General features: G+C 45.5%; 1 protein-coding gene across 2 annotated transcripts; it reads right to left on the bottom strand.

Moving 5' to 3' along the window:
- Positions 1 to 3640: 3640 nt before the first annotated feature.
- LOC149361906 (uncharacterized) lies at positions 3641 to 59734 on the bottom strand. Of its 2 annotated transcripts, none has more exons than XM_089572872.1 (5): positions 59620 to 59734; positions 18630 to 18787; positions 11939 to 12012; positions 11478 to 11561; positions 3641 to 3786 (listed from the first exon to the last, which is right to left on the bottom strand). In XM_089572872.1, exons 1-5 carry the CDS (start codon positions 59620 to 59622, stop codon positions 3659 to 3661), a joined length of 447 nt encoding a protein of 148 aa, XP_089428998.1. In that variant the 5' UTR covers positions 59623 to 59734; the 3' UTR covers positions 3641 to 3658. The 2 variants fall into 2 exon arrangements, with proteins under 2 accessions (XP_089428998.1, XP_089428997.1); XM_089572871.1 differs by lacking the exon at positions 59620 to 59734 and adding an exon at positions 22590 to 22708.
- Between the last annotated feature and the right edge of the window lie 70116 nt (positions 59735 to 129850).

Below are 129850 nucleotides of genomic sequence, written 5' to 3' on the forward strand. Positions count from 1 at the left end.
CGCTCTGGGTACTGGCAGGTGCCGATGGCCGAAGTCGATCGCCCGAAAACAGCTTTCATCACACCTGATGGGCTGTATGAATTTAATGTGATGCCCTTCGGTCTCTGCAACGCGCCTGCCACATTTGAGCGTATGATGGACAACATCCTCCGTGGGCTTAAATGGCAGACCTGCCTCTGCTACTTGGACGATGTTGTCATCTTCTCCCAGAATTTTCCTTCCCATCTTCTTCGCCTCGAGAGTGTTCTTCGCTGCCTCAGTGACGCTGGACTGCAGCTAAACTTGAAAAAGTGTCGCTTCGGCGCCCGACAGCTGACTATCCTAGGACACGTCGTGTCCAAGGATGGTGTACTCCCGGACCCTGCCAAGCTCCGCGCAGTTGCTGGTTTCCCGAAGCCCACATCCCTGAAAGAACTCAGAAGCTTTCTTGGCCTTTGCTCCTACTTTCGCCGGTTCATCAAGAATTTTGCTGTCGTTATCGCCCCGCTGACGCAACTTCTCGCTGGTAGCAACGACTTGTCGGCTTGGTCCCCTGCATGCGACGAAGCTTTTGCAACGCTGCGCCAGCTCCTCACCTCTCCTCCGATCTTGCGCCATTTCGACCCTTCCGCGCCTACAGAACTGCACACAGACGCCAGCGGCATTGGTCTCGGTGCCGTTCTAGCTCAGCGGAAACCCTGTTTCAATGAGTACGTTGTTGCTTACGCCAGCCGTGCGCTCACAAAAGCGGAGACTAATTATTCCGTCACAAAAGAGAATGTTTGGCGATTATTTGGGCGATCACAAAATTTCGTCCTTACTTATATGGGCGCCCGTTCGATGTCATTACCGATCACCATGCCCTTTGTTGGCTGTCGTCACTCAAAGATCCATCTGGCCGCCTCGCTCGTTGGGCTCTGCGTTTACAAGATTACGACATTCGGGTCATTTATCGTTCCGGCCGTAAACACTCCGACGCCGACGCTCTCTCGCGCTCCCCTGTGACCTCTGAGCCTGACCTACCATCTATTTCCGGCCTCACACCTTCTCTTGACTCTATTGATATGGCTTCTGAGCAGCGCAAGGATTCTTGGATTACTTCTCTTCTGGATTTCCTAGCCAACCACTCAGCGCACCTCCCTTCTCGAGCGCTCCGTCGTCAAGCCCATCACTTTGTCGTGCGTGACCAGCTGCTGTACCGTCGGAACTACCTCCCCGATGGTCGCAAATGGCTGCTCGTGATTCCTAGGCATCTCCGCTCCGCCATTTGTGCCAGTTATCATGATGACCCGCAATGCGGTCATGCCGGTCTGCTAAAAACTTTTACCCGCCTACGCCTTCGGTATTATTGGCGGGGCATGTACCGTTTTGTCCGACAATACATACGCTCTTGCCTGGAATGTCAGCGTCGCAAGAACCCACCACCGCACTCACCTGCTCCTCTGCAACCTTTACTGTGTCCCGTCCGGCCATTTGACCGTGTTGGAATTGACTTTTATGGCCCTCTTCCCTTCACTGCCGCCGGCCACCGCTGGATCATCGTCGCCATTGACCATCTCACGCGCTATGCGGAAACTGCACCGTTACCAGCTGCGACCGCCTCTGAGGTAGCCGGTTTCATACTTCAGAACATCATTCTTCGTCACGGTGCGCCTAAGGAATTGCTCAGCGATAGGGGTCGCGTCTTCTTGTCCGGCGTCGTGGAAGCCCTTCTTCGGGAATGTCTTATCGTTCACCGCACGACGTCTTCGTACCATCCGCAGACCAACGGCATGACCGAGCGCTTTAACCGGGCCCTCGGCGATATGATGGCCAAGTACATTTCTGCCGATCACTCAGACTGGGACCGAGTTCTCCCTTTCGTTACCTACGCTTACAATTCTGCAACGCAAGCCACTACTGGTTTTTCCCCGTATTTTCTTCTCTATGGTCGCGAGCCTTCCTCCATCATGGACACCATACTCCCTTACTGCCCCGATTCGTCCGAATTGACCACCGTCTCTCAAGCCGCTGCGTACGCCGAAGAATGCCGTCAACTCGCCCGTTCCTTTACTTCTCACGACCAGCACCGTCAGAAAAGCGCCCGCGCCGCTTCCCCCGGTCTGCCGCCGTCTTATGCTCCTCAATCCTTGGTTTGGCTTTGGGTGCCCTCCTCCAGCTCGGGGCAGTCTACAAAACTGCTGAGCAAATACCAAGGCCCCTATCGCGTTGTTCAGCAGACATCCCCAGTTAACTACCTGATCGAGCCCCTCACGCCTTCGTCTGACAATCGCCGCCGCGGCCGTGAAATTGTGCACCAAGACCGCCTGAAGCCCTACTACGACCCAGCCATCGTCTCGAGCCCTTAGGCAGCCAGGATGGCGCCTTTTCACCCCGGGGGTATTGTAATAAAGAGAGTTGGGGTTTGCTGCCCCAGCGGCTATAGCGCCGACGAAGAAGACGAAGAAGATAGAAGACGAAGCTGACGAAGCTCGGGAGCGCGCTTGCGAACGCTGGCCTGCTGAACAGCACCGCTTGAACAAAGACCGGCCGTTCACACTAATTGTGCGAGTCGTCTCATTACAATTTATTTATTTTTATTTATTTATACATGCTGCAGCGCAATTTGTATGCGCTATGGCAGGAGTGGGAAAAACACAAAATGCAAGGAAACAAAATGCAGCAAAATGTACAAAGTGAGAAATACAAAAAGTTAAAATCACAAATGAAATATCAAACAAGAAAGGAACTGTTAACAACAGGGTAAGAATACACAGCTATTATGCGTCTTCAATGGCAGTTACAAAGTTTTGAAATGGACGAGAACGAATGGACCCAGGTAAAGAATTCCAATGGTAAAGAATGGTTCGCATAGTTCATAATCTGCCTAACAAAAATAATACATGAGATGATTTTAATAGTTTTTGATGTGTATTTTTCAATTAATACTGACTTATAAGACTACAGATGGATACATATATTGAAAAAGATCTCCGTAAACGCCAGTTATATAATATGAGATGACACAATCGCTCTGGCACAGCCCAGAGTAGATGCTAAACACAGTGGGGAGAACCTGGAGCCTTCGAATGTCATTGTGGCAGCAGGAGTCTCCAAGTAATGCAGGAATATATGCAGGCTACGTAGGAAGTAAATTTTTAAATAATTTATTCCCCTGAAGTTGCAATTTTCAACGCTGCCTCTCATTGTAAGTTGTCAAAGAGGCTACTAAAGACTACATTGCTTTACCATACGGGCATTGCCACTACACTTATTCTTTACTGCCATCTAATCATTTTTTTAAATGTATGGTCTTGCTCTTCGCTTTCTTTATGGTTTTCAGTATTTGAAAAGAGGCGTGGAGGTAAGAGATGTAACTTCAAAATTTAACTCAAGCGCTATATCCAGTGCCCCTGTCTGGAATATGAGTGCAGCGGGTGGTGGTTGCGTGGTAATCGATTTTTTTGCTCCGCTATCTTATATTATGCTATGCTGATGGAGGCAAAGTATTGGTAACTGTGATATACCTATAGCCTGTGGAACCTAGAAGCGGAAATCAAAATGATGTTTCATAATTAAAATAGTGAGAAGCACTTTATTTTTCATACGTGATAAGCACTGTTTTCCTCTCGAGCTCCTTTCGTTTAGGAGCTTCATCTTACAGCATAATGCTTCAGGGCTCCCGGCATTTAATGTTGGCTTATGAGCAGCTCTTGTCGTAGATCTGATAGGTCTTCTTGAATCCGCACAGTAGTTCGAAAATATATGAGCAGCAAGGGTGCTCCTGGCCAAGTTGATCGCCTGTCACCCACAGGCTGCATCCGATCCCTGTACAATGAGAAAGTTGTAACCATGAGTACTGGAGTAAAACACAGAGGAAAGAATTTTCGCTGCCCAGTGCAAGACGTAGCTCTCGTGGCCATCGTCTTGTGTCATGATCATCGTCAGCGTGACTACGCTCAGTGCAGGGCAAAGGCGTCTCGCACATCTCTCCATTTAACCCTGTCCATGCCACCCGCGGACAACTTACTCCTGGATACTTCTAAATTTCTTCCGGCCACCCGACTTTTAGCCGCTTACTTCTACGCTTGCCTTCTCGCAATTTATTCCGTTCCCTTAAGGATCATTTGTCATCGTGCCTTCGCATTACATGGACTGCCTAAGCCTATTAATTTCACTTGATTTCGACTGTTGGGTATCATTGACCCCTGTTTGTTCCCTTACCCACTCAGCTATGTTCCTGTTTGCATTACACAACACCTATCTTTTTTTTTACCCATCTCACTGTGTCATGCTCAATTTAACACAAATTTAGAGTGCCACCTATGGTGTAAGGTATTCGGTAATCTGTAGACTCTGCATAAAATTAGGAAACAAAAAATGTAAGGAAAATCTGCGCCCTGCTGCTGGCAACTAAAAATATTCCTTATGTGGGCTAAAGACCGCATTTGGCGGATTCCATAGCGGACCGTTCCTTTGCAAATGTTGACCGTGAGAAGTGAATGCATGATAGAAGTATAAAAAACGGGAAAGTGCGTCATGAGCAACCTCAGCGCTACCTCCCCCGCAATAAGGCTGCCATACATTTTGGCGTTGGCACATTGTTGGAGATGATAATAATAATAATAATAATAGTTAATTTTTCCTCTTTTACAAGGAAGATGTTAGATTGAACTGCTTCGCAGCTGATGGCTCACGCAAACGTGCTCTTCAAGCGCGACAACAAGTGCAGCGTCCATGGCGCCTTGCTACTCAGATTGCACGGAGGGCTAGTATACACTGGATTGTCGCGGCAGCGAAACGAAACTGCTGCAGGGGGAGAGAGGGCGGTGCTGATGCGTAACCTGAAAGCAGAAATGAGCGCCGCATCATGGTCCACCGCACGCGTTCTGTTTGGGAGTTGGGGGGGGGGGGGGGGGGGCAGGAATGTCGTTCGCATTATACATGTGGCATGTGCCTTTTACAGTACACTGTGCAGCTTCTTGTTCAAGATTGACTTAAAGAGCGCGTTCTTCATAAGCGATAGATGCGTGGAGAGGCAGGCACAATGTGTCGTGCTGAGCGAAAATGCGTATCTTTTTTTTCCCCATTTATTTCTGACTGCGCACTGTCTCCGTCCTCAGTTCAGAATCTCATTTTGCTCTTAAAAACTGTGAAAGGTTAATGACGGTATAACTTTGCTGGTTGTGGAAGATGGGAGCAGAAACTTGGGCGAGTTGATTAATATAAATGCTAGACAACACAGCATGAAACAAAATACAGCGAATGAAGGACAAGGATGAGTGCTAACTTGCTACATAGCTAATATTTCAAATTTGATCGACTAGGGAATATATCCTGAGATCCGCTACGTGTTGGCTGATGAATTTTCTAAAATGTTCCCCCTTACACACGGTTTCTTTGTAGCGCCGGTGGAGCTTGTGCTGACATCAATAATAATTAGGACTGTCAATAATTAGGATTGTAGACTCGTCAAGCTGCCCAAGGGCAGCTTTTTTCTACGATTCCTCCATCTGTAGTGCTAGATGGGAAATAAACTTTGATTTTATTTGATTTGATACACCAGGAGTTTCAGGGAACGTGATCCCTCATTTTTAAAAACAGGGCTTGTGAGGTAAAAATAAGTCTTTTGTGGCATAGCAGTGCCAGTGTTGGCGGACGTCAGAAACAGGCTAATCAAGTTAACTTGCAACGTGATTAACTAAATCGTACTAGTTAACTTTTCAACTATAAGCGATAGGCACCTGATTGAAATTAGAGATTTGTAGCCGGCCGTTTGTAATAGCCGTGTAAGTTTTTTGAGTTTCGAAAACGCATATAAACTCACCGCTGTGGCTGGACAAAATCTGTCTAGACCGTGGCAAAATACACGTGATTTCAGAAAGCATGCAGGCAAAACAACCCCTAGACGAAGAATAGTCCCCTTGTCGAAACTCAAGCAACCTGAGGTTTTCCCCTCCCTTGTTCATTTTGTGATCGCCAAGGACCATCTACCACACCCTCTCTCTACCAGTGTACGTAAGCAGTCGAAATAGCCCGATTTTATCGAGCCACAGAGCCTAGGTTAATCGCATTTTCGAAAATCGAAGAGCTACATGGCTATTACTAACGACTGAAAACAAATGTGTTATTGCAATCAGGTGCCTATCGGTAATAGTTTAAACTTTACTAGCATAATTTTGTTAACGACATGACTAGTTAAGATGATTCGCCTTGTTTTTCACGTCCGCCAACACTGGTATTACCATGGCAACACTGGCATTACCTCAAACACGCTATTTTGTAAAATTAGTGATCACCTTCCCTCAAACACCCGGTGCATAACAAGGCTGTTGCGGTGCTGAAGTAAAGCACAAGTAACCGTTGAGCTCGTCGTTATGGTACTGTCGTGCGCGTCTTTGGCGGAACGCCGATTTGACAACTGTGTCTCTTTCCGGGTGTCCTCCGGCAATTGAAGGCAGGAGTTGAATAACCGGAATTGTCGGAGGCAACACCACTTGCAAACCAATCGAGCTTTCTTTTGTGCAGGTCAATGTATCACTGACGTTCGCCGTAATTGCGCAGCAGCTGTGCTAGAAAGCTGTGACCTTTAAATTGCTGTTTTTTTGTGATGAAGAAATATAGAATAAGAAAACATTGATCATATAATGTTACTTCGTTCGGGCATGCTGTACTCTCTGCTGTTCCATTTTTAGTTCTAAAAATCGGTTCGCACAACTGCGGAGAGACCGCAACTACATTCAACCGGGAAACGTGTGCGGACGGTTGGATTGGAACTGTGCGACGTCTATGGAAGCCAGGTGCTAGCGCCACTTGAGCTTCAATCAATCTGTGAGCGCTTCCTTAAATAAAGGCTTTGGTATTGCTCCATGTTACTATTTAGTTAGTGTTTCTTGAGTTATCAAAATTCATTGGGAAGGGCTTGGATTAAATTTTATGTAAGAAGTCTAAAGAATATCAGGAACAATTTTTTGCACTTTCATAAGCAGTCCTGAAGAGGTTAGCAACAAACGCCGTAGTTGAACTGTCATAAGCATTTTGCGTTAAATATTTCTTGCAGGTACACAAACTCAATAAATAACTTGGTGTGGATAAAATTTCAAAATCGCAGTATTCGGGAAGCACCAGAGCCTTTGATGTCACATGAAATTATCGGTCACTGTACAGGTGCACCAAAAGTAAAACGCAGCACGCGAGCGGTGGCCAAACTGGGAAAAACTGCATGCCAGCGCACTCTATCAGCAGATGCGCCGCAGACAACCAAGGGGAGTCGGCGCATCCGACTGACCTATCTCGATGTTCTTATGCTCGCCTTATCGCCGGCACCAGCGAAGCCGCGCCGCTACCATCCCTGCTCGCCAGAAGCGCTGTCAGCGCTTCTTGCAAGGGCTTATTGCTTGCCCGCATCGTGCACAAACGATAGTCTTCGGCGGCGTGCTCTTTCTGCTTCGTCAGGAATGCCACCATTTTCAGTCTGCGTGACCGCTGCGGTTTGCGCTTCACTTAGCGACGAGTTTGTTCGGCGAATGCGGTCAAAATTTTGCTTGGCTCCAGGGAACGGATGAAAAAAAAGTACAGCATGCATGTATTGGCTGCGTTGTCTTTGTGATATAAATAGATGATCAAAATATAACCGATCGAGGACGCCTCAAGCAGAGACAACCTTCTTTTCGATGAAAATTTTCGATGAGTGAAATAAAGCCAATTTGTGCTGAAGCAACCCTTACAAAAATGGACATGGAATCTCTGTTGAGTTCTGATGGGGTTTTTATGGACTCGCCAGGATGTCGACAGAAACTTCGATTTTGTAGAGAGGCCTTTATATAAACCACACGAAACGTTTGATGCGGTTTTACATCAAAAATTTAGTCTATACGAACTCGTCAAAGATATTGATGTATTTTCACCACAGAAACTCATCCAATATATATTCCTCAGATACTTTTGATGTGATTTCACTATAGGAATTCAGTCTACACGAACACATCAAAGTTCTTGGTGTACTTTCACTCCAGAAATTCATTCAATATGAATTGCTAATATATGCATGTTATTAGTTTTTTCATGCGTTCCATTTAGGTATGCAAGTAAAATTTTGATCGCACTTGGGAAACCGATACAGAAGCGTTTATGATCCATAGCGCAGCAAACTTACCGCCAGGTGAAGCGCGAACACGACGGTCACGCTGGTTGAAATTGGGGCCATTCCTAACGAAGCACTGAAAGCGCTTCTGGCGAGCAGTGATGGTAGCGGCGTTGTGTCGCTCCACCTGACGACAAGGCGAGCGTCAGATCATTGAGATGGGTCTGCCGGATGTGCTGAAACACCCTCGTTCTCAGCTGCGCATCTGCTAATAGAGCCGCTGGCATGCAGTTTTGGCCAGTCTGGCCACCGCTCGCGTGCTGCGTTTTACTTTTGGTGCACCTGTACGGACGTGAGCTCAGCGCATTGGTGTCAATTGAATTTTTGTGCGTGCCTTCGTTTAGAGCCGGTCCTAGCCCTGTCTGCATTTGTGGCCGCTTTCTTCATGGGAGCACTTCGGCAGCCTTGTGCGCCGCCTTTCCGAAATGTCCTGACAGCTTGAGCCGCCATGGCTTTATATTACACTAGGTGAGAGCTCTGTTGGAACAGCCCTGCTTGAGATTTGTCACCTTGGGCATAACCAACTGCTATCATGAGCACCATAGCGATGACAGCTCACCCCCCCCCCCCCTCCCCCCGCTTTAGCCCTTCTTTTTTTCGTTTGTTTTTTTCAAGCAGATTTTGACACCGTATATTTGCGGAATTCGGTGGGTAGAGCGCAAGTTTAAATAAGTGGACGGTGCAGATATAGTCTAGTACAGACACATTACTAACCCAGAGCAGCGTGGCTCTACCGGAAGATTGTGCCTCCACAAGCTTCATTATTTTTAATTAAGTTGTTAATAACTAGATGACATTTTAAGAGACAATAAGAAAGCCTGATTGTTCGCACATTGGTGCTTCAGGATAAGTACTGTGGACAATTAGCTGCAGTAACTTTTCTGAAAAAAAAAACCGAACTAAGAACCAATTTCACCCCACCTGTGCGCTGGCCAACATTATAATTTCGCACTGTTCACGTTCCTCTGGAAAATACCAGTCATGGTAATTATAAACGCATCTGTTAGCTCTCGTTTGGGCCTCAAGCTGCCGGCGTTCAAATGACAGAGGACATGAAAATGTGCAGGTGGAGGCTTGTCCGTACCCACCTACAGGCTTCTCTGCTGGTGTGAAGGTGTATTTAAGACGCGTTTCGAAGTAAAGACGATGCCGGCTATACTGTGGAGCAAGGACCGTGTGCGGTGTGCTGCTCAATTTTCCGTGTTGTGGAATGCATTCCTTAGTGAAGTGAATTTGGCGCAAAAAACGTGACAAATGAAGGAACAGCAGACAATACAAGCGCTGTTCGTTCTTGTGCCCCGTTTTTGCTCGAAGTTCCCTTCAGTGGAAAACCAACAAGCCGAACTTCATGCGCTTACGTTCCTTAATGTACCGCCGTACGCCTACTGGTGGAGAAACTCTATATTAATGGTTATTGGGGTACGGCGGGACATTAAGGAACGTAAACTCTCGGTGGTATGAAGTAAAAACGAAGACCTGGCGCCATAAGAAATGGTAAATTGTAACGCGGGGCCGGCCCTCGTCTTTTCCGGGCTGCGCGCTGCTGAAACTGCTGTTTGAAAGAACACTACGCTCGTTTTTCTTCGCTGCTTAGCGCATCCGCTCGCTTCCCATAGCAAAAAACGATAATCACCTGATGTCATTAAGGGGCTTGCTCACGGCCGATAACTTAATTTAACGGCGGTAGTTATCTTCGCACACTAATGAGTTTCGCACTGACAGCTCTTTGTGTCCTTTCCTCCCTTTACGATTATCTTAAAGTCTGAAAACCATGGAACGGCCGCGTAAGCGCACAATCGTGCTTAGAAACTGCAAAAATGCGTTGAAACAAAATAATCTCTGTGGGGTAAATATTTACGATGAGCAATAGAGCTAGTTGTCTTTCGATGCCAGCTTGGTCACAGTCTCTAATATACTCTAATAACCTTGGAAAAAAGTCATTGCACCAGGGTTCGAACCGAACCGCGGCGGCCGCGTTTCGATGGAGGTGAAACGCAAGAGGCGCCCGTGTGCTGTGCGATGTCAGAGCACGTTAAAAACACCCAGGTGGTCGAAATCGTTCCGAAGACCTCCACTATGGCACCTGTTTCTCTCTTTCTTCTTTCACTTCCATCTTCCTGCCTTCCCTTACGGCGCGGTCCAGGTGTCCGCCGAGATATATGCGAGACAGATACTGCGCCATTTCCTCCCCTCAAAAACCATTTACCTCGATGCGTTTCGAAGTAAACACGATGCGGGCGAAACTGTGGAGCGATGACAGTGTTTCCTCTAGTGCTCAATTTTCCGTGTTATGGAACGCACTGCCCTGATTGAAGTGATTTTAACGCATAAACGGGACAAATGAAGGAACAGCAAGCAACACAAGCGCTGTTTCTTCCTGTGTCCCGTTTCTGCACTAAATTCACTTCAATGGAATACCAACTAGCCCAACCTCATGTGTTTTCGTTTCTTAATACTAGTCTACGTGTTATGCCTACTCCAGGAGAGTCTCTCGGTGGTAAGGAGGGGAAAAAGAAATCCTGGCGCCATACAAAATCTTAACTTTAATCCCGGGCTCGCCCCCGTCTTTGCCGTGCTGCACGCTGCGGAAACCGGTGTTTGAAAGAACACTACGCTCGTGTTCCTTCGCTGCTTAGCGCATCCGCTAGGACGCACAGGACGGTAACTTATCGCAAAGCACGGTAACCGCCAGGTCTCATTAAATGGCTTGCTCACGCCAATAACTTAATTCAACTGCAGTACTTATCTTCACGCACTAAAGAGTTTACACAGCTACTTTTTTTGTGAACTATAAGAGGTCGGAGAAACACACACACACACGGATTTTCAAAATTTTCTTGATGGCAGCGCATAATGCGCGTATAAAATGGTTTTAGGAGACGCTCACACTGCGATCCCCGTATCACTGATGCCTTCGAGCCACGCCTGTGCGATATTCACTTCTGTCAGCGGCTGAAAGACGGATTCGTTTCTCTAAAACATACGATGCCAACCCTGTTTTCATCGGGGAATTATCCTTATAGAGTTGTTGCTGCAACAACCCTTTTTTTTTAAAATGCTAAAGTGAGTCTTTCAACTGCAACGATTAAGTGAAACAAACTGTTTAGGGCGGATGAGGAAAGGTCTTTAGCATGCAAGCTATGTGGTGAAACAGTACCGCTTCCGCTCAAAAAGTTGTGTTCAGTTGGGCATCAAAAGAGAAGTTCAGAGATGAAACACTCCAGTGCCCAAGTTAGACCATGCGGTTTTTAACTAGTGAACGAGGAACATATATCTACGTATTGTGGAACCTAGGACACTCCGATGAAATTCGGAAAAGCTGGTGACACAAACGTAGTTCGTGCAAAAAACGCCCGAGAAGAAGAAGCCCACTCACCATTTTCAATATAGCTGTGACGAAGCACTTTGCAGGAATGGCAGTCCCGGTAAGATATCGTGAGATTTATGGAAACGCCTGGCTCTGGAAAGCAGTGAGAAGCAATAACCTTCAGATCTGTGTCTGATCTCACAAATCTACAAATCGCGGCATGCTCTGCTGCTAGAGTCATACAAAGCGGACGATAACGTGTAGCTGCAGAGATAAATAGCTTTTCTGATTACAAGTTTGTTTAGCAGGTATGCATAGGAGCGCTCTGAAGTTTTACTGTCCATCACTCTCTTCTCAGACTCGTAGCACTGTACCGGTTGAAATAGCAGATGTCTGAAAGATGTAAATGCAAATGCGCGTCATTCTTTTTTTGTTGCAAACATTTTGATGGCTTAAGTTATGATGATATTTTTGGTAGTTTCTTGAATCCTTATCGTATAATTAGTGCAAGATTAAGAACCACTGCTCACTATCCATGGGCTGCACGTTGAGAACATTCTTCGCCGTATATCCAGGCGATGACATCAACTTGAACGTGGTGTTCCTGAAAAAAATAAATTGAACAACCAAAGCGGAATTAACATTGTGAACGGGCTTCCCAGAGAGTTGATTTACAAACCAATGCAGAATAAGGGAAAAAGGGTAAGAGCTAAGTACGTGGTAGCAGCTTGATAAAACCGTCGAGATGCACCAGAAATTAAGGAGTCTTCTGCGAAGGACATCACAGAGAGAAATAAAGTATTTACTAATGTCTTCTAGAGTACTTAAATTATCAAAGACTTTAAAACGAATGCTTGGTCGAGTTTGCATGACATTTTCTTGAAGAACCGCGCGAACTCGGACGAGGACTGCAGGAAGACAGCGCCCGTATATGTGTATTCCTTCAGCCTCCATCTAAGTTCGCGCTTTTCTTCAGGGAAATTTTAAACATTAGCCTGTGTTCCCTGTATTATATTTTTGTGTTTCCTTCGCAGTTGCCTTTGTTATTGTATGTTTATAATAATAAAAATTGGCACACTTTTATACGAGTTGCACTATATAAACAAGAAAACAGCTGCAGCAGCGCCAAAGTTCTTTCTGAATTATTTCCTTGGTAAACGCTGATTACAAGGTGATCTATTTTTTTAGAAAAAAAAAGAAGGGTCAGGAAAGACAGAATCGTGAAAATTTCGGTAAGAGTGCCAAAGTCGCGGAAAACAATTTCAAAGCGCGGGCATGATCTTGTAATGAACAGAGATATCGAGGTGCGCGGTGGAGAAAAAAACTGATTGAAATGATCTAGATCGACGACAGGATTACGGCGAAGACAACAACAGAAATTGCTCTTTTGTACTTACCCCGCCGGCAGTTTATGAACGACGATGTTTTGAAGAACTTTTATCCCGTGCGTTTCAGATAAGAGTTTTTGCAATTTTTAACTACAGCCTTTTCGAATTAAAAGAGCGCTCTTTCGGCATAGCAATGTCAGTGGTGTAGGGCACCATAAATACATCTAGGACGTGCTAACTAGTAGGATGGTTAGCTAAAAATAAATTGCTAACTTTTTAATGGGAAAGCACTACATGACTCCTCGGCACCGATACCTGACTTTGGCATTGATCACCATCACAGGTCCAAAAAATCCCGGATGGCGTGACTATGACATCAGAGAAAACGATAAATTCTTCGGAAGGTGCTTGGAATTATACCCAGGACTTCCGCGACAAAATAGAGTCTACGTACCGCCAAAATACAGGCGTTTGTGAAAAGTTTCCAGACTAAGCAACTCCTCCAGAGCATGTAACTCGTCGAGAGAGACGAATTTGTTGGGCCAGAGCACCAACTGTAACTGCATTTTCGAATTTTGAAAATTTTTTGTGGGTACTACCATGGGATGTGTGCCCTTAAATAAATAATGAGACTAGCAGTAAAAGCTAGAAGGTTAACTCTTCAATAATAGTTAATCAGTCTACTTGTTAGAACGTCTTAGCTGTGTTCTGATGCGCTACATCACTTATAATGATGTGCCGAATAAGGCCTCTCCTTAATAAAAAGCCTATTTTCAAAATGTTGATGATGATGAATTTTTATAGCACAAGGGCATCTGTGGCGAAATAGCGCCATGGCACAAGGCGCATTTCCCAAACATTTCACCTAAAGAAACCGGGAAAGCTTGTACCCGCTGTATCACCGGTCGGTAGAAGGCGGCACTGGGGATCGAACGCCGCACCTCCCGCTTGCGAGGCGGATGCTCAGACAACTAGGCCACTGCTGCGGTCTATTTTTATGTATTGTAAAAATGTTGAGGTATACCTCCCGATATGATTCAATACACATGTTAAAAAAGGATTCCCGTTGAGCAACAAGATATGATGCCGCTTTGACCCACTCTCATAAATAGTGAAATTGAACTAGGCGCAGTCGAGGCCTCCTGTGAGGCCATGGCGCATCACGGTTCGCCGCTTGTCCTGAACGTTGTGCTCCTGGTTGGCACCAGAAGTTCAATGGAGAATGACAAGCCTGAGTAGGGCGTTGGCGCTGAATGCCTCGAGGACGTGATGAAAGAAACTCGCGCGATGGGAGAAGGATAGGCCGAAGTATCATAAGGTAAGAAAATGTTCGGAACACTGGCCGCGGAGTCAATGAAAATCCTGCATTCTGCCTGTTTGAATACAGATTACAGCTGCAGCTTCATGCGTATGCTAACTGAGCGAAACGGATAACACCCCTTCTATGATTTCTCGACTGTGTATTTTACGTCAGAGCCTAACTTGCTCGAGTGAGACTAGCTGTGGCCAGCGCCGCAAAGTTTACGTAGTAGCCCATGATCTTGTTGTGTTGCATCTTTGAGAAAGCTTTTAGTTCCTTTTTTTTTAATATTTTTGAAGCACTGACACTGATATGACGGAGTCTTCAGCCTCACAAATGTGCTGAAATTCAACAGAATATAACACGCGAAGCTCCAAAAGAGCGTTTAAGAACGCTGATTGCAGAATAAATCGGTATTTAGGCCAGCAAGTTTGGGTTCTTTCGTGTGCCATGGCGTCGAAGTTAGCCGCCGTTGCTCGCTGCTCTGGTGAAGAGAAGCATTTCAAATATGAACTGGTAACAAGCAGCAGCGATGGTGGCCGTAAAATAACCGTTGTTTCATTGTTTAGAAACATGAAACATGTTCTGTAGTTTCACTGGCACATTACTTTCTCTTTGCCTCAATTCGGAATCTAAGAAAAGTTAAAGCTCCCTTTGGTAGTGTATTGAGCGTGAGTATTTTATCAGAAAAATAACCGCTAACTATTTGGTTAAAAAAAGCAAAGAAAACGAATTATTCGCAACTCTGCAAATTCGCCAGCTTCTGTCTGTCGTGTCCTTTCTTTGCTTTTTCTTTCGCCCGCTTGCGTTGTTATTTTACGCTCTGTCGAAATAACATTGAACAACGAGGGGCATCTGCCTGCCGCTCTACAGGTAGACGTCGCAGATTTCGTTATCAGAATACTGCGCTTTTATGTCCGAGTTAGACTGGTGATGGCTATTCTTAAATGGCGTCATTTTTTGCTATTAATGTTAGTATATGCGATATTCTAAACACGCAATAAATAAATAAAAATGCCTATTTACTTCAGCTCCGCAGGCCCCGCGAGCGAGCAAGTAGTGAAACGTTGCTTAGTATCTCGCGCGTCCGCAATATATGCCAACGAATCTTGTCTTGAAGAAACACGCTATAACGACGATGCTTCATCAGATCTTTAGATTATGCAGGTTACCCCATGGAATATTTAGTTCAACTGAAAACAAATATGTTCTTAGCCGCCACCAATACAAACTTCACATTATGCTAATTAATGCGAATCCAGGACAGTTAATCTAAGCGTCAGCGTATTTAATCCAGACTCCAAACTCATTAATGCGAGTGCGAACAAATTTAATCCGAGGGCCAAGTATTTAATTTCACGTGCGGAAAATCACCATTGTCTGATGACATCAAAGCACAGAGAACAAATAAGAGGAATAAAGCGAATTTGAGATTATTTTAAGGTTCATACGCCGTCTAAGCGGCACGACGGTATGCAATATTTTGCTTCGCTTTTTCGTTAGCTCTTTCTTGTCGCAATTAATAATCGCTGGAAAATATGCGAAACCGGACTGTTTGAGAACTTTCCAGGCATGCATCATGGGCACCATCATCAGCCTGACTATTTCCTCTGCAGGAGAAAGACCTTTTCAATATTTCTATAATTAACGCTGGCCACTTCTTTCAGGTTCGATGCAAATACAGCAAATAAATATGACTGTCGTGTCGGAATTACCTAGTTAGGCGGTGCTGGTGCTGAGTCGTTGCATTCATTGAATTTTCATGCCGATGCGATGTACGGTCCTTGATTAACCGCCGGTTGTCTTATTGAAGTTTGTAAGCGGTAAAAATGCATTCTTGTAGATGGGATCATGCCTAGATACCAATAGTAGGATCGAGACGAAGTGTGTAGTGTGATGCGAAGTTAAACAATGCGACAAGACTTAGAGAACCACAGAAGTTTTTCTTCGTTTTACCGCTTTATCACTCTACACACAGCACACTGATCCATTGGTTTCCCTCTGTCCACTGCTTTTTAGGAATGCGTGCGCATCTGTGTGCCCTTCTTCGTTCTCCCGGTAAAAATTCTCACCAGTAAACCACAGTACGAAGATTCTGTGATGCTTTGCAATTCAGAAATTTTGCCTCTTAGAAAGGCTGAAACTTGTCGAGACACATGAGTTCAATGCGATGAAACTGAAACATTGCATGCAGTCTTTTTCCTTAGGTGGCGTATGGTCCCAAAATAATGCGACTACCCGTCATATCTATTATTCGTCCTCTTTGCTTAGAAGTCGACCGCTTTGCTCATTTCGCGCAGTTTGAATAAAATGGTTGTTTCCCGGATTAAAACCACATTGCACTGACATTCGGGTTAAATTGGTCGGCGCTGGTGTTAAGTAAGTTGCCGATAACATTATAACAGTGGCCGTTAGCTAGGTGTTTTGCACTCGGATTCAATTCCGTTATATGCAGATTATGTTCCTTGCCGCTCGGATTATTTTTGCTGGCACTTGGATTAAAGGGAATAGGAAAAAGTTGCAAACGGGTTAGCACTTCCAACCACGAAATATTGTGCAAAATCAGGTCTTTAGAGGTGGTCACCAAATGCCACGTACCTAAAAGCGCGATTGAAAGCGCGTTCCGTTTCATTTTGTGATTTGCGCACAGATGGAAGCTGATGAGGACGATGACGTGCAATGCTTAGCGCCAGTGTGTGCTGCAGTTTAACACGAGGCGTGATTGGCTGCGGCGTTACCATAGCGCTGTCGTGCAGTGGCCAGCGAAGATGATCAGTTCGCACCGCCGGGGCTTCGAAACCCTGTCGCGGCAATATTAAGGTGAAAGCCTTTAATGCCTCATACTGTCGTGACCAAGACGTGTTAGCAAATGTGTCCGCGTTTCGGATTTTGTCAGTCAATAGCCAATCGATACTTAATCGGGTGCAGTCGAGACATCGGAACACGATATAAAGGGATTTCATGTTTATATCACTGTACTTAACGACTAAATGAGTAAATGGCAATTAGTAGTAAAGAAGTGGCATTCGGGACTGTGCACATCGCCTGTAATTTAACTAACACTAATTAATCAGTGTACTAGTTAAGGTGACGTTAACTGTCATTAACCATACATTTACTAGTATCACGAGATGTGCATGTCATGTTTAACTATCATTAATAGTTAGACGTTTCTAGACGTTTCACAGACACTGTGTCGAACATTCTTGACAGTTCCGTCACTTGACAGATGAGTGACAGGACATGATAGATTGCATTAGAACAATAGAAAAGACCAATTAGCCTAATTAATCTTTATAGTAAGACCACATAAATAACTAAAACCGAGTAGGAAATTGGTAGAGTAGGGGAATCGAACCAGGGTCTCCGGAATGCGAGACGAGCACGCTAACCACTCCGGCATGCCAGATGGTTGGTTTTGAATGAACAAAGGTGCGTCTAGCTAATACGGCGTCTTCGTTCACTCCCGTCTTCCTCTCTTCTCGTTACGGCGAGGTTCAGGTGTCCACGGAGATATGCGAGAGAGATACATTTCCTTTCCTCAAAAACCAATTTACCGCCGAGCAAGGCGTAGAGCCGAATGGGCGATGGCGTTCTGTGGATTCCCTGGCAGCGTTGCAAGACGCTGTCGCATTCCACTCAGAGGCGAAGCTTAACATCTTAACCACACATTAGTTACACATGCAGCAACACCGCGGAAAAGGCCTTCGCCTCACCGCAGTTTAGGTCAACAAAGTGCTCCCCTGAATTTGTTTATTTTGTTTCTCTAGGTTCGCCAAGGTCACCCTCATTCAAAGTCTTTAATTCCTGCCATTTCACGCATCATGTAATTGACTGGAGAGGCTCCGCCACACACCGGTATTTACGACGTTGCGAGGCCAGTAGTGCTTTCGCTCTGAAATCTTGTCTGCAGCCCTGCCGTTCCGCGTACCTGTCTAGCGACCACTGCGCAAGTCGCATATACAGCGGGCGCTTCAAGATTCGGTTTTTGTAGCAGCATCAATAATGGGAAGCGCACCCCTCTAAAATGTTGTTCATATGACGTTCCCAAGAATCTCTGCAACAATGTGAAAACTCTGCGTGCGGCAAGTTGCAAACAAGCTAAGTCAAGGCTAATGTACAGTCTTTGTCAAAAGTTTAGAGCCCAGGGGGTTTGCTTCTAAGCCTCGCAGTGGGACTCCTGTAACATTCGTGGTAGCCCTACCCATTGGAGGAGGCAGGACCAGAAATCTTCTTACCTTCAGCAAATGTGGAGCGCTGGAGATGCATTACGAACCAAACAGTGTGCTTCAGAAGTAAACCCCCTGGACTCCAAACTTTTGACAAAGGCTGTACTAGAGCGTAGAAAGGCTTCGAGGCCTTTTTGGTAATTTCGTGCTCCTTTAGTATCCATGGAACTCTGCTCAGCAGGGCTTGGTTCTAGATGGGGTGCACTGACATATAGTGGATTTAGTATTATACCTTGTAGAATCGGTAATCAACGCTACTCATAATCTCCCGAAGCCTGATTACTGAATTATATTTCGCCCCTGTTTATGGCAGTTAAGGATGTTAGTGGTCGAGATTTGCTCATAAGATAGAAGGTGAACTTACAGGATCCCGTCAGGTGGATACTCAAATACGACAACGGCTGAGTCACCGACATAGTCACCAGTCTCAGTTGCTTTCACGCACTGTGCATTTCCGCCCAAATAAGGGTCATTTTCGAAGTCCCGGTATATCAAGTGCCATGTCTGCTCCAGAGGAAAGCACTGTAAAAAAAAGATCAAGTTCTAGATCGCATACCGTTTTGAAATACGAAATGACATGGATTATATTACGATTACTTTCAAGAGGGAATTTCTCGGTGTGAGAACGAGAAAACGTTTTTGTGGAAATTTTTATCTCGTGCTGACCCATTTTGTTTTCCATTACATGCCTTGTTTTGTACGAAGTGCGAGTAACGTGTTAAAGTGAGTTCGTTGACTACAGTCTCTCAATTTTAACTCTGCAGCTACGCTGGTTTTACTCGAAAGCCCCTAAAGGAACTACAAAGTAACGCCAAGAGTGCAACAATGATGGTCACCTCCTTCCGTGCGCATTCCATTGACGTTCGACGCTCCCGTTACCAGAATATGGCCTTATGTTTTTACTCTTTCTTCTTGTATCCTTTATTACTACCTTCTCCTCCGCGGTGCCAAAGCACGGGTGTTGTGAATGCAAGCACCGCGGCGATACGTACCACGATCGCAACAGAGAGTGTCTTCTAGTTCAGCACTGAGTAAGGCGAGCCATAGCCGAAAGCGGAGAGCGTGAGCTGCGGCTCAGGAGTAGGAGAGAGTAGATGGCCCTACTTTGGCATTATTCTGGGGTTTTAAAGGAAATGCGTGCGAGGGGGCAGCTAAGTGACAGATCCTCTAATATTCGGATAGGTAGTCCTTTCGGGAAGTATCGCCTAGAGCACTGCACGGGCCACAATCTGAGGCCCAAGCCCGGCCCGGGCCCGAGACCTGAAGCCCGAGCCCGGCCCAGGCCCGCGGCTTCAAGCCCGGGCCCGGCCTAGGCCCGCTAAATCATCGCTCTATCGAGCCCGGCCCGTGAATCCCGGAGTGAGGCCCAGCCCGGGCCCGGCCCGGCCCGTATCACAGTAACGCTTGAGGTATACTGCTCACTCTGGGCAAGCACACTGCGACTAGACCGATAAGGAACTCGCCGACAAAGGTTCTGAAACCACAGTTTGGCTTGAAGAAAGTTGGTCCTTTTTAACCCAGAAGGAAGTGATTAAGAGTAGCGTTTACCAGGCCCGTCTTTTGGACAGTGATCTCGTGTATGTGCGCAAAGATAAACTCCGAAGTTCCGAGAGACAAATAAAAAGGGCTGCATACGAGCGTAATAGACTACTTTTCATTCCACCATGATTTTAATCAGTTATACTTTGCCGCCCGCGAAGTATAAACATTAACGCTGCCTAGCAAGCAGTGGAATGACATTTTTTTAGGGAAGGCGATCTCTCAGGTTGAACTCATAGCCGAACTAGTTGCCTTTCAGCAGAAACGAAAAGCTAAAAGGCTTGAGTATTTCGTGGTGTGCATCTGAAGGTTATAAGCGTCCTAAACTTATATGTTCTTCCCGAATGCATTTCTAATAGTGTATGGATATGTTTTGGGATGACGAACGATCAATGGTCAATTAAGGCAGGTTGAATTTTACTCTTACTGGTGGAGCAGAAGATAACGCGGGAACCACGTGATAACTTATAGGGCAGAACACTTGTCATGACAACCAGACTGAAGAAGCGAGGAGGGATAGATGTGGTTATGAGATGAGATTTACAAACTCTCGCGAGCTTTTGTGGCTACTTAATTTACGAGATGTTCCGGTCAGCTGATCAAAGAGAAAACCAAACGAGCTTTAGTTTGTGAATTTTCTCACATGAGAAAAATATAGCTATAAAATAAAAGCTACGTTTTTGGGGCTGTGAGAGACACCGAAGCAAAGGGGTCCGGATCATTTCTACCTCCTGGGTTTCTTCGACGAGCAATGATACTACAAAGTGCATGGCTGTCATGCTTGCCGCCTAAATAGAAATGCGGCCGCCGAGGCTAGGAGCAAACCCTGGTTCACCGGCTCAGTAGTCAAGAAACTTGACCGCTAAGCCACCGCGGCGCGGAAATAGGGAAATAAATAAGTCAATGAATAAAGCTTAGTTTTTTCTCAGCGCGTACTATAACCCATAGCTCATCCGTGTCGCTGCTCCAATGCCGCAGTTGTGTACTTCACTCTGCAATAGTGAATGAATAGTCTGACACCAGCTGTTTCTGTGCAGACCAAAGCCCGGCGCGGGCCCGCAGCTCTAAGCCCGAGCCCTGCCCGGGCCCGCAACTTCAAGCCCGGGCCCGGCCCAGGCCCGGCAAAACAAATCATGTCCCGGTCCGGCCCGGCCCGCGAGCCGGGCCGGGCCGGTGTTTCGGGCCGGCCCGAGCCCGTGCAGTGCACTAGTATCGCGTACGCCGCGCTGTTGGGTAGCAATAGTTGAACATATATATCGGGTTACGGCGGGTTTTTGTCCCAGCGCGTCATTACATCCCTGTGGAGTCGTCTAGCGTCTTCACTGTTTCGAAGCGTACAACTATTGGTCTTTGGCAAGTGCACAGGAACGTATATTATGCGCGTTACGACCGAATACGAAGCCTGCGCCTGCGCCGCAGCTACAGTGAGAGTTCGTCACAGAGTAACACCATGATTACTCGCCATCGTCCGTCATAGTCGCGAGAAAGGATAAGGAGAAAGCAGAATTTCCCCCTTGAGACACCGGCCACCTACAATCCCAAAGCGTAAAGACCGCCTGCGTTGATTCGGAAAATATTAGTGCAAGCACTCAGTTGTACTGTGCCAGTAAATTAAGTATAAGGAATGCTCATTTTCATATGGCGTTAAGTATCTGTGCGTGATTTATAGGTCTATTTTATGGATACGTTTGAGGACGCTTCAGAAGAATGCAGCAGCCTTAGAATTCAAAAAGGCATGCTCTACACGATCTAGTTTTCAAAATAAGAACCAATTTCTCCGCCTTAGCAAAACACGACACAATTCCGGACGATGCTTTCAATGCTGGTAAACGTCGGCTTCCTGGAGAAAAATAAATCGTCTGTGGGTCTCCATACCGCTTGTCCTACTGTGCAAAGTCAGTATTCAGGAAATAATTTGCAAGCAATAAATGCGTCATGTAAAGCAATAGCCTCCTTTGCTTTGTTTGCAGTGCACGCTAAAAATGGGCTGTAGTATACTATTATCTAGAAGATTGTATTGAAGCAAAATGTATTGAATGAAATGTATTGAATGAAAGAATTTTGTTAGAGCGGCTTGAATTTTTTCTTCAGTGGCTCTTAGAACTGTTGCCCTGTGCTTTCATGTCCAAGTTTATTCGTTTTAGTGGGAAATCACTACCTCAATGAGTCAGACGCAACCAAGAATCACAAGGCGTCCTTGACTTCGAGGGTGCAGCAATGAAATAAATATTGCTGCGACAGGGTTTCGAACCCCCGGCGGTGCGAACAGATCAACTTCGATGGAGAGCGCACGGTAGCACTAGGCTATGGCCGCAGCCGATCTCGCCTTATGCTAAACAGCAACACACACTCTCGCGCAGTGCATTGTGCACCGTTGCCTTAATCAACTTCTGTCTGCGGCGCGAACTGACCAGAACGGCTTAAGGTCGATCAGGGCTTAACCTGTGCCCAGTATCGCCGCCAGACGCACCGACCACCAAACAAAGCAAAACCCTGAGCTCAAGAGGCTAAACACATGCTTTCGCAGGTCTACTCGGCTTAAGTACGCTAAAATCTTACCAGTTTTTCTCGTGTAATCGCAAAGCCGCTCGTGCTTGCACCAAGCTGTAGTGCACAGCGAACAGGATTAAAAAAATAAAATAAATTTTTTCCCGGTTCTAAAGTCATTCGTCGTACTAATGTCAAATTGATCCACAGGCGAATTTTTCATTCTCTAGGAGGCATTAGAGCACCGTTACTTAAATTACACGCCCGATATAGTTTTGAATGAGAAAGACAGCTTTACCTCGGAGTCGTCCTGGAAAGGGCCAAGGTCGGGATTTAGGTCGAACAGATGCTGGCCAGCTACAAAGGGCCACACGACGACCAGGAAAGCAAGCGGAGTTGGGAGGACAAGCATGGCTGGGCTAGGAGTTTTCCGACGGTGATCGGCGAATACTTGCGTTGCCGTTCTCGACTCTAGTGCTACGAGGCGTGTAGTATATATACGCAACTCGGGGTGGGCTTACACTTGGTTACATTATTTAGAGTTGTCAGAATAGGCTCTGTCGGGCTCCCCTCACGCTGACAGCTCAAGCGCAGCGACGCTCGAGAAACGAAAAAGAAACATCCTGCATGGTGCACTGCAGAGAAAGTACAAGTTAATTCGCCAGGTCCTTGTACCTCGCGCGTCTCTCGGGGAGACAGATCTCATTAGCAATCAATTCCGCAGGAAACGAACATGAGACATTTTGAAAAGCCACAGCATGTCAAGCTGTCTACCAAGGGCGATAGGGTACTAAATTTATTTTGAAGTACGCATTACGAACAAAGCAAAGACTATTTTTCGCGAGACGAGGACCTGTCATGTGAAAAACCGAGAATCCAAAGGCGACAGAATAATTAATTTATTTTGAAGTACGCAAGACCAACAAAGCACACTGTATTTTTTTCCAGACGAGGTCGCGTGATGCCAAAAACCCCAAGCCTAAATTCCTGCTGGGAACGATCAGATTGCTTAGTTAATAGAGGCATTCGTGCTGTTGTTTCGCGCCATACCGATCAGGCAGTCTTTGATAGAAAAATGGCAAGAACCAGGCAAAAGAATGCTTGCGGAGTCCACAAAAGTTGCAAGTCCACAAAAGTTTAAATTACAAGCCGGGAAACTAGAAATGTGAAAAGTGTCATGTGAGATTGCAGGTACTGCTGGAGGAGTTTCAGCAGTCTTTCCGAAAACCGTCATGTGACGCGATTGCGGCCTCCTGACTGATCGGAGCCCGGCAACACTTGTTGCAGCGCCGGTGCACTGCGCTCAACACTTTGTTGGTAGGCACTAGGAAAACTGATGCATCAGAACACGGCTTCAAATTAAACAAGCTTGCGTTACTGCGACACTGTTGATGTCGCAGCTTTGAAATAAACGATTGTAAGCACCAGTATAAGCACTTTTTTTGCAGCTCAGCTGGCACTCCACCGAGAAAGGCATTCCAGTCATGACAAGCTATTCTAAGAGCAGCTGCAGCCCTTTTGCTTCATGGAATAATCTGTTTGTTTGTTTGTTTATTGCGCTTAAGACAGTACAGAAGTAGTGCCAAGGGGCAGAGGCAAAAGGCGATAGCAATGAACGCCTGACTGGGCCAATGTCCCCACAAAACTTGCAGCACAAAACAGCACACACATAGGAATGATGCAAATAAAGCGAACTTGCACATGAAGAGACGGAATCTGTCGATTACAGAGGAAATTAAAAAGAGCAAGATTGAAGCAAGCACTAAGTAGTCAAATTATACAATTGTGTAAACTAAGCACAAAATAAGTTGACAGAATAAGTTGAATAATAAAATACAGAATCAATCAGTGGGCATTAACTCATGCAGTAGAAAATAATCACAGGACAACATTGCATTATGATATGCTATTCGCAAGCAGCAATATCTAGATATGCTTACAACTTATCCAGAAGAGAGATCATGTTTCTTCGGCTACGAAGCACGCAGCGCAGCTGAACGCAGGTTTCCTTGAAACACAGAACGAGTGGAGCGCGCGGTTTTGAGTGCCCCTCAAAATGGTGGTGAAATAAGAAACAAATCCTGTACTTGATGTGAGGGAGGTTGGGGAGAGGTTGCATTGGTTTCTAGGTGTGTACACATTTTCTCACAACGGGAGCCCATCGGCACAAAGCTGATGCTTAGTTTTACTTAGTTTAGTTTTACTTATTGCATCGAGGGCATGCAACAAGGTAGGCAAAGGTGTTCGTTTAGCGACAATGTTGACGAAGAGAGGAAAGAGTATCCTTTTTGATAAAAAAAATTCTCGTGGTATCTCTCTTGAGCTAAATAAACTGGTGACTCGCTTCCAGTACATAATATTAGGAACGGTGGTAACGCACACGAGACTGGAAATTATGACAGCAAGAATGAGAAAGATGTTTCCTCTAAAGATAAGTGGAACTCCGTGGTTACCATTAAAAATACGGTTCACCGAAGGTACTGCCTCAACCAGCCATTCTGGCAGTTCTAGGGTTCTCGGTAAGCAGGAAACAAGAGCTACAATTTAAGGAATTGTCATCATTAGCCTGACTACGCCCACTGCAGGGCAAAGGCCTATCCCATGTCTCTCCATTAACCCCGTCCTTTGCCAGGTGCGGCCACCGTACCCACCCAAACATCGTAATCTCATTCGCCCATGTAACTTTCTGCCGCTCCCTGCTACGGTTGCCTTATCTTGGAATCCACTCCGTTACACTTAAGTACCAGCGCTTACCTTCCCTTCGCATTACATGCTCTGCTCAAGCACTTTTATTCTTCTTGATTTTGACTAGGATGTCTTTAACCTGCGTTTGTTCCCTCACCCACTCCACCCGCTTCTTATCCATTAAAGTTACACCTATCATTTTTCTTTCCATAGCACGCTGCGTTGTCCTTTGCTTAAGCTGAACCGTCTTCGATAGCCTCTTCATTTGCGCCGTATAGGTGAATACCAGTAAGATACACCTGTTGTATACTTTTCTATTGAATGATGATGGTAAACTGCATTTATGATCTGAGAGAACCTGTGATATGCGCTCCACCTCATTTTTATTCTTCTAGTTATTTTCCTTTCATGATAGAGATCAGCGGTCACAAGCTGCCCTAAGTAAACATATTCCCTTACTACTTCCAGGCGCTCGCTACCAATTGCGAACTGCTGTTGCCTTCCGAGACTGTTGAACATGACTTTGGTTTTCTGTATTTTAATTTTTAGACCCACTGTTCTGCTCTGCCTGTATAACTCACTGATCATGCTTTGCCGTTCATTTCCTGAGTGGCCTTGCGAGCAATGTCATCAGCGAATCAGAGGTCAGTTAGGTGATCTCTAACTCTTATCCCCAACTGTTCCCAATTCAGGCTCCGGAATACCTCCGGTAAACTGGCTCTGAATAGCATTGGCGAGATCGTGTCTCCGTGCCTGACAATATGGAGGACTATGGTAGTTGTGCAGGCGACATAGATATAGATATATTCTATTATTTGGTGATAACACTTTCTTTTCTACACCCTAATTCCGCAATGCCTGAATGACAGCCGAGATTTCCACTGAGTGAAATGCTATCTCGTAATCAATGAAAGCGATATAAAAAGGTCCGTTATATTCTGCGCGTGCATTTCTCTATCACCTGACTGATAGAGTGAATATGGTCTATTTTCGAGCGCCCTTTACGAAAGCCTACCTGATCATTTGGCTAATTGAAGGCTAAGGTTGTCCTGATTCTATTTCCGATTACCTTAAAGAATAAATTTTAGGCAACAGACAGTAGTTGATCGGTCTGCAATTTTTCAAGTATTTGGCGTCTGCTTTCGTATAAATTAAGATAATATTATCGTACTTCCAAGCTTGTGGTACGCTCGAGGTCACAACGCATTGCGCATACTGGGTTGTTACTTTTTCTAACACGATGTCCCCTCCGTCCTTCAATAAATTTGCTTTTATCTGATCCTCACCAGCTATTTTACCTCTTTTCATTGCTCCTAAGACTTTTTTACTCCCTCTTTCGTTGCTGGTAGGATGTCCCATTGCTGTGCGCTACTGTCTCTCTCATTAACGTGCTTATTGCATTGGCTACTGAACTTCGGCTATTTGAACTAACTTATCAATATTGCTAGTGACATTACTTGCCTCTTAACGCACACATCTGGTTTTTAGCCATGACCAGCTTCCTCTGCACCGTTTTTAGGCTACCTTCGTTGTTTGGAGCATGCTCGATTCTCCTCATATTAAACTTCGTTGTGATGGGCTACCTTGCGCTTATTTATTTATTTATTTATTTATTTATTTATTTATTTATTTATTTATTTATTTATTTATTTATTTATTTATTTATTTATTTATTTATTTATTTATTTCGGATACTTTCCAGGCCCGAAGGCATTACAGAAAGGAGTGGTAAGGTACATAAAATGAACAGTGCATGTTACACAATATTATTTACAAAACGGCAGACAATACAGTTGTCTTGAAATTGCTGATGTCAGAAATGGCAGCGATGGAGGGAGGAAGGTCGTTCCAGTCTGCGCTCGTTTTGGCAATGAATGAATTATGACACATTTTTGCTCTGGAAAATGAAACAGCAGCGTTACACATGTGGTCAGAACGGAACGATATGTATGATGGGTGAGCAAAAAGATGATCCTTTAATACAGGGTTGTGATGACACATTCTATGGAAAAGACAGAGTCAAAAACATTTACGGCGTGAGGAAAGGTCTGGCAGGGTAAGGGTGCTTTTCATGGAAGTAATGCTCGCGTGACGGGAATAGTTAGATAAGATGAAACGTGCTGCGCGATTTTGAATGGATTCAAGTGTGTTGATTAATGTGATTTGACTGGGATCCCATACTGCGCAAGCCTATTCTAGCTTCGGACGCACTAATGTTTTGTAAAATGTTAGTTTTATTGATAGAAGCGCAGCAGAGAAATTTCGACGTAAAAATCCAAGAACCCGGTTAGCGTTATTAGTGACATGCTCAACGTGCATATGCCATGATAGATTACATGAAATATGAACACCTAGGTATCTGTATGACTTGACGGATTCAAGGGAAGTGCCGCGAAGAAAGTAAGTGCGCGTGTTGGCAGTGATTTTAGTGCGACGCGATACATGCATTGTTTTACATTTATTAACCTAGATAGCTCTGCTAATTCTCCTCTGTCTGTAGAGTTAGACGCCATCGTGCTTTGGCATTTCTGAATTAGATCTTTCGTCTCCGGAGATAGCTTGCCGGTATCCTGTCGAACCATCCTACCGCTTCTTCCACGGCGCAATCCGTAATGATAGCTGCGTATTTTTCGGTCACTTTTCAATGTTGCGGTCATCTTCCTCAGTTAAAGCGGAATATCTGTTCTACAAAGAAGACCTGAATTCTTCTACTTTACTTCTTATAGCTAACTCTTTAATGGGCTTCTGCTTCAGTACCTTCCTTCGTTCACGCTTCAAATCTAATACCAGGCCTTCCCATTCTGTGGTCGGTACAACGGACCTTTCCGAGGACCTGCACATCCCCTACGTTGCAATCATGAGCGCACAGTTTGAAGTCTACTTCAATTTCAGTCCCATCATTGGGGCTCTTCCACGTCTACTTCTTGTTTGCTCGTTTGCGAAACAAGGCAATCATGTTTCGTAAATTGTTTCTGTCTGCGAACTATGTTAATAACTCTCCCCTGATATTCCTACAACCTAAGCCATAGTCACCTACCGCCTGGACTCCAGCGTGCTTGTTGCCTGCCTTCGCACTGAAGTCGCCGGTCACTGCAGTGTTCTGTGATTTTACTTTTTTCATTGCGGATTCAGTGTCTTCGTAGAAGCTTCCAATAATCTGGTCATCATGGTTTGATGCAGGCGCGTAGACCCGCAACACCTTCGGCTTGTACCTTTTATTAAACCTAAATACGATATAAGCCACCCTCTCGTTAATACTACAAAACTTTCCTACGTTGCCAGCTATGTCCTGATTGAGGAGGAATCCCACGCCTAGTTCTCTTCGGTCCGCCAATCCACGCTAGCACAGTACATGTCCGCCCTTTAGTACTGTATACGCCTCATGTTTCCTCCTAACCACAATAAGCCCTATGACATCCCACTTGACACCCGCTAATTCCTTGAACAGCACTGCTAGACTAGCCTCACTGGATAAAGTTCTAAGTTAAATGGTGCGAGATTCAGTTTCCAATGGCGGCTTATTCGGAATTGTAGGTGTGCTGAAGTAAAGCGATTGTAAAATGTTCTCTGAGACAATAAGAACAAATACTCGTTTTTCAGTGAGATACTCTTAACTATGAATTATGACTCAAAATTACTGTTGTGATTACTGGGGACTCATCCGTCGCTTAGTTTTAAACAAAAAAAAGGCAGGGGATGGGGAGGTTGCGGACAAAAGGAGCAATTCAAGAACATTTCAAAATATAGTACACTGCGTGTTGACTGCAGATGAACACAATGGAATCATGCAAATTATTAGCAGGAGTACCTTCGGATCGTCTGTGCTGTGTGAGCAACGGTCAGTGATTTCATAACGGTCGTGGTAAATTCAACGGCTTACTAGTCCTCTCGCACACATTGATGCCTTGAGAATAAGCAAGCGATATTATCCTGTAGTTCGGGTCCAACAAAGCGCTGGTTTCGAGGAAAGCAACTGCGAAGAGAACAAATTAACACAAGGTAGCCTAATTAGCAAAGCTTTAAGCATACCTCAATATTGTTAAGAATCTTGAGCGCGACCACCAACCAGGGATGCTTTCGCGCATGATCATCTCAGTAATAACAACCTTCATCGCGACGTTCTCTTGGTCATACTGTTAGTTTTATTGAACTTTAAATCGGCTTACGTCAAACCCTCACGGACTGTGAAGCTTTCATTTAGTTTTTGTTTCATTTAATAATAACAGCGGAATGAATTAGAAGAAAAATTTCTGTGACGAGTGTTGAGAGTTGTAGTCCATCAGCGCCGAGGGATAGTGTAAACATGAAATGCATTTCTGAGTGAGCACAGCGCATTATAGAAGACATCACTCGTGGTTGCAGCCATGCAACGATATCAACCATGTTTAGTTGCTACTGAACACGCACCTGTCTTCGACCGTGTCTGGTCTTCGAGCTATCTGGCGCGAATAATCTCTCTGGCTGCTTTAGCGCATTGAGGCACCTTCTCTTTTTTTATCATGACAGCGCACCTGCCTTCCGTCGCCGCTTTTGGCGCTTTACATGCTGCGCCGTTCAGCCGCTTCAGTTTTTCGCTCTCGGCAGGGGGTTCTACTTCCTTGTCATATTTCGCTCTTTGAAGCTTTATGACGCGGGCTCATTCTTCATCGTCCCGAGCAATGCCTTTGGCCGCCTTTTCACTGTTGCCGATAACTGCATATAGCCAGCGCTGACGACATTGGCGACGCTTTCTGTCTCTTGACTGAAATGGTAGAACTGAATGGCCAGTGTGGAAGCTTGCGGACGAGCATTTGTAACTTCAGATCGAAGGCAAGGTGCATCACGGAGTCAACAATTTACGGCGTGTAACTTGAGAGGTCCCGTTAGAAGAAGGAGAGCGAGAGAGAATAGCGGTGGCCGAATATTTTTTTCAAATTCGAAGCAGTTCGTTTACGAGTGATAACGTGGCTCAGAAAGAAAAGAGATATTTTAGATGCGATGTTTACTGGGATGCACTCCAACGAACACTGAAAAAAAAAGCGTCTATATACAGTGCGACGAAATCAGCATTTCTAGCGGAGCCGGATGGTATTTCACAAGAGAAAATAATATTGGTTGGCGTTCTTTGTATTTGGCGCAGACGAGTGGTACCACGTTATTGGAATACGGACGCACGTTTGCATGTAATTACCTCGAAGAAATGGTTTACATGTGTCACGATGCGTTGAAGAAGCACGATGTCCATAAAAATATATCAGAGTACCTTACTGTAATGGCAGTTTTTTAGACAAAGTATCAGACTAAAGAATATTGAATATTTTCATCATGTAAGTGGATCCGAGCACTTTGGCCTCCCTGCGCTACACTTTCCTAATATTATTTTACTTTTGCTTTTCCCAAACGCATAACATACGTTCATACCGTTGATCATTGACAGGAAGGCTGGAGAGGGGAAGCTAGTAAGTGAGTACCCTCTCTATTAACGCGAGAGCGTTAAGAGTGCGTGCCCGTCTTTGCGCGCCATTCGACAGAAACACCTACTCAGGTGCGAATCGCAGCCAGGCCGTCCACAGGATGTAGAAGACTGGATTTTTGGTCCGCGTCACCGGACGTTACTGGACTTACTTCGAGAGATAATACTTTATGCCAGCAGGCACACTCTCGCAATAAAAAAAAAAGAGCATCGGTCAGCTGTGAACTTGGCTTCGTCGTCGTCATGATTGCCTGCGTGAGCAAAAAATCCCCAGTGAAGCTGGCTGCCCACCTGCCACTGACTAGGTCCCGTGACCAAGCGATCTTATTATAACCTGCCCAACAGATTGTAAGTAAACACCCCACCGTGGCAGATGACAGTTAATTATTGGTCGCGATAGGTTGGCTAGAAAGCACACCTTGCACCTCGCAAGCCCAGTTGGTGGGTTTATTTGAAGCAGACACCTGTCAGGGCTTCGGTGCTTCGCTTAACCGCTACACAACTGTGCAACTGTGCCATGAGTAGTATTCCTCTTTCATAGCGCCCTCAAACCAGTCCTGTCACGGAGTTCAGTAAATATCGTAATGCCGTATTGATTGAAAATAAATCTAATGGCTTTCTTTTGCACCTTTTCATTTTACTGATATTAAGGGGAAAGCCTTTAATGCCTGATCGTTGTCAACAGAAGGTTGGCAGCAGAAGGTTGTCAGAAGAGGCGTCACACTTTTGCTAGTCAGACCAGAAAAATATCTCTGTGCACGATGGGATTCGAACCACCATCCTTCCCTTCCGCAGCCGAGCGTGCTAATGGCTACGCTTCTTCCTTCCAACACATATGTAGTTCTTGTCTAGGACGCTATAAAGTGTTTGAAGAAAGGCGTCGAATAAGACGGATGCCTTCCAAAACCTCTCCGGTGTGTCCAGCATTTAAGATTCACAAACAATTGTGTACTCGATTAACATCTCAACCACAGATCAGTCACACAAGCAGCAACACCGCGCTAAAGGCTTTCGCCTCACCGCACTTTAGGTCAACAGGGTTCCCCCCTGAAATTTTTTTAACAGAAGTAAATGGATCGCATATTATACTGCCGTATCCAAGAAGAGGTAAAAGGAGAGTTATAAGTAAGAAGCTTAACATCCTTTGCTGAGCTACGAAGGCATCGCTTCAAATAGTACAATTTGATCATGGCGTTATTTGCTATGTGGGTAATTGTGGATCGCAACGCAGGTCATGAGATATGTGAAAACTTAGGTACTTGTACTCTGAAACGCGGAGAAGTGGGTCACAATCAGCTGAATCATCGAAAATGAATGGGCGCTTCTTATTTGTAATGGCTAGAACAACACTTTTAGCCTAATTCACACACATCTGTCATGTATTAGACCACTTTATCAGCCTATCAAGATAAGCGTTATGCTTAACCTGATCATCACACTAATTCATAAGAGTAGAGGACACAGTCGTCGGCATACAACAGGTGTTATTTTGTTGCAACCATCCACAATGTGACAGGTATGCTTGAAGCCAGTTCATCTAAAAATGACCCACAAAAAAAAACACAGTGAGCTTTGCTGTTCGTATTTTTGTGTGCCGTTTTTAGATGAATCGTTACACACTAGCCCAACTTTCTACTTTATTGAAGCCAGTTACAAAGCAGAATATTTTCTAGCATGCTACTAAGCCTAATTACCAGTTTGGAGTTGGAAATCTCGTCGAATGCTTTTGCTAAATACAAGAACAGTGAGCCTATTCGACTTCGGTAATGTATAGCTAAAGCAAAATCGTGCATTGTTTCAGCAAGCTGAGTGAAGGTTGAAAATTCCTTCTGAAGCCATGCTGAGTTGATGAAAAAATAGCACGAGTATCAAGAAATACGGTAATGCTTTTTAGGTTGTCTAAGCGCGAGACATACGAGGACAAGAGAGGGACGCAAGATCATCCGTAAGGACGATCGGACACAGGCGCTGAGCCAACCTGCTCTTTCTTGCCGTCAAGGACGTTCAGAAGAAGGTCGTGGTCGCTTAGTACTATACGAGCCATTTTACTATCCGAGTTTACATTGTGAATCGAATGATTACGGCCTGGATATCGCTCTACGTCGCCGCACTGAAAAAAAATTCGCTGTGGCTTAGCTTGGTTAAGCCCGGTAATTGCGAAAGCAATATCCGTACCTACGCCATGGTTCAGCTGGTAGTGTAGCTGGTGGTGGTGCTTGTGGTTAGACTTGTGACGGTGCATCGGTTATCCAATCCAATCCAATCCAATCCAATCTAATCTAATCTAATCTAATCTAATCTAATCTGACCTAATATAATGTAATCTAATCCAATCCAATGCAATCTAATCCAATTTAATCCAATATAATGTAGTCTAATCTAATGCAATGTAATCTAATCTAATCCAATCTAATCCAATCTAATCCAATCTAATCTAAGACCGCCGGTGGTGGCACCTCCACTACTCGCAGACGGTGGGAGATGGTCGCCCAGCTCTTCGGCGTGACGTCACACAGAGGTCATGCGAAAGGTCAATGGTGGCACCACCGCGTCACGGCAAAGGCTTGAAAGTAGGTCGTCCAAAACGAATACATAGCTAAAAAAATACTATTCAACCTGTTTGAGCAGGACAGTAGCACAAGACCAACGCCATTATTTCGATAACATTTTGCATTGGTGAAAAAACTAACCTACACGAGAAGAAAAATGTGCCTGTTAAGCATGGTTGCAGGCCTGCTGCCGTCTTGCCCGCTGAAAGGCCAGTCCGTCATCGGTGGGTATAAGTAGACCGGGCAGTGGGACATCACATGGACGGTGGCGTGGCATTAGTTGATGATAGCATGCGCCTTGTCTGGAGATGAGTGCCATAGCAGGTGTCTAGAATTTCGGAGCCGGCATCGAGTGGATCCGCATACAGTGAACGTGTACGATGGAAAGGGCGTTGAAAAACTTCACAAGAAGAAACAGGTGCCCGTTAAGCATGGGTGCAGGCCTGCTGCTGGCTTGTTCACTGCGACCGAGGAGAAAAGAGTGGCCTTCTAAAGGCAAGGCATCACAGAAGAAAGCTTCGCTGGATTAGTCTCAAACCGACAAAAGACCGTTGCCGAGATCACAGCCGAAGTGCCTACGATCTAGAAGTGCCTCCGCATCTGTGCTCGGCAGTACGACCGACCGCCAACAGCCTGCTCCATGAGCCATGCAGGCAACTGAACGACCGCCAATGACAGCCTACAGGACATCATCCGTGAGATTGTTCGCGAAGAACCACGACGACTGGTTTCACCCAGTACACAGCGCAAGCAGCGACTCTGATGAGTGTGGTACAGGAAGAAGTGCAACAGGCACTTGGCACCCCGAGTCCGGTGACCACCGAGCCCCATACCATAACATGTGCCGCCACACTACGCAGTCCTGCGCGCCGAGGAGAACCTCCAAGCCCTCTTCGGTGGGACCAGCTCTAAAAGAACGACGCCATCTAGCTCCCACGCGTGCACCTTACGAAAGACGCAACGGCTGTAAGAAACGCGTAGAGTGGAGGACTCCCGAAAATCGCCCGCTGTGCTTCCAATGTGGCTTTGCTGGCCAAATATTTCGTCACTGCACGTACAGACGCACCGGACTGTGCGGTTTTTCCATCGACGCCCCAAGGCTGATCCCTGGCCTCCGACCACGGGAAAGCGACCACTATCTGCGCAGAGGGGGGAGTAGGTGTCGTCAAGCCGTCTCTCCTGCTCCCCGTCGCTTTCCACCATACGTTTTCCGTCGCCGCGCCGCACCTACGCCGAGCTGTTTGCAGAAGGCCCCCAGTCCCCGCAGAAGAAACTAAAGAAAGCAACCTTTCGAGGTGAGGTTGCTCACGAGCGAAACACCGATGATCCTCCAACGACCACGCCGCATGAAGACGCTGGCCCCAAAAAGAAGACGCCGCATAGAATGACAAACGTGACCACGATGCGAACCGCCTCTAACACGACGCCGCCGCCCAGAAAAACTTCCACGACACACCCCATCCACGATTCGTATATCCGACGAAGCCGCGACCTGACGCCGAAGATGACGCGCAACGCAAGAGCCTGGACATCTGACTTAGAAGTGGTTATCGACGGCCGCAAGGTTACCGCTCTAGTCTACAGAGGAGCCGATTATTCGGTGGCGAATGAAACAATAGCGGAGCAGATGAGGAAAGTCACGACCGCTTGGGACGGCCCACAAATTCGCACCGCAGAGGCCCATCCCATTACGCCATCAGGACAAAGCACATCGCGAGTGCCTGCTAAGGGACATACGTATCCCACGAACTTCGTAGTGGTACGGAACTTCGTAGTACCACAGTAATGCTAACACGAAGTGATCCTGGGCATGGATTTCGTTTATGAGGATGGCGATCATCGACGTGCGATAAAAACTTATTACACTTTTGAAGGACGAGATCACCGCTTCGATAAGAACCCTACAACATCACGTTGCCCTGAGTGTTATGGAAGAACAAATGGGTGATCCATCCCGCTCAAGCTTCATCTTCTTCGTATGGGCCACGAAAGCTAAAAACAATGAAGCCATCATCGAGGGGAACATGCATTTGCTTCTAGGCCGAGGAATCGGCATTGCAATAGGCACTGCACATTTCCGCAGTGGCCATGCAGAAGTACTGCCCAAGACCTTCAGCGAAGAATACCGTCGCGTTAGCAAAGGAATACCGATTGCGTTCTTCGACGAACTATCGCACGTTCGAGAAGTCTTTGCCCACTCCTATTCAGCCCCAGAAGCTCAGCAAATGAAGATCATAAATAAAAATTCATTTGATAATCATCTCCCGTGTCGCGTCCTCTCGCTCACTTTGTCCTGTTTATTCTCTGAGCGTAAATATGAAGATTACAAGCACGTTTCCGACATAAACCCATCCCTGTCATGAAAAAAAAAAACAAGACAAGATCCGCAATCTTCTTCAAAGCTGCAGAGAGTGCTTCTCGTAATATCCGAAGGCCCGACAAACACCGATTTCCAAGCATCGCATGGCAACCGACCAGCACACCCGACCTCTCCACCAAAGCTCCCACCGCGCGTCGCCACAAGAACGGCAAGCTATCCGCGACCAACGGAAGAAATGCTTCGCGACGACATCATCCAGCCATAGAAGTGCCCCTGGGTGGCACCGGTTGTCCTAGTCAGAAAGAAGGACGATCCTCTTCGATTCTGCGTCGGTTACCGCCGCTTAGGCAACATAAGGAAGAAGCAACGTAACTAACATACCCCCTCCCACGCATCAAGGACACACTGGACTGGCTCTGCAACGCCAAGTATTTTTCATCGATGTACCTCAAGGGGTGCTACAGGAAATTGACGTCGATGAAAGAGATTGCGAGAAGACCGCATTCATCACACTGGGTGGCCTCTCAGAGTTCAAGGGGACGCCATTTGGTCTCTGTTCCGCACCAGCGACGTTTCAGCTCGTAATGGATAAAAAGCTGGCAGGCCTGAAGTCGCAATATTGTCTAGTATATTTAGGTGACATTCTTGTCTTTGTCTCGTACTTTGAAGAACACCTAAAAAGGCTTCGAACAGTTCTAGAGGCAACCAAGTATGGCCTATCCTTGAAGGCAGAGAAGTGCCTTTTTGCGTATCCAGAGCTGCTGTTTCTAGGCCAAACCGTTAGCAAGGAGGAAGCGCACTCAGACTCGTAGGAAACAGCTGCTTTCTCCCTGTTTCCACAGCCGTCCGCTAATCTGTTAGCAGCTTCCTCGGACTATTCGTGTATTACCGATGATTTGCCAAAAACCTTTTGAGCATCGCTGAACTTCTGACTGAACTGACGAAGGCAGACGTGCTGTATTAAGAAATAAATACGCGCAAAATGAAGCGCCGCATGTGGAAGCCTTCGAGGAACATAGGGGAGTTTATAGCCCCCGCCGATCCTAGCGCACTTTGATGGGAACACCGAGACTCACGTTCGTACCGACGCAAGCATCGTGGGCCTATGCACCGCCCTCGTGCGCAAAACCGACAGAGGGGAGAAAGTAATCGCGTAAGGTAACCATTCCCTGGTCAAGGCCGAGGCTAACTATTCGACAACTGAGAAGCAGTGCCTTGCTATCGTATGGGCTACGCCGAAATTTTGCCTTACCTATAGTTGAGGATTTCTTGCTGAAAACGCCAGCGCATCGATATCGCATCTGGAAATGTCATTCAGCAAGCAGGGCAGCCGGTCACATAACATTTGCTGACCATAATTGGCACGTAGGTGAGGAGCTCACCAAGTCTCGGGGGTTTGAGTTACGTAAGGGGCTGTGTGTTTTGTGAAATAAGCAAGAGAGCTGAGAACGCGAATACTTTTTACACCTCTTGTGTAAGTTGTCGTGAAGTGGTTGTTTTATTAAGCCAGACTATTTTAGGGTTGTGAGCGTATTGAAAAGAGGAACGGAACAAAAGCAGCGGGTGTTATTGCATATGACAGAAAAAACGTTCGTTCCCCATACGAGACAACAGTAATAAAGGTGGCTGAAAAACGCAGAGAATGAAGTTCATACCGATGCAAGCACCGTGGGGATAGGCACCTTCCTCGTTCAGATTACCGACAGACTGTAGAAAGCAATTGCATACACTAGCCGTTCCCTGTCCAAGCCAGAGGCTAACTATTCGACAACTGAGGAGTGCCTTGCCATCGTCTGGGCTACTTTGAAATCCCGCCCCTACATGTACAGACGACAGTGCAAGGTGGTCAGCGATCACGACGCGCTGCCAGTTGCCAGTTTCATGAAACCCGCCAGCCGCCTCGATGGAAGGAGCCTGCGCCTCCAGGAGTTTTACGACACCATAGTTTAGAAGTTCGAACGCAAGCACTGTGATGCCGACTGCTTGTCACGAGCCCGTGTCGATGCATCGCCGCCGGACGACCATGAGGGCGCCTTCGTTGGGCCAATGTGCTCAAGCTATTTTTCACAGCACCAACGCTCGGACGACGAGCTAAAACGCCTCATGGAGTATTTGAATGGCAAGGTTTCTTGTCCCCCCCTCCTCATTCAAGCAAGGATTGTGTCCATTCTGTTTAAAGTCTGATGTCCTCATGGAGACCTTTGCAGCGAGCAAGACAGCCTATCTCCCTTATGTATCAGAAAGTCTCCGCTAAAAAGTTGTACAGCCTTCACACGACGAGCCGACAGCTGGACGTCACTGGATTTCTCGCACCCTCCAACGCATTGAAGGTAGGTATTACTCTCCCCGACTGTCTGCTGTTTTCTCACTTCATTTGAAAACCAGCCGAGATTGTCAGTGACACAAAACCCCTGCCACCCGACTAGCACGATTTCTGAACCCAACTTGAACCCTCCTCGAGGCCCTTTTGTGGCCCTACTTAGGCCCCTACAAGGTTCTTCATCGGCCGAGTTAACAGGACTATGAAGGCGTTCCTGAGGAAATGACTACATCTCAGCGACGCCTCGTACGACCAGAAGTTGTCCATGTCGTCCGTATAGAGGCCTATTATGCGCGCTAAAGGTGTTTTCACTCTCGGTGCTCATCATACAGAGTCCGTTTTATTTCTAGACACAACATTTGTTTTAAAGAATAGCGGCGATGCTTCTCTGAGAAGGGACTAATGTCGTGAATCTCTGTTCTGTTTGTCGGTTCTTTCTTCAAAGCAGCCAGCACGCGGGTTTCTCGCTTTGCGATGCAAGACGCTAACAGATTTACCGCGATTGATCGCTCCCAAGCGGAGCTGATTCTAGGTTGTTCTAGACTGTTGTAGTAACATTCCACAGCGTATCTCGAAAGTTCACTATCAGCTTTAAATTGAGCAGGGCTGAGAGCGCCGGGCACTCTGTTCGACGACCACGGAGCACGCTTGTTGTTCTCGCAACCGCTGCGTCATTCTGTCCACGGTAGGGTCAGGTCAGCCCCGTAAATAGTTTTCTTTTAGAAAAACACTTCGCTCTCTTCCTTACTGCCTAGAATCCCGTCCCCACAAGTGACAATATTGAATCTATTCCTCAGATTACCTGTACAGCTTTTTGAACTGATGAATTCCAGCCCGACGTCGTTTTAACAAACTCAATTCCCGAAACCGTTATCCTCTTGCAGATACTTTGTGCAAACTGCAAAAAGTTGTACCCTTTAAACATTTGCTTCATAATTATGGCCTCCTTTCTCTCTTCCTTTGCTTTTATATTTCTAACGTATTTGTGCACCCGCACCTTGCCTTCGTTAATATTGTCACGTTGTAGTGACGGCAGTCCAGCGGTCACGGTCAGGAAGACACAAACCAGTCTTGGAAACGAAGCTCTTTATTTGGGCTGACTTGCACCCGTAAAAGAACTGAATCACTCGGCGGCGGCGTAAGCAACAAACGTGCTCGTCGGTCGTCGAACTACGAAAGCCCGCCGCTCACGGCATCGCTCAATTTAAGCCTGCAAGGAAACTTCGAGATCACAGGTGACGATCTTCTACAGTAATATGGCAACACGTAGATGCAGCTATTCATGGCTGTGATCATTCGAGATTAGTCCGGTCGCTTCTCGCGTCACGAACAAAAATGATAACACCCCTTTCCTGTGGCCTTGCGCGAACGAACGGACACTATAATGATACGTGGCAATATGGTCGAAAATATTTGTTCCTCAGCGGCGTACAGGCTCGTTCCTTCTTCGGGCCCATGCACGTACTGCTGTGTGTGGGGCTTGAGACATCTTTTGTGGGTGGCGTCGGCTTCACTAGCGACATATACCGAAGAAACCTAGCGATATGGGCTATCGATGAATTAGTGTTTTTTTATCTTAAGTTTGCATCTCCTCGTTATCTCGCTCTTGTGGGGTGACGTGCACTGTCAATGCATCTACTCATTTCTCGCCCTTAAAAGTGTTTAAAAATTAAGTGGTTTCCGCGGTGTAAAATTGTAAAAAGGGTTCTATGTGGTAGCGAGGTGTCAGGCATACTCTGCGATGCGTAAACTGGACTGTACTGTTCCAATTAACGCGAAATACTCTTGGTACGATCCGCTGCGCATTGAACGAAACAATCCTAATTGCGCTGTCCAGTGTTTGAATAGCAGCATCGAAAAAATTGTCCGAGGAATTACGCTGCTCGGTAACTAGAGTTTTGAGCGCAGCTGCGGCGGTACTCGAACCGTAGGCGGCTGTTTACGGAACACGCAGTGCCGAATGGAAGCGGCTCTCGGTTTCGACTCGGACAGCGCGTTCATCATTACGCCTCGGGTGAACGACCAGCACGCTGCTCTTCCCTTCCCAGTTGTCTCTTAGACTGCTGAGAACGCTTTTTATCCTCCACGGTTATTCACGACACAAGTAAATGAGAGCTCGGTAAGTAGACCCTGCTATTTAAAATTTCATTAACGTGTTGTGGTTTGAGCATTTTATTTTATGCACTGACTTTCCGCTTCAGCGCGTAGACACGACGGAATACGATGTAAAGGAAACACACACACAGGCGCCTGTATATGTGATCTTTGTCATTATGTCACTTCCTCTGCGCACATGTGTCACAGCAAGGATTTAGGCAGTGAAGTGTCACTTCTTCCCGGATGAATGAAGAAACCAATCATGCCTTATACCACCCGCATGGCCTGACGTGCACTGACTCGCCGTCGTAGAACTTAGTAGGGTTCACCTCGAGTGAGTCCCCTCTAACACTGCTTTCGGTTTGATGGGGCAGATATTTGAACCCGGAACCAGCCAGATGGTCTAAACAAACTCGTGAGGTTGAAAAAAGTGGCAGGGCTTTAAGGTAGTTATACCAGCCAGACGTACGAAAGCATGTCTTTCCCTTGCTAACCCTTGGGTTGGCTTTCCTGGGGATATTAGAATCAGGCTACGCTCTGATTGAGGTGAAGCTGATCTCATATGCTCGCGCTGCAGGTGGAATTTCATGGAGATGGCAATGTGGAATGCACAGAGTGTGTTCCAGTTTGACACGAGGAGTGATCGGCTGCGGTAACAGCATTCTGCTCTCGTTCTGTGACCAGCGAAACTGATCTGTTAGCGTCGCCGCCAGTTTGAAACAAAGCCTCGGCAATATTTATTTTGCTTCTGCACCCTGAAGGTCAAACATATATACGCTGGATAGCATATATATACGCTGGATAGAAAGTCTTGTGCAATGAATAATTTGCAGCTTAAGTTTTAGTGGCGAGAAACAGATTGCATGCGGGGCCCTGCCACAAATCGAGAGACCATGCAGCACAAATGTCGGAGCACAGCACTGATGAGTTGGCACGCGGTCTTTCCAGTAATGTGCACTGTGTTTATTGGCACTCATAGGAACACCATGGTACTTTGGTGGCGCACGTGTCCATTGTATACCGGCATATTCGGCAGTGGTCGTTCCCTACATACCGAACCTGAGACCGCAACTCTTACAGCGATTAATTCGAGCTCCTGACACTGAACCGAAGTCTTCCGCTAAACAAATAACCTCATCGATGCTTGGCTTATCAGAGCAAAAAAACGCGAGGTCATCCGCATAATCTAATACCTCCAGTTCGTGAACCGTAATACGAAGACCATTGACACCTGCGCACTTAGCCAAAGCGGTTACAAGTATAATGCGAACAGAAGCGGGAACAGCGGGCAACGCTGTTTCACAGTGGGCTGAATTTCGACTGATTGTGAGAGACAGCCATTAACAATCAAGCGCATTGAACAGTTTTTGTAACCAAGGCGTATCCCAGTAAAAAGAACTGAACCAAGATTGAGGTGATTTAGAAGAGGAAAAAGAAATGAACAGGACACGCGATCGAACGCCTTGACAGGTATTTTTATTTTTATTTCATTTGAGGCCAACCAACGATCCAGCCGTGCCAGGTCAGTTTGCAGCAGTGCTAATTTTACATGGGCGTCACTGAAGTACTGCAACACTGTGCGCGCTATATTTAGCTTAGATTGTTTTCAGCGGCCCCGTGTTCAACTGCAACACAGTCTCGCACTGTGCACTGCCTATCGTCGTGTTCATCAAGTTCCATCTGCGACAGATCTGATCAGCTTAATATCGGTCAGAGCTAAACCTGAGTCTAATATCTTCGCCTACCACAGCAGTGACTCAGTGGTTATGGAGTTCGGCTGCTTACCAGAAAGACGCGGGTTCGATCCCGCCCGCGGTGGTCGAATTTTGATGGCGGCGAAATTGTAGAGGCCCGTGTGCTGTGCGATGTTAGGGCATGTTAAAGAACCTGAGGTGGTCGAAATCTCCGCAGCCCTTCACTGCGGTGTCCCTCGTAGCCTTAGCTGTTTGAGACATTAAACTACCATAAAGCATTAACCAATCCAGACGTGCCGATGACCCAGCAAAGCAAAGCCACGAGCCAACCAGATTAAACACGTGCTTTCGCACGTCTACTCAGTTGAAATACGTTTAAACACTGCCAATTTCTTTCCTATGTTGTTACAATGCCTAAGGTGTCGTAAACGCGCGGTAAGAATTTGTAGGTCGCGTGCGTCGCTGACTCAAGACAACATTTCTCATGTGGAAGCCATGGAAATAGCGGATGGGCGTGTGCACCTCAAGGATATTTTCCGGGACATTGACAATTCGTATGGGAGTGTATACGACATCGTTCACGCGTCCTTGGGGTAACGAAAGGGTTCATGTCGCTGTGTGCCTAAGCAGTTGGATGGCATGATGAAAAGAAACTTAATGATTGCTTCGCTGAATCATCTGCAACGGTATGCCAAGAAGGGTGAAAATATCATGGACCGCTTTGTTACTGGCGATGTATCTTCCCGTATCTGTAATGGCTAGTTCCAACTGGCTTCATAAAGCGCTTCAGTAAAGCTGAGCGCGGAGCCCAGCACATCGAAATGGTGAGTAGGCGCTAGGTAGAGTGGACCTGTCTCACTCTTGTCTTCAAATCAGGTGTTGAGAGTGGACGAGTTCATGAAAAACGGAAGGTAATCTCTAGTGTCTGCATCTTGACGAAATGCTGTGCTGTACAGGTGACAAAAAATTCCGTCTCATCCAAATCCCTATACGGTGCGGGTAGTTATTGGCCATAGAGTAAGCACAATGTTTGAGCCCACCGTATACACGTTCTAAAGGAAAAACTGCCAAATGCACTGCATTTGCACCAGAGTCGAGAGCGCGCCACATGTGCCGCACAAGCGGTGGTGTGCGAGTTGCACTCTGCACGCCACGGTTGCATGTTGCAGTTTGCTGCCGATGCTAGCAGCAGGAAAGGAGCGGCAAAAAAGGAAATAGATGGGCAAAATTCGGGGTCCATATAATATCACTGTTCCACAGATATGGTTGCGGCGTCCGCCAAGCCCCGCCTATCTCGCATTGCTCGATCCGAACATTGACCTTCCACGATAGCAAAAATTTGAATTTTCAATTCTTCAAAAAGCTATATTAAGTTGCGTCGAATTGACATGAGTAATAATAATGTCAGTAGTCCCAAAAACTGATGAGCATAGGTCGATCTATAAAAATATTAGCAGATAGTCTTCTTTCTAGAATATCTATCATCACTCAATAGCCACCTATGGCAACCGTTGAGCTCTGGTGATGTCGAAATCGCACATGCCAAAAACAGTGTGCTGGGAAACATCCTAGCATTCAATAATATTTACGACGGGGATATGGAATTGGAAAGGCGTTTTACAGAAAGGTTAAAAGTCTGAGCGGGAGAGAAAAAATGGTCAGTCAAATATTAACCTGCGAGTTTGCTATACCACAGCTTCTTAAGCCATGCGTACCGTGCTGCTGCTTGTCTTTCGTCACACAACACATAATGATGATGAAATCATGTGAATTGGAATTAAAATTGATGGTACCTATTCCTGGAGTTCATTGTGTCTTGCAGCACTGGACCTTGCAGGAATGCGCAGAGTGTGCACATTGGGTACCGTAGTTTTCTGGATGGATTGCGTGAAGTGTTTTTAGGAACGAATATGCGTTTGTTCGTGTTCTCAGAGTTATTACCTGTTTTTTGTCTAGTTAACCATTCGCTGGCGTGTGTTCCCATCTGACTAGCTTATACTGCGAGGGAAGCTCTTCTTCAGGTGGTTCGCGGGGAATGGTATCGCTCGAGGAGTGACGCACCCCAAGCACAGGCAATACCGTTTATTACGTGCTAACGGAGCAACACTAGAGTATGCGAGAAAAGAAACGATCTAACACTGCGGTCCAAGCAATGAGGAGTGCGCACACTAGCGGAGGAATACAGTAGCATCCGAGCTCCGCAGTGGAGGGACGGTTCTAACGGCTATGCTCAGATAAAACAAGACGCTCCTACAAACTGCATGGAGACAGTCCAGCCTCAAAGTTCACAAATGACACGGCCGCCGGTGTCGCAACCTATCACACCAGATATTGGTGTAACGCTGCCGGTGCCCAGCCGTGAAGGAACCGGGAAGGTCGCCGCTCTCGAAGAACGCGAACGTCTCGCCGGCGGCTGGCTCGCGCCGCCGGAACCACGAAGTCCGTGGGTAGCACTCCCGCGTTGGCCTCCCCCGTGCGCTGTTCGCTCGGCCTTTTAGAGCAAACGCGAAAGCACTCATACGATCGTTACAGCAGAAGAAAAATTTTGCTTCTCATCTTGAATGTGAATCGTGGAACTTGCTTGTGCATCGATCGCGGCCTACTGCTTTGACACCCTGTGGCCCAGTGGTTTGAGCGCCCGTCTCGGCTGCGGGAGGTGGTTGGTTCGAAACCCACCGCCGGACACCCACCGGTAAAATGGGTACAAGCGTCCCCCAGCCTGGCGCTCGGCTTTCTTTAGGAATGTATGCTTCGAAGAAGCTCCGTAAACCCCGCTGTGCCCCTTGCGGGCCAAGCCCAGTTTCCAACAACCTCGCAGCCTGCTAAAGGTGGTAGGTACCTCTCGGCCAACGCGGTTCGAACGCGAGCAAAGCGCTAACGCTGGCACTGGGCGCACGCATGCCCTAGCGCAACGGCCCTTCACTCTACGCGATGAGAAAGAAAGCTCCTCCGCCGGGAAAACTCCCTCAACGCCACGGTGTACACACACCGTCCTGCAGTTCTACCCACAGAACGCCCAACTCCCGCACTGTTCCGCTGGCTCACCGCAGCAGCATCAGCAGCAGTCAACTACTGTGACACCAAGCGGGAAGAATTTAACTCGCGCCACCCCCAAATTTGACCTTGGCCAATTTTAGGACAAAAAATTACCAGGAACTTTAGCGGCTAAAGTGGTGAAAGGCGAAAGCCTGAGTGCTGCATTCTGCTACGCGATTGCTCACTGCACATTTTGTTGGTGCATTAATTAACTGCCAATTAATGACGCTTATGCTTCGCCTTTAGGAGTGGAATGCGACAGCGTGTTGTAGCGCTGCCACGGAGTCGAAAACGCCACCACCCGTTAGGCGCGACGCGCAGCCCTTTGAATGCAACGCTTTTTAAGGAAAGCAAATGGGGCTGTAATTCTCTGTCACCTCGGTGGACACCTGAGCCCCACAGTACAGGAAGGGAGGAAGTGTGAGGGAAAGAAGAAAGAGCGGCCGTAATGAAGAAAATAAAAATTGTATTTGAGGAAAGGAAATTACGCATTAACTGTCTCACATATCTCAGTAGTCGAAAATTGTATTTGAGGAAAGGAAGTTGCGCAGTAACGGTCTCACATATTTCGGTGGACACCCGTCAAAATTCGCGCGCGGTGACGTCACGAAAATTTGGACCAATCTGAAACGCGGACAAATACGCCTTGCTCGTCGGTAAATTGGTTTTTGATGAAAGCAAATGTATCTGTCTCTCATATGTCGGTGGACACCGAAACCTCGCCGTAACGGGAAGGGAGGAAGATGGGAGTGAACGAAGACACTGTATTCACTAGACGCACCTTTGTTCATTCCAAACCATCGAGCTGGCATGGCGGAGCGACATATACAGTGGAGGCCCAAGAGTATTATGAGATCAAAAGGTGCCCCATCCTCATTATCAGTGCTTAAATAGCGAATTCCGTGCGCGTCAAGTGGTAGCTCTTTCTTTATGGTCTTTTGTAACACGTCCCAAAAATAAACCCCTTCCCAGCAATGCAAACAAACATGGTCTATTGTTTCAGGCTGTTTACAAATTAAGAAGTTCGATCCCCACGGTAAAAAGAAATCCTTTCCCTCTAGAAACTTTTTAACTGGTAACGTCCCGGTGTGTAACTTAAAAAAGAAAGTCCTTACTCCTGGTGGCACCTGCATTTTCTTCACCCTTTTTAAAACATCCCCTCCCGGGCCTCCACTGTACAAGGCCCTGTACATGGGCTCTGGGAAAACAATATCACAAAGATCATTGTACAACTTTTTCCTTTTACTTTTCCACAAATAATCGGTGGAAAAACGTCCCGAAAGAAACCGAACGCTTGCTACAATCTCTTTGTAGTAACCAAAAGTTCCACCAGAGAGCTCTTCTGTGGATACCACAAACTCCGGCAGCAATCGCCGCAGCTTCACTTGGCACACGGTGCGCAAGAACGGGTCTGTTGTGACAAAGACGCACGACCGGCCCGAATTTATTTTCGGGAAAGCATGGACTGGTTTCTTGCAATCCAAAAAGCAGCTGCGGAGCCTCCCGAGTTGCTCTCAAGACTAGAGCCGTTGTGTATGTTGCGGGAATTTTAACCTGACGAAGCCAGTGTCGTGCTGGCTGACTACAACAGTGTCGTATATATATAGCGTTATGTGTATTTTTGTTGTGCAATGTCATGAGCCAAAGCCAGGCAATAAAGAAAAAAAAAGCTGGCATGGCGGAGTGGTAGCGTGCACGACTCGCACTCCGGAGACCGGGGTTCGATTCCCAAGCTCAGCCAATTTCTTACTCGGTTTTATTTGTTTATCTGGCCTGACTAGAAAGGTTAATTAGACTAATTGGTTAAGTAAGCAATTAACTCAACTCAGTCAAACTTACTTCGAGCATCACTATACGATCCCTTTAATTGGTTGCATGGTTAGTAGCCAAAGTACAATTGGCCCCGTTTGAAATTCGCGCACTGTGACGTCACGACCGTTTCGACCAATTCAAAAGGGTGACATTTCTGTCGACAGCTCCTGCTTATAACGATGAGGCATTAAAGGCTTCCGCCTTAAAATCGGTATGAAACTGTAACTGACGGAGCCCGACACGATGGTAACCTCCGAATTTGGTACCGGCCATTTCCGAAACTTTGGCCTCGGCGACATCCGAAGTTTTATCTTGGACGATTTGGTCCAGAATCAATGAAGAATCGTTATCAAGTGTGCCCAACACGATGGCGACGTCCAAATTTGGCCCGACCGAACCCGAAAATAAGACCTTGGTCGATTTGGTCGAAAATCGGTGTCCAACCATAATTGGCCGTGCCCGACATGACGAAGACCTCCATCCAAACTTATCCTGGGACATTTCCAAAAATTTGTCCCGGACGACCCCTGAAATGTTATCTTGCGCGATTCGAACAAAAATTCATGCCCATCCATAAATCAGTGTGCGCGACCCAGTGGTGACTTCTAAATTTACCCCAGATCATTTCAAATATCTGGTCCGAGGCACCTCCGAAAAAGTTCGCAGCGCTGAGATTTGTGCCCTTTCTTCACGATGTCACTTCTGGCTTTACCGTTTGCATCACTTCGCTTTCGTACGTCACACATCGGTTTAAGCGGCGTTAAACCCTAGCTAATTTTTGTCTGGACGCTGGCGGGATTACACGCATACTCGCCTCCCTGCCGATGAGGAACTTCCCGGACATGCACGATGATGTACTCGAAAGCTCCCGTTCGCACCCGGAATGCGCCAGATAGCGTGTGATCTGGCGGCTCAGCCTGTTGTATTAATTAATAGTTCGCTTCAAATCAGTGAATGTAATCCAGCGTGAAGGGCTTGCAATGAAGTTTTTTTTTCAGCAGTTCATGGAAGGAATAAAATGGCTGAGGCTTAGCTTAAGCCTAGTCAGATGCGAAGCATATTGTCGCCGCGTTGCATATCGAGCACGCCGCTTGGCTAGACGTTCTTCACACTCTTCATCAGTATCTGTAGCACGCCGCAACTTTTGCTTCTCATTCCAACGAGCAGCCTTGTCTCCAGGAGGCATCTCTATCCCGTGTACGCCTTGATTGATTGTAAAACATTTTATTCGCCGGTAAGAGCTTGGCAAGAGGTCGCGTTAAGTGGTCGAGAGTACATAGCCCTCGACGACTTTGTCAGCCCACTCCACCGCCAAAACTTGCGTTCTGGGGTCAGAGCTAGCCAGCACGGTCTCCCACCGCTCGAGAGAAGGAGCTGTAACTAGATCACCCGGAGGTGGCTCTATTTTGCAGTCCCACAGGATGTGATCGTAGGTAGCACGTTGGCCACAGTGTTTGCAGTTTGGGTTGTAAAGATCTGGATAAATGTGCGCGAGGAGTGATGGGGTGCGTATCGATCTCGTCTGTAGACGACGCCACATAACCTCTTGTTCTTTAGTAAGTCTTTTGTCTGGAGGGGGGAAAATTCTCCTCTCTAATTTAAAATGATTGGTGAGATCATGATATGTGATCATTGAGTCCTTCGTGAAATTCAGGGAGCCAGACTCATCCACTGCCCGGTCGACGAAACCTCGGGCTTTATTGTGGGCTGCCTCGTTCCCCGGATTCCCCGAATGGGCTGGGACCCATATCAATTCGGAATAATTTGGTGAGAATTTGGTTGCGTTAAGGATTCTAAGGGAGGTGTTTGTAATTCGCCCTTTAGCGAAATTGTTGATACCCATTTTGGAATCGCTGAGGATGATGCTCCCTTGGGTATGTGCTAGGGCGAGGGCTATAGCCGCCTATTCTGCCGTTTCAGAGGATTTCGTTTTGATTGCCGCCGAGACGACGTGGTCACCATTCTCGTTCACAACCACAATTGCAAAGGCATTGGTATTTTTGTATTCTGCCGCATCTACATAAAGTGTTGCAGCGCACTGTCTGTATTTCTTATGTAAGGCTTTGGCTCGTGCTTGTCTTCTACCCTCATGGTGTAAGGGATGCATGTTTTTGGGGAGTGGTTTGATTAGTAGGGCCGTCCTATAGTCGCGGGGTAAGTCTACTTTAGCATCGTTATTCGTAGGTTGAAAGTTAATTCCGAGCCTGGTAAGAATACTCCTGCCAGTTCTGGAATTGGCTAATCGCGCTGTTTGAGCCATTAAATGGGCTTCTTTCAGTTCATTGTAGGTGTTATGTATTCCTAACCTCATAAGCCTTTCGGTTGAGGCATTTAGCGGGAGTCCTAACGCAGCCTTATTGGCCTGCCGTATCATGCTATCCAATTTGTCCTTTTCTGCTTTCGAAAATTTGAGATAAGGGGTGGCATAGAGTATCCTGCTTAGCGCAAAGGCCTGCACTAGGCGGCATAAATCTCTTTCCCTCACCCCTTGTCTGCGGTTAGCTATGCGGCGGATTAATCGCGCCGTCGCTTCTACCGTGCGTTTTAGCTTAGTGAGTGTGTCAGTATTCTTTCCATTTGTACGCTAGCAGAGGCAGGCGCACCCCCTTGAATACCGCCGCTTCAGCATCACGTGTTCACTACAGCGCACCTAGCGGCAGAAGCAGGAAACACATTGGTCGCGACGCCTCGCGCGACGGCGCGAGCTGGGGCCCCGTTTCTCCTATGTCGTTACGTCACGCATCACGTGGTCCTCCTTGGTCGCGACGCCTCGCGCGACGGCGTGAGCTGGGCCCCCGTTTCTCATCTGCTGTGACGTCCCGCACCACGTGGTCATCCTTGGTCACGACGCCTTGCGCGACGGCGCGAGTTGGGCCCCCGTTTTTCATCTGCTGTGACGTCACGCATCACGTGGTATGGCATGGAGGTCACGAAAGGTCAATGGTAACGACCCCGCCGCGCTCGAGGAGCTGGGTTGGGCTATTTTAGTATGCTTCGCATAAAAGGATTAAAAGTGTTCGAGTGGAATGAAAACTGCGTCTACTATGCGCGTATGATGTAGCGTCTCGGGCTCGTCTGGAGTGGAGATAGGCTTGCTTTTAATGTTTTATGGGGTATGCTGTCCCAAAGCAATGCAGGCCACTAGAGTCGCCGTAATGGAGGACTAGGGCACTTTCGTCCATCTGAGGCCCTTTACCATTTAATGACATAACACAGTACACGGGAATCTAGCATTTTGCTGCCACCGAAACACGTCCGCCTTGCCCCTGATCGAACCTTTGTCGTTCGAGTCAGCAGCTAAACAACATAACTACTCAGCCACCGCTGAGGACATTGGAAGGCTCATCTCCACATGAGCGTTTTGATGTGGAAAGATTTATGGACAACGTGTAGGCTGACACACCACATTAAGAGTGGAAGGTTGGATTCCTTTTGGAAAGTAATAATTCTGCCTTCTTTTAATACTGTCATAGGTTAGCCTACCAGCCTATGCTTGTGATATGCACATTTTTATTGTGTTTCTCTGCAGGGCTTCTATTTGACCGAGCTTAGCCATAAACAGGTGCCAACAGGATTGATCGCACTGTCGCAGTAAAGTAATAAATTTTTAATCAGGGAGAAGCTGTTTCGAGGCTGCTATTTAAAAATCAGCTGACTTTATGTCCTTAATTTTAAGATGCTCGCACTGGTACCCCATTGAATTAAGTGCTTCACTTATAGGCAATCTTAAAGTCGCTGGAATCGTTCGGCGCATTATTCTGAAAAACGTGTAGCCTTCTTATTATAAACAGAATATAGAAATAGAAACCGTGAGTTCTTTATGGCTCTTGTTGTTGTTGAGAGAAACACTTGCGCACCGAACAGGTTCACCAGTTTAGCTCACATTAGTTTTCCTACGTTTCAAACCTTGCGTGCAAGTATGGTCCCGCAACAGATGGCAAACGACGAAAACTTGCGGCTCTTGAAAAGCGTGTTTTTCGCATAGTTCTTGATCTGCATATTCTGAAGGCTATATAGCTTTTCTTTGCAGCCGCATGGCTCCGCTTGGGTGGATGTCAATGAGTAATTATTCCCTTAATATAATCTGCCTAACAAAAAAAATCGCATGACAGGATTTTTATCGTTTTTGATGTGTGCGTTCGTAAATTAATACTCATCTATAAGTGTAGAGAATGATACACCTATTAAAAAAAACTATGTAAACGCCAGTTATATAATATGTCATGACAAAATATCTCTAGCACAGCCAAGAGTAGATGCTAAACACAGTGGAGAGAACTTAGAGCTTCCGAATGTCATGGTAACAGCAGGAGTCACTACGTAATGCAGACATTTATATAGGCTGCGCAGGAACTCAATTGTTTAACACATTTTTCCTCCTGAAGTTGATATTTGCAATGTTGCCTTTGATTGTAAGGTGTCAAACAGGCTCGTATAGACTGCATTGCTATATCATAATAGCACTGCAGCTACACTTATAATTTTCTGCAATCTAAATTTTGTTCTCAACAAGTACGACACGTGCTCTTCGCTTCTTTACTGTAGTCGGCATTTTACTAGAAGCGTGGAGGTAAGAGATGTAACTGCAAAATTTAGCTCAAGCACTATCCAGTGCCCCTGACTGCGGAATATGGGCCGAGCGGGAGGTTGTTGCATGGTAATCAATTTTCTTGCTGGCCTATCTTATGCTATGCTATGCTGATAAAGGGATGATGGGATATTCATATAGCCTCTTGAGCCTAGCAGCGGAATTAAAAATGATGCGTCATAAATAAAATAAAAAGAAACACTTTATTTTCCATTCGTTATAAGTACAAGGTTTTTCTCTGCAGCTCCCTTTTGTTTAGGAGCTTCATCTTACAGCATAATGCTTCAGTGCTCCCGCCATTTAATGTTGGCTTAGGAGCAGCTTTTGTCGTAGATCTGATAGGTCTTCTTGAATCCGCACAGGAGTTCGAAAATATATGCGCAGCAAGGGTGCTCCTGGCCAAGTCGATCGCCTGTCACCCACAGGCTGCATCCAATCCCTGTACAAGGAGAAAGTTGTAACCATGACTACTGGAGTAAAACATAGAGGAAAGAATTTTCGCTGCCCAGTGAAAGACGTAGCTCTCGTGACCATCTTCCTGCATCATCATCATCATCAGCCTGATCGCTCTCAGCGCAGGGAAAAGGCCTCTCTCAGATCTTTCCATTTAATCTTGTCCGTGCCAGCCGTGGACAACTTACTCCTGCATGCTTCTTAATTTCTTCCACCCACCTGATTTTGAGCCACCCCCTTCTATGCCAGCCTTCTCAGAATTTACTCCGTTCTATTAAGCATAATCTATTATTTTGATTTCGCGTTACATGCCCTGCCATTTCGACTGTAGGGTATGAATGACCGGCACTTCTTCTCTGACCAACTCTGTCCGGCTCCTGTTGCTTAACACAACCCCTATCATTTTAATTTCCAGAGCTCACTGAGTCATGCTCAACTGAAGAGTAATTAATAGTACCACACATTTTGTAAGCCATTCGCCAATGAGTAAACACTGCTTAAAAATATGAAACAAAAATTGTCAAAAAAAATCTGCGCCCTCCTGCCGGCAACTCAAAATGTTCTTTATGTGGGCTGAAGACCGCCTTTGGCGGATTCCAAAGCGGACCGTTCCTTTACAAATGTTAAGTCTGAAAATTGAATGCTTAATAGAACTAGAACAAAAGGAAAAGTGCGTCAGGTACAACCTCAGCGCTATCTCTCTCGCAAAAAGGCGGCTAACCACTTTTCGTTGGCATATTGTTGGAGATGTTAGATTCAACTGCTTCGAAGCCGATAGTCCCACGCAAACCTGCTGTTCAAGCGCGAAAAGAAGTGCGGCGTCTATGGAGCCTTGCCACTCAGATTGCATGAGGGGCTTATAGACGCTTTACAGCGGCGTATCATGGGGGCTGCCATCTTTGATCACGTGATCACGCCGCCATTACTCGCCTCCTGACCGTTCGGCGCGCGCCTCGTCGCGACGGCTGCTGCGTCTGATGTTTCGGTTCCGACAGGCAGTGTTTCGGCTGATACGGTTGTAAAGGAGTGGGAAGACGGCACTGTGGTTGGTCCGAAGCTTCGAAGGACCTGTGAGAACCCTCAGTTGATCCCTTTAGGCGTGAAAAAGTGATCGGGCTTCATGTCGCGAAGAGCGGCTGAGCTCTCCTCCTGTTCGAGGCAACGGGTGGAACGCCTGAATGCCGCTGAAGGGTTTGCTTAATATTTTTTATTGTTATTATCTAAAACAGCAAGGTTTAATGACCCTGCGGCTGCGCAGGTCGTTGTGTTAATATTGTGTACATGCATGCGGAGACTGCTGTAAAACGCTCACATACTGCACATCGTACTCATTTGTTTACGACTTGTTAAAGGTTAGGAAGCCTAAAATATTTTATGTTGGTTTGCTAAATAAAGGAAGGCGACAAAAATAAATAAACAGACAAATGTTACCCAATCATGTAAGCAGTACCATGCATCAAGCAGCCTTCACAAGTTTGCATGCAATCGTTTACAAGGATTCCGCGATATAATTGTTATAACGCGCGCATGACAGAGCGTTCACTACACGAAGTTCACAATTATGTCAGCCTCACATAGTATAAAATTGTGGTACCCTCCATGCTCGATATGCGAACATGAAAATGCTCGAGGTCTTACTCGTTGTAAGTAATCAGCCGGAGTCACTTCTAGTGACTGTCTCGCATGGACCGCGAGAAAGTGACAACCGCAGTGCACAGCAGCCGTAACACAATTGCTTTATTCCCATTGTGGTCCACAAAAACCGCGATACTTGGAGCGAAGTTCAACAGTAGCACCAAGACGGTGTGTAATACACGAACTGACGGTAAGCGTTGTCCGCTCGCACGGCTATGCACTGCACAATATGCACTAGCGTATAGGAGCGTAAGTCGTTTTTTTTTTTTGTGACGTTTCGGTGGTGGGACAGCTTGTTCATGCGGCTATGTTGCGCACTTAACCTCGCAGATTTTCCAAGATCGAGACCTTTCCTTCTATATTCGCTGTCTAGCGCTGTCGAACGTGTGTGTTGCGTTCGCCCGTTTGGAAAGGGTGGATGTCCAACGGGCGCGAACAGGGGCAGTACGTCCTGTTGCATTTCGGTTCCGTGAAGCTCGCAAACGATCGCATCCCGCCCCTTTAATAGTTTGTCGCACTTCTTGTAATCCACAACAGAGCATGTATTTTCTGTTTCCACATTTCCACTGCTGCGTCGCGGCATAGACGCCGGCGACTTACGAGGCAAGTAATGACGCCGTGTTCCGAGCGCACCCGTGGCGCCATCTGGTCTCAAACGGAAGAACTGCGCGCTGTAAACGGTCTATACACTGGAGTGTCGAGGCAGCGGAAAGTAACTGCCGCGGGGGGAGAGAGGGCGATGCTAATGAGTAACCCGAAAGGAGAAATGAACGCCGCGTCGTGGTTCACCGCCCATTTCGCGATTTTTTAGGCGAAGGGGGGGGGGGGGGGGGGGGGGCAAGAATATCGTGCGCATTATACCTGTGGCACGCGTCTTCTACAGTACACCGTGTGGCATCTTGTCCGAGTTTTACTTGAAGAGCGCATTCTTCGTTGGTGATGATTGCGTGGAGAGGCACACACAATGTGTCGGCCAGAGAGCAAAATGCGTCTCTTCTTTCCCCCTTTATTTGTGACTGCGCGCTGTCTCCGCCGTCAATTCAGATTCTCATTTTACTCTTAAAAGCTGCGACAGGTTAGTGACGGTAGGAAGTTGCTGATTGTGAAAGATAGGGGCAGAAACTTCGGCCAGTTGATTAATATGCATGCTAGACTAAAAGAGCATGAAACAATTAAGTCAAGTAAGGACAGGTACGAGAGCTAATATTTCAAATTTGCTCCCCTAGTGGATATATCCTGAGATGCGCTATGAATTTTCTAAAATCTGCCCCGCTACAACGGTTGCTTTGTGGCGCTGTTCGCGCTTGTCCTAACAGACACCAGGCGTTTCAGAGAAGGCGATGACTAATTCTTGAAAACAGGGTTTTTGAGGTAAATTGAATATTTTTGTTTCATGGCAATGCCAGTGTTGGCGGCCATCGAAAAAAAAGGATAATCATGTTAACTTGTAAAGTGATTAACTAAACCCTCAAGTTAACTTTTCAACTATTACAGATAGGCACCTGAAAGCTATTAGAGATTCCGGTCGTTAGTAATAGCCGTGTACGTTTTTTGAATTTTGAAATCGCGAATACCACCGCTGCTGTGGCTGGACAAAATCTATCTACATCATGGTAAAATACATGTGCTCTCAGAAAACGTGCAGGCAAAGCAACCCCTCCAGTGCACGTAACTACTCGAATTAGCCCGATTTTAACGAGCCACAGAGCCGAGGGAAATCCGATTTTCGAAATTCTATTAACTTACATGGCTTTTGCTTACGGCCGGCTACAAATCTCTATTCCAAATCAGGTGCCTATCGGTAATAGTTGAAAAGTTAACTAGTAAAATTTAGTTTATGACTTTACTAGTTAACATGATTTGCCTGTTTTTTGACGTCCGCCAGCTCTGGTATTACTATGCCGTAAAAGGATTCCTTTTACCTAAAAAACCCTATTTTTAAAAATTAGTGATCACGTTTCCTCAAACACCTGGCACTTAACAAGGCTGTTTCGGGGCTGAACTACAGCACAAGCAACCGTTGATCTCGTCGCTATGGTACTTCATGCGCGTCGTCAGCGGAACGCCGATTTGAACAGTGTCTCTTTCCACATGTCCTCCTGCAATTGAAGGCAGGAGTTGAATAACCGGATTTGTCGGAGGCAACACCACTTGCAAACCAATCGAGATTTGTTTTGTGCAGGTCAATGCATCACTGACGCTTGCCATAATTGCGCAGCAGCTGTGTTGGAAAGCCGTGAAAATTCCTTTTTTTTTCTGTGTCGAAGAAATATACAATTCAAAAAGAATTTCCTTGCACAATGTTGCTTCTTCCGGGCATGCTATACCTCATGCTGTTCCTTTTTTAGTTCTAAAAATTGATTCACACAACTGCGGAGAAACTAAATCTACCTCCTGCCGGGCAATGTGTGCAGCCGCTGGGATTGGAACTGTGCAACTTCTATGGAAGCCAGGTGCTAGCGCCACTTGTGCTTCTTCCGTCAACCTGTGAGCGCTTCCTTGAATGCAGGCTTGGGTATTGGTCTATGTTAGGATTTAGTTGCAGCTTCTTGAGTTATCAAAAATGATTCTGGAGGGCTTGGATTAGATTTTATATAAGAAATATAAATAATGTTAGCAACAATTTTTTGCAGTCATATAAGTAGTCCCGAAGAGTTGAGCGACAAAGGCAGTAGTGTGAACTATCATATGCATTTTGCACGAAATATTGCTTGCAGGTACACAAACTGAGTAATTAATTTGGTGTGGGTAAAATTTCTTCAGAATCGCAGTATTCGGGAAATCGCAGGGCCTTTGATGTCACTAGAAATTACCGGTCACTGTGCAGATGCGAGCTCAGCGCAATGGTGTCAGTTGACTTTTTGTGGGTCATTTCGTTTAGAGCCGATCCTAGTCCTGTCTGCATTTCTTGCCGCTGTCATCATTGGAACACTTCGGCAGCCTTGGGCGCCGACTTTCCGAAATTTCCTGACTGCTTGAGCCGCCGTGGCTTTATATGGCACTAGGCAAGAGCTCTGTTCAAGCAGTCCTGCTCGAGGTTTGTCACCAACTGTTATCATGAGCACCTTAGCGGTAAAGATCCCCCACCCTCTTTTGCCCTTCTTTTTTTTTCGTCTTTTTTTCGAGCAGATTTTGACACCGTATTTTTGCACGATTCGGTTGGAAGAGCACAAGTTTATATAAGCGGACGGTGCAGATATATTTCGGTACAAATAGATTACTAACCCCGAACAGCGTGACTCTACCGGCACATTGTACCTCCACAAACTTCATAATTTTTGGTTAAGTTGTTAATGGCCAGTTGGCCTTTTAATAGAGTAAGAAAGCCTCATTTCCGGCTCATTAGTGTTTAAGGATGAATATTACGGAAAATTAACTGCAGTACTTTTTCTGAAAAACCGAACTAAGAATCAATTTCAGGACGTCTGTGCGCCGGCCAGCTTTATAATTTCTACTCTTCACGTTTCTTTGGAAAATAGCAGTCATAGTAATTGTCAGTGCATCTGTTAGCTCTCGTTTTTATTTTTTTTATTTATTTACATATACTGCAGCCCCGATGGGGCTATTGCAGGAGTGGGAGGAAGAAAAAAAAGGCAGAGAGGGACAACATATTTAAAGTGAACACCATTAAAATACAGAACAGAAATGCAACAGACTAATCACAGATTTGAAACAACATTGAAAAATAGGTTTGGTTCCAGGGAGCGTATATCACCGGGTAAAGAATTCCATCGTTCGATAACACGACGAAAAAAACTAAATTTGAACATATCAGTGCGCGCGTAAATGGGTGTTACATTCAATGGGTGGTAGCTCCTTGTAGATGAAGATGCTGAAAAATGCAAATACTCAGACAGTGAAGCAAAGCGGGATGAATGAATAATACCATGAAAATATTTTAAATACTCATTGTCGCGGCGGGTACAAAGGAGGGAAAGGCCTATGGCAGGAAGAGTGGATGAAGGTGAAAAATTTCTGTCATACCGTCGGCAAATAAACCGTACTGCTTTCCTTTGGACGGATTCCAGCTTACTGATATCGGACTGTTCATGAGGATTCCAGATTATTGACCCATACACCAAAAGTGGACGAATTAAAGCTTTGTATGTTACCAGTTTAGTTTCTTGGGGGGCAACACTAAGTGTACGTTTTAGATAACCGAGCCTCCGCATTGCATTATTGGATATTGTGTTATGCTTTGACCAGGACAAGTTAGAAGAAAAAAGAAGACCTAAATATTTGTACTCGGACACTTGATTCAGAGAGTTATCTTTGAATGAGTAGGTGTAAGAAGATGGTATTGTGCGATTACAGAATGACATGTATACAGATTTACGAAAGTTTATTTGCATTTGCCATGTTTCACACCACGAGCAGAATGACACGAATGACTGATTTAGTTGCGCGTGATCCTCGGGGGTGTTAACTGAACTGTATATCACACAATCCTCTGCATACAACCGAATTTTAGAAATAATATTTTCTGGCAAATCATTAATGTATAATAAGAACAACAGTGGCCCGAGCACGGATCCTTGTGGTACACCGGATGATACATTAACAGTTTCAGATGAACAGGAGTTGAAAGAAACATACTGTGTACGATTAGAAAGAAAGCTTGATATCCAGTCTACCAGTAACGGGTTTTTGAGTGTTGCTTTAAGTTTACAAAGAAGTTTGCTGTGGAGAACGGTGTCGAAAGCTTTAGAAAGGTCGGTAAATAAAGCGTCGATTTGTGAGCCCGTGTCGAGGGAACTAGCAATGTCGTGCGTGAATTCTACAAGTTGTGAAATGGTACTGAGCCCGCGCCGAAACCCATGCTGAAATTTTCACAAGATATTGTTAGCCAGCGGCATTGAAATGACCGGAGACATAACAATGTTCAGAAGGAGGCCTGTCGATGCCCCGCCTAGAGACTTTCCTGCCGGTGTGAATTTGTGTGTAAGATACGTTTCGAAGTAAAGTCGATGCGGGCTCAACTGTGGAGCAAGGACCGTGTTCTGTGTACTGCTGAGTTTTCCGTGTTGTGGAAAGCACTTTCTTTAGTGAAGTGAATGTTGCGCAAAAACGGGACAAATGAAGGAACAGCTGCCGATACAAGCGCTGTTTGTTCTTGTGCCCCGCTTTTGCTCGAAATTCACTTCAATGGAATACCAACTACCCCAACTTCATGCGCTTACGTTACTTAATGCCCCGCCGTATGCCTACTCGTGGAGAGACTCTCGGTGGTATGAAGTGAAAACGAAGACCTGGTGCCATAAGAAATAGTAAATTATAACCTGGGGGCCGGCCCTCGTCTTCGCCGTGCTGCGCGCTGCTGAGACCGCTGTTTGAATTAACACCACGCCCGTTTTCCTTCATTGAATAGCGCGTCCGCTCACTTCCCATGACAAAGTGCGGTAATCATCTGGTCTCGTTAAAGGCTTGCTCACGGCAGATACCTTAATTAAAATGTTCTACTTATCTTCGAACATTAAAGAGGTTCGCACAGACAGGATTTGTGACATTTTTTTTTCTTTTTCCCATTATCTTAAAGTCTGAAAACCATGGAACGGCTGCGGATGGGTACAATGATGATTAGACACATAATTGTGGGAAAACGCGTTGAAAAAAAAACCTCTGTGGGATAACAACATTATCATGGGCACTAGAACACGCCATCGTTCGATGTGAGCTTTGTCAGTCGCCAATATATTCTAGTAACTGGAACAAAGGCTTTGCATTCAATGGCTCGCCTTCGTTTCACGTCTATCCACGGGAGGGGTCATACAAGCGCTTAGTACTGTGGTTTGGGTGCCCGGTTAATAGCTGCTATCACGCTTCTTAGATATTAGAACTACTAATGCAATATTTTCAGCGTTTAGGTAGTACCGCACTTAGTTTGATGCGTTCCCATTAGTTTTCGCTGAGTTATTAACACCTTGTGTGTTGTATAGTAGTGCAATTTTTTTAAAGCAAAATGCACTAAGCTGCGAGAGCTGCAGGTGAATGCCGAAGAGTTGTAATATTAATGAGCCGGAGTCATTTGCCCTCCTGACGATGTCACTATTGATAGTGAAGTCACTGCGGGAACGTCTGCGTAATCGACTTGAAAGCAGGCATTCCTGCATCGGGGTAGCATAAGCATAGAACGGATTTAACCGCTACTTTTCTCGTATATAGGGCGTCGGAAAAAACACACACATGGATTGTGAAATTTTTCTTGAGAGCAGCGCGTAATGCACGCAGAAGACGCTCACACTGGGGTCCCCATGTAACATGGGCCTTCGAGCCGCGCCTGTGCGGTACTCACTTCTGTGAGCAGCTGAACGATGGGCTCGTTTGTGAGAACATACTATAGCAACCCTCCTTTTCTCGGCGAATTTCTATTATAAAGTTGTTACTTCAACATTATTTTCTTCAATTCAGCAGTGAGTCTTTTAACTACCGTGGTAAAGTGAAACAAAATGTTTAGGCTGGCGAGGAAAGGTTTTAGCGTGCAAGTAGGCAAGCGTTCAGTTGGGCACCACATATTACGTTCAGAGATAAACGCTGCAGTGTCGATCCACAGTTTGAGCATTCTGTTTTGAATTAGTGAGCGAAAAACATATCCCTACGTAATGGGGCACCTAGTGCACAAATCCAAGCAAGCTTGTGAGACGAATGCAGTTCGAAATAAAAAAGCCCCAAAAGAAGGTGCGTACTCACCATTTTCAATATAGCTGTGGCGGAGAACTTTACAGGAATGGCAGTCCCGGTAAGAAATCGTGAGATTTATGGAAACGCCTGGGTCTGGAAAGCGGTGAGAAGCAGTAACCTTCAGATCTACATCTGGTCTCACAGGTCTGCATATCGCCGCATGCTCCGCTGCTAGAGTCATACAAAGCGGATGATAACGTGTAGCGGCAGAGATAAATAGCTTTTCTGATAAGAGGGTTGTGAAGTTTTGTTGTCCAGCACTCTCTGCTCAGACTCGTAGCGCTGTACCGGTCGAAACAGCAGATGTTTGAGAGATGTAAACGCAAATGCGGCAGATTCTGCTTTGTTGTAAACATCTTGATGGTTTAAGTTATGTTGATATTTTTTAATGCTGCTTAAATCCTTATCATATAATAAGTGAAAGATTAAGAACCACTACTCACTATCTATGGGCTGCACGTTGAGAACATTCTTCGCCGTGTATCCAGGCGACGACATCAATTTGAACGTAGTGTTCCTGAAAAAACACATTGAACGAGCAAGGCGCAATTAACATCGTAGACGGGCTTTTAAACAGATGCTTTAGAAACCAACCAAAAATAAGAGAAAAAGGGTTAGAGTATGCACATGGTAGTACCTTGATAAAATCATCGATATGAAGCAGGAATTACAGATCTTCTTCGAAGGACATCATAGATTGAAAGAAGGTATAATGCCTACTAGAGTAATGAAATTATGAAAATTAGCCTGTGTTCCGAGTATTATATTTTTGCGTTGCATAGACAGTTGTCTTCGCTATCGTGGTATCGAAATTCACCAGAATTGGCGCTCATTTATAACAATTGCACTGTATAAAAAAGAAAACGGCTGCAACAGCGCCAAAGTTATTTCTGAATTATTTCCTTTGTGTACGCTCGTTATCGAGTGACCTATTTTTTGAAAAAAAAAAGAAGGGTCAGGAAAGACACAATCGTGATAATTTCGGTAAGAGTGTCAAAGTCGCGGAAAACATTTTGAAAGGGCGAGCATGATCTTGTAATGAAGAGACATGTCGAGGTGCGCGGGTGGAAAAACTGATAGAAACCATCTAGCTCGGCGACTGCGCTAAAGGGAGGACAACAACAGAAACTGCTCTTTTGTCCTTACTCCGGGTGCAGTTTATGGACGACCATGTTATCAAGCAGTGTTATCCTGTGTGTTTCACATCAGATGTTTTGCAATTTTAAAAACAGGCTTTTTGAGTTGGAAGAGCGCTCTTTCGGGATAGTATTGCCAATGACGTGGCGCATCGGAATGCAACTAAGACGTGCTATTTAGTAGTAGGACGGTTAGCTAATAATAATTATTTAAATTATTCTATGTGAAAGCAATATATTACTCATCAGCAACGAAACCTGGCTTCGGCGTTGGTCAGCAGCAGTGGTTACAAACATCCCGGATGACGTTGATACAGTACCAAAGCAAAGAAATATTTCTTCCAAAGGTGCTTGAAAATCAACCCAGGACTCCCGGGGCAAAATAGTCTACATAGCGGCAAAATACAGGTGTTTGTGTAAACATTCCAGGCTAAGCAACTCCTCCAGTGCACGTACCTCGTCGACACAGCTGACTTTGTTGGTCCAGAGCGCCAAGAGTAACTGCGTTTTCGAATTTTTAAAAATTCGAAAACGAATTCCATTTTTTAATGTGCCTATTAATAAATAAGGAGACTAACAGTAAAAGTCAGAAAGTTAACTCTTCGATAATAGTTCAGCAGTCTACTTGTTAGTACGTCTTAGCTGTGTTCTGATGCTCCACATCACTGCTAATTATATGCGGAAAAAGGCCTCCTCTTATTTAAAAGGCTATTTTTAAATATTGGTGATGAGGATTTTTTATGTCACAAGGGCATCTGTGGCCGAAGAGAGCCATGGCACAAAACATTTTTCTTCTTCTCAAGGGGGAGCCAGATACTAATTTCCCAAGCATTTCACCTAAACAAACCAAGCACCGGGCAGGCAGGGGAAAGCTTGTAGTACCCAATCTATTGCCGGTGGGTAGCTGGCAACATTGGGGATGGAGCGCCGCATCTCCCGAATGGGAAGCAAAAAACAAATACTCATTCCGCTAAGCAATCACTGCATGCGGACAACATTTGTTTGAAAACCAACCCGGAGGCTGTGGAAGGTAAGGTAGTGTTTGCGAATATAACTTGGCCGTTGTCTTGCTAGCGATTTTTGTTTATTATTCTTTAAAGACGCTTGACAACACGCAGTATCACCTCCACCTAAACAGTTTGCTTTGGTTTGGTTTCATGGGGTTTAACGTCCCAAAGCGACTAAGGCTATGAGAGACGCCGTAGTGGAGGGCTCCGGAAATTTCGACCACCTGGGGTTCTTTAACGTGCACTGACATCGCACAGTACACGGGCCTCTAGAATTTCTCCTCCAAAGAAATTCTAGCCGCCGCAGCCGGGATCGAACCCGCGTCTTTTGGGTCAGCAGCCGAGCACCATAACCGCTGAGCCACCGCGGCGGCCCACCTAAACAGGGGGGAGCTGAATAATTGCATTGTCAGGGCGAAAGGCTAGCTGCTGTCCTAAACCAGGCAGCATGAAATAACCTGCCGCCTGATTTAGGACAGCAGCTGGCCAGTAATAAGAGATGGTGCCGCTTTTGACCCGCTCTAATAAACAGTGAAATTAAACTAAGTGCAGTCGAGGCCTTCAGTGAGGCCACGGCGTGTCAAGGATCGCCGTTTGTCCTCCACATTGAGCTCCTGGCTGGCACCAGAAGGTCGATGGAGAATGGCAAGCCTTGGTAGGGCGTTAGCGCTGAATGCCTCGAGGATGTGACGAAAGAAACTCGCGCTACGAAAGAAGAATAGGCCGAAGTATTTTTATGGAAGGAATTGTTCGGAACACTTGCCGCTGATTCAACGAAAATTCTGCATTCTGCCTGTTCGAATATCGATTACAGCAGCTGCTTTACTCGTATTCTTTATATCTGGTCAAACGGATCAGACTGCTTCTAAGGGTTCTGCACTGTGTATTTTCCCTTAGAACTTAACTTGTTTGGGAAGATCTGAGTGATGGTAGCTGTGGCCAGCGCCACAAAGTTTATGTAGTAGTCGATGATCTTGTCGTGTTCTATCTTTGAACAAGCGTTTTGTTCTCTTTCCTGTTTTTTAAGCACTGACACTAATAAGATAGAGTCTTCAACCTCAAAATGTGCTCAAATTCAACAAAATGTAACACGCAAAGCAAACAAAGCGCGATTAAGAACGCTGATTGCATAATAACTCGGTATTTAGGCCAGCAACTTTGGGTTCTTTCGTGTGCTATAGCATTGAATTAAGCTTCCGTTACTCGCCGGTCTGGTGACGAGAAGCATTTCAAATTTGAACGGTTAAGAAACAGCAGTGATGGTTGCCGTAAAATAGCCATTATTTAATTGCTATAGACATGAAACATGCTCTCATATTACTTTCTCCTTTTCTCTATTCAGAACCTATGAAAATTTAAAGCTGTCTTTAATAGTGTGTTGAGCGCGAGTATTTTAGCAGAAAAACAACCGTTAAGTATTTGGTTAGAGGAAAAACAGAAGGAAAAGTAATTATTCCCCACCCAGCACATTTGCGTGCCAGCGCTTGTGGTGTCCGTTCTTTGCTTTGTCTTTCGTCCGTTCGCGCTGTTATTTTCCGCGATGTGAAAACCACGTTGAACAACGAGGCACATATGCCAGCCACACTACAAGTGGACATCGCAGATTTCGTTATCAGAATACTGCGCTTTTATGTCCGAGTTAGAATGATGACGGCTATGCGTAAATGGCGCATTTTTTTGCTAATATTCTTAGGATATGCAATAGTCTAAAAATCAATCAATAAATAAAAATGCTTATTTATTGCTGCTGAGAAGGCTTCGCGTGCCAGCACTTAGTAAAAAGTTGGTTAGTGTCTTTCGCGGTAGCATTACACTCGTATGCCAACAAATCTTGTCTGGAAGAAACGAGCTATAACGACGATGCTTTAGCAGATCTTTAGATAATGCAGGTATTCCCACGGAAAACTTAATACTACTTTCAAGAAATATATTCTTAGCCGCCACCGATACAAACTCCACACTATGATATTTATCACTAATCCAGGACAGCTAATCTAAGAGTCAGCGTATTTAAATCAGACGCCAAACTGAATAATTCAAGCGCAAACTAATTTAATCCGAGCACCAAGTAGTTAATATCAAGTGCGGAAAATGAGCATTGTCTGATAACTTCAAAGCACAGAGCCTAAATAAGAAGAATAAAGCGAATTTGACATTATTTTAAGTTCATACGCCGTCTAAGCGGCACAATGGCATGCATTATTTTGCTTCGTCCTTTCATTAGCTATTTCTCGTCGCAAGTAAGAGTCGCAGAAAACTGTGCAAAAGTGAAGTGTTTGAGAGAACTCTTGAGGCTAGCATCACGACCACCATCACCAGCCAGACTATTTTCCCTGCAGGGGAAAGGCCTCTTCAATATTTCTGCAATTAACGCTGTGTACTATTATTTTTTTATTTTTTTTATTTAGTACATACTGCTAGCCTCATGCCGAGGCTGTTGCAGGATTGGGGCATATTATACAAAGGGAGAAAACAACAGTAAGAAAAGTACACTTAAATTATTGTTATATAGTTCCAGTTGGCACAGTGGAACAAAGAAAAAAAAGAAAAAAACTACAGTCACAGATCATAAGTAAAAAAAAACAAAACAAATTGCAGGAGGGCAAAAGTAACGAATCGACAACATTCTGCAGTCAGGGTACAGTTGACAGCTTTGAAATAAAACTTTCCAGGGACGGGCACTTGACCACGTCATCAGGTAAGGCATTTTCATTCACGGACTGCTTGGGGGAAAAATGAGTACTTAAAAGTGTTGCTGTGTGCCCGGAATTCGATTAAATGCTTGGAGTGTTGTGTTCTAGTGCTGCGGTGAGCTGAGCGGGAGATGTAACTCTCACTGTTGATCTTAAAGGCTCCAGACAAGAGAAGATACATATATTTGATGCGTGTATGCTTGGCGCGACTACTAATAGTGCTGAGACCAGCCTGGGTGAGAAGTTCGGATGGTGACTCGTGGCGGCGATATTTGTTATAGATGAACCTAACTGCCTTGCTTTGTATGTTTTCTAATTTGGTAATTAAATTATTTGTGTGAGGGAACCAGCATATTATGCTGCATTCTAAAATTGGTCGCACGAGGGATGTATAAGCAATTTTGTGTCGGGTGAGGCGAAATTGATGGAGCGCCTTAATGAGCAAAGAGCGGAAAATGCTTGGAGGTTCGATGTAAATACAGTGAATAAATACGGCTATCATATTGGAATTGCCCAGTTAGGCGGTGCTGGTGCTGAGTAGTTGCCTTCATTGAATCTTAATGCCGATGCGATTTACGGTCCTCACATAACAGGCGGCTGTTTTAATGAAATCATCGTAAGCGGCACAAAAAGTATTCTTGGAGCAGTAATCATGCCTAGACACCACTAGTAGAATCGAGACCTGGAGTGTAGTGTGATGGCAAATTAAACCGGGAGACAAGAATTACTGAACCGCAGAAATATTCCTTCCTTTTACCGCTTTATCACCGTACACGCGGCACACTGATCCAGTGATGTCCCTGATTCCACTGATTTATAACAATGCGTGTGCATCTTTGTGGCCTTCTTCGTTCTCCTGGTATAAATGCCCACCAATGAGCCACTGTAGTGATACCTGTGCTGCTTTGCAATGAAGAAATCTTACGTCTGAAAAAGACAAACTTGTGGAGAAAGATGACTCTCATGTGACGAAACCGTATTGTCCCTTAGCCGGCTTGTGGCCCAGAATGATGCCAACAGGTCGTCGTATCTAGCATCCGCCCTCTTCGCTTTTAAGGCGACCGCCGTGTTCATTTCGCGCGGGTGGATTAAAATGGATGGCCCCCCGATTAAAACCGCATTGCACTGACATTCGGGTTAAATTGGTTCGCGCTGGTGATAAGCAAGTCGGGGATTGCATTATATGCAATGGCGCTTAGCTAAATGTTTTGCACTCGGATTAAATTTCGTGATGTGCACAATATGTTCGTTTCTGCTCAGATTATTTTTGCTGGCACTTGGATTAACGGGAATGGAAAAAGTTGCTGACGCGTTAGCATTTCCAACCATGAAGTATTGTGCGAAAGCAGGTCTGTGCAGGTGGTCCCCAAGGCCATGTACATGAGAACACGATTGAAAGCGCATTTCGTATCGTTCTGTGACTCGTGCACAGATGCAAACTGATGAAGACGATGACGTGCAATGCAGAGCGCGAGAGTGTGCTGCAGTTTAGCACGAGGGGTGATTGGCAGCCGCGATGCCGGCTCACTCTGGGAATCCAGGAAACGAGGCTGCCGATAAATTGGCCCGAGGTTTGATTTGCCGGGCTCAGGACGGCCTCGATCCAAGTTTCTCGAGAGAACGGGCGCACACCTTTGCAGAGCTCACGCAAATGCCTCGCTTGGACCGTCGGACTTACCCTCCTCCACACCCCTCCCTTACCCATTCCCAACAGATCCTCTGGAGACGTCTCCAGACCCGCTCTCTCTCATCCCCTCAGCTGCTAACCCACTACTGTGGCACCTCCCCTGCATGCACCCCGTGCGGCGACCCTCACGCCACACTCTCCCACATCCTTTTCGGCTGCCCTGCTGATCCTCCCCAGCAGGGACAGCCCGCGTTATCAAGTTGGGAGGACTGGGAGGTCGTGCTCTCGTCTCTGGACCCGCCAACGCAGCTTACTGCGGTGCTTCGGGGTGCCGACGTCATGGACAAACACCACATGAACGTTCCGACGTAGAGTGGGACCGTGCAGTGGTCCAGGGACCCAAGGGGGGTCTAAACACACTTGCTATAATAAAGTTTTTTTCTCTCTCTCTCTCTCGTGCAGTGACCAGAGAAGCTGATCAGTTCGCTTCGCTGCGGCTTGAAAACCGAGTCGAGGCAAAATTTATTTTCTTTCTCCAGTTTGGCCCAAGTCACTTTTATTCAGTCTTCTTTATTTCCCGCCATTTCACGCATCACGTGACTAACTGGAGAGGCTTCGCCACACACCGGCATTTTCGAGGCTATGAAATCAATAGAGCCTTCGCTCTAAAATGCAGTCCCTGCCGTTCGGCGTACCTGTTTAGCGACCCCTGCGCAAGTGGCATATGCATCGCACGCTTGAAGATTCGGTTTTTGTAGCAGTATGAATAATGGGAAGCGCACTCCTGTAAAATGTAGCGCTTATGGATTTCCCAAGCCCCTCTGCAAATTCTCTCTGGAAGCATGTTGAAAACGAGCTAAGTCAAGGCGAATGGACTAGTGGGTAGATGGGCTTCGAGGCCTTTTTGATAAATTGATGCTCCTTTAGGATCCTTCGAGCTATGCTTAGCTGGGCTTGGTTCTAGTTGGGGTGCACTGACCAATGATGGATATAGTAGCACACCTTGTAGAATCGGTAATAAACGCTGCTCATAAGCTGCTGAAGCCTGATTACTGAATTATATTATGCCCCGGATCATGACAGTCAAAGGCGTTAATTGCCGAAATTTGGGCATAAGGTAGAAAGAGAGACTTACAGCATCCCGTCAGGTGGATATTCAAATAAAACGACGGCCGAGTCACCGACGTAGTCACCAGTCTCAGTTCCTTTCACGCACTTTGCATTTCCGCCCAAATAGGGGTCATATTCGAAGTCCCGGTGTATCAAATGCCATGACTGCTCCAGTGGAAAGCACTGAAAGAAAAAAAAAACAAGTTGTAGATAGCATACTGTTTCGAAAAACGAAATGACATGGATTATATGACGATGACCTTCAGGAAGGCATTTGTCAGTGTACAAACGAGAAAACACTCTTGTGCGGATCCATTTTACTTTCCATTACATGCCTCGTTTTGTACGAAGTGCGTGCCGCAGCTGCAGTAAGCTTTCGTCGCAAAGTAACTTGAGGATTGCTCGCCATCATCCGTCAGAGCCGCCAGAAAGAACAAGAAAAAAACCGGAATTCCTCTCTTGACACAGCAGCCACCTACAATCCCAACGCGTAAAGACCGCCTGCGTTGATTCGGCAAATATTTGCGCCATCACTCAGTTCTACTGTGCCAGTAGTCAGAGCGAAGAAAGCCAAAGGATAGTATTGCTCCACATGACTTATTTACTGCTTGCAAATTATGTCTTGAATGCACACTTTGCACAGCAGGAGAAGCAGGTGTAGAGACCCACAGACGATTTTTTTTTCTGCACGAAGACTAAGTTTACCTGCATTGAAAACATAGTGCGGAATAGTGGTGTGTTTTTGCAAAGGCTGACAAATTGCTTTTTATGTACGAAACTATCGTGTAGAGAATCCCCTTTTTAATTCTTAGTCTGCTGTATTCTGCTGAAACGTCTTCCAACGTATCCATAAAACAAACCTCTCAATCCCGCACAGATACTTAACGCCGCATGAAAATGAGCATTCGGTATACTTAATTTTTGTCCGCTAAAAATGGGCTGTAGTATATTATTTCCTAGAAGATTCTATTCCATAAAAGTGTATTGATTGAACTGTATTGAATAAAAGCATTTTGTGGAGCGGTGTGAAAATTTTTTAGTGGCTCCTAGATTTTTTGCCATTTGCTTTGAAGTCCATGTGTATTCGTTTTCGTGCGAAAACACTAACGCAATAAGTCAAACGGAACCAAGAATCTCAAGGCATCCATGACCTTGAGGGTGTGTAGCAGTAGCAGCGGCCTCACGCGGTAGGAGCAGTACCAGCCGAGGATGAAGAGGGCGCCGAAGTTCCGCCGAATGGAGCTCGACTCTCGTGCCAGTGGCACGCGCCTCTCTTCGGCACGCCATGTTACATTCTAACACTCCGGCCAGTAAATCAATCACTTCCTTCATCGTGCCGGCCTCATACTTTTCGGTTCGCAGACATGGCTAGATGAGGCGAATCGGCGGGGTCTTCACAGGTGAGAATGGACGCAATAGGTTGTATACTGCCGAGACATTCGCCATGGCGCAAAACAGCAGGGAAGGAAAACGGGTTAGAGACCCATAGCACGGAAAGGCCAGCAGAAATAGTGAGCACAGCGTAGGGCAGCGGGAGGGACTTGCGGCGCAGCAAAGTGCCAGCCGGCGTGAAGAGAACAACGTCATCACAAACAGAGTCACAAGAGATGCTTACAAGCGCAGCGGAGCTGGGAGGAAGGTCTATGTCTTCGGTGACGACGGATTTAGCGCAGCGAACAGAAGGAGCAGCGTCTGGCGAGACATCTAGCAAAGCGGAGAACCCAACTTCTGCGCGAGCGCAGTCGATGACAGCTTCGTGACGCGACAGGAAATTCCACCCTAAAATTAAAGAATGGGAGGAAGAAGGCGGTACGACGAACTTGATGGACTATAGTGTGTCCTGGATTCGAACTCGAGCGGTGCATGCTGCTAACGACGTAATCGCCTGTGCGCTGGCCGTGCGCAGCATGAGTCCAGAAACTGGCGTCTTAACTTTCTTTGAAGAAGTACATAGCTTTGCGTCCATTACTGAAATCGCTGCACCGGTGTCTATCAGAGCCATCGCAGACACGCCCTCAACAAAAACATCAATAAGGTTCGCAGGTGATCGTTGAGGTCTTCGAAATTTCGACGGGGGCGCAGTTCTTGCCTCCGGAACTGCGGCGCCTAGTTTTCCCACTGAGGAGAATTATGGCGACGTCGCATGGCGGAGATAGAGCGGCGTCATGGCGAAGGGGATCGGCGGCTGGAGAGGGCTGAATGATCAGGGGATTAAGGACGACATGGCAGCATCTTCTCACAAAACGTTACGTCAGGCCCGGCATCAACAAGGACGTGCGTGTCTGGGCCCGTGCCTGCCAGGCTTGCCAGCAGTCTAAAACTCAGCGACACAGGACCTCTCCTTTCGGCTCGTTCCCTCCGCCGTCCGCCCGTTTCGACAACGTCCACATCGATATCTTGGGTCCCTGGCCACCTTCCGCTGGACACACATACCGTCGTTCGGTTTACTCGCTGGCCCGAAGCGTTCCCTCTCCCTGACGTCACCAGTGACACCATCGCCAGGACATTCGTCACCGGTTGGGTCTCCCGTTACGGGGTTCCCTCGACCATCACCACCGACCGTTGCGCCCAGTTTGAATCTTCCCTTTTCAATAACCTTATGAATTTACTTGGCACTCCCTGAATCACAACTACTGCTTACCATCCGTTCGCCAACGACATAATCGAACGTTTCCATCGTTCGCTAAAAACATCCACCAAAGCCCAACTCGACACTACCAACTGGACTGCATTCCTACCACTGGTTCTGCTCAGTCGCCGTGCTACACTAAAGCAAGATCTTCGTTGCACTCTGGCAGAACTTGTCTTCGGCTTGCCCCTGCGTCTTCCTGATGGATTTTTCGAATCCACCGATTCGTCCAGAAGTCCCGACCCTACTGATTACGTGACGCAGCTCCGCCGTTTTTGCCGTCATCTCCGAGCGCCACATCTCCCAGGCCAGTCTCGGCCATCTTCATACGTTCCATCCGAACTAGCGACTTGCACCCACGTCTTTGTTCGCCGAGAGTGTCCGCAAGCCTCTTCAGCGCCCCTACGACGGCCCTTTCCGTGTACTCGAAAGAACACCGAAGTTCTTCATCGTGGACCTTCATGGGGACACTGACACCATTTCCATTCGACCGCTTGAAGCCAGCCTTCACAGAAGACGCCCCGTCCACAGGGCCTCCGTGTGTGGTTTCTATGCCCCAACCGCCCACCTGCCCTCCTCCGCCATCTTTCCCTGCTACCCCTGAGCAGCGGAAGGTATCGTTCCGGCTCCCAGCTTCACCGGACTCCTTCACTAGCGAGGGAGGGGGCTACTGTAGCAGTAGCAGCGGCCTCACGCGGTAGGAGCAGTACCAGCCGCCGATGAAGATGACGCCGAAGTTCCGCCGAATGGAGCTCGATTGATTTGATTTGATTGAAAACATCTTTATTTATTCAGTATTTTCAGAACATGTGGGTGGGCCGCCTAGTCCGGTAGTCCATTGGCTGCTGCTGCTGCGGTGGCCCTCCCCACCAGCCAGTGCTGACGGTCAGGATCATCGCTGAGCAGAATAGCCTCCCACTGCTCCTCCGAGGGGTTGGGAATGGGGTCAAGTAAGGGATTAAATTGGCATGCCCACACCGTATGGTAGAGGTTAGCTACCTCTCCACAGTGTGGGCACTGCGGAGAGTATAGTGTAGGGTACCACAGGTGTAATTTAGCTGGTGTTGGGTATGTGTTGGTTTGTAGTCTCCTAAGGGTGTTCTCTTCTAACTTATTGAGGGATTTGTGTGGTGTTGAGTACTCCTTTCTGGCTGTTCTGTATGGCGCGAGACTGTCAGCATACACTGCTAAACCTATCAGGTCACGGCACCCTTCATGGTCATCAGGGGGAGACGCCCGGTATAGAAGAGCTCGGGCATGCCTGTGAGCGGCTTCGTTTCCTCCTGGTAGTTCCAGGTGACCGGGAAACCAGATGATTGAGGCTTGGTTGGGTGGATGCTTAGTCAGCAATGACAACCCTGACTTATGAATTAATCCGTAATTGAAGTTGCGACAGGCGTTCTGGGAATCAGTGAGCACAACGGCGTTGGGGTTATATGCTACAGCTAATGCAATAGCTGCCTCCTCTGCGTGAGTGGGGTTAGATGTTTTCACCGAGGCGTAGTTCACCATCGACCCTGAAGGCGTTGAGACTACAATAGTCATGAGTCCATTCTGTGGTCCTGCTGCGTCCACGTAAAGGGTGTTAGTCTGCTTGTCCCATTTCTTCTGCGGGGCTTCCCCTCTTGCCTTCCTCCTCTCGATGTTATATGCGGGATGCATATTCCGCGGAATGGGGTGCACGTTGATGCGTCTTCTCACATCGCGTGGGACCTCTTCCCTTTGGTCAATTGTATAGGGCTGATTAACATGGATCTTCTCGAGCAGTTCTCTGCCGGGTGTTGTGAGTGCGAGCCTGTTGAGTTGTGAGAGCCATTGTGCTTCCCACATCTCTTTGAGGGTATTATGTACTCCTAGAGCCATGAGCTTGGCCGTTGGCGTGGAGTTCGGTAGCCCCAGTGCCGTCTTGTAGGCTTTCCTGATGAGTGTCTCCAACTTTTCAATTTCCTACCTGGAGAGGTTAAGGAATGCCGTCCCGTACATTATCCGCGAGATCACGAAAGCTTGCACTAAGCGGATGGTGTCCCTTTCCTTCATGCCATGGTGTTCATTTCGGATACGATGTATCATCCGGAGGATTTGCTCGGTGGATGTTGTAAGCTTCTTCATTGTGGTGGTGTTCTGTCGCCCCTGCGGGATATACTGCCCTAGGATCTTGATCTCCGTGGGTTTTTGTACTGGGTGGCTCTCTATATACACCGAGATGTTCTGCGCTAGGGGTGTCCTCGGGTTCTTCAGAATTAGCAACTCGGACTTTTCCGGCGCACACTGGAGGCCTCTCTCCCTGGCGTACCGGGCCACCGTGTTCGCTGCTGCTTGAAGACGCTCCTCGATCTCGGCGTCACTCCCCGAGTTGCACCAGACAGTGATATCATCCGCACACAATGTGTGTTTGATGCCGGGAATTTCGGAAAGAAGGCCTGGTAGATTTTTCATAGCCAAGTTGAACAAGAGGGGTGACAGTACCGCCCCTTGCGGAGTTCCCCTCGGGCCTAGAGTGATGGCATCTGATTTTATTCCACCGAAGTTTATAGTGGCTTGCCTGGCTGATAAGAAGTTTTTGATATAGTTGTAGGTTCTTGCGCCACAGTTGGTATCGGCGAGGCTTTGCAGGATATTTTTATGTAGAACGTTATCGAACGCTCCTTTCAAATCTAGTGCCAGGATGGCCCTTGTCTGTGACTTGGGAGGTGTCTCAAGGAGGTCTTTGTACAAATACAATTGGGCGTCCTGTGTTGATAGGTGAGGGCGAAAGCCGAATTGAGTGTTAGGTAGGAGGTTGTTATTTTCTAAGTATCTACTCAGTCTCGTGTTGATGACCCTCTCTATGAGTTTCCCCAAACATGAGGTCAGCGATATCGGCCTTAGATTATCCAGTTTAAGGGGTTTGTTCGGCTTCGGAATGAACCGAACCTCGGCTGTCTTCCAGGATATTGGTAACGTTCCAGTAGCCCAATGCTGCTCGTTGAAGCATTCCACCAGCGAGGTGATGGTGTCATCGCTGAGGTTAAATAAGAGCTTCGCTGTTATCTGATCTGGACCTGGAGCTGCATTTTTTCTCATGGCCGCGATTTCTGCTTTGATTTCTTCTTTCGTGAGTGGGATGTCCAGCTCGGGATTCTCGTGCCAGCGGCACGCGCCTCTCTTCGGCATGCCATCTTACATTCTAACACTCCGGCCAGTAAATCAATCACTTCCTTCATCGCGCCGGCCTCATACATTTCGGGTGCAACAGGTGCAGCAATGAAATATTGCCGCGACGGGGTGTGGGCCCGTAGTGGTACGTACAGATCAACTTCGCTGGCCAATGCACGAGAGCACTATGCCATCACCGCAGAAGGTCAGGCCTCATGTTAAAAAGCAACACACTCTCGCGCTGTGCACTGCGCATCGTTGTTTTCATCAACTTCGAACTGCGGTGCGATTTGATCAAATCATCTTAACTTCGATGAGAGCTAAACCTGTGTTCAGTATCGCCGCCAGACGCGCCGACGAACCAACGAATAAAAACCCTGAGCCAATCAGGCTAAACACATGCTTTGGCACGTCTACTCGGCTTAACTACGCTAAAATCCTGTAAGTTCTCGTACAATCGCGAAGCCGCTCGTGCTTGGGCTAAGCAGTGGCGCACAGCAAGCAGGAATGAATAAATAAAATGAAGTGTTTCCTGGTTCCAAAGTCATTCTTCGCACTTGTGTTAAATTGACCCCCACAGCCGAATTTTTCATTCTCCAGGAAGCATTAGTGCACCGGTATGTAAATTTTTCTCCCGATGTTGTTTACAATGAGAAAGACAGCTTTACCTCCGAGTCGTCCTGGAAAGGTCCAAGGTCGGGATTTAGGTCGAGCCGATGCTGGCCGGCTACAAAGGGGCACACGGCGACCAGGAAAGCAAGCGGAGTTGAGAGAACAAGCATGTCTGGGCTAGGACTGTCCCGGCGACGATTGCCGAACACTTGCGTTGCCGTTCTAGAGTCTAGCGCTACGAGGCGTGTAGTATATATACGCAACGGGGGGTGGGCTCACACTTGGGTACATTTTTGAAAGTTGTCAGAATAGGCCTCTGTCGGGCTTCCCTCACGCTGATAGCTCAACCGCAGCAACGCTCGAGAAACGAAAAAGAAACATCCTGCATGATGCACTGCAAAGAAATTGCAAGTTAATTCGCCAGGTCTCGCGCGTCTTTCAGAGAGACAGATTTCATATAAGCAATCAATTCCGCAAGAAATAAACATGAGGCACTTTGAAAAGCCACACCGTGCGGAGCTGTCATCCAAGGGGGACAGGATATTTAATTTATTTTGAAGTAGGCATTACCAACAAGTCAAGTGCATTTTTCGCCAGACGAGGTCGCATCACTTCAAAGACCCCCAGCCGAAATTCCTGCTGGGAACGGACAGTGCCTGGCTAATTGAGGCATTGTGCCGTTGTTTCCCGCTACGCCAGTCAAGCAGTCTTAAAAAGAAAAACGGCAGGAACCAGGCGAAGGCAAGCTTGTGGAGTCCACAAAAGTTGCAGTGCGGTTATTTACCTCCGCAGTTGAAATTGAAAGCCAGGAAGTTGGAAATGAGTGAAGCTTGAGATGAGGTTGCAAGCCATGTTGGAGATGTTTGGGCATCCATTTCAAAAGCCGTCATGTGGCGTGATTGCGGCCGCATGACTGATCGGAGCCCGGAAACACTTATTGCAGCTCAGGTGCACTGCCCCCAACACTCTGTTGGCAGGCACTACGAAGACGGATGCACCAGAACACGGTTTCAAATTAAACAAGTTTGCGTTATTGGAACGCTACTGATGTCGCACCTTTGAAAGAAATGATTCTGAGTGCCAGTATCAGCAGCTTTTCTTACAGCTCAGCTGACACTCCACCGAGAACGGCACACTAGGCATGACAAGCTAATTTAAGAGCAGCTACAGCCCTTTTGCTCCATTGAATAGCCTGTTAGAAGAGAGATCATATTTCGTCGAATACGAAGCACGCAGTGCCGCTGAACGCAGGTTTCTTTGAAACACAGAACGAATGGAATGGAAGGGTGCTTGAATGCCACGCAAAGTGGTGGCGAAATAATAGCAAATCCTGCACTTTATATCAGAGAGGTGGGGAGAGAGGTTGTATAGCTTTCGAAGTGTATACACATTTCCTCAAAACGGGAGCCTATCGGCACAAAACTGATGCCTTGCTTTGCTTAGTGCAACGAGGGCATGCGGCATGGTAGACTAGAACGAAGTTGATCTTTCAGCACATTTGTTAGGAGTGTTCCTTCAGCAACAATGTTGACGAACAGAGGAAACAGTCTCCTTTAAAAAAAAAACAAAGTTCTCGTGGTATCTTTCTCGAGCTAAACAGACTGGTGACTCGCTTCTAGTACGTAATACTAGGAACGCTGGTAACGCACACGAGACTGGAAATTATTAGAGCAAGAATGAGAAAGATGTTTTCTCTAAAGACAAGTGAACTGCCGTGTTTTTTATTAAAAAATCGTTTGACCGGAGGTACTGCTGCAACCAGTCACTCGGGGAGTTTTAGTATACTAACTAAGCAGGAAACAAGAACTGTAGGTTACAGAATTATCATCATCAGCCTTATTATCCCGCTCACTGAAATGCCTTCTACTGCAGGGCAAACGTCTCTCCTATGTCTCTCCAATTAACCCTGTCTTTTGCCAGTTGTGACCAACGTAGCTCTTAATTTCATCCGCCAATCTAACTTTTTGCCGCCCCCTGCTACGCTTTCCTTTCTCTGAGAATCCACTCCGTTACCCTTAACGAGCAGCGATTATCTTCGCTTCGCATGACATGCCCTGCTGAAGCCCATTTTTCTTCTTGATTTCAACTAGGATATCATTAACCCAATTTTGTTCCCTCACCATCAACACACGCTTCCGACCTTTTAACGTGCAGCACGAGCAGCAGCGACGGTGGTGATCGGACGCCCCCTTATCTGCTTTGTTTTCGCCTTACAGATTTCAACGACGAACCCTGCTGCGCTCGACTCAAGACAGCACTAAGTGTGACGTCACAGACTTTTGCGCCACCGCGCTTCTACCGGCCGAGCTGTAAACGGGTCACACGAGCAGCAGCGACGGTGGTGATCGGACGCCCCCTTATCTGCTTTGTTTTCGCCTTACAGGTGGGTTACCCCTGACTGCCTGCTGCCATAGTGCGCTGCCTTGTTCTGACCTGAAGGCGGACATTCCAGTGTGCCTTCCGACGCTCAGCTTCCGTGAATTACTTACATCTGCAGATTTCAACGACGAACCCTGCTGCACTCGACTCAAGACAGCACTAAGTGTGACGTCACAGACTTTTGCGCCACCGCGCTTCTACCGGCCGAGCTGTAAACGGGTCACACGAGCAGCAGCGACGGTGGTGATCGGACGCCCCCTTATCTGCTTTGTTTTCGCCTTACAGGTTGGTAAAAAACCTACTTTTCTACTTGTCATTTTTTCTTTCACCACCGCTGCTGCTGCCGTGTTGCTCGCTGCTGCCTTGTTGCTCGTTGCTGCCTTTGTTTTCTACCGTGCTCTCAGTTGTAGTGTTAGGAGAAAGATTTTCCGAATTTAAACCTGTATGGTGCACAAGCTATACCAAGGCTAACATGCCGGGGACATGCCCTTCCTGCGAAGAATGTCTGCCAAATGACGGACTCGCCATCAAGTGCGCCGAATGTGAGTACACCTACCATCTCGGCAATTGCTCTGATGTCTCTGCGTCAACATATAAGGGAAAAGGCGAGAAAGGTCGCAAAGCGTGGCGATGTCCAGAATGTCGCAAAACAAACGCAGGAAGCTCTGACACACCCAGTACGCAACCTGACCTTGCTAGCTGTTTAGCCGGCATATGTCAAAAACTTGATGCTCTTGCTGGCCTGCCTGACCAAGTCGATGAAGTGAAGAAGTCCATTGAACTAATGTCAAAAAAATACGATGATATACTTGAACAACAGGTAAAACATGAGAAAGAGATCTGTACCTTAAAGAAACGTGTTAGTGCACTCGAGACCAGAGTCGACGCTGATGATGTTGAGTCATTGAAAATGACTGCAGTGTGAACGACCTTGAGTGGCGAAACAGAAAGCTGAACCTTGAGGTGCACGGCATACCGGTGACAAATGATGAGAATCTGATGGAAAAGGTAAATAACGTAGCAAAATCTGTGGATTTGCCAGAGCTTACATTGAATGACGTCGATGTTGTGCACAGACTTCCTTCAAAGCCAGGAAAGGTGCCCGGGATCATTGTGCGGTTTTCAAAGCTCTCAACTCGTGACATGTGGTTTCAGAAGCGTACAGCTTTAAGAGATGCTCACTCGGATGTATCAGTCAGCGAAAACATGACGCGCCAAAGCCGTGAGCTGTTGCGCCTAGCAAAGGCATGGGCAGGTGAAAATGATTACCAGTACGCTTGGCACCGGAATGGGAAAGTGTTCGTTAGAAGGAAACAACGCGATCCTGCGATTGTCATTCATTGTCCAGCAGATTTGGACCAGTTGTAAAGCCAGTAATGTGCGGCAATATGCGCCACTCTTTTTCCAATGGCTCTTTCTACTGATCTAGTTAATCTTTCTGACCTCAATAGTTTCATTAAGCCTGATAATCCTCATTGTTGCTCTTGTATTCATCTTAATCTCAGATCTGGTCGAAATAAGCAAGAAGAACTTGACTGTTTTTTCAGAGAAGTGGAAACTCGTTTCAATGTTGTTATGTTTTCTGAAACGTGGTTTACTTGTGAAGGTGACGTCTATGTGATTCCGACGTACAAATGTTTCTATATGAACCGATCCATAAGAAGGGGAGGTGGTGTTTCAATGTTAGTTTCGAATATTATGGAATCAGAAATGGTGCCTGAATTTTGTTGTATTACGCCCCATTACGAAGTCCTGGCAGTCAAGTCTGGCACAAGGATATTTTGTGTCTGCTATCGTCCACCGGGTAGCAGTTCTGCTGAGCTCTTTTTATTTCTTGATTCATTCCTAGAATTTGTTAACATGAACCAATATCAGTTAATTTTAGGTGGCGATTTTAACATTGACATGCTGGCCAACAATAACACAACAATCGAGTTCAATACTTTACTTAACGTCCACTCCTGTGAAAATGTCATCATGTCACCTACACGGATTACGACAGAATCAGAAACACTTTTAGATCTTTTCATAACAAACTCCAAAACAGAAAGCTTGAAGTCAGGCACCATTGCTTATGCTCTGAGTGATCACGTACCAATATTCATATCTGTCAATCTTGCTCCGATTTCTCAACGACAACCCGACCAAATGTCATTTTATCGAGTTATAAATCATCACACGTTATGCGAGTTCAAGGAACGCTTATCTATTGTTAACTGGGAACATGTTTTTGAGGAAAGCGACCCTGATGAAGCATACGAAAAATTTTTAGAGATTGTTACTGACATTTATAATGCTTCCTTTCCACTTAAGAAATTCTCCCAGTCAAAGAAAAGAAACCATGGGTCGACAAAGACATGTTGCAGTTGATAAGAAAACGCGATAAACTTTACAGAGTGTTTTTACAAAGTAGATGTCCTGAAGCACTGAACACATTAAAAAAATTTAGGAACTTCGTTACAAAGCAACTTCGCGTCGCTAAAAAGCAATATATTTATAACCGATTTAATTCAACTGGTAGACAATCTGAAAAAGTTTGGAAGGTTTTAAAATCTATCTTCAGTAATTCTTCCGAACTGACCACAAAAATTAATCATGAAGGCATTGAATTAAAAGGTTCTGATCTAGCAGATGCCTTTAATGACTACTTTCTTTCCTTTGCTGACACATCAAGCTGCGACGTAAATCTTTCCTATATGAGTGCCAGAAATAGTGAAACAATATTTTTAACACCGGTTACAGTAAATGAAGTAATTACAGAATTTTTAGCGCTTAATAATAGTAAAGCTACAGATGCGTCAGGTTTTCAGATACAGCCCATAAAATTTACTATCGACATTCTTGCACCTTCCCTCGCCCATATCTTCAACCTATCCTTAGTTTCCGGTGTTTTTCCGCGTCTTATGCAAAGGGCAAAAGTCACAGTAGTGTATAAAAAAGGAAACAAAAATGAAATGGGAAACTATCGCCCGATATCAATCTTACCTGTGTTTTCCAAAGGCCTCGAAAAAGTTATTCTTAAACGGCTATCCTCCTTCACTGAAAGATGTAACATTATCACTACCGCTCAATATGGGTTTCGTAAAAATAGATCGACTGAGTTAGCTCTCCTTGCTCAGAAAGAATTCATACTAAAACATTTTGAATCCAAAAACATGGTACTTGGTTTATTTTTAGATTTTTCAAAGGCGTTTGACCTTGTTAATCACTCTGTGCTGCTTAAAAAATTAGACCACTACGGTATTAGAGGCATAGCCCATATGCTGATTTCCTCATACTTGCGACATAGATCTCAGTTTGTTAGTATTGCCGGTGAATGCTCCCAGTTGAAAGCGGTAGCTTCTGGCGTTCCGCAAGGGAGCATTTTGGGTCCGTTTCTTTTTGTTCTTTATATTAATGATATTGTTCGCATCGATAGCACTGCTAAGTACATAATTTATGCAGATGACACTAGTCTGTTTTTTTCGGGTACTTCAACGGCTGATCTCGCAAATCGAGCTAATAAAACCTTAAAAGAAATAAATACTTGGACTGCTGATAATCAGTTAAGAATTAACGTTAGTAAAACTGCAGCCGTCATGTTCCACCCACGTCACAAACACTTTGAACTTCCTCTAATTGAATTAAACAATACCAGAATAGAATTTGTGCAGTCTGTGAAAACTCTGGGCGTTTACTTTGCAGCAGATATGTCGTGGAATGACCATATTAATTACGTCGTTCAGAAACTTTCCAGAACAGTTGGTATCATGCGCCGCCATTGCTTTAATTTTCCTACGTCAGTCAACATGTTACTTTATCGCTCTTTGTTCTCTTCCATAGCCAGCTACGGATGTATGGTGTGGGCAACAACAACAGCTGAAAATATTAACAAACTCACTGTCTTACAAAAACGTATTATACGCATTGCATGTAAAGTGCCGTATTTCTTCCACACTGCGAGCCTTTTCCACCGACACAACGTTATTCCAATGAAATCCATGTATAACTATAGGCTGTGCTATAAATATAAACTCGCCATAATGAAAAATGATGACTTCTTACTTACACTTGCTAGGTTAGAGCAAAGCAGAACTGTGTATGATACCCGCGCAGCAGAGCCTTGGAATGTTAAGAAATGCCGTACAAACTATGGCAAACAAATGTTGCAGCATACCTTACCGACACTTCTGAACCAGTTGTACTGCCACAAGAATCTTGATGTCTCCAATATTTCTCTGAAAGAATTGCCCCAAATATTCGTGTAGTTCTTTTTTTTCTTGCTATTACCATTTTGAGTGCACCTGTCAGTTCTGCTGTCCTTTATTTTCTCCTCCCTGTGTTTGCCTTTATGGTCTCTTTGACCTAATATAGTTCTTTTTTCTTTTACAAGCAGAATGTACTGCTTACTGAAAGTACATGTGTCATTCTATGTACAGAACATACGAGTTTTTTCTTACAATTTGTTTGATGTCCTATTCCGCCGCCGTTAATGCTGCACTGTAAGAGGCAGCCAGGACCTCTCAAGCTGTCTATACAGCTTTTTCCCTGGCTGTCCTCGCAACACCTAGTTGCGGAAATAAACCTTCAAACCTTCAAACCTTCAAACGTTACACCTATCATTTTTTTCCATAGCTCACTGTGTTGTCCTGAACTTCAGTTGAACCGTCTTTGTTAGTCTCTACGTTTCCGCCCCATAGGTGAGTACCGGTAAGATACAGCTGTTGTGTACTTTTCTCTTGAGGGCTGTTGGTAAACTGCCATTCATGATCTGAGAGAACCTGCCATATGCGCTACACCCCATACTTATCCTTCCAGTCATTTCCTTTTAATGATCCGCATCAGGGGTCACTACCTGCCCTATGCAGACATATTCCCTTACTACTTCTAGCCCGTCGCTACCAGTTGCAAACTGCTGTTCCCTTGAGAGACTGTTTAACATTAGTTTGGTTTTCTGCATATTAATTTTTAGACCCACCATACTGCTCTGCCCTGTCTAACTCATTGGTCATGCTTGGCAGTTCATGTCCTGAGTGATTTAACAAGCAATTAACGAATTGGAGAATAGTAAGGTGTTCTCCTTTTAAACTTATTCCCAACTTTCAATCGTATTCCCCATCCAGTCCCTGGAGTACCTTTTGCAAACAGGCAGTGAATTGCATTGCCGAGATCGTGTCTCCCTGTTGACACCCTTCCTTATTGGAATTTTATAGGTGACTTTATGGAACACTATCTCAGCTGTGCCGTAGTTATAGATATCTCCCAATATTTGCACATAACGCTCTTTTACTCCCTGATTCCGCAGTGCTTGCATAACAGCTGATGTTTCCACTGAGTGAAATGCTTTCTCTTAATCAATGTAGGCTGTATATAGGGGTCGGTTATATTTCACGAATTTCTCTATCACCTAATGGATAGATAGTGTGGATAAGGTTGACTGTCGGGTACCGTTTACGAAAGCCTGCCTGATCATTTGGCTGACTGAAGTCTAAGGTTGTCCGGATTCTGTTTCTAATAATCTTATTGAATAAGTTTTAGGCAGCAAAAAGTAATCTGGTTGGTCTGCAATTTTTCAAGTCGTTGAAGTCTCCTTTAATTAAGTTATTTTTAAATTAAGTTATTTTTAGCGTTCTTCCAGGCTTGTGGTGCGCTCGAGGTCACAAGACATACCACATAGAGGGTGCCTAGTTTTTCTAGCACAATCTCGCTTCCGACCTTCAGCAAATCTGCTTTACCTGATCCTCACCAGCTGCTTTCCTCCGTTCATTGCTCCTAGGGCTTTATTTACTTCCTCTTTCGTTACTGGCGGATGTTCCATTGCTCTACGCTGCGTCTCTCTCATTAACGTTTTTATTGGCTGCTGAATAGATTTGTGTACAACTCTTCGGCTCTCTGAACTACCTTGTCCATATTGCTAATGAAATTGCCGTCTTTTTCTTTTTACGCACACATCTGGTTTTTACCAATGCATAATTTACTCTTCACTGCGTTTAGGCTACCTTCGTTCTTTAGAACACGCTCGATTCTCTCCTTATTAAACTTCGTTATGACGGCTTCCTTGCGGTTATTTATCAACTTTGATAGCTCTGATAGTCTAATCTGTCTGCAGAGTTAGACGCCCTCATGGTTCGGCGTTTCTTAATAAGATCTTTCGTCTCCGGAGATAGCTTGCCGGTATCCTGTCGAGCATATTCTACCGCCTGCTCCCACAGCACACTATCTAACGATAGCTGTGAGATTATCGTACACTTTTCAACATTACCGTCGTCTTTCTCAGTTAAAGTAGAGTATCTGTTCAGCAACGAAGTCCTCAATTGCTCTACTTTCCCGCTTATCGCTAGCTCACTAATGGGTTTCCGCTTCACAAGCTTCCTGCGTTCCTTCTTCAAATCTAATCTAATACCAGACCTTACCATTCTGTGGTTGCTACAACGCACCTTCCCGAGGACTTCCACATCCTCTATGATGCCAGGGTGAGTGCACAGTATAAAGTCTATTTCATTTTTACTCTCACCATTGGGGCTCTTCCACGTCCACTTCCTGTTTGCTCGTTTGCGGAAGAAGGTATTCATAATCCGTAAATTATTTCTATCTGCGAACTCTACTAATAACTCTCCCCTACTGTTCCTAGAACCTACGCCATAGTCACCTACCGCCTTGTCTCCAGCCTGCTTTTTACCTACCTTTGCATTAATGTCGCCCATCAGTACAGTGTACTGTGATTTTACTTTGTTCATTGCCGATTCCATGTCTTTATAGGAGGTTTCAACAATCTGGTCACCATGGTTTGATGTAAGCGTGGAGGCCTGCAACACCTTCAGCTCGAACTTTTTATTAATCTGCCTTTATAGCTGCCACCCTCTCGTTAATATAATAAAACTCCTCCATGTTGTCAGCTATATCCTGATTGATGAGGAAGGCCTCACCTAGTTCTCGTCTGTCCACTAATATACGAGTACATGTCCGCCCTTTAGTACTATACACGCCTCATCTGTCCTCCTAACCTCACTAACACCTATGACATCCCACTTAACATTCGCTAATTTCTCGAATAGAAATGTTAAGCTACCTCTCTGCATGAGGTTCTAACGTGAAACGTTCCCAGATTCAGTTTTCAATGGCGACCTTTCCGGAATCGTGCGTGTGCTGAAGTAAAGCGATCGAAAAAGTTTCGCTGAGGAAATGAGAAGGAATGGTCGTCTTTCGTTCTATGAGATACGCTTAATTATTAATTATGACTCAAAATTAGTGTTGTAATTACTGGCGCACTTATCTGTGCTTGAGCTTTAAGCAAAAGAGTTGTGGTGTGTGCGGACAACAGGAGCAATTCAAGGATTTTTCGAAATAAATTGCACTGCATGTTTACTGCAAATGAATGCAGTGGAATCAAGCAAGTTAGTAACACCTGTCCCTTCGAATGGTCTGTGCTAAGTGAGCAAGAGTCAGCAATTTCAGAACAACTGTGGTCATTTCAACGGCTGACTAGCCCTATAGCACACATTAATGCCTTATGAATAAGCAAGCGCTCTCATCCTGCAGTTCGGGCTATAGAAAGAGCCAGTTACCGGGAAACGAACTGCGAAGAGAACAAATTAGCACAAGGTAGCCTAATTAGCAAAGTTTTAAGCATACCTCAATATTGTTAAGAATCTTGAGCGCGACCACCAACCAGGGATGCTTTCGCGCATGATCATCTCAGTAACAGCAACCTACGAGGTCTGTTAGAAAAGTATCCGACCTTTTTTTTTTGCGAACACCTGATGGATATGAAACAAGCGCGCTTGCACCAGCAGACCTTGAACCGTCGTGCGCATGCACGAATTTTTTCCCGCCTGCCGATAGCGTCAGTCGCTGGGAGGCAGCGTTTGAGTAAGGCTGTGCACAGTGCTCTCGCCGGTTTTTTAGTGAAAGCAAAATGGCGGTGCGACAGGAGCAGCGCTAATGCATCAAATTTTGCCGAAAACGGGGCGACGGCCAAGTGGAAACCATTCGGAATATTCAGACGGTTTTCGGTGATGGTGCTTAGAGCAGCACACAAATTAAGCAATAGTACAACTGGTTTAAAGATGGCCGCACATTGGTGGAGAGCGAGCCACGCTCCGGTCGGCCATCAACATGCCGAAATGGCCACGTCATTGCCGAAGTGAACGCTCTGGTGATACGGGACCGTCGTGTGACTATCCGAGAAATTGCGGAAGAGGTGAACATCAGTACTTTTTCGGCACATTCCATTATCGCCGAAGATTTGGCCATGAAGAGAGTTGCGGCGAAATTCGCGCCGAAGCTGCTGACGGTGGAGCAAAAGCAGCTTTGGGTTGAAGTCTCACAGGACACGCTGGATTCCACAAACAGTGACCCCGACTTCATCAACACCATAATCACTGGTGACGAGTCTTGGGTGTACGGGTACGACCCGGAAACCAAATCCCACACGTCACAGTAGAAGCATTCCACGTCCCCAAGACCAAAGAAGGCCTGCCAAATGCTCAGCAACGTCAAAGTGATGCTGACTGCTTTCTTGGACTCTCGCTGTGTGGCACACCGCGAGTACGCACGCCCCAGGGTCAAACAATGACCAAAGAGTACAACAGTACAACATCTTCGCACTCGGTCGCCTACGTGATGCTGTGCGGCGCAAGAGACCGGAATTGTGGTCAACAGGAAATAGGCGTATCCATCACGACAATGCTCCTGAACATTCTTCGCACTTGATTCGAACTTTTTTGGCTAAAAACCAGACTCCTGTAGTTCAACTGGCTCCTTACTCTCCTGATATGGCCCCTGCGACTTCTGGTTGTTTCCCAAAATCAAGAGGCCATCGAAAGGAGCGCGATTTCAGACAAGAGAGGACATTATGACAGCAACGACAGCTGAGCTAAACTCCATTCCAAAAAAGGCCTTTTTGGAATACTTCCAACAGTGGCAGCACATCTGGGAGAAATGTGTGGAGTCCCAAGGAGACTACTTTGAAGGTAATTAGGTTTCCAACGCTCCAGTTACGACATTTTTTTTTCTTCGGCCAAAGGTCGGATACTTTTCTAACAGACCTCGTACATCGCGACGTTCTCTTGATTATAGTGTCAGTTTTATTCAACTTTAACTCGACTTTCGTGAAACTCTCACGGATTGTGAAGCTTTCATTTCGTTCTTTCATTTAATAATAACAACGAAATAAAATACAAGGAAAATTTGTTACCTTTGAAGAGAGGTCATATTTGCAGTCCGTCAGCGCCAAAGGAAAGTACAGTCGCGACCAAAAAATTAGCACAGATCATTGGCGATCAAAATTCGTATATCTCACCACGCGGCGCTGCGGTACGCAGACCTGCCTAACGGGCCGTTCCCATGTTTGCAGCGTAGGGGTGGACGGCATGAAGTAAGCTTTATCAAGCGTGCGCTGCCCGAGCGTCGAAGTGGCAACCGTACGTGACTGTGTTTGCGGCATTTATTTTGGCTCAGTTATCATGAGCAAAGATGGCCTCTTTTTATTGCTATTTTTTAATGTCCGCGATGGTTTGTCAAAAGGCACTCGCGGCAACAATAGATGATAGCGCTGCTTTTAGCCAGTAATTTTGCTGTCCGCGGCAGTCCGCTGAACCCCCTTAATACTGTAGAATGGGAGCGGCCCGGCACTCTCGTTATCAGCCTCTTCGCCACCCGCAGCGCCACGCGTTGTCATTCCGGCGCTCAGGTGTTCCGTCATGTGTGCTAATCTGTTTTACCCGCGACTGTACAAACATGAAATTTATTCTTTGTAATGCGCAGCGCATAATAGAAGAACGCACTGGTGGTTATAGCCAGGCTACAATATCAACCACGTTCACTTATACTGAACGTGCACCTGTCTGCCCTTTTATGGTCTTCGAGCTGGGCAGCGCGAATAATCTCTCTGGCTGCTTTAGCGCATTGAGGCGCCTTCTATTTTCTTATCTTGATAGTGCACCTGCCTTGCGTCGCCAATTCTGGTGCTTTACATGCTGCGCTGTTCAGCCGCTTCAGTTTTTCGCTCTCCGCAGGGGGTTCTACTTCCTTGTCATATTTCGCTCTTTGAAGCTTTATGACGCGCACTCTTTGTTCATCGGCCCGAACAATGCCTTTGGTCGCCTTCTCACTGTTGCCGATAACTGCATATAGCCAGCGCTGACGACAATGGCGACACTTTCTGTCTCTTGACTAAAATGGCAGAATTGCACTGCAAGAGTGGAAGCTGCGGACGAGCATTTGTAACTGTAGAACGAACGGATGATGCATGACGGAGTCAACAATTTACGGTGTGTAACTGTAGAGATTTCCTGTCAAATGTCGCACTGATGTTTACAAAACCTCGTTCTTTCCACGGACGATCAATGAGTGGAACAGGCTACCAGCCGGCGTCACTGCGTGCTGCACGGAAGGCCAATTCCGCGCATTCTTATCTGATGTGTGACGTGGCGCGCAGTTGTCTTGCGCGTGTCTTTTTCATTTCATTAGTGTCATTTTATTTGTGGAACGTGGTTGTCTTCCTTCAGTACATGCTTTTCCTCATCTATTAGTTGTGTGATTGTAGTTCTCTTGTCATGTGTACTTTCGGCCAAATGAACAGAAGTTATTGTGTTTCCCCTCCTGCAGTAATGCCCTCGGGCGCCGCAGGTATCTGTAATAAATAAATTAATAAATTAATAAATTAATAAATTAATAAATTAAATAAATAAATAAATAAATAAATAAATAAATAAATAAATAAATAAATAAATAAATAAATAAATAAATAAATAAATGTGAGCGAGAGGGCGTGGTGGTGGTCCAAATCTTTTTCAAATTCCAAGTAGTCCGTTTACCAGTCAAAACGTGGCTCGGCAAGAAAGGGGACATTTTAGATGCCGTATTTACTGGAATGCTCTAAAAGAAACATTGAAAAAAAGAGTGTCTGTCTATAGTGCGTCGAAAATGGCCTTTCTAGTGCAAACAGATGTAATATCACAAGAGAAAATAATGTTAATGGGCCTTCATACTACTTGGCGCAGACGAATGGCTCCACGTCATTGTGATATAGACGCATGTTTGCATACAGTTACCTAGACGAAATTGTTTACATGTGTCACTATGTGCTGAAGAAGCGCAATGTCCATGAAAGTTTTTTGGAGATGCTTACTGCAATGAACTTGCTGCAAAGAAAGATTTTAGGCAATGTTATCAGTCCAAAGATTATTTACAGCCATATATTTGTACTACGCCTTGGTTATTTTGTCCACTACGCTGCCACTAAATGGAAAATAAAGGGTTGTAACTGAAAGGTTTCAAGGATCGCAAAACGGAGCTGCTGTTTTTCTTCCAGCCATGGTTAAAATCTCTATAAGGGCTGCAATCATAGTGAAATTTTTTTTTTCTGTTGCCTATCTGTGTGACACAAGAGTTCACCACGTTTCGTAGAGGTTCATTGTCAGATTCGAACAATGTTCGCCGGATTTTACCGAGAATAGGAGCTGAAAAGATTTCATGCTGCCCTGCAGTTTAATCCGTGTTGCCACTGGGATCAGGGACGCTAGCAGGCTCGTCCTAGCGTCCGTTCTGCAGGATGCCCTGGAGCTTCGGGTCTGTCATCTTGTAAGTCGAACAGAGCACTTTGGCCACCCTGCACTCCTATGTTACTACCCTGTTAGTAACTGCAGTTAGAAACGTGAAGGTTAGTAACAGTTACTAACCCATTGAGTAAGTAACGGCTGCGAACTGCAGTTAGTAACGCGAAGCTTGTAGTATCTACTAAGAATATGAATATAAACTCGTATATGTTGCTAGATTCATCGTATGGTGTGCTGACGTGGCTTGTCAAATCTGTGCCTACTCGAAAAATAAAAAAGCTAGAAAGTCAATTTGGCTAATTCCGGCATCCAGAAAGAACTATCAAAGCGTGCTGGCCGTAAATCACACACTTAGGATCAAGCTTATCGCGCATTACATGTAGAAATTATGCGAGATGATGTCATCAATAATTGTACCATGCGCACACAAAGGTTCAGAATGCACGAAAAGCACAAATCAGAAAGAGACACCCTGGCGCACTGCGCGTGCACATGTAGGAAATACTTTCTCAGTCTTATATACTCCGTAAATCAGACTCTCATTTACGCTCTAGTGGCTCTGATCGGTTGAGCATAAGCGTTAATTATGAAGTTGAGATTGTAGAAACAGCTTAGTCTACCTAACCATATGCATTTGTAGAAATGTTTAATTACAAGGAAGGGAAAACATTATTTACAGTAATGGTTCTTCTGCGGTTTGGGGGCTTCTTCAGAGACGTCTTGGTTCTACCCCCAGGAGCCTTCTCTGTCGAAGTCGTCCGCCTCTAACCAGTGGTCGGTTGCCCTCAGTCCAGGGCTCCGCTGGCCACTGCCGCCCGTTGAGCTCGCTGTACCAGACCTTGTTGGTCTTCGCAGCGGTCGCTGGACAGCAGAGTCTCCCACTGCTCCGCACTCGGGTTTTGTATTTTAATTACAAAACCAATTTATTAGCACGACAATCTCTTTCAGTTTATATTTTTTGACTTTATGTTAGGGTTAAAGGAACGCTTACTAACTAGGTAGGAGTAGCGACCATAGTTAGTAAAAAGGTAGCAAGGGCTACTTTTACTAGCTATACCTTAAAGAGGGTAGTAAATAACTGACAAAAAGTAGTAAAACGAGGTCAGAGTTTGCAACCGCTGCACTTACTACCTTTTCACTACCTTTTTTTTTAAGTGTAAACACCAATACTAATAAAAGCAAGTTTGGTGGCCAGTACCCTCTTTATTATCGCGAGAACGTTATAAGTACCTGTTTGTCTCTGCATGCCATTCGTCAGAAACACCTACGCAGGTGCGAATCGACCACAGACCGTCCACAGGATGTACAAGACTGAATTTTTGGGCTGCACTACCGGACGTTACTGGACTTCCTTTGAGAGGTAATACTTTACGCGAGCCGGTACACTCCCGCAATGAAAAAAAAAAAACACCGCTCAGCTGAAAACTCTGTATCGCCGTGTTCATCATCGCCGTTGTGAGCAAAAAATCCCCAGCGAAGCAGGTTGCCCACCTGCCACTGCATATGTCAAGTGACCAAGTGGCATTATTATAACCTACCCACCCGATTTTGAGTAAGCTGCCCACTCTGGCAGGTGGCAGTTAATTATTAGTTGCAAGAGGTTGGCCAGAAAGAGCACCCTGCATCTCGCAACCCCCCTCGGTGGTTTTGTTTGAAACAGACCCCTGTCGGGGCAGTGGCGCACCGCTTAAGCGCTGCACCTCTGTGCCAGGAGTGGTGAGAACTCCCAGTGATCTATAAATATAAAAATGGCTGATTCAGCAGCTATGTGCAGGAGGAGGAATAAGAGGTAAAACAGGGAGGTTAACTGTAAGAAAAGCTTTATCGCTTTTTCTGTGATGTAAGACGCGACCAGACAGTTGTGGTAGCTTTGCACGACGTATCTCGAAAGTTCGCTGTCAGCTTTAAATTGAACATGGCTGAAAGCGGCGGGTAGTCTCTTCGATGAGCGCCGAGCACACTTGTTGCTACGCCACCACTGCGTGATTTAGTCCACGGTGGGCGCAAGTCAGCCGAATAAAGAGTTTCGTTGGGAAACTCTTTTCGCACTCTTCCTACACGCACGGACTGCCGTTAATACCACGTGACTTCTGATGGGAGTGCTGAGTAACTGTAGATGTACCGAAAACCCCTGCAAGCCGTGACGCCAGCCCTCTGTGCTTCACACCAGAGGACGAGGCGCCAGTTTACTCTGCCAGCCGACGTCTCCAGCCGACGTCTGCAGGGACACAAGCTGAGTTCGGGACCCTGCCGGACTGCACCCGACAGCGAAAAGACGCTGCTACGAGCACCACAACCTCGCCACAAATGTGGACCCCGATCGTGCTGTAGCAGCCGCGGGTTCCGCCAACTTTCAATGGATCCGAAGGCGATCGAAGACTGCGAAGAATGGCTGGACCAATCTGAGCCCGTGGCATCATTCAACCATTGGAGTGATGCGGCGAAAATTGGGCACTTATTTTTTTCCATGGAGCTTTGCGGAACACCTAAACAGGCTTCGAACAGTTCTAGAGACATCCAAGTCGTCGGGCCTAAACTTGAAAGCAGAGGGGTGCCACTTTGTCTATGAAGAACTGCTGTTTCTAGGCCACATCGTTAGCAAGGTGAGACTGCGCCCAGACTCGCAGAAAACAGCTGATTTCGCATTGTTTCCACAGCCTACCCATAAGCTCTGCGCAGGTTTCTCGCACTGTGCGCGTATTACCGACGATTTCTCAAGAACTTTTCCAGCAGTGCCGAGCCTCTGACTGAATTGACAAAGGTGCCGTTTAAATCGAAAGCGCCGCATGCAGAAGAATTCAAGGAACTTCAGCGTAGTTTGCAGTCTCCGTCGATCCTAGCGCACTTTGATGAAAACACCGAGACTGACGTTCATACCGACGCAAGCACCTTGGGCACATGCGCCGTCCTGGTTCGGAAAACCGACAGAGTGGTGAAAGTAATCGCATACGCTAGCCATTCCCTGTCCGAGGTCGAGGCTAACTATTCGACAACTGAGAAGTTCCTTGCCATCATCTGGGCTACGTCGAAATTCTCCCCTTGCCTATACTTGCGGATTTCTTGCGGAAAAAGTGAGTACATCAATATTAGATCTGGAAATATTCAGCAAGCAGGGCGGCAGCCGGTGGCATAACATTTGCGGGTCATAATTAGTACGCAGCTGAGGAACACACCAAGACTCGTTAGGACGAGTTGTTTAAGGGACTGGGTGTTTTGTGAATTTAGCGAGAGACGTGAGAACGCGAATATTTTCTGCATCTCTTCTGTAACTTGTCGTTAAGCGGTTTTTTATTAAGGCAGACTATGTTAGGGTTCTGAGCACAATGAAAAGAAGAAAGGAATGAAAGCCGTGAGCTTATTGCATCAGGTACAAATAACGTTCTTCTGAGAAACAAACAGCCTTTGAATGTTTGTGTTCGAAGTTTTCCCCCATTCGAGGCAACAGTAATGAACGTTACTGAAAAACGCTGAGGCTGAAGTTCATACCGACGCAAGCAGCGTGGGCCTAGGCGCTGTCTATGTTCAGAAAACTGACGGACTGGAGAAAGTAATAGGACACGATAGCTGTTACCTGTTCAAAGCCGAGGCTAACTATTTGACAACTGAGAAGGAGTGCCGTGCCAGTATCTATGCTACGTCGGAATTTCGCCCCTATTTGTACGGACGACAGTAAAAGGTGACCAGCGATTACCGAGCACTGTGCTGGCTTTCCAGTTTGATGGAATACTCCGGCCGCCTCGCTCGATAGAGCCTGCGCCTCTAGGAGTTTGACGTCGCCGTCGTTTACAAGTCCAGACGCAAGTACTCTGATGATGATAGCCTGTGACGAGTCCCTGTAGATGCACCGCCGCCGGACGACGATTAGGGCTCCTTCCTGGGAGCCTTCAACTCCAGCTATTTTGCACAACAGCAACACTCGGACTTCGAGCAAAAACGCCTCGTGGAGTACTTGGAAGGTAAGGTTTCTTCTCCCCTCCCGCCTCGTTCGAGCGAGGATTGTCTTCCTTCTGTGTACAGAATGATGTCCTCATGAAGAAGAACTTCGCAGCGAACAAAATAGCCTACCTCCTTGCTGTAGCATGAAGTCTCCGTGAAGACGTTCGACAGGCTTCACACGACGAGCCGTCCGCTGGACACATTGGTTTTCTCGCACCCTCCGCCGCATTCAGGGCAAGTATTACTGTCCCCGACTGTCAGCCGATGTCGCACATTATGTGAAAACCTGCCGATATTGTCAGTAATGAAAGACCCCTGACACCCGACCAGCAGGATTTCTGAAGCCAATTGAACCTCCTCAAAGTTCTTCCAGCAGATCGGCACGGACCTGCTTTCCCTTTCCTTAAGTCAACTCATGACAATAATTTTATCATCATGGCAATCAACTACCGGAACCGCTTCGCTGACACAAATGCTCTACCGAACAGAACAGCAGCAGAAGACGCCAAATTTTTCGCGAAGTGCATTCTTCTGCGGCATCGTGGCCCCGATGTGCTCATCACTGAGAGAGGAATAGCGTTCGCCACGGAAATAACGCAATCCATGCTGCGCTGCAGACAGACAAGCCACCTGAGGATGAACTGCATACCAACTGCCGACAAACGGAGTGACGGAGCGCCTGAAAAAAACCATCGCTGACATGCTCGCCATGTATGTTGATACAGAACACAAGACTTGGGACGTTATCCTACCTTACAACGTCTTCGCCTACAACACCGTTGTGCAGGAGACCACCAAAATTACGCCTTTTAGGCTCGTTAATGGCAGAGAGGCCGTGACTACGCAAGACGCCATGCCGCCGAATGTTACTAACGGAGATAACGTCGACATCGCCGCATACCTTTGAGCGCACAGAAGAACGACGGCTTGCCCGATTACGGGTCAACGACGAGCAGCAGACCGAGGCCAGACGCTAGAACCTACGAAGAAGCAACGCGAAATACAAGCCAGGGGACTGAGCCTGGTTTGAAGGCCCATTCGCCGCCTCGTACTGAGTGAAAAACTTTTGCGCCGTTATTTAGGCCCCTACAAGGTTCTTCGTCGTCTCAGTCGACGTGACTAAGAAGTCGTGCTTCAGGAAATGACTGCATAGCTGTGACGCCGCGTACGACGAGAAGTTGTCAATGTCGTCCGTCTAAAGTCCTATTGAGCGCGTGAAAGGACGCTGTGTTTTCACTCTCGGTGTTTATCGTACAGAGTCCGTTTTATTTTCTAGACACATTATTTGTTTTAAAGCATCAGGACAATGCTTCTTTAGGAATGGACTAATGTGGCGAATCTTTGTGGTGTTTGTCTGTTCATTGTTTCAATCCGCCGGCACGCGGATTTATCCCTTTGTTTGTGATGCAAGACGCGACTAGATTTATCTCGATTGATAGGATTCAGGCGGAGCCGATTTTAGGTTGTTCCAAACTATTGTAGTAACATTGCATACCGTATCTCGAAAGTTGACTATCAGCTTTAACTTGAGCAGGGCTGAGAGCTGCGGGAATTCTGTTCGACGACCGCCCAGCACGCTTGTTTCTGTCGCCACCACTGAGTCATTTAGTCCGATGTGGGTGCAGGTCCGCCCAATAAAGTTTTCTTTCAAAAAGACGTTTCGCTGTCTTCCTGACTACCTGTACTCCGGTCACCAGTTGTGGCAATATTGAAGCTATCCCTCATATTACAAGGACAGCATATTGAACTTCTGGCATCCAGCGCGGCGTCGTTTTGACAAACTCAATTCCCGAAACCGTATCATTTTGCACATACTTCCTGTAAACTGCAACAAATGAGTCCTATAAACATTTGCTTCGTAACTGTGGCCTCCTTTATCTCCGCTTTTCTTTTATATCTTTATCGTATTTGCCGCCCGGACCTAGCCTTCGTTAAGCTATGGTTGATATTTTTTGTACTATAGCGGTGTACAGGCTCGTTCCTTCCTCGGACCCATGCACGGACTGCCTTTTTTTGAGGCTTGTGACGCCTCATCTGGGGGTGAAGTCTGTTTCACTAGCGACCTATCCTGAGGAAGCTTATCGACCTGAGCTATAGATGAAGTAGTCAGTGGTCATTTCCTCAGTTTGCATCTCCTCGTTGTCTCGCTTTGGTGGGGGTTGACGTGCCCTGTCACTGCGTCTATTAATTTCTCGCCCTCACAAGTCTTTAAAAGTTAAGTGATTTCAGCGGTTTAAGCTCGTTAAAAGGGCAGGTGTCGGGCATGCTCTGCGATTCATAAACTGACCTGTGCTATTCCAAATAACGCGAAACACGTTTGTTACGTCCGCTGCGAAATGAAGTAAAGACGCCTAATTTGGCTGTCCAGTGGTAGAAGAGCAGCAGAGCAAAAGTTAACCGACGATTACGCTTCTCGGTAACGAGATTTTTGAGCGCAGCTGCTGCGGTACTCGAACCGAAGGCGGCTGCATATGGAACACGCAGTGCCGATTGGAGGCGGCTCTGGGTTTTAACCTACACAGCGCGCTCATCGTTCCGCCTCGGGTGAACGACCAGCGCGCTGCTCTTCTTTACTCTTCACACTGCCGCCGTTCCCCTTCTTCTTCTCTTTCCTTCTCGCGCTCTGCTATCGCCGCAGTCACTGAGAGCTGGCGCATCTCCGGCGACTGATGCATACCTCATCGGTGAGGACATCGCGAGCAGAGGACGGCGCGTGGTACACTTCTGTATTCTTCACGGTGCCGGTATTAAGGCGAAAGCGCTTAATGCCTCATGCTGTCGTGACCAAAGTATGTTAGCAAGTGTGCCCGCGTTTTGGCGTCACTGCTTAAAAAGAAAATGTGTCGTGGCTGGGAACCAAACCAGAGCCTTTGGCATTTGAAGTGGAGGCGCTACCACTCCGCCACGAGGGCTCAGGGTTGGAGCATAATAAAGGCGCATCTAGTGAATGCATGGGTTTCATAAATAAAATGAAAGAAATAAAAAAATAAAAAAGAAACGAAACGCAAATAAAAAATGAACAGAAAAGAAAATAAGAAAATAAACAAAATAAAAAGATAAAAATATATGTTTGCATGGCATCTGCTTCACGCGCGGGCTGGCGCACTAAGCGAGGTGAGCGGATGTATCGCTGTCGGCCTGTTGCGCGCGGCCGCGCGCCGCGCTTAACTAGGTTTACGTGCTCCATTTCTTTGCTCTTGTGTAATGTTGAAATTTATTGCGCTGCTGGTCAACAATAGTAACCGCAGCACTGGGCCAAAGTAGGGAGAACTAAGAACATATTTTTCATGCTTTTATTGACACATACGTGTATCCTTGTCGTTCCTTCTTGTCTAAAAGAGATATCTCTCAAGATACACTATATATCTACGTTACAGAATTCCGTACAATACTGTAGAATGTGAGCCAAGAAGAAGCTATTGGTCCGGAGGTCAGTTCAGTCTCATGTAAATTTGCGTCAGTAGTAAGCCAATTGCCTACGGGTCAAAGTACAGATAATGTGTGTCGACGTACCGGAGGTGTTAATTTTATCTAAAATCGCGCAGTTGACATTTTCAGTGCACCATTTCGCGCATCACTGACACAATACATAAGATACTATTCCTGCATAATGTTCACGTAGTACTGAATGATCAGTTTGTGCACAGTGACTGTATGAAGTTATGCATGCGCGGTGTACCTTACAATCGTAGATAACTGCAAAAAAAAATTCGTATTTTTGTAAACGCGTGAAAGCAAACCAGTATCCCGCTAAGGCCATACTGATATATGGGACACAAACAAAATTCAGTTAACATGCAGTTTCAGAATCGGCTCCCACGATGAGCCAACTGTTTGCGGACCAAACCCGATGACTGCTTCGTCAGCAGCAGTGGCTAAATCGTTGTGCATGATCTCCGGTGCCGAAATGACTGGTGGCTCTAGAGAAACGAGCGCAGGTAGCGGTTTCCGCCGGATCCAAGAGGGCCTCGTTGCGCTCTTAGCAGTTTTGAATGTCACAAGCACAAAACCACACACCGCCGTAGTGGTCGCAGCCCTAACGTCACAATCAAAAGAAGAGACACGACGCCAAAGTGTCTGTGACAGACGCCGCAAAGCAGGCGACAACGCCCCAGATAACGTGATTGACGACGCGCGCGGAACATGCAAAGATTACGTGGCGGTTGCAACGGCCGCGCGGGTCAAAAATTCGAAAGGGATAGAGAGTGAAAGAGACAGCGAGAGACCTCTTACTTCTGGCATTTAGATCTCGTCCTTTACTACATACGTTAGCGCCAATTTCTCCTTCAGTTATGTTCACAACAGATGGCGTACGGAGTTACGGCTCCAGCGGAGGTTTCTCCAATTAGCCGGAACGGAAATCGCTCGCACTCTCCTCCCGCAGGCGGTGGTTTGCCCGGTTACGCCGATGCCGGCCCTAAGGCACACCGCTCAACGATGAACGGACGCTGATGAGTTGCGTTTTAAAACTGTTCTTGCAGAACTTGGAGCCCGATAACCGACCGATGGTCCAGAACTCTGAAGGCTCGCGACAAATGCACACTGCTGCATGATAGTGCATCTCGAGAGCAAATTTTTCGCTCCTCTCTGCAGGCAGCATAAAGATACACTCCCGAAAGTTTAAATGCTGTTTTGTACTTATCCTGTTGGCTTTGTCGACTGCCAGTGCAAAAATACGTTGCGTCCACGTAATCAAATTAGAATTTATGGAGCGTCCCTTGCATGCCGTGATGATGGATCTCTTCGAATTACTTCAGCTTCGTCGTCTATAATTCTAATTTTTAACATTTTCTGCAGCTAGCCTACCATCGCTTTCATTAACCGAGCTCGCCTAAGCTCGCCTATCTAAATGAAGGTGATATCTTGGCAGAATACTGCCGTGCTTTATCTTGTCGCATGCATGACCTTTTTCTGCAGGTAAGCAAGAGAGAATAAGGTTAAATCTACTCTCAAGCTCGAAGCTTATATTACACTGATTGACACCTTTTGGCGGCGCACAAACAGAAAACATAGAAGTGGCGGCAACAAAGGTCTTTAAGTTGGTTGCTTGTTAAAAATGGTGCTTTGCAGGAAAGTTTTTTTTGCCATTTTGATAAGGGCACAGCAGCGCTAGCGCAGCTGCTCCAGCTTTACACCAGTACCTAGATTCCTGATAGACAGCAGTATTCAGGTTATCCCTGCTGCTACTTATGAAGCGCTGTTTTTACCTCATCATCCAATCTCAATCTGGACTTCTCCAGCCATTGTTAAAATGGCACTTGAACACCAGCTGCATTAGAAGAGAGATATCCCCTTCCCTTAAAGTTCCTTCATTTATCTTTGAACATCAAAGGGTTATTCACCCTTTTTGCTCGAGAAGCAGCTAACCAGACACTGCTTGTTTTCTGTGGCCAATTTCAAAGAAGCGATCATCTTCCATATGCTCTGGTGACGTCATCCATCGTGTCCTCCAGGTCAAGTTAACTAACGGCAGTTGTTAATACGGTCCCCGACATTGTCGCATTGTAGCAACCTCGCTGATTGATGACTTCTGCTCGTGAGCGAAGCGCTTGCAACAGGAGAGCAGGAAGATCCCTAATGTCACTGTAAATTTAAGCCCTCATTATTATTGTTGTGAAGGCGTGCTCATTTACAATGCTGCATTGGGACGCTGTTTTAATGCCTTTCGCAATAAAAAGAAGGTGCATCTCAACAGTTTACACTTCAAATAAATGGTTGCCAAACTAGGGAAATGGTAGCCTCACAAATCAGCGCTGCGTTCGCCATTTTATCGTTTGAATAATTCGACTACATTGAGTTAGTCCAGAATTCTGGCGGTCAAACACGGCAATTTTCAGCAATGGTGGGAAATCTGGGTCATGGAACGCATTTTTTCATCACAGCATACGGTTGCGCTTCACGCGGTTCAGATGAGAGTGCTCATGCAAATAACGTTTCAGGAGGTGATCATCCTCAATCTGCAGTTATTTTCTTCAAATTGTTATACCACACGCCAGTGCATTGTTCCCTGACCGCTATAACTTCATAGTCATAGTCACCTTCATAGTTACCTATATTTATCAGCCAGACGTCAAAAACCAACTCTGCTAGACATCAGTTTTTACTGTTCTCATTTTGCCATTACCGTGAAAACCTATTTATAAACCTGACAGTTTCATGTCCCAAATTTGCGACACCTGCTTACTATGTGCTCGCTTTGAGTGACGATTAGAGGAGAAATATGGCGCCGAACGGCGACAGTCGTGCCTGATGCATACATAAAAATGCATTGACAACCACAGAGGTTCAGAACTCTGTCATGTTAGTGGATGGGGCAAGTAGCTCTTCCGGCTGTTTTTATAACAAGCGAATTATAACAGCGGCGTCGATGCCGGCACTGAAGGCAATATTTAATCCCTCAACTTTATTACCAGTGAGTTCTTTGTTGCAAGAGCAAAATTAAATTAGTTCAAGGGCATTGAACATAACATCGTCTGCTGTTGTGGAACTTGGTACTGTGCACGGTCCTTTCCCTTTTTGGAGTAGGTTGTATGTTCAAATGGGAGCTCCCGAAAAATGGCTGCTTGATTGCAAATCCCCGAAGAGCCGATTCACCCAAACCAGCTGATTGCTAGCGCGCAGTGAGTTTCCACTACGAGACCTTATGCATGGCAGCAAGTATGTACTTACCTTTAAAGCGTAACATTGGGAGTCATGTTCATGCTCCCCACCATTGTCGCGCATAGCTTTGTCTGGCAATGTTGAAGTGCATTTGCGAAATAGTTTTCTCCATAGTTTATTAATCTGCTGCGCTGAAAGTAACTATACGATGAATAGAATATGCTATCTACGGGATTGCCGAGGGTAGGTGCAAGCACGGAATCCTTTGTAGGACATTGGTATAGCTGTATTCTAGTACTGACCAGGTGTTTTGCGCTGTAAGAACCCACTGCCTTCAGGCACTTATCATTCATCTTGGCAGCCCGCTCACAGTTCCTCGCCACTTTGGCAGCTTCACCTGGCATAGCGCTCGTTCGCTGTTCGTCGGCCTTAGTTACGCGTTCTCCTGCATTGGCCGCCTTAACGAGAGGTGCGGCTGCGGAGCGCTTCGGAATGCATAAGAAAAATTCGGTTTCAAGTACGCTGCAAGTAGGTCAAGGAGGTCTGCAGTGTCGCTGTGGTTTCGGGACATCTGCGTGAGTTTGCCGTGTGTTTGGGCTAAAAGCATTCCATGTTGGGTCCCAATCACGACTACTGAACTAACGTTTGCTCTGCACATGTGTGACATTCCGAAGACGCCATTGAGGTGAGCGGTGCAGACGATGTGAAAACCGAAAATGTGCCGGACTTCTAAGAGTATTTTGCCAAGTGGTGTGGCGGCGCGTTCTATCAGAAGTTTTTTTTTTTTTGCGTGTACCCGCTATACGTGGCAGCATGCTCACAACAAAATTGAGAGCAGTAAGGGGGGCAACATTTCATGACTCTGAGTAATGTACATGTTGTCGTCCAACAGCAATCTAGAGCAGAAGTAACAAGCAGCTCCTGCTAAACAGTATGAAAACCCTTTAGTATTTCAGCAACATACGCCGCGAATACTTTTCGACGCTTACTAGGGCTTTAGGGATCCCAACCTGCGCGAGACAGCGCTTCTGGGGCGAGCAATCAGCGTCCTCTTTCGCACGAATTTCATGAAGTGGAGGCGCGGTTGTTTGGGTCGCTTCATATGTGACATCATTAGTCGCCGATGTACCTTAGTGCTCATTTAATGTTTGCATTTTACCTTCTCCGCTTTTTGTTATATTTTAACCTTTCCGCACCACTCTCCTCCCGATTTCTCTTAAAATCCCTTCCCTATGCAGAGTAGCATGCCAGCGATTTTTAACCGCAGTGCTCGCGAAGAGATGAACGTTTGTTTGGTGATATCGATGACCTTGCTCCGTTTTTAGAACATGCTGAGCGCAATGCTATCTTATACTGCATAATATGAAGTGGATGCGAATATTTTATTTCATTCTATGATATTTATTTACCCTTAGTAGCATAAAATCACTACAGAGGGGAGCTAAACCAAAGACCCAGTGCTTAATGCGAAGACCATTAAGCATCCATTCTAAACGAATTTGGTCAATGTAACTTACAGGTGCAACTCCGATCCATAATACCAGCATAATAGAATAATAAAGCAGAAGACGACCATGATAAAGGGTCAAACCAGCGCACTTCGGTAACACCTAAAAAGTTTCCTCGGCAGAATTATTGCAGGGCGTTAAGGACAACGGCTTGCTGGCTAATTTGGCGTTAATAATAAGCTGCCCTAAAAAAGCAGCCGCCCGTACGTAGGCGGCTGCTTTTTTAGGCTAACGTAAATCTGCTGACGACACTTTGCTTCTAGACGTACTTAAAAGGTAAAGCCAGCAATCGCTAGCGACGCTATGATGACCTCGTGCTAGCTACAGCCGAAAAGAAAACTGCTATCGAGTGGCGTCAACTGCGATTTCGAATCAGAAAGCAACCTCAAAAAATACGAGACAGAAAAAGACAAAACATGACACATACACAGCTCTGAAAGCATCTCGCTTCTCCTTGAGTATTTCGTGTTTTGCCTAGCTAATCCAGAATGGATAAAAAAAATTAACTCAACTCGCCATTCATTAAATCGTTCTGATTCTGTAGTATTCATTTACGTCTACCTACAAAGACGTCAATGCCCCTCAAGCGCGAAAAACATCAGAATATAAGCTCTAACGCCTTGCGTCGGTGGTCGGCTGTGCCAGCACTATCATAGCCTCAGAGGTGTCCCTACAATTACTTACACTGTTACATGATGTGAATTAAGCAGATAGCACTGCAATGAAAACACTTTACTCTGCGGACTACTGCGGTCCATGCTTTGCGCCTCTGGTTATCGTACCAAAAGCCCAGAAGTGGTAAAATATTGGAAGGCCTTGTGGCCCCTTCAGCAGTGACCTCCAGCTTTCCTTGAAGAAAATGGTGCGCTCCACTTCACTGCAAAAAGTAGAATACCGTAACGCACTCCGCGCGTTCACACCACTAAACGCCTTTTCACGCTGCCAGCAAATTCTCCTTTCTCCGCCAGGGGAGCCACGTGGCGCTGCGGAGACGTCGCCAAACTTCAATTTGGGTTCCCGTATATAAGCCGTGAGAGTACTCGACAAAAGAAAAAAACAGTAGCGCCGAAAAACACACACACAGCAGAAGAACGACGTAGGACAAGCGCTCACTTCATCTGACTTTAATTCCTGGAAAGCATGCAAATATAACAGAAACCTAGGCATGCGCAGAAAGAAACCTCACGTGCAATTAACAGAACCGTTCAAGATGTGAAATCTCAGCTTTAAAAAGCTTCAGAGGTGTATCGCTGACAGAGCTTTTTCTTATGTGGCGCGCCTCCAAAACCTCCCGTGCCTTACTATCACCACTCTTGCCCAGAATATTTATCCCATCAAGTCGGGGTTCACAGTTTTGGAAGTGCTCACAATTTTCCGCCGCGGTATGTTCTGCCGCTAAGTGACACACGTTTGCACTCTGCGCAGTGTTTGGGTAGATGCGGACCTCCTACTTCTTTGAGCGAGCGCGCGTGCTCCACTGCACGATCATTCACGCACCTGCCCGTTTGGCCCACATAGGCCTTCCCGCAGGCCAGCGGAATCTCATAGACCACACCGGTGCAGCACTTCTCAATGTGTTTCCAATGTTTTTAACCGCAACTGTTCCTCTTCCCGTCGCTCGCTACGCGTGCACAGATCTGTGAAAGCTTCCGCGGAGCCGAAAAGACGAAAGGCACGCCATGTCTATTTGCCACCTTTTTCACGTTGTGGGCAACCCTGTGCATATACGGAATAACTTCAGGTTTCGCATCTTGCTTCCTTCGCTCTGATGGCCGCTTTTTTTCAGACATTAAAGTCAGATGAAGTGAGCGCTTGTCCTACGTTGTTCTTCAGCTGTGTGTGTGTTTTTCGGCGCTACTGTTTTTCGTTTCTCGAGTACAACGAACTATCGAGCCCAAATAAAAGTTCTAAACTATAAGCCCTGTGAGGTACCAACCACTCAGAGCAGAACTTTCGGATATTTGAACTTTCGCATATTTTATACAGGAGGAGATATCATCATCTGGTAGAATGGACGAAGACGTACAGACATGAGCGACAAAAACGCTGGACTTGACAAGAAATTAAATGCAGACACGGCAGTATGATTGGAAGGCGCATGCGCAAGCCTGTTTTGTTTGTTGCTTTCAGCAAACGGCTTGTGACAAGAAGACGCCAGTAAGTGCCCCCCCTGGGCGATACCACTTATCGTGTCTAACGCAACAGCCAACCAACAGGTGTTTCAGTCAAACAGTTGAAGGTGAGATCCTCGAAATTTCTTAATTTACAGGGGCGATTGCTCTGTGAGCGCTGCGCAGTTTACTGTGACTGAAAACAGCATGCTTTATCTGGAAAGAGGGACAGACGTGTGACAATAACTAAGACTTGCGAGGTGAATTGTTCCCCGAATTCACAAAGGGAAGGTGTCACCGACCATCTTTTTGTATGGTTTCCGCTCAAAAGCAAAAAAAAGATCTGCGCATGCTCTTGTAAACCCTGTGCCATGCATCCATAAAAATGGTGCTTCAATGCACGCTTGAGTCGCCCCTGTCTGTCTGGGTCAATTCAGCCGCTTCAAGGTGCCTTCTTTTTAGGAATCGACATCGTCTTGCAGCTCCTATAGGACAGTGGTCAGATATTTTGGCTCTGGTAATACTTTTGACGCTGGGATCTTCTAGGCTGCTTTCATTTCGAATACCAGTGCCCTACTCTTAGGGCTGGGACACTAAATGATCAGCGGTACCAGATGAAACCTGCAGAAACCATCGCTGAAGCTCTGACGTACCCTGTGGTTTTTTTTACTCGGGAGTATAATCCTGAGCAGCAAAATGGGGCATGAAGCTGCTGGTTCATGCGAACTAACAGCATGGCCTGCGAGGTCAAGATTATGGGAGAAAGAACCGCAGCGGTGGCCTAGTAGTTTGAGCATCCTTCTCGCATGCGGAGGTACGTGGATCGATGCCCCAGTGCCATCTGGTACCCACCGCTGATACAACGGTAGAAGCTTTCCTCTGGCCTGAGGATCGGTTTCCTCGAGATGCAATGCCTAAAAAATTGGTCTCTGATGCATCATTGAGCATAGAAAACTGTCCTGTGCCATGGGGCTCTTTGGTCAAAGCTGCTCTTGCGCCATGAAAAATCAACACACCACCAGTTACGGAGAAATTGTTGACTGAATCCCATTGCTGCAATTAAGGTGGCTCCGTGGCTTACTTATACAGGTTTATTTATTTATTTATTTATTTATTTATTTATCATCATACCCACAGCGCCATTGGCTGGCATTACAGTGGGGGGGTAGAAGAAAAAGTACACAAATGCCACCGCGTGCAGGTGGTTACAAAAAAAAAAGATAACAATGAGATAGAAAGAACACGGAATTATTATACACAAAAAAAATGTCACAGCATGGAAGAAAATGAATCATTTGATAATATGGACACTACTTCCTCAGGCAGCTTGTTCCATTCCGAAACCGTTTTGGGGAAAAAAGACATTTTAAAAGGTCAGTCCGGCACCTGTATTCTTTAACTTTAAGTGAATTATCTCTACGTAAAGACACGTAATCAGGGTTGGCTATATATTTGGTTCTGTCTATTCCAGTTCTAGAATGAAATATATTATGAAATAATTTTAAACGCAGTACTTTCCTACGTTTTTGAAGTGAGTCCCAACCCAAAGATTTTTTCGCGCTCGTTACACTAAAATATCGCCCATAGTTATTGAAAACAAAACGAACGGCCAAATTCTGAACTCTTTCTAGCTTTTGAACGTCAAGCAAGGTTTTCGGATCCCAGACAGTGCAAGCATACTCAAGTATGCTTCTAACGTTTGTATTATACAGCAGTTCTTTAGTCTTTAAAGGGAAAAGTTTAGCGTTACGTCGCAGGAAACCTAAAACACGACAGGCTTTGGCAGTAACGAAATGCACGTGACGATGCCAAGACATTGAACTTGTTAAATATACACCAAGATATTTAAATTCCAACACTGAAAGCAGTCTGCTATTATTTATGTTATAAGTGAAAATATGGGGAACCTTCTTTTTAGTGAAACACATATGTACAGATTTTTGTAAGTTAATATGCATTCTCCAGCTCTCACACCACTGGGCCACTTTACACAAATCCTGTTGTAATGCATCGCAGTCACTTTGATCGTTAATAATTCTATACAATACACAATCGTCCGCAAAAAGACGCATGTATGAAGAAATACCTGAAAAGATGTCATTCATGTAAATTATGAACAGTAATGGGCCCAAGACGGATCCCTGAGGCACCCCTGATGTTACAGCCACCTCATGCGATTGTTTCCCATTGACAACAACACATTGACGCCTAACGCTCAAATATTCTTTTATCCACCTAATAACGTTCTCATTTATGTTGTACCAGTATAATTTTTGTATTAATAAGGAATGTGATACAACGTCAAAGGCCTTCTTAAAATCTAGAAAAATACAGTCAACAGAATATCCCTTATCTAAAGCACTTGACAGGTCATGTACAAATTCGGTAAGCTGGGTGACACACGAGTAACCACTGCGAAAGCCATGTTGATTAGTATTTAATAATGAATGTATACTAAGATGATTCATAATACTAGTATAAAACACATGCTCTAAAACTTTGCATAATACACTGGTCAAGGACACTGGTCGATAATTTGAAACAACATTCCTAGGTCCCGATTTATGTATAGGTACAACATTAGCAAGCCTCCATTCATCAGGCAAGGAGCCTTCCTGTAATGACTTTGTGAAAAGAATTTGAAGGTACCTTGACAACGCAAAAGCGCAAGAAGAGAGCAGGATCGTGGGTAAGCCGTCCGGACCGGTGGCACTGTTATCTTTTAAGCGTTCTAAGAGCGACACAATTCCTCGCTGATCAAATTCAATGTTCTCCATGGGTTCCGTACAGTTCAAGGCAAGGCGAAAATCGGCAGGGCTATTGCTGTCCTCAGCAGAAAAAACTGAGCTGAAAAACGTGTTAAAGCACTTGGCTTTCTCCAGATTATCATGAACGATACTTCCGTTGTGATCGAGTGGCGGGATAGACAATTCATCCTTTCTGTTTTTTTTTATGTACTGCCAAAATTCTTTAGGGCGATCCTGGATACGCATGTCGAAAGACTGAAAGTAGGTAAATTTAGCCTCTTTGACCGAAGCATTCATATCCTTTGTAATCTTTTTTAACTGATCCATGTTATCTTCCGACGGATTTCTTTTGAAGCGCGCATATAGTTGTTGCCTTTTTTCAACGACTCTGCGCAGCGCTTTTGTGAACCATGGCTTGCTTTTGCTGCGACGTTTCGTCATCACCCATGAAGGCACATGCTGCTCACGCAAATCAAAAAGTTTGGCTGTCAGTGTGCGCCACAGCTCATCAACGCTGAGTGAATCAGACAATGTTTCGTACACATCGACATAGGATTCAAGTGCCCGGGCTAACTCGGGGAAATTTGCCTTTCGGTAACTGTAAATGCGCCGATTGCCACAGTCTTCAAGTTTAACATACTGAAAGTTCATTTCCGCTAAAACACAACTGTGATCACTGATACCGGGCACTACAAGGGTAGAACAAGCTGCTGATGGTTGGTTAGTGAATAATAAATCCAAAACATTGTTGCCACGGGTTGGCTGCAGCACTAATTGGGATAAGCTGAATGAATTGCACAGATTTAACAATTCTTTGCCTACTGCGGAATTGGCTCTAGACGGAAGACATCCTGAGCTCCAGTCTAATTCAGGAATGTTAAAGTCACCTCCAACAACTAAACAGTCAGTTTTAACAGTTTCAATCATATCAGTTAGGTCGCTGATGGGTTCAAGCTGATTTCCAGGTGGCCTGTAAAACGAGCAAACTGATAGTAATTTACCATTTAAAAGTCTAATTTGAGCCCATACTGCCTCACATGTCCCAACATCAATTTCCATCTTACGAGAACTAACTAAGACGTCCACCAGTATAAATACGCCTCCTCCGTGCCTGTCTCGATCTTTTCGATAGCTGATATAGTTACTCGGAAAAACTTCGCTATCGCTAACATCCCCATCCAGCCATGATTCACATCCGATCACAACGGAAGGTCTCGCCATGTCAATTAGACCATGTAGCTTGTCCACTTTATTCTTAATACTTCTGCAGTTTAGTACTAGAATCGACAAAACAGAGTGATCCGGCTTAACTTGTCAAGAGGCTCGAACTACCTGCCCCTGAGATTCGTCGTAAATGTACTTGACATTATTCAAGTAAAGGACATCGTATTTCAGATGTGCTTTGCCATTGGGTCCCTTGCAAGTTTTGGCGTAGTCCCATAGCATTTTCCTCTTGTTTCGTACTGGTTCAGAGAAGTCCTCTGAAATGCTAGTAGAACTTCCTTTCAATTTCTTCGCATTTGACAGAACAGCCTCTTTCTCTTTGAATGAACTAAAATTAACAATTATTGGGCGAGTTCCTTCTGAACGGAACCGTCCGAGGCGATGGGCTCTTTCGATTCTGGGGTCTATTCCCAGAGTAGAGTAGGTAGGGTAGGAATTCCTATACATACAGCGTGGTGCCATTGTTCCCTTTGCAGTTGACTGCATCTGACCTACATCGTTGACTACACCTGACCTAGAGGACCTGCCAAAGTTTGTTTGTTTATTTATTGGTTTCTTTCCAATACAAGGAAAAAGCGAAGGGAGAACTAAAGGCTACTAGCCTGACGAGGCCCTCCCTCCGCATACAGTTTCGACAACATTACAAAAAAAAATTGACACAGTTCTATGTCATAGAGGATCCAGTAGATATCACTGCACACAAATATATACAACAGATTTCTTGTCGTAGATCTGACAAAAATGGGGAAAAAGCATATGAACACAAATGCAAAGGTCAGTCATCGTGGCGAACATATGTACATATGAAAAGGAGGAGAAATAAGAAAAAGGTGGCATCCAACGCACAGCAAAAGCGCATTGTTGCAATGCACAGCCCAAAATAGTATATTTTAGCTATTGGAGTCGGTGCTTGATCTAGACGTCTACTTGCACGGCACCAGTGGTCGACGCTTCAAGCAAAGGTTTCATAAATTTTGCTGAGTTGTCTGTTTACGACACTACAGACCGCCTTTTTAGTGAGCGCTCGAGGAGAAAGTAAGCTCTAGGAAAATCCGTACAGAACAAAATTAATTCAGGTTTCTTTGACCCGTAGGCAATTGGCTTACTAGTGACTCAAATTTACATGAGGCTGAACTGACCTCTGGGCCAATAGCTTCTTCTTGGCTCACATTCTATTGTGACTGAATTGAACTCTCAGTAATTGGCTTCCTGCTGACGCATATCAGTAGAGAACGTTTTGACACCTTAAATAATGAGCACAACAAAGTTGGAGTTGTTAATGAAATATCATAGACACTACATGAACTCGGTACTCGGTGAACTGAAACTCATTGTGCAGTTTTGTAAGGAATCAGCGCTTCCCTGACACTCAAAGCCGGACAGGCTGCAATGAAGCAGCTCACACCGAAAACGAGGCTTTTTGCGCTACAATGACTAAGCTGTCCACGGAGATTGAGTCTTCCCTCTAGAGCGTTGACGGCGAATAAAGCATGAACGTTTTGTGTGCAACATTGAGTGCTCTCGAAAGCAAACTTCAGAAGTTGGTGGCGCTATAGAACGGCTCGTACCAGATAGCGAAGCTAAAGAAGTCTGTATTCACACAGTAGAGCTGAACGGCACGGTCATGCTGGGGGAGAGGGTGAAAGAGACACAGCTAAAGAGACAGGTGGTCGAGATACCGACATGCCCTTCAAATCTAGAAAAGAATTAGGAGTAGCGGTGCATCGAAAGCGAAAGTGCCAAAATGAAGCTACCACGATACACTCGTGCCTGAGTGGAATGAGAGCCGTTCTGGCTGCAGTTTCGGCAGGTCTTTCACCACAATGCCGCACTGAATAGCTCTGAAAAATTTCTGCCTGTGATCACTCCTTGTAGGAATGGCATTGTCACGTATTACAGGCATTCAAGCAACAGGGGAAAATAAGTTTAACAAGGTTAACATGGGTGCCAGCTGGCTGAGGCTGGCTTGAATGTGCGCACTACTTAGCATACATGGGAGAAAAACAACCGGAGAAAACTACAACGCTGCCATCGATGCCGTAAAATAAAGTTTTGGTCAACCTGATGACCTAATTCAAAAACATGTGACGAAGCTATCGAATTTTCCACCAGTACGCGACGCTAACGGGGTCAGTTCTTTACGACCACTCCGCTGTCGCTTGCAGCGCAACATGCTATCGCTAGCGTCTCTTGTAGTATGGCGCAAAAGTTATAGAGCCATATTGTTACTGCGTACTTCTGTCGTTGAGCATCACAAATGACGTTCTTAAAATCAAGCAAATGACAACCTGAAGACAGAGCTTCTTGCAGTTTTTAAGTTGCAGTCGACAGAAAGCAATTTAAAATGGCTAGTGGGGAAGAAGGCAGCAGGTCATGAACCAAAACAGAATGAAACAGCCAGAACCCCAAAATCGTATGCAACACTCAAATGTTCAGCAGCCTCTCTTTAACTAGTCGACACAAGCAGACTGAGGACTGCACATTTGGTGCTTCGAAAGGTCGCGTTCGTCAGGGGTGCCAGGCGTCGATCTCTTCATAGGACAAGAAGAAAAAGTTGCGGTATGCTGGCCCATATTTCCGGGGTTTGATCATCAGGTACACTTCTAAGGATTGTCGCAACAAAAGTATTAAATGTGAAATTGAGAAAAAGCCATATTACTGCTATGAGCAAACCAACGTGGTGAATGTCTAATAACACGCCCTCTGAGACGCACTGAGGACGCACAAGAAGACAGAGATGTTCCCTAATGTGCTCCTCCAGGCATCTCAAGTTTGGGCAGACGCTGGTCAGCAAAGAACGCGGAGCGGAGCTGTTCTTGACGGTGAGAACCAACAAACCTTAGCAATAAAAGTTCGGCGTCACTTGCAGCTGGGGGTTCTGGGTTAGGAAGATATATCAGTTGATTCATTTGGAAAGATAGGCAGTATTAAATACGGAAATCGCAAACAACTGCTAACTAGGTTGAGGAGCCATTATGATTGAAAAAAGCAATATCTACAGTAGTCTGCAGGTGTCTTCGACCTTTTCTGATGAGCTTTTGCTCCCAGGGGCTGTAGTTCAAGCAGTAAAAAAAGAAAATGACTGAGCTATCGGACAGTGCCTTCGAGCAGAACGAGCAGAATCAACAAGAAATGGCAGAGCTACTGTAGTAACTGTTATCGGAAACTAGTGACCGGTGAAGTGCCGCGGCTGCATGGGGAGGAAGTTGCAATTACGCAAACACGCATAGGGTGGAAAATTCAGGGAACAGTACCACGTGACAAAGCCAGTGCAACCGTTTCTGTTGTTTTGTTAGTGTAACTGAAAGCAAAAGTGCACTGACACTGAGCTGATGTCCTTTAAGGCCGAGTCACACTGCGAAAACAGTCCGCCAACCCGTCCGACAAAACAGTGTTTTCGTCGGGTTGGCGATCCTGTCACACCGCGTCAACACGAACAGAGGGTAAACATGTCGCTGTCTCCCGCCAGCCTGTGTTGGCCACATGTGCGCCGCTTGTTCACAAACTCTCTGTCACACCGGAAAAACCACCTCAATCGCGTTCCCCGGTGCTTCTCTGCCTTTGCTCGCGCGCTCTCCTCAGTGCGTGTGCACAACCGCGGAAACTGGAGACATCTTGCGCTGTCGTAGCTACTGGCGGTTTTGCAAAATATCGGACGAATTATGATCGCGCGCGGCGGCTGAGGTGCAGCCTTGCTCGATTCTCACTCGGACGACCAGCCGCCACCGCAGAGAAACCGCGCTGGATGATCGACTGGCTGAGAAGGGCGCCTGAGAAAGGCGTTTTCGAAAACTTCATGCGAAAGAATTAAACACGGACTACATGCGTCTACTTTCTGTGACCTGTTTCTACTTCTACGCATTTTGTGTTTTGCGCTGCTGTTCCACAATGCATTATCAACCCGGCCGGTCACTACAAATCACGCCACAATCTCGGCAGATTCATCGAGTTTGTTCCACTCTCTGAGAGTACTAAAAAAAGGATATAATTGTACGCATCCTTCTTGCAATCAAATGGGAACCCAGTAAAGTTATTCTGATTGCTATCTCAAAGAAAAAAATGCAGCACTGCTTTCTTCTTCATCTCAAGTTCAAAAATAGCAGGACAGGTAACTGGTAACTCGCGCTCACCTGTGAAATACAGTCCCAACTAGCGATCTCTTGAAACACAGATTCCTTCAGATCACACCGTTGATATTTTGGGTCTGTTATATCCCATGAAAAACGCCTCTCTTCAATCATCGCGATCAGGTCACTTTCCTGGCGGCACGAGTACGACGGCGGCATGTTCGCGCGAGCAACTGGCACGCTCGTATGCCGGCTCCTGCTCGGGTGGTTCTCGCGCACAAACCCGTCAAGAAACTTCTGGAGCTCGCAGCCGAGCAGTCCCTGGAACAGGACATTCCTTTTGGCTCCCTACAGAACTGCGTTCGTCAGAAGTGTACGCTAGCTCACAAGAATGCGACGGGGATCGAATGTGGTTCTCCACGGCCGCCGCATCCGCCAGCCGACGGTGGCCACGGCAGCCTTCCCGTCTGTATGCACCCACCTGCAAGACGCCGTACCGCAGCAGACAGCATTACCACGAAAGGAAGCGCTCTTTTTTGCACTTTGCGAACGACGTTTCCAAGCACGAAAGGCACAAAAGCGGTGGATCACCGCAAAGTACTTGGTTTGTTCGTGGGGTGTCGCCAGGAAATTCGCCCGGCCGGCGAACAGCGCCAACCGGGTCCACGAATGCTGTTTGTTTGTTGTTCCGGTTCCCGGAAGCTGTCATACCGAGGGAACACTCCAGCAACCTGTCTCGTTTCTCTGCCGTTCGTGCAGTGTGACAAGAAGTTGTGGGACGAGTTGGTTAGGCGACTTGTTGACGGCTCGCTTGCGAACATGTTTGGTTCATGTCGTTGTTGTGTTTCCGAAGTGTGACTCGGGCTTTAGGGAGCTCAAGACAGTGGGAGCCATCGGACATCCTCCACGTAAGCAAGAGTGTAGAGAGGCTCATAACGCCTTTGAATCTTTTTTTTTTAGCTCTTCGATGGCGATACAGATTTGTTGGTCTATGGAGGCCAGATTCCTTGCCCCTTGTCGACGATTTTAGAACTTGCGGAGAAATCGCTTACCCCACCTCACCGAGGAAGTGCTGGAAGGTAAGGCAACGCTGAACGATGATGTCATACATCAGTACCTCGAACCGGACTTCACTGAGAGGGCTTCAAGGAAAAAAAGTAAGAAAGACGGGGAACAAAAAGCATTGCATGTCTCAACGAGCTGTGCTACGCCTGACAGCCTGCCAACGAAGGTGAGAGGGGAGTCTGTGGGGTTATTGAGAGATGTGAGTGGCGTGCCGCCCAACGAATCATTAGATCCAGGTCCTTTGGAAATGATGCTTAATGTAACGGCACGCCACATTAATCTCAGTGCAGATATAGAAAAGGCGTTACTAGAGATTCTCCACAGACAAGAAGATTGTGATCCAGTACGCTTCTTCTAATACGAAGAACTACCCAAAAAAATAAAAAACAGACCCTCTGCAGGAGTGTGAAGAGTGGCAAGAGTAACTTTAGGAGTAACCAACAGTCCAATCTAGCTTGACTCTTCAATACACCACCAACTCTAAACGTTCAACGAGATTCGTCATCCAACGAATGAAATAAGCCAACATTCTCTAAAACCAAGTGCCATTAGGGAATGCTATTATTTTTATATTTTGTGGCCTTAATTAATTAGATATTAATAGTGTAATTATCTTACCACTCAAAAATGTAAACACATCCTGGGTGTACAACGGCTGATTGATCGGGGCCTGTGGAGCCCCTGCTCCAGAAGGGAAAACTAGTCTGACCCCCTTATCTTAGAAGCTTCCGTTGAGGAGTTAAGATGGTGGCAAGTACCCACTTGGTCCATGGAACTGGCCACACAACAAAACCATTTCTAAACAATCTGCTGCAGATAAACAGAGGCAGCCTGTTGATTTTCAGCGTGTGATAAAAAAATACGGAAGAATCTGCTTCGCGTTTTCAATGCTACAGCTTCTTGTCTAAGAACAGCAGTGCTGTTGCCTTCGCGAACCGATTTTTACACAGCTAAAGATATCAAGACCAAGATACAGAAAAAATGTCTGACATCAGAAGATTTTTATTTCTATTTAAATGATTGATTTCGTTCGTTTAGAAAAAATCTGGCAAAATGATGAGCTCCAAGTCACATTTTCACGCAACGCAAAGCCATTTCAACGTGGATCGTGGGATTTAAGAAAGAAGTTGAAAACTATTCGTGGAAAAGAGCTGGGGAGATATTTCGCTGAACATCTGATCCATTAGAGCCTCATTGCTGGAAGAAACCCGTGGTGGGCGGTTTACGAGCCAGATTGCAGTGATTTGTCTTTTCTTGCTTAGGTAGTTTTGGGGACAAGCTATAGTAATTTTCAGGAGACTGCGACGATCCTGACCGACATAAAGACAAACATCAGTTCCATGCTTTTGCCATATGCGTACGCAGAAGCTACTGAATAATAATAATAATAATAATAATAATAATAATAATAATAATAATAATAATAATAATAATAATAATTTTATTTCCCGTCAGGCAATACAATACATTTCCGGGCATGCCAAAGCCATCAGTGGCTGGTTGGGCAAAACCAGGCAGCAGGCGGCAAATCTCTTTTTTACCTACTCAGGAAAAACATTTCAAATTGACAATGTACAAGGAAAAGAAAAAAACACTTCAAGAAAACACAATAAAGTCATTAACAACAGGAAATGATCAAGTGGTTTGCTTTGGGTTATTCACTAAAACCGAGAAATAAAGAAGGTGATGAGAGCGTTATACCCTAAGAACACAAGAACACACATCTGGAGTGCTTCTTCCTTTATACTGTCTTTTCCTTTAAGACAGTGTAGGCTATGAGGGCTTTCTTTATTGCCTTCTTATTCTTCAGAACCTTTATTTCATTAGGTAGACTGTTAAATATTGCGGGGACATAAAAGCAGCGCTGGCTTTCTCCGTATTTAGTTCTAGTAATTGGTAGTTCATAGGTGGAGACAGAACGGAGGTTATGACCAGATGACCGTGTAACTTTGAATTCGTTAGTCCACATATGCCTGACGGCAGCATACTGAAGAAAGACATTGTTAAATTCTGGGAAACTAAAGCTAAGAAACAAATCCTCCTTAGGCACAGAAGTGTTGTACGCTATACTTTTTAACGCACTCTTTAACAAATTATTTACCCGCGTTTTCCAAAATTCCGCACAGTTAAAAAACAGCAAATACCATATCGCAACACTGAGTAGCCTAATGAGTGAAGTATCACCCTTCTAACCGAGACAGGCGTGTATAATTTGACATTGTATAAAAGGCAAGACACACTTCTCAGCTGTTTACAAACATAAGATAGGTGAGAGCGCCAACTTAAGTCACAGTCTAGATAAATACCCATGTACTTTACCATTTCTTCATAGGGAACCGGCGAACGTTGACAGGAACAGCAGTTAGAGGAATGTAGCCTTAGAGGAGCATCTAAGTTGAGAATCTTCAGAGGGCTTCTAAAACATACTAGTTGGGTCTTTGTGTTATTTACACTGATTAGGTTTGAGTCATACCAGTCTAATACGGCAGTCGCATCTTTTTGGAGCAGCTCAACACAGGCGTAATAGTCTATGTGGCGAGAAATAAGAAGTGGGTCGTCTGCACATTGGTACAGGTTAGATGAAGTAATGCTAATAATAATAATAATAATAATAATAATAATAATAATAATGTTTATTGCCATTTTGTAGCTAATACAATAAGGTTCAGGCCCGTCAAAGCCAACAAGAGGCTTGAGTGACTGGGCCCGGCAGTTACGGCCAGGACTACAAAAAAGGCAATGATACAGTAACGCTTCTCATTACACCCAAACGAGAGCAAAAAAAAAACAAACAAAAATTGGAAAACACAGGTTAACAGCATAAGTATTCAGAAATTCAACTCTAAACCCAGAGTATACGTCAAAATAAAAATAAAAATAAATGAAATAACGAACATTTTAAGCATAACTTCACTCTAACAGAAGAATACCAAGATCAACACAGGGCTTTCAGATGCATCTTCAGGTCACGCATAGAAGTTACAGAAAAAATTTCATCCGGTAATTCATTAAAGATTTCAGGTACATAAGCACAGCGCCTTGCTTTTCCGTATCTAGTTACACTGCGCGGTACATAATAACGAAATGTTTTTCTTAATTTCCGTTTAGGAGTATTAATAATTAAAAAGTCTGAATTCCAAAAATGCCGCTGAACAACTGTCTGCACAAAAAGAGAATGAAATGACGGAAGACCTAGGAACTGAAAGACGTCCGTGCCGGATGGCATGTGACAATTGTACACAATGCTCTTCAACATGTTTTTCAGTATACTATCAATACGGCAATGCCAGCGTGAAGGACATGGCGCAAATGCAGTTAAGCCATATCTGAGAACACTGTACGCAAGTGCATGAATTATAGTTTTTTTCACTGACATCGGCGCCAAAGACTTCATATTGAAGAGTAACCATGTAACCTTCCGTAGCTTAGCACACAGATATGCCAAGTGGTCATGCCAAGATAAGCTGCTGTCAAAAACAACACCAAGATATTTGATCGAGTTTACATATTCTATTGGCTTGCAACCACAGGGAAGGGAATCATGATCATGCAAGAATACTTGTCTGTCTATAAGTAGCGTCTTTAAAGGATTTCTGAAACATATCATTTTGGTTTTGTTTATGCGGCCGAAATGGCTAGCGGCCGAAATGGCAGCCGCACGGCAAGGCTTGAAATGTACACTAAAAAATTCTTTATCAGCTTCCGCATATCTTCCAAGGCTATCAAAGGACGATCTTGCCAGGCTAGTGTTTAGCTTCCGACGAAACAAGCCCGCCGGAATAGATGGTATATCGGCTGCGCTGGTACAGCGGAATTTTCACGCTCTTTCGGACATACTGCTCTTCTTGATTAACGGGTTTCTGGAAAACGCCGTAATACCTGAAGATTTGAAAACTGCTATCGTAAGGCCGCTGTTCAAGGGAGGACAAAAGAACGCTATCGAGAACTACAGACCGATTTCTATCCTGCCAATTTTATCACAGATTCTAGAGAAATTCCTATTTGAATGTATGACTTCCTTCTTAGATAAACTCGATGTCATTTCAAACCGTCAATATGGGTTCATTAAGGGAAGAGGTACTACATTATTGCTTGAGGAATTTGCTGATGAATTGTACGCTGCTTTCGATGAAAACACGTTTAGCTGTGCTCTTTTTCTAGACGTTAAGAAAGCGTTTGATACGGTTAATCATGCTATTTTATTACAAAAACTGTACCTTCTGGGTTTTCGAGGACCTTTCTATGCTATTCTAAAGAATTTCTTAAGCGGACGTTCACAAGTGGTCAGAATTAACAGCCAAATGGAGCACAGTGCAAAGCTCCCTGTGAAAGCGGGTGTACCACAGGGATCTATTCTATCTCCATTGCTCTTTAATATATTCACAAATGATCTCAGCTCAGTAACATCCAAGTGCTTGATTTTTCAGTACGCGGACGACACAGTTCTGCTCACGAAGCATATTAACTACGAGACGGCAGTGAATGTGTTGCAGGAAAATATTAATTATGTCATGAAATGGTTTTCCGAGAATGGAATCTCGGTGAACATAAACAAAACCAAAATGATATGTTTCAGAAATCCTTTAAAGACGCTACTTATAGACAGAGAAGTATTCTTGCATGATCATGATTCCCTTCCCTGTGGTTGCAAGCCAATAGAATATGTAAACTCGATCAAATATCTTGGTGTGGTTTTTGACAGCAGCTTATCTTGGCATTACCACTTGGCATATCTGTGTGCTAAGCTACGGAAGGTTACATGGTTACTCTTCAATATGAAGTCTTTGGCGCCGATGTCGGTGAAAAAAACTATAATTCATGCACTTGCGTACAGTGTTCTCAGATACGGCTTAACTGCATTTGCGCCATGTCCTTCACGCTGGCATTGTCGTATTGATAGTATACTAAAAAACATGTTGAAGAGCATTGTGTACAATTGTCACATGCCATCCGGCACGGACGTCTTTCAGTTCCTAGGTCTTCCGTCATTTCATTCTCTTTTTGTGCAGACAGTTGTTCAGCGGCATTTTTGGAATTCAGACTTTTTAATTATTAATACCCCTAAACGGAAATTAAGGAAAACAATTCGTTATTATGTACCGCGCAGTGTAACTAGATACGGAAAAGCAAGGCGCTGTGCTTATGTACCTGAAATCTTTAATGAATTTCCGGATGAAATTTTTGCTGTAACTTCTATGCGTGACCTGAAGATGCATCTGAAAGCCCTGTGTTGATCTTGGTATTCTTCTGTTAGTGAAGTTATGCTTAAAATGTTCGCTATTTCATTTATTTTTATTTTTATTTTGACGTATACTCTTGGTTTATAGTTGAATTTCTGAATACTTGTGCTGTTAACCTGTGTTTTCCAATTTTTGTTTGTTTTTTTTTTGCTCTCGTTTGGGTGTAACGAGAAGCGTTACTGTATCTATTGCCTTTTTTGTAGTCCTGGCCGTAACTGCCGGGCCCAGTCACTAAAGCCTCTTGTTGGCTTTGACGGGCCTGAACCTTATTGTATTAGCTACAAAGTGGCAATAAACATTATTATTATTATTATTATTATTATTATTATTATTATTATTATTATTATTATTATTATTATTATTATTATTATTATTATTATTATTATTATTATTACTGTCGATGCACGCCGGTCGCCTACACGAATTCGATGAAATACCTGGGAGTATCTTTCGATAGTGATATGTCATGGCACAATCACCTATCGCATATCTGCAATAAGCTTAGGAGCGCTGCTTGGTTATTTTTCCACATTAAATCTATCGTTCCGTTACAAATAAAAAAGCTATTGCGCAAGCTCTAGTCTACAGCACCCTCAGATATGGGATCACTGTTTTTGCTTTTTGCTCCACTCGATGGCAAAACCGTGTTGATTCTTTGTTAAAGACCATATTAAGAAATATAGCCTACAATACTCCAACAATCGCTAATCCTAACATCTTTTCTGCACTTCGTCTTCCATGCTTCTGGAATCTGTTCGTCCAAACTGTGGTTTTACGGCATCTCTGGTTTAGTGAATTTAAAATAAGTTACACTGCCCCCCGAAGCCTTCGTAACAGTGTTCGATTTGTTGTTACGCGATCTTCGACAAGATTCCGCGAAGCTAGGCGTTGTGCTTATGTGCCGAAAATTTTGAATGATTTGCCAGATGAGGTATTTTCGATAACATCAAAAAATGCATTAAAAAGCATGCTTGGTTCTTTGTAAAGTGTATATTCTCATTTCTGTAATCTGTACGCGTTGTCTGTTTTGATGATGTTTTTTTTGTATATGCGTGTACGGTTCACCACATGTTGACATTAACCGTCCCAACTGTTCACCATCATTCAACACTTTTTTTTTCTGTATGCCGATTTGAATTATTGCACCCTCGTCCGCTGACAGCCGGGCCTAGTCCCTCAAGCCCCTGCTGGCTTTGACAGGCCCGCTCATTGATCTATGTATCATTATGTGCAATAAAACATTTATGACCACATTTGTAACATTTGTGACATTTGTGATAAAACATGCGTGACCTGAAGATGCATCTGAAAGCCCTGTGTTGACCTTGGTATTCTTCTGTTAGAGTGAAGTTATGCTTAAAATATTCGTTATTTCTTTTATTTTCAGTTTTATTTTCACGTATACTCTGGGTTTAGAGTTGAATTTCTGAATACTTGTGCTGTTAACCTGTGTTTTCAAATTTTTGTTGTTTTTTTGCTCTCGTTTGGGTGTAACGAGAAGCGTCACTGTATCTATTGCCTTTTTTGTAGTCCTGGCCGTAACTGCCGGGCACAGTCACTCAAGCCTCTTGTTGGCTTTGACGCGCCTGAACCTTATTGTATTAGCTACAAAGTGGCAATAAACATTATTATTATTATTATTATTATTATTATTATTATTATTATTATTATTATTATTATTATTATTATTATTATTATTATTATTATTATTATTATTATTCTATAATTCAACTAACCAGTACCTTCAACCAGTACCTTTTACCACAGCATTGACTCGGCAACAAATCATTTTCCTTAAAGGGAATTTAAAGATGCACCACAGTTATCACGCAAGACCTTTCATTCACCTCATGTTTGAATCTCGGGACAGTCTTTGCGAATCAGTGCTTTCGGACAACAATGCGGCGATCGAAGATTACTGAAGGAAGAAGTCAGTTTTTGGATTCATGAGCAGCAACTAGCATTGTTTTGTTAGCATGGGAACCTCGAAACATCGCACATATTCACTTCGACCACAGGCTCCAAAACAACAACATTTTTAGGGACCGTATTTGTGCATCATTGGAGGTAGTTTACGGATAGAAGTACTTATCTGCAGAGACTTCTGATCTAGCCCACAGGACAAAAGTTGACTTTTTTGTTCAGTTACCGAAAAATTCACCACAGTCTAAAGGTCGGAGCACCCGAGAGAGAAGTGAGGGAGTAGCTTAAAAATCTTCTCTTCGAATGGAACGCTGTCTTATCGTGCAATAAACTCTCAACAAATTTAAATGTGCCCTTAAGAACACAACAGCACCATGCCATTGAAGTTCGAATGGCCTAGCTGGAACGTTAGCCAAAAATTGAAGCAAACTTTGAAAAATGAAGCACATATGACCGCTTGCAAGCAGAAGGTGAAGATTTCTCTACTAGTGCGCAATGACACCGAGTTGGACGTATTTAAGCCGACAGCGGAGGATCTTGTCAAGCGCAATCCGACGTTGCAGTCCTACCTTCGCAGCTGCACTTCTTATACTTTCAGAGAGAGGGATTCTCTTCGTGCAAAAACCTAGAAAGAGATCCACAGGGGCATTCAGGGCAACATTACAGATATATCCTAGACAGCGCGACCAACGGGGACAAAGGAAATGCACAATCTAAATGATGAGCGATAACTTTACACTGAGTTTATTTTGCATCAAGCCTGCCCTTTTGTAAGATCAACTGAGCCGTGTCACAAATGCACTACCAAGGGAACCAGATTTCCTTTAAAGCAAAACAAAACTACTCTGGGGAAACGGCAACTGGGCTGTCACACACAATGGTAGATTCGGTGCGCAACATTTGAAAGACGAAAGGGCTCAATGTGGAACAAATATGTTCAAGTAATACTATTGTCTGGGCTTGTTGGTTGATGCTGAAAGATATTCACCGTCAGTGAACGCGCTGTTTGCGTTATATCCTTCATCATGAACCAACTAGCACAGAACACAGTGTTACTAGGGCGCTGTAGTGATGCACAATGGTCGCTTTTCCTGAATCGTGAAGGTGAGCGCATCCCAAGACACCATACTGCGGCACCCACGCAAAGACATGGTCCTCCTGAAGCCGACCCGAGTTCGAGTACTCAAAACACCCCATGGGAATACCATAATGTGCGTGGTGAAGCACACAACTGTTCAACCGAGCGTGCAGCTGAGATGACCCCTCGTATGCCCGCAAGTAACTAAAAGAATGAGAACCCCGCATACGAACCACACATCCATACATCCGAACCACCTTGCAAAATGACAAAAATGCTAATTATGGAGTTTAACGTGCCAGATTTGCTAAAATATACGCCATAGTGGCAGGCCCGGGACTAATTTGATCACCCTGAGATTTTTTTAATGTGCGCTGACATCGCACCACATGCCTGCGTTTTTGTCTTTCACCTTCCTCGAAACAAGGCCGGCGCGAATGGGATTGAACCCGCGAACTTGGGATTAATAGCTGCATACATGAGCCACTGGGCCACCGCCGAGGGCGTTCTTCCAAACTCTCCATATGGGTAGAGGCATAGCCAATTCGATCGCATAATATCGCCACTAAAAAGTTAATGAAAACTTAACTATTCGGCTGATGGTGTATTGATTGGAATGTGGGACACAGGTGAAGTAGTGGTAAAAGACTGCTTGAATATCATTGCTTAAGTGCGTAACTGTGCTTCATAGGGGGTTATAGTGCGGTACTCATATTTTAGCTATAAGCAAGAATGCAAGCAAAACAAAAAAAAATCAAACTGCGGCTCTCCAGCTCGCTGGTGAGAGTCAATTAGAAAATCACAACTAAAAGAAACGAAACTGCAGTTTACGTCACAGACGTGAAAGCATCGGGAAAGGTGCCAGCAACAAATGCCAGGAACATAAATATATAAAAAAATCACTCTTTTTCTACGCTCCACGTGGCAACAAGGAGAATGTGGTGCTCTTTGGACCATCTATAAAGCAGTACCTTGTACCACAGCCTTCACTCGGCAACAAATCATTTCCCTTAAAGGGAATTAAAAGATACACCATGGTTATCACGCCAGACCTTTCATTCACCTTATGTTTGAATCTCGGGCGAGCCTTTGCAAATCAGTGCATTCGGACAACAATGCTGCGCTCGAAGATTACTAAAGGAAGAAGTCAGTTTTTGGATTCATGAGCAGCAATTAGCATTGCTTTGTTAGCATGGGAACCTCGAAACATCGCACCTGTATTTATCAATTTGACCACAGGCTCCAAAACGAAAATTTTTTATGGACCGTATTTATGCATCATTAGAGGTGGTTTACTGACAGAAGTACTTAGCAGCAGAGACTTCCCACCTAGGCCGCACAACTAAAGTTGACTTTTTTTGTTCAGTTACCGACAAATTAACCACAGTCTAAAGGTCGGAGGACCCGAGAGGGAACTGAGGGAGTAGCTTAAATATCTTCTTTTCGACTGGAACGCTGTCTTATCGTGCAATAAACTCTCAACAAATTTAAATGTGCCCTTAAGAACACAACGGCACCATGCCATTCAAGTTCGAATGGCCTAGCTGGAACTTTAGCCAAAAATTGAAGCAAACTTTGAAAAATGAAGCACTTATGACCGCTTGCAAGCAGAAGGTGAAGCTTTCTCTACTAGTGCGCAATGACACCAAGTTGGACGTATTTAAGCCGACAGCGGAGGATCTTGTCAAGCGCAATCCGACGTTGCAGTCCTACCTTCGCAGCTGCACTTCTTATACTTTTAGAGAGAGGGATTCTCTTCCTGTAAAAACCTGGAAAGAGATCCACAGGGGCATTCAGGGCACCATTACAGATATATCCTAGACAGCGCGACCAACGGGGACAAAGGAAATGCACAATCTAAATGATGAGCGACAACTTTAAACTGAGTTTATTTTGCATCAAGCCTGCCCTTTTGTAAGATCAACCGAGCCGTGTCACAAATGCATTACCAAGGGAACCAGATTTCGTTTAAAGCAAAACAAAACTACTCTGGGGAAACGGCAACTGGGCTGTCACACACAATGGTAGATTCGGTGCGCAACATTTGAAAGACGAAAGGGCTCAATGTGGAACAAATATGTTCAAGTAATACTATTGTCTGGGCTTGTTGGTTGATGCTGAAAGATATTCACCGTCAGTGAACGCGCTGTTTCCGTTATATCTTTCATCATGAACCAACTAGCACAGAACACAGTGTTACTAGGGCGCTGTAGTGATGCACAATGGTCGCTTTTCCTGAATCGTGAAGGTGAGCGCATCCCAAGACACAATACTGCGGCACCCACGCAAAGACATGGTCCTCCTGAAGCCGACCCGAGTTCGAGTACTCAAAACACCCCATGGGAATACCATAATGTGCGTGGTGAAGCACACAACTGTTCAACCGAGCGTGCAGCTGAGATGACCACTCTGGATGCCCGCAAGTAACAAAACAGAATGAGAACACCGCATCCGAACCACACATCCATACATCCGAACCACCTTCTAAACTGATAAAAATGCTAATTATGGAGTTTAACGTGCCGCATTTGCTACAATATACGCCACAGTGGCAGGCCTAGGAATAATTTGGTCACCCTGAGTTTTTTTAATGTGCGCTCACATCGCACCAGAAACGTGCGTTGTGCTGTTTCACCTTCCTGGAAACAAGGCCGGCGCGACCGGGATTGAACCCGCGAACTTGGGATTAATAGCTGCATACTAGAGCCACTGGGTCAACCACCGAGGGCGTTCTTCCAAACTCTCCGTATGGGTAGAGGCATAGCCAATTCGGTCGCATAATACTGCAACTAAAAAGCCGTGTTAATGAAAGCTTCACTATTGGGCAGATGGTCTATTGATTAGAGTGTGGGACACAGGTGAAGTAGTGGTAAAAGACTGCTTGAATATAATTGCTTAAGTGCGTAACTGTGCTTCATAGGTGGTTATAGTGCGGCACTCATATTTTTAGCTATGAGTAAGAATGCAAGCGAAACGAAAAATTCAAACTGTGTCACACCGGCTCCGCGGTGAGAGAGTAAGAAAATCAAAACTAAAATAAACGAAACGGCAGGTTGCGTCACAGACATGAAAGCATCGGGCTCGGTGCCAGCAACTGATGCCAGGAACATAAATATATATAAAAAATATTGCACTCTTTTCCTAAGCTCCACGTGGCAACAAGGAGAATGTGGTGCTTATTGGACCATTTATAAACCAGTACCTTTTACCACAGCATTGACTCGGCAACAAATCATTTTCCTTAAAGGGAATTTAAAGATGCACCACAGTTATCACGCAAGACCTTTCATTCACCTCATGTTTGAATCTCGGGCCAGTCTTTGCGAATCAGTGCTTTCGGACAACAATGCGGCGATCGAAGATTACTAAAGGAAGAAGCCAGTTTTTGGATTCATGGGCAGCAATTAGCATTGCTATGTTAGCATGGGAACCTCGAAACATCGCAGTTGTATTTATCAATTCGACCACAGGCTCCAAAACAACAATTATTTATGGACCGTATTTATGCATCATTAGAGACGGTTTACGGATAGAAGGACTTAGCAGCAGAGACTTCCCATCTATGCCGCAGGACTAAAGTTGAATTTTTTGTTCAGTTACCGAAACATTCACCACAGTGTAAAGGTCCTAGCACCCGAGAAAGAAGTGAGGGAGTAGCTTAAATATCTTCTTTTCGACTGGAATGCTGCATTCTAGTGCAATAAACAGTCAACAAACTTAACTGTGCCCTTAAGAACACAACCGCAAAATGCCATTCAAGTTCGAACGGCCTAGCTGAAACTTTAGCCAAAAATTGAAGCAAACTTTGAAAAATGAAGCACTGATGACCGTTTTCAAGCAGAAAGCGAAGGTTTCTGTACTAGAGCGTTATACCTCCAAGTAGGACCTACTTATGCCGGGAGTGGAGGATAATGTCAAGCGCAATCAGATGATGCAGTCCTACCTGCGTAAATGCACCCCTTATACCTTCAGATAGAGGGATTCCCTTCTTGTCCAAAACTAAAAAGGGATCCACGGATTTATTCAGGGCACCGTGAAAGATATTACCAAGAAATCGCGACCAACGGTAGCACAGGAGATTCACAATCGACATGATGAGCGACAACTTTCAACTGCCTTTATTTGGCATCAAGCCTGCCCTTTTATAAGACAACCGAGCCGTGTCACAAATGCTTTTTCATAGGAACCAGTTTTCGTTTAAAGCAAAACAAAACTACTCTGCGGAAACGGCAAGTGGGTTGTCACACACAATGGCAGGTTCGGGGCGGAACATTTGAAGGAGAAAGGGTCCAGTGTGGAAGAAATATGCTCAAGGTATACTCTTGTCTTGGATAGCTGGTTGCTGCTGAAAGATATTCACCGGCAATCAACATGCTGTTCGCGTTATATCGTTCATAATGAACCAACTAGCACAGAAAACAGTTTTACTAGGGCGCTGTAGCGATGCGCAAAGGTCGTTTTTCCTTAATCGGGAAGGTGAGCGCATCCCAAGTCACCATATTGCGGCACCCACGCAAAGACACGGTCCTCCTGAAGACGACGCGAATTCGAGTACTCCAAACACCCCATGAGAATACCATAATGTGCATGGTGAAGCACCCAACAGTTAGCCCGCCGCGGTGGCTCAGTGGTTACGGCGCTTGACTGCTGGCCCGAAAGACGTGGGTTCGATCCCGGCCGCAGCCACTCAATTTCGATGGAGGTGAAATTCTAGAGGCCCGTGTACTCAGTGCACGTTAAAGAACCCAGGTGGTCGAAATTTCCGGAGCCCTTCACTAAGGCGTCCCTCATAGCCTGAGTCTATTTGGGACGTTACACCTCAATAAATCAAATCAGCACCCAACACTTCAACCGAGCGTGCAGCTAAGATGACCACTCTGTATGCCCACAAGTATTTAAACAGAATGAGAACACCGCATCAGAACCACAGATTCATACATCCAAACCACCTTCCAAACTGACAAAATATAAATTGTGCAGTTTAACTTGCCGTATGTGCTATAATGTACGCCACAGTGACAGGCCCCAGAATAATTCGATCACCCTGAAAACACACCACAGAATTGCGTTGTTTTGTTTCGCGTACCTGGAAACATGGCCAGCGCGGCCTTGATTGAACCCGCAAACTTGGGTTTAACAGCTGTATACTAATGCCACGGGGTCTCCACCGAGGGCATTCTTCCAAACTTTGCATAATGGTAGGCGCATATCCAATTCGGTCGCATATCACAACTAAAAATACGTGTTAATGAAACCTTCACTATTGGGCACATGTTGTATTGATTAGAATGCCTGACACAGGTGAAGTAGTGGTAAAAGACAGGTTGAATATCATTCCTTAAGTGCGTAGCCGCGCTTCATAGGAGGTTATAACGCGGTACTCAGATTTGTAGCTATAGGCACGAATGCAAGAAAAACCAAAAAATTCAAACTGCGGCTCTCCGGCTCCGCGGTGAGAGTCAATAAGAAAATCAAAACTAAGAAAGAAACGAAATTACAGGTGGCGTCGAGGACATGAAAGCATCGGGCTCGGTACCAGCAACTGATTCCAGGAAATAAATATATAAAAAAAATATTGCACTCTTTTCCTAAGCTCCACGTGGCAACAAGGAGAATGTGGTGCTTGTTGAACCATTTTTAAAGCAGTACATTTTGCCACAGCATTCACTCGGCAACAAATCATTTTCCTTAAAGGGAATTTAAAGATACACCACGGTTATCACGCCAGACCTTTCATTCGCCTCATCTTTGAATCTCGGGCGAGTCTTTGCGAATCAGTGCTTTCGGACAACAATGCGGCGCTCGCAGATTACTAAAGGAAGAAGTCAGTTTTTGGATTCATGAGCAGCAATTAGCCTTGCTGTGTTAGCATGGGAACCTCAAAACATCGCACATACTCATTTCGACCACAGGCTCCAAAACAACATTTTTAGGCACCGTATTTGTGCATCATTGGAGGTGGTTTACGGATAGAAGTACTTAGCAGCAGAGACTTCCCATCTAGCCCGCAGGACAAAAGTTGACTTTTTTGTTCAGTTACCGAAAAGTTCACCACAGTCTAAAGGTCGCAGCACCCGAGAGAGACGTGAGGGAGTAGCTTAAATATCTGCTCTTCGAATGGAACGCTGTCTTATCGTGCAATAAACTCTCAACAAATTTAAGTCTGCCCTTAAGAACACAACGGCACCATGCCATTCAAGTTGGAATGGCCTAGCTGAAACTTTAGCCAAAAATTGAAGCAAACTTTGAAAAATGAAGCACTTATGACCGCTTGCAAGCAGAAGGTGAAGCTTTCTCTACTAGGGCGCCATGACACCAAGTTGGACGTACTTAAGCCGACAGCGGAGGATCTTGTCAAGCGCAATCCGACGTTGCAGTCCTACCTTCGTAGCTGCACTCCTTATACTTTCAGAGAGAGGGATTCTCTTCGTGTAAAAACCTAGACAGAGATCCACAGGGGCATTCAGGGCACCATGAAAGATATATCCAAGACAGCGCGACCAACGGTGACAAAGGAGATTCACAATCGAAATGATGAGCGACAACTTTCAACTGAATTTATTTTGCATCAAGCCTGCCGTTTTGTAAGATCAACCGAGCCGTGTCACAAATGCACTAACAAGGGAACCAGATTTCGTTTAAAGCAAAACAAAATAACGATGAGGAAACGGCAAGTGGGTTGTCACACACATTGGCAGGTTCGGGGCGGAACATTTGAAGGAGAAAGGGTCCAGTGTGGAAGAAATATGCTCAAGGTATACTCTTGTCTTGGATAGCTGGCTGCTGCTGAAAGATATTCACCGGCAATCAACATGCTGTTCGTGTTATATCGTTCATAATGAACCAACTAGCACACAAAGCAGTGTTACTAGGGCGCTGTAGTGATGCACAATGGTCGTTTTTCCTGAATCGTGAAGGTGAGCGCATCCCAAGACACCATAATGCGGCACCCACGCAAAGACACGGTCCTCCTGAAGGCGACCCGAGTTCGAGTACTCAAGACACCCCATGGGAATACCATAATGTGCGTAGTGAAGCACACAACTGTTCAACCGAGCGTGAAGCTGAGATGACCACTCTGTATGCCCGCAAGTAACTAAACAGAATGAGAACCCCGCATCCGAACCACACATCCATACATCCGAACCACCTTCCCAGCTGACAAAACTATAAATTACAGAGTTTAACGTGCCGTATGGGCTATAATGTACGCTACAGTGGCAGGCCCCAGAATAATTCGATCACCCTGAGTTTTTTTTTAATGTGCGCTGACATCGCACCACAGATTTGCGTTGTTGTCTTTCGCCTACCTGGAAACATGGGCGGCACTGCCGGGATTGAACCAGCGAACTTGGGAATAACAGCTGCGTACTATAGCCACTGGGTCAACGCTTAGGGCATTCTTCCAAACTCTGCATAACGGTAGCGGTATGGCCAATTCGGTCGCAAAATATCGCAACTAAAAGCTGTGTTAATGAAAGCTTCACTATTCGGCAGATGGTGTATCGATTAGAATGTGGGAAACAGGTGAAGTAGTGGTAAAAGAGTGGTTGAATATCATTCCTTAAGTGCGTAACGGTGCTTCATAGGAGGTTATAGTGCGGTACTCATTTCATTTCATTTCATTTATTTTACCCTCAGGGCTTTCGCATTACAGAGGGGGTGGGACAGTGAAGAAAACAATACATAGATCAAAAACAGGGCTATATATACGAACAATATTGAAAGATCCTAGAGACATAGGACGAAAACATTGAGAACAAAAGTACAGGAGTAAAAAGAAATAAATAAAAGGATTACAAAAAAAGAAACCTTATGTAGTCTATATATGAGTAAACAACATATCACAATTGGTCCGATTCTAACAGTGCAAGTAATTTCCTTTTAAAACGCGCAGTGTCGCTAACACAGGTGGCTGTGGGTGAAAGATTATTCCAGTCACGACATGTTTTAGGGAGGAAGGAATTAGAGCAGGTCACTGTGCGGCAGTGTGGAACAGCTACTTTTTGATTGTGGTCTATGCGAGGCGAGATGAAAGATGGTGCCTTTACACAGATGGCTTTCAGGCAAGGATTGTGATAGTAAATTTTATGGAAGAGGCAAATGCGTGATAGCTTACGGCGAGTGGAGAGTAAGGGGAGTTTAAGATTAGATTTCATTTTTGTTACACTGGTAGTGCGATGGTAGTTTCCAACGATGAAACGGACGCTTCGATTCTGGACGGCCTCGAGTTCATTTGTTAATGTGATGGTGTCAGGATCCCAAATTGAACATGCGTACTCTAGTTTCGGACGAATGAGTGTAGTATATAATAGCATTTTCAATGAAGGTGGAGAGGATGAAAAATTCTTGCGGACGTACCCTAGCATGCGGTTAGCCTTTGAAGTAATGAACCTGATATGAGCTTTCCAAGAAAGGTTAGAACAAACATTAACGCCAAGATACTTGTAAGACGAGACTGGATTCAGCTGAGTATACTTCTAGCTATAAGCACGAATGCAAGCAAAACAAAACAAAAATTCAATCTGTGGCTCACCGGCTCCGTGGTGAGAGTCAGTAAGAAAATCAAAACTAAAAAACGAAATTACAGGTGGCGTCGAGGACATGAAATCATCGGGCTCGGTGCCAGCAACTGATTCCAGGACCATAAATATATAAAAAAAATATTCCACTCTTTTCCTAAGCTACACATGGCAACAAGAAGAATGTGGTGCTTGTTGGACCATTTATAAAGCAGAACCTTTTGCCGCAGCATTGACTCGGCAACAAATCATTTTCCTTAAAGAAAATTTAAAGATATACCACGGTTATCACACCAGACATTTCATTCACCTCATGTTTGAATCTCGAGCCAATCTTTGCGAATCAGTGCTTTCGGACAACAATGCTGCGCTCGAATATTACTAAAATGAAGAAATCAGTTTTTAGATTCACGAACAGCAATGAGAATTGCTATGTAGCATGGGAACCTCGAAGCTGCTCGGGTTTTGTGATATCAATTTTAGTGATTTTGGTGCCGGCATTGCAATCTTATGGCGATTCGTTATTTTCTTTGAATTGTGATGGCCTGTCTCTATTTAAAGCTCTGCCGTTTTCAGTAAAATTTCAGTCGTTGTTTCAGCGCCAGTCCTGTTGCTTTGTTTCTTCTCTGTTGTCCCTGTTTTTTGCGCTGTATATTACTTTTCTTAAGAATCTCGAAATAACGCACCTGTACAATTCGACCACAGGCTTCAAATCGACACCATTTTTATGGACAGCATTTATGCATCATTTGACGTGGTATAGTGATAGAAGTACTTAGCATCAGAGGCTTCCCATCTATAGGCCGCAGGACTAAAGTTGACTTTTTTGTTCAGTTACCGACAAATTCACCACAGTTGTGTAAAGGTGGGAGCACCCGAGAGAGAAGTAAGGGAGTAGCTTAAATATCTTCTTTTGGAAGGGAATACTGTCTACTTGTGCAAAAAACTGTCAACAAACTTTAGTGTGCCCTTAATATCACGACGGCACCATGCCATTAAAGTTCGAATGGCCTAGCTGAAACGTTAACAAAAAACTCAAACAAACTTTGAAAAAATGGAGCAGTGATGACCACTTGGAATCTGGCGGTGGCGCTTTCTGTACTAGGGCGCTATGGCTCCAAGTTGAACGTACTTACGCCGGCAGTTGAGGATGTTGTGAAGCTCGATCAGATGACGCAGTCCTACCTACATAGTTGCACTCCTTATACCTTCAGAAAGAGGGATGCTCTTGGTGTCCAAACCTAAATATGGATCCACAGATGTATTCAGGCCACCATGAAAGATGTGACCAAGACAGCGCGACAAACGGTGACAAAGGAGGTACAGAATTGACAGGATCAATGCCAACTTTCAACTGTTTTTATTTTCCAACAGGTCTGCGCTTTTATAAGACAACCGAGCCGTATAACAAATGCACATTCAAAGGAACCAGTTTTCCTTTCAAGCAAAACAGAACTACTCTGTGGAAACGGCAATCGGGCTGTCACGCACAATGACAAATTCAGTGCGGAACATTTGAAGGAGGAAAGTGCCCATTGTGAAAGAAATATGCTCAAGTAATTGTCTGGGCTTCCTGGTTGATGCTGAGAGATATTCGCCGTCAATCAACGTGCTGTTTGCGTTATCTCTTTCATCATAAACCAACAAGCACAGAAAACAGTTTTACTAGGGGGCTGTAGTGATGCACAAGGGTCGTTTTTAATGCATCGGGAAGGTGAGCGCATCCCAAGTCGCCATAGTGCGGCACCCACGCAAAGACACGGTCCTCCTGACGCCGACCCGAATTCCAATGCTCACAACACCCCTTGGGAATACCATAATGTGCATGGTGAAGCACCTAACCGTTCAACCGAGCGTGAAGCTGAGATGACCACTCTGTGTGCCCGCCAGTATTTAAACAGAATGAGAACACCGCCTCAGAACCACACATTCATACATCCGAACCACCTTCCCAACTGACAAAAATATAAATTACGGAGTTTTACGTGCCGTATGGGCTATAATGTACGCCACAGTGGCAGGCCCCGGAATAATTTGAGCAGCCTAAGTTCCTTAATGTGCGCTGACATCGCACCAGATACGTGTGTTGTTGTGTTTCACCTACCTGGAAACAAGGCCGACACGGCCGGGATTGAACCCGCGAACTAAGGATCAGCAGCTTAATGCTAAAGCCACTGGGCCACCGCCGAGTGTGTTCTTCAGAACTCTCCTAAAGCGTTTGTGCATTCTCTATTCGTTCGCTCAATATCACAAATAAAATGATGGGTTCCAGAGAAAGCTTTACTATTCTGCAGGCGGTGTGTTAAGTAACACAAAGGACACAGGTGAATAAACGGTAAAATGGTTGAGTATAA

Source organism: Amblyomma mixtum, chromosome 2, assembly GCF_055824585.1.
Source record: "Amblyomma mixtum isolate Tamu chromosome 2, ASM5582458v1, whole genome shotgun sequence".
Lineage (NCBI taxonomy): Eukaryota > Metazoa > Arthropoda > Arachnida > Ixodida > Ixodidae > Amblyomma > Amblyomma mixtum.

Excerpts from the sequence above, each read along its gene's own strand:
- LOC149361906 (XM_089572871.1), bottom strand. The coding sequence starts at position 22,703 with ATGCTTGTCCTCCCAACTCCGCTTGCTTTCCTGGTCGTCGTGTGGCCC. Across the intron at positions 12,013-18,629 it reads TATCCACCTGACGGGATCCT|GAACACCACGTTCAAGTTGA; the intron begins GTAAGTTCACCT and ends TATTTTTTTCAG. Across the intron at positions 3,787-11,477 it reads TCACAGCTATATTGAAAATG|GGATCGGATGCAGCCTGTGG; the intron begins GTGAGTGGGCTT and ends CTCATTGTACAG.